This window comes from Schistocerca piceifrons, chromosome 3 (assembly GCF_021461385.2).
Source record: "Schistocerca piceifrons isolate TAMUIC-IGC-003096 chromosome 3, iqSchPice1.1, whole genome shotgun sequence".
NCBI classification, from domain to species: domain Eukaryota; kingdom Metazoa; phylum Arthropoda; class Insecta; order Orthoptera; family Acrididae; genus Schistocerca; species Schistocerca piceifrons.
In genome coordinates, this window is record NC_060140.1 from 173,984,510 (window position 1) to 174,128,688 (window position 144,179).

Here is a 144,179-nt window from a genome sequence, read left to right on the forward strand (position 1 = left end):
GAAAACAATATTCGTGAAACCAAGCATCAAAATCCCATAATCATGACCATTGCAACACAATGCCCTATTTAAATACTGGTAATTAGACTGTGCTTACCTGATATTCCTCTGAAAAACCTTCGATGCTGTAACCTCCCAAAAGTGTAACCTCCCAACAGATAAAAAAATATATATATTGCTTTCAGATTTAGCGAGCAATCCATCGAAATTACATCTGCTCGAGTGCGCTAGCAACAAATTCCTTAATCATGGACCTCTTACAATGTTCTCAGCAATATAGTGCCACAAAAACAAGGTTAATCACACCACCTTCAGAGAGATAGTGGAAAGGTAACTTGGCTACTAACAAAGACACACAAAGCACGATGTTCCAACACTTCAGAAAACAGCAATACTTTATTTCGGTATCAGAAGCACAGAAAACAATTAATTTTTCGCAGGTAGCCACAGTTGCAGCCTGCAAGCACACATAATTGAAGACTCTACCGTGAATGCATCGAGATCGATCAATTTTCACCAAAGTTTGTGAACTGACAAAGTTACCAGAAGTCAATAAACTAACTCCCATGAATTGTATAATGTTGTATAGTGATTCAAATGACACTTCCAAAAATGAAACGCCTATTGATTCTTGAGAATAAAAGAAATGTCTCAGTCTCCTGACTCACACAAATGTAATACTATTTACCATTCCACATAGATATGTTTTATCACAGTAGTCCTGCATAAACCAGGAAAGTAATCAAACAAACAGACTTAAGACAATATGCAATCATTCATAAAATATGTCTTAATACAGATATACATGCTGTGATCTGTAGTTTCTATACAACACATGGGTTACATTTCAATGGATTAGAGGAGACACTGCTAGCAAATTTAGTGCCCAATGAAGTAGCAAAAAACCAATAAAGTACTCCTGTGAACACTACTGTCTCTCTTTCATTTTTTAAGCGTAAACCACTGCCAGACTATTTCACAAAAAAACATAATTTGTAACTATACACAAGCAAAAACCATAACATACTGCACAATAATGGGAATGTATTTCGAAATGCCAAAAGTGATACAATTCTATTTTTCATTAATATGTTGTCACTCTTGGTGAAAACTTAACTAACAACACTGGCTAGAACAAACTATAATATACTCTGCCAAACAATGGCTAAAGAGTTAAAATAGAAATATGTGTCCCATTTGGAAGCGCACAGTTGACAAGTTATTGCAGAACTGTCATTGCATACTGGTGTGGTGGAGTATCAATCTATGGAAACAATGACTCCATCGCACACTGGGAACAAACTTTCATAGATAAACTGAATATGCTAAAAGTATTAGTTTCAAGATAGTGAGAGCACAAACTTTTGGTAGCTGGACATAACAAAAAAATGTTCAAATGTGTGTGAATTCCTAAGGGACCAAACTGCTGAGGTCATCGGTCCCTAGACTTACACACTACTTAAACTAACTTATGCTAAGAAGAACACACACATCCATTCCCGAGAGAGCACTAGAACCTCCGGCGGGAGGAGCGGCGCAGTCCATGTCAGGGCGCCTCAGACGCTTAGCCACTCCGCACAACCTAGTTATAACAACATTGACATAAAGGAAAAGGAAAAATTTGCATCATTTGTTAAATACAATGCGGTCACATTCTCGGTTTGCCTCAATTTAATGACTGCTTGGTACTAGATGCCTCACACACTAGACTTCTGTGTGTAAATATCAGTCACTGACTTCTAAAGAGTACCAGTTTTTGTATGACTCGTCCCGATTTTATTTTCATGCAGTGCATCACTTATTCTCTTGGCGGCATGTTTTTGCCGTGTCAGGTGGTATCGCGTGGCAATTGCTTTAATCAGCAGTATCATATGATTGTACAAGGAACGCTGATTTTTCATGTGGTCTGATAACTTCTCGAACACTGGCTTGAATATGAATTCACTAAGCACCTCAGACACACATTTGGAAAAGAGATTTTTAATGAAACTTTTGAATTACCTGTAGCATAGCATGTGAACACTTTTTCTACGCACAAAGATGTCAACAATATCATTCGATGGTAAATCCATCCACCCCCCCTACTCTTTCTGTGAACGAGAGAATAAGCAACATGGCTACCATTCCCTTGCAACATGGATAAACATGGTTTAAGGTTTTTTTCTAAGTGACGCACCACAAAACTAGCTATATATACTACAATAGTGATGGACACTTCAGATAGATAAGTTCCAGCAGCAAAGTAATCGAGGTCAGGTGTCGCTGCACTATTTTCCGTGCTTAGTAACTGCCACCATACCGAAGTGTAATTAATGTGATCCTCAATACTGGAACTGCTGAAAGTAAGAATGGGAATTTCTTCCAAAGGTATACAACGCCCCTTTTTTCCGATCCACGGATCTCACTATGAATTAGTAGCCTCTTGCGTGCTGAAACAAACTGGCGAGCAGTGGGGTTGTTATTCCAACCACCACGACTTCGGATGGCACTAAAAAATTTCAAAACGGTGCTGAGAACATTTGTACAGAGGTGGGAACTCCAGTAGAGGAGCATGAGTTTGTGTCCCCACTAATCTGCTATACATGCGTAAAACACTGGATATACACACCAGGAGTCCATTAAATCCTTTCTTCCTATCTGAATCAATAACTCTTATTGCTTGAGGATTTGGACCGACTGTGAGTTCCTTGGTGTACCTCTGTGCCTTTAAAAGCAATCCCTCTACTGCACTGACTTTTTCTGTATTTACTGCCTGCTTGAAACCACTTCGTAAAAATTTTCTGGAACTGCATACTTCATAGAGACAGTAGAAAAAGCGTATAAATTTTACTGTTGCAGGTGTCTGTTCAAAACCCGGGAGTTTAATGTCACAACAGTACAGTATGGTATCTGCCACGGAATTGCTAAGCAGCTGAGTAGCCAACTTCACCTTCACTTTATTTTTTAAAAAATGGAGGTGACTGGCAGTAATCTTGTTGCCTAGGCGGACCCTTTCCTTGACCCGCAATTTATGTAACAGTTCCAAAAAGTGCAAAGAAATGACACCATCTTGCCCATGCCAAAGAAATTTTTTATCTCCTGAAGCGTTGCGCACAAATTTCGACATATGTGAAGGGGCCAGGAAAAATGACATTTCATGATCATTCCCTTCAACTGAAAAAGTACTTCTCAAAGTTTCACAATTGAGATCACAGTCTAAATATCTAGCCATTGACAAATTCCTAGCTGAATCATCACACGTGAGTGAAACAACATTCACACCACGTGAATGGACAAGATCAATGCACGGTGTAACTACCTCGGCTTTTTGCACACCCCTTATACCAGCTGTCAAGAAATACCCAACTGGGAGCTTCCAAGAAGCATTAATAACCACAAGCATGAGCACAAATGCTTCTTTGGCAATGGGCAAATTATCTGTGTCTGCAGATGACCTCATGTCAACATAACTGTAATAGCATGTACCGTCAAATTTCACATGTTGCCTGATGGCAATTTCATCAACTTCCAAGATACATAGAGTCGGAAACTTTGTTTCAGGGTGACAAGCTTCTGCCTTAATTGCTTTAAATGCCTCGAAAGTGAATCCAGACGCTCCACCCACACACTGCTACCACTTCGATAACGTTCTGGGGTGTGGCAAACATGTATTAAAAGAGCGCCTAACATAATCAAACGCCCTGTGGGAATGAAAACGCAGCGTTAAGGGAAAGGAGCACTGTTCTGGGCTGTAGGCCCAGTGCCCTATCTTCGCAGTTTGCTTCTGCAGCAAGTCTCTCTGAATTCCAGGTATGCTTTCTAGTATACACTCCTGGAAATTGAAATAAGAACACCGTGAATTCATTGTCCCAGGAAGGGGAAACTTTATTGACACATTCCTGGGGTCAGATACATCACATGATCACACTGACAGAACCACAGGCACATAGACACAGGCAACAGAGCATGCACAATGTCGGCACTAGTACAGTGTATATCCACCTTTCGCAGCAATGCAGGCTGCTATTCTCCCATGGAGACGATCGTAGAGATGCTGGATGTAGTCCTGTGGAACGGCTTGCCATGCCATTTCCACCTGGCGCCTCAGTTGGACCAGCGTTCGTGCTGGACGTGCAGACCGCGTGAGACGACGCTTCATCCAGTCCCAAACATGCTCAATGGGGGACAGATCTGGAGATCTTGCTGGCCAGGGTAGATGACTTACACCTTCTAGAGCACGTTGGGTGGCACGGGATACATGCGGACGTGCATTGTCCTGTTGGAACAGCAAGTTCCCTTGCCGGTCTAGGAATGGTAGAACGATGGGTTCGATGACGGTTTGGATGTACCGTGCACTATTCAGTGTCCCCTCGACGATCACCAGTGGTGTACGGCCAGTGTAGGAGATCGCTCCCCACACCATGATGCCGGGTGTTGGCCCTGTGTGCCTCGGTCGTATGCAGTCCTGATTGTGGCGCTCACCTGCACGGCGCCAAACACGCATACGACCATCATTGGCACCAAGGCAGAAGCGACTCTCATCGCTGAAGACGACACGTCTCCATTCGTCCCTCCATTCACGCCTGTCGCGACACCACTGGAGGCGGGCTGCACGATGTTGGGGCGTGAGCGGAAGACGGCCTAACGGTGTGCGGGACCGTAGCCCAGCTTCATGGAGACGGTTGCGAATGGTCCTCGCCGATACCCCAGGAGCAACAGTGTCCCTAATTTGCTGGGAAGTGGCGGTGCGGTCCCCTACGGCACTGCGTAGGATCCTACGGTCTTGGCGTGCATCCGTGCGTCGCTGCGGTCCGGTCCCAGGTCGACGGGCACGTGCACCTTCCGCCGACCACTGGCGACAACATCGATGTACTGTGGAGACCTCACGCCCCACGTGTTGAGCAATTCGGCGGTACGTCCACCCGGCCTCCCGCATGCCCACTATACGCCCTCGCTCAAAGTCCGTCAACTGCACATACGGTTCACGTCCACGCTGTCGCGGCATGCTACCAGTGTTAAAGACTGCGATGGAGCTCCGTATGCCACGGCAAACTGGCTGACACTGACGGCGGCGGTGCACAAATGCTGCGCAGCTAGCGCCATTCGACGGCCAACACCGCGGTTCCTGGTGTGTCCGCTGTGCCGTGCGTGTGATCATTGCTTGTACAGCCCTCTCGCAGTGTCCGGAGCAAGTATGGTGGGTCTGACACACCGGTGTCAATGTGTTCTTTTTTCCATTTCCAGGAGTGTATTTAGTGATCTTTCATCCACAAGATGCTTGTTTCTCAGTGCCTTAATTGCAGCACTCAAAGAAGCCACTTCCTTCTTAAGTCGTCGCCTAGACTGCTGAAGAGTTTTAATTTGTTTTTTGTACAGTCCAGTTTTTGTTATGAGGTGTTCACAGTTCCTCTTCAGCTCAGCATTTTCAGAAGATGCCTGACTAAGTTCTTGTGGCCCTGCAGTGAACTCAAGAAATGGAGCAGGAACTACTTCATCCTGCACTCTGCAGACGGTAGACAAGACTAAAGATGGAATTGAAGAGCTCTCCATCCATAGTGGTGGCTTTCTCTTCTCGTCTCCCTAAAGAAAATAAACAGATGGAAAACATTAAGAACTGTGTTCTTTTAACAGATGGTTGAAGGTGTTACAGTCTTTGTCACGAAAAGCGCGTTACAGCCCACTAAATACTCCTATTCTTAGTTCTTTCCAGAAATATAAGTTCTATTTTTCAGCATCTATTTATCTTGTTCGTAAAATACTCATTACTCTAGCAAAAACCATTGTTGTGTTCAGCAGACAATTTGAGATTCCTCCCATTTGCGAAGCTACAATTAATGCACACTTAATGAAAAAATCTGATCTCTGAACATGTAAAATATTTCAGCTGTGGTGTCTTGTTTAACTATCTCACTGTATCGCTATGTGTGCCGTCAGTTAACAAGCCCTTAATGCAACTGGCCGAACAGTTAATGAAATATTATTGTGTGTTATATCTAATTTTGCGTTAGTGGTTGGTGGTTATTCTATATTCCACAGTGTTGGATAATGTTAATAAGAAGGTAGTGCCAAAGCTTTTTAATCAATAATGATATTTCTAAATGGAGAATGTCGATTAATAGAGCATCAAACAAAAGAAATGTTCATTTGCTGTGCTTATTCCACATACTCAGTTGTATTTCACACAACCCAAATATTAATTTCTTCACTAAATAATTATACCAAACAAACTTCTTCAGCGTAAGTAGCCTCATAATCTAAACAGTGAACCTGAGCTTTCTTCTCAAATATTCTTGAAACGCCCGCTAAACCCACTTACCAGAACAGGTAATTAGGATTGTGGAAAGGGCCAAATAAGGTTGGGGTCAGTTTCACCTTCTAATTGTAATTTATTGTATTTTTATAACACATTCACAACGAAAGTGGCACACAGCCGAACCTTTATCAAATGCAACTCTTTCACGGCTGAAAGCCTCCAAACAAGAAATCTTGAAGATCAACAAGATATAAAAGCAGTTAAAATAGCAAATAAAATGATTAAAAAACATATACCACAGCTAGGTGGAAAGCCTCAAGGCAAAGTAGATAGAACAAACACATGCAAGGTGCAATACAAGTGGCGGAATGCCATAATTATCAAAATTTTAAAACATATTACCATAATCTTTTAAAGGCAGAATGCCGCAATGTTTAAGCTTGAAAGATAATATTAAGAAAAAGGTTGCAAGGCTGAAAACCCCCCAATTAATTTTCCAAATTTTTTTTTTAAATGTAACCATAAGCCTTAAATTTTAAGTAGTTTGAAAAATCACACTTAGTGAGACAACTTACACATGAAATGCTATTCCCTTCCATTTCGTTTCACAGTCAGAATAATTCGTACACTCTAACACCACACAAATCACCATCATAGCGTAAAATCCTTTCAAAAACGAGCGACAAGCCTGTGCACACAAGCTAACAGCAGCAATGTTTTAGTCGGACTAAGATGGCTACCCTCGACTTCACACAGCTTCGCAGCTGTGACGCCACGCCGTCTCACTTTATTCTTACCTCAATGCCTGAAACTTAAGAACGTTGTTCAAGTGTGATATGTGCTGAAGTGAGACCATTTAAGCATCGTGTGACATTTGCTTTCAATATTCAAGGTTCAGAATACGGCATTTACAGGGCGACAGTTATTGAACTAAATGAAGTAAAATAGCCATAACTTCTGAACGGTTGGCCGCGAGGCATGATGGGAATTAGTATGCGTGCTTTAGCGACGAAGCCCACTTTTATTTGGATGGGGTCCTGAATAAATAAAATTGGCGCATTTGGGTTGACTCAGACTCCGCATTTCGCTCCTTGATGGTATGGTGACTACCGAACGGTGCGTGAAGATTTTGGAAGATGATTTCATCCCCATTATCTAAAGTCACCCTGACTTCGACATGATGTGGTTCATGGAAGACGGAGCTCGACACTATCGAAGCGTGAGAGTATTTGGTGTCCTGGAGGGGAACTCTGGGGTCCGTATTCTGGCTCTGGGATACCCAGGGGCCATTGACATGGGCCTCCATTGGCCGTCGTATTCTCCGGATCTCAACAGATGCGACTCATTTTTGTGGGGCTACCTTAAAGACATGGTGTGCAGCAGCAACCTCAAAATCATTTCTGTGCTGAAAAAAGCCAGTCAGGAGGTCATCGACAGTTTCGACACTTTAACGAGTCATGCAGAATTTCGCCATTCGTCTGCGCAACTTCATCGCCAATGATTGCAGGTATGTCGGACATGTCATAACCTAAATCCGAATATCTGTAGTGACGTTTACATGTTGAATAAAATGTGTGCTCGTCGTAGTTTGTATCTAATTTACGTTTATTTCATCTAGTTCAATAATTTTCATCCCGTAATTTAAAACAACAAAAAACAGAGAGATTATAATTAATGCATATTTGCTTGATCGTCATTAGCTGGCCCTAGCAAGAGACATATGCTCGAGCAAAGGGCAGTGTGAAAATAATATGTTGCCTTTGGTGGCTCAAAATGGGTGCTGTGCGTCACGGAAACCTCCATAAGGGGGAGCATACCGCAGCTAATATTTTTCTCGGCAACAACTGCGACACATATCGGTCGCATTGTAAACGAAAAGACCGACACTACTTAATCACATGTTGATATGACACAATAATGCACTCTGCCGATATCACTAACCAACCATGCAGGAGTTTGAAAAGTCATCCCTCACGCATTTATTCTTCTGATCTTATTGATCTTATGCTCTCAAATGTTTGCCTTTCAAGCTTCTTATCGAAAAGCAGTCAAGAAAATTGCTTTCTGGGCGAAAATGCATTTCAGATCTCGTTTGACGACACTTTTAACTGAGATCCAGTAGGTTTCTACAGATATGGTATCAGTAAACCACATGAGCTTTATCAGACTGTTTTAGATAATGCAGGAGAATATAGTACTGAGATTAATTTCTCTCTGATGTTTACTGTTTTTTCACAACAGAGATTAATTTATCTCTGATGTTTACTGCTGTTTTCAGTAAAATAATGGACAACGCTTTTAAAATATGCACTGTCCCAATTCGGATAATTCATTATGTTTCTCCTTCAACATTTCCTCAACCACTGATATTCTTCCGTACCTTTCTTTCTCGTTGAGACGACGACGTATGGTAGACCTGCCCACACTTACCCGGAGGATTTTCCTAACTTCGTCATGAAAGGGTTTTCATCACTGAAATGTACTATTGTCTTGGTTCTTCGTGGTAGCCTGAAACGTCCAGGGCGACGACGACTTTTGACTTGGCCATCCTCCACCATCCTGTTTACCTACAGATGTATCGTAGGTTTACCTTATCCTAGGGCACGGGAAATGGCACTGATACAGTATACATCTGTATAAATCGCAAATTAACGACCTTTATCGAATTCCTCGACGTATGACATATCTCAAGTAAGGACCTACTGGCATGGCAGACCTGCACGTCAGCGGAAAGAGTGGGCAGCGCCGCCCCTCCAGAAAGAATTCAATGTCCGCTATCAACGCTGAAAAAAAAATATTCAAATGTGTGTGAAATCTTATGAGACTTAAGTTCTAAGATCATCAGTCCCTAAACTTACACACTACTTAACCTAAATTATCCTAAGGACAAACACACACACACCCATGCATCAACGCTGACTTAACTAGCCTCCCATCTCTGGTTGGCCCCAGTTCGGTCACAGAGTTCGAGAGCATCAGTTCGGAGTAACAGGAAGACGATACTTAGGTTGCGTTCTGTGAGTAGTAACTGAACCGTCAATTTAGACTTTCAAAACCTTTTCTTAAAGAATTTACTTGATTTACTAGCGATTCATCAACACATTGAATCACACTAGGCGAGCGTGGAAGTAGTTACCAGGAAGTAACTGATGGAAAAGAAAATTACTTTTAACAAATGTGACTTTTACTACTAAAAGCTTTTCAAAAACAGATTTAAAATTATAAGCAGAAAAATAATCTCGAAATATCAAGTTACAATTTTATTTAGAGGCAGAAAGAACAATATTAACAGTAGGAGCCTTCGGGCTGAGAAGCTTGCCTGCTCCCTTTCAACCCGGCCGTAGTCATGACCGCTCACAAGAACCTCTGAAAGAGTACACTGGTGCAAATCTGCAACACACCAGATTACTTAAAGAAACACAAACACCTAAACTATGCACCCCGTAAGAGGGATGGAAATGGTGTAACACTCAAATTATTTGCCACCGTAAGTGCAATTTTTTTAGGACTCTTACGGTGGATGAGTGGCATCCTTATAACCTAAAATGACTATTTAAATAAAACCCAAAAAATGCAAACTTACATAAAACGTACAACATGCTCTGCATTACACATATACACCTCGCACGATGATAGACAAGATAAAAACATATTTCAAGAATTCGGCCTTTAAGCAATAAATTCGTTAACACCGAATCTGACAAACTTGACAGAGGCAGCTATTAACGTACGGCAGACCGACAAACAGACACTAACTGCCTAACAAATGCGGACAACAGACAAACGAGCAAGCTGGGGACGAGAGACTGACCTAGCCTCACTCCGACTGACCCACTGCCGAGCTGATAGCGCCCCTTAAATGCACGTGAACAGGCCATTTTTTCCCCTTTCCCACCAGAGGGAGACACCAAAGCTGCGATTGCCACAGCGGCGCCACCGCCAGAAACGGAAGGCGCCTGCTCTATACTATGCGCCGCGGCGCGCTCTTCAAAACGGTAAAATTTACCACGGCTCAGTAATATTGGATAAATGTAAACGCACACAGGAGGCACAAGAAGATATGTTTCTTTTCTTTTTAGAGATAAAGCGTCTCTTAATCTCCAAGTATTATGTACAGATCATTTTGTATTCCTGCCACCGACCATCGACTCTTCTCTCCTTCCTTGTTTGTGTCGGCGCTGAAGCCCACAGCAGCCGAAACAAAACCTGGCGAGAAGGATTACACAACCAACGCAGCCTTCGTTCTTCGCCGCTGCATCACAGCGTGTCACTAATATTTCTCTTTTCTTTCAGAGGCGCATTTGTCTGTAATTACTTTGTTGCGGCGCTCCTCTCATTATAACGGTCTCTCACCCGCCTCCTCCACCACCTGCGGCTACAACTCCGGTTTCTGCCGCCTTTGATCTGATGCGGTTTATTCACTTTCAGAACCATCAAATGTCGCAGTTAATGACGGAAGTCCAGCAGCTCATTAATGCACAAGCCGCTGCTGCATCGACTCCGCCACAACAGCTAACCACATCTGCGCCACAAGCCACCGCTTCCGTGGTTTCCCCGTACTGAGCTTTTAATGAACAACAAGAGAAATGGAACTAGTACTACGGGGATTTCAGCGCTCATTGTGCTACACATCAAGTGTGAAACTTTCGTATCTCTTGTCAACGGCCGACACAGGAGTTCACTGCCCCGCTCAGAAGCTATTCCTGACTAGTAGGCCGGAGTTGCTAGTTTTTGAAGATTCAGTTTCCTCTCTTCGCTTAGGAGGATCAGCTGCAGCTTGTTACAAGTTCTTTCGATTGCGGAAACAGCCAGAACAGACAGTGGCACACTGACCTCCAGGTTTTGCACGACATTGTCGTTTTCAATGTAGCTGGGGACAGTACTACAGTGACGCAATGATTCGTGATGCAATTACGCACAAAGTGCCAGACAGTAGGATTCGTGAACTAATTCTTCAACATTCTGATCCTACTTTGAAACAAGTGTTACAAATTAAAGAACATCAGGACACGTGTATAGTGCCGTGGGAAACCTTGAGGGAGTTACCCGCGACAAAGTGACAAACAGGTACGGCCTTGCGACCGACGGCTCCAATCGAACAAGCCACCGCTCCGTGGCCAGGATACACAAGTGTCAGCGCATGTGTCTGCTGTGGAATCATGTCGCTGCTGCTTTTCTACACATAAAAGAGAGAAATGCATTTCACAGAACGCGGCCTTGTGGGCAGCCAGGTCATGTATAGTCTGCGTGCTTGCAACAGAAAAAGAATTCTACTCATGTTCACGCTCGCAAGCACGCAGCGTCTTCTCACTCAATAAATGGAGTTATTTTTAAACTGGCTACCGATACCAGTAATGATCGGACTCAGGATGTGTCTTCACGCAGCCCAAGTGCTGTGCCACAACAGTGAAACAAACTGTTTGTGAACTTAGTCAATGCCAGACGCTGTATTCAACTTCAGTTACACACTGACGCTTCCGTTACATTGCTTAATGCCGACCGGGGTGGCCGAGCGGTTCTAAGCGCTACAGTCTGGAACCGCGTGAGCGCTACGGTTGCAGGTTCGAGTCCTGGCTCGGGCATGGATGTGATGTCCTTAGGTTAGTTAGGTTTAAGTAGTTCTAAGTTCTAGGGGACTGATGACCTCAGAAGTTAAGCCCCATAGTGCACAGAGCCATTTGAACATTTGAACATTGCTTAATTGTGCCACTTATGATCAGTTGGTTTCGCCACAGTATTTGCAAATTCCGCTAGAGAAGGAACCTCCGGAAGTGTTTGTGGTGTATGCAGATTTAGGGATGTTCAAATTTTTGGGCTTACCCTTTGGCAGCGCCTCCGCACCTGCCATATTCCAACACTACTTAGAAAAGCCTACTGGAAAAGTTCCATTCTGTTGAAATTACTTGTACGATACTGTGGTGTCAAGACGTACACCAGAGGAACATATCAGTAACCTTCGTACGCTTTTTCAAGTGCTTTCAGCTGCAGGTCTGAAGTGTTGGCTGGACATATGTGCCTTTTTTCAGTTTCACATTTAGTACTTAGGCCATGTTCTTAATAGTCAGGGTATTCACCCCTTTCAATCACATTCGCTGGCCATCCGGACCACCCTGCCTTGCAGAACGTGGCCTAACTGCGGTCAGTTCTCGGGAAGTTGACATATTGTATCCGGTATATACTCTACTGGCCATTAAAATTGCTACACCACGAAGATGACGTGCAATAGACGTGAAATTTGACCGACAGGAAGAAGATGCTGTGGTATGTAAATGATTAGCTTTTCAGAGCATTGACACAAGGTTGGGGCCGGAGGTGACACCCACAACGTGCTGATATAAGGAAAGTTTCCAACCGATTTCTCAAACACAAACAGCAGGTGCCCGGCGTTGACTGGTGAAACGTTGTTGTGATGCCTCGTGTAAGGAGGAGATATGCGTACCATCACGTTTCCGACTTTGATAAAGGTCGGATTGTAGCCTATCGCGATTGCAGTTTATCGTATCGCGACACTGCTGCTCGGGTTGGTCGAGATCCAACGACTGTTAGCACAATATGGAATCGTTGGATTCAGGAGGGTAATACGGAACACCGTGCTGGATACCAACGGCCTCGTATCACTAGCAGTCGAGATGACACGCATCTTATCCGCATGCCTGTAACGGATCGTGCAGCCACGTCTCGACCCATGAGTCAACAGATGGGGACGTTTGCAAGACAACAACCATCTGCACGAACAGTTCGACGACGTTTGCAACAGCATGGACTATCAGCTCGGAGACCATGGCTGCGGTTACCCTTGACGCTGCATCACAGACAGGAGTGCCTGCGATAGTGTACTCAACGACGAACCTGGGTGCACGAATGGCAAAAAGTCATTTTTTTTGGATGAATCCAGGTTCTTTTTACAGCATCATGATGGTTGCATCCGTGTTTGACGACATCGCGGTGAACGCACATTGGAAGCGTGTATTCGTCACCCCCTTACTGGCGTATCACCCGGTGTGATGGCTTGGGGTGTCATTGGTTACACGTCTCGGTCACCTGTTGTTCGCATTGACAGCACTTTGAACAGTGGACGTTACATTTTAGATGTGTTACGAGCAGTGGCTCTACCCCTCATTCAATCCATGCGAAACCCTACATTTCAGCAGGATAATGCACGACCACATGTTGCAGGTCCTCTACGGGCCTTTCTGGATATAGAAAATGTTCGACTGCTGCCGTGGCCAGCACATTCTCCAGATCTCTCACCAACTGGAAACGTCTGGTCAATGGCGGCAGGGCAACTGACTCGTCACAATACGCCTGTCACTACTCTTGATGAACCGTGGTATCGTGTTGAAGCTACATGGGCAGCTGTTCCTGTACACGCCATCCAAGCTCTGTTTGACTCAATGCCCAGGCGTATCAAGGCCGTTACTACGGCCAGAGGTGGATGATCTGGATACTGATTTCTCAGGATCTATGCACCCAAATTGCGTGAAAATGCAATCACACGTCAGTTCTAGGGTAATATATTTGTCCAATGAATAGCCGTTTATCGTCTGAATTTCTTCTTAGTGTAGCAATTTTAATGGCCAATAAAGTATAACCAACGCAGTCCAGATCGCGGCTCCGTTCCATCGTTTGTGCCGAAAAAATGTGCCTTTTGTTTGGACCAGAGTGTCAGGATGCATTCCTGAAACTTGAAAATGCGTTGTTGAGAGACAGATTCCTTGTTCATTTCGATCCCACTAAGCATGTGGTTTTGGCAGTGGACGCTTTCTCGTGTGGAATCGGAACTGTGCTCTCGCCCAGATTTGGTTCACGGGACAGGCCGACTGCTTTCGCTTCCAAGTTATTGACCAAGACCCAGTGTAATAATTCTCAAATCGAGAAGGAGCTCTCGCTATTATTTATGGTGTGACTAAATTCCACCACTATCTCTTTGGTCGGACTATAAGCCACGTCAGTCCTTGCTTGTTTCATCCGGTCAAATATGTTTCTCCACGCACGGCTCAGAAGTTGCATCGCTGTGCTTTGTAATTGTTAACAGCATCAGTACGGAATATTCTACCGGCCAACATCGATGCCCGCCGTCCTCTTGGTTCTTGATCTGAATTCGATGCTACAGCAGCAAGCTAATGATGTCAGTATGACGTTGCAAAGCCTTGGGCCTGAAATGGTGCAGATTCTTTTATGTCAGGAATATACAGAACTGGAAGCCACCGCACTATTAAATTCTGCAGTTCGTAAGCATTGCTTGCACACGAAATTAGTACTGCAATATAGTTATACAGACCAATAAGTCAACTGATTTTCTTTCCGTTCAGAAACCGGCGTTTCACTGAGTTAGAATTTCTGGTTGTGGATTAAGTGTTAAGTTTGTGACTCGGATGTCAGTTTTGCAACGTTGAAATATTTTTCTCCAGGGTTGAAGTGGAATTGTATAGTTGGAGTAATTCCGCGAAAATACGAGCTTCGACTATGTAAAATGAGTTTATTGCAACGAAAACAGTTGATCTTCTTTAATATTTTCTTCCTTGTGCCACTTTAAATAGATGACGTCGACCAACGCATCTGGAGACAATGATCGTGACATTTAAGAGAAGACATTACCAACGTCTGGCTTTGAAAGTAGTGTTTACCACCAGCTTTAGCATTTCACCAGCGTCGTTTCCAAGCGCACGTAAATGAAATGGAGCAAATACAATTCCTGTTATGAAATAACGACTTCATCAGTTTATTTAGTCTTAATGTAATCTATGAATAATTGGAGATGTCCTATATTAACTTAGAAAGTAATCCTTAGACATGGCAAGAACTAAATAACTACTTGTTCGGGTTCATTTGCCACAAAGAACGGTTCAAATGGCTCTGAGCACTATGGGACTTAACATCTGAGGTCAACAGTCCCCTAGAACTTAGAACTACTTAAACCTAATTAATTTAAGGACATCACACACATCCATGACCGAGGCAGGATTCGAACCTGCGACAGTAGCGGTCGAACGGTTCCAGACGGTAGCGCCTAGAACCGCTAGGCCACCCCGGCCGGCTCATTTGCCACAAAACTTAGCAATCACTTGCTGCGAACTAAATATTTACCTATTTTTGTACAACTGCTTCTAAAAATGACCAAGAATCATTAAATACTTCCTTTAAGCGCGCGTGTAGCAGCAGCAGAAGGAAAAAGGGAATAGCGACAGATGAAGTGCAATCAAAGTATTTGGTGACTTTATAGTCTGCAATGCTATTGCTCGATCTAAGAAATTTCTTGAAATAATGAAAATTTGAAAATGTCTTCGAATCGAGGCTGTCATGGCTAAAAGGGTCTTTACATCCCGATAGCATGATTTCCGTGCCACAGGCCTACTGAAATCCACCAGTTAATAGAGAAATGAATTTTTTTCACCGTGAATAATTTGTAAGCTAAACACATCATACGTCGCGACACAATTGTGAATGTAGCAACCCTGGACTTCATTGATCTCGTTGATTGGTCGTAGATTCTTAGCTGGGAGGTGGTCGTCCGATTCACACTTCCGCCGGCCGGAGTGGCCGAGCGGTTCTAGGCGCTACAGCCTGGAACCGCGCGATCGCTACGGTCGCAGGTTCGAATCCTGCCTCGGGCATGGATGTGTGTGATGTCCTTAGGTTAGTTAGGTTTAAGTAGTTCTAAGTTCTAGGGGACTGATGACCTTAGAAGTTAAGTCCCATAGTGCTCAGAGCCATTTGAACAATTTTGATTCCCACTTCCATTATGTATTTTGAACAAACACGGACAGATCTCCTCCAGTGATGACAAATGAAGAACGTCAGGTTGTACCGTAGTTCAGAAGTCGCATTATAAACGTCATATCCCTTCACTACGAAATGGGTGAGAGTCAGTTTAGGTTGGGCCATAGCAGAGGCAGAAGTCGCGAAAACGGGAAGTTTCTGTGCAGAAATTTATTCAGGTTTCCCACGTATTCATGGAAATAAGGAAACATTTCGGTGGTCAAGCTGGTAATAGCAATGCGTTATCCCCTCCACGTAGAGTTTTCAAAAAGTTAGGAGTCTGGTTCAGGAAAAGATAATTTCGGATACTTGCTGCACGTGGACTGAACCGATTTTTTATTTGGTGGCGGTCAGCGTGGTCTGGCGAACTTTTGCAGAATTTTGAATAAGTGTTGCATTTCGCATTGATGCTATCCGCTTTCTGAGCACCTCACAGTTTGCAGAACTTGCTACGCAACTTGTGTTGCCTGGTTAGTTATACGCTGAGACGATAAAATCGTGTCGTCCCTCCGTTTTCCTGGCGTAGTGCAGCAGCTGTACGTGGCATGAACTCAACAGCTCGTTGGAAGTCCTTTGCAGAAATATTCAGCCATGTTGTCTCTATAGCTGTCCATAATTGCAACAGTGTTTGCCGGTGCAGGAGATTCAGCACGAACTGACCTCTCGATTATGTCCCACAAATGTTTATGTCGAGCGATATTGCTGGCCAACTCATTCGCTCGAATTGTCCAGAATATTCTTCAAAGCAATCGCGAACAATTGTAGCCAGCGACCTGCCGCATCATTGTTTGGGAACTTGAAATCCATGAATGGCTGCACATAGTCGCCAAGCTTCCGAACATAACCATTGCCAGTTAACGATTGGTTCAGTTGTATCAGAGGACCAAGTCCATTACATATAAACATAGCCCACGCCATGATGATGCCACCTCAAGCTTGCACAGTGTCTTGTTGACGTCTTGGGTCCGTGACTTCATGGGATCTGTGCCACACTCAAAACCTATCGTCAGCTCTCACCAACTGAAATCGGGACTCATTTGACCAGGCCAGGGTCCAACCGACATCGCCACGAGCCCGGGAGAGGCCCTGCAGGCGATGTCGTGCTGTTTGCAAAGGTACTTATCAGTCGTCTGCTGCCATAGCTCGTTAACGCCGAATTTATCGTCCCTGTTCTAAATGATTCTTCCGTCGTACGTCCTGTCATGCCGCAGCCAAGGTAGCCCCTGAGGGCCGGCTACCCATATTACACCACAGAGGACGGCGTTGTCTTTGTCCAAGGCGTACAAAAAGCACAATGGTAAACACCAGCTATTTACATACAAGATAATGGAAACAGGCATTCAGAAAACTTCTTCCTGCAGGGGGAGCTCGAGCCACGGCATGCAGGAAGTATCACTACGCCAAAACCTGATTGGCTGGAGACAGCTATTTAGGGGCTAGAACCAGTCCTGAAGTTCACTCCGGATGCCGACCTCGTGTACTTCGACCGCTGAAGATTACGTTTTCGTCTCTGAATTGGACTCTTACTAGTGTGTGTGTGTGTGTGTGTGTGTGTGTGTGTGTGTGTGTGTGTGTGTTTGTGTGTGTTTTACCACGAACCTTTGTGGAAAATTAGAAGTGAACTTTTGTTTGACTCAATTAGGAGACTTTTACTGGCTTCGTTATTGTTACCTTTTCCTTTGTTGTTCAGTCATCAGCCTTGTGAACTTACCTCCATAAAAGTTGTGTTTGTGAAAAATTGCGAATTGTCAGTCACAACATTGTTTTCTGAGATTCCTTCACGGAGTGTTGCTTGTCTGTTAGCACTGACAACTCTATGCAAACGCCGTTGCTGTCAATCATTGAGCCTGTCGGCCACTGCGGTGTCCCTGGTGAGAGGTTGGTATTTAGAGCACTCTCTTGGCACTGTGGATCTCAGAGTACTGAATTCTCCAGCGGTTTCCGGAATGGAATGTCCCATGCTTCTAGCTTCAACTACCATTCGCATTCAGAGTCTATTCGTCCTGCAGCCTTAATCACTTCGGAAACCTTTTCACATGAATCACTCGAGTACAAATGACAGCTCTCCGGTGCACTGCCCTTTTATACCTTGTGTATGAGATACTACTGCCGTCTGTATATGTGTATACCGTGGTCCCATGACTTTTATCACCTCCGTGTACTGTTTCGTTTTCTTGAACTTACTTTGCATCTGCGAGCTCCACAGGTTAGTAAAACTTGTAGTGTTTCCCAAGAGATCTTCCACGTAAATAAGATACCTACCCACAGTGTTAGCCGGGCATTCTTGTTTAAACGGAGCTTCTAGAGAGCTTTGTGTTTCAGTATTTTTACGTGACTGTGTTCACTTTTGTGGCAATGTCGCAGCCAATTTTACGAGACTATCTTCAATTCGATGGAAACTTATTCTGCGTCATTTTAATGTAGTGTGTGCCGAGGTCTTAGGGTAAATTTGTGACTGGCTTAATTTGAAACTCAGAATCAAACTATTGTCCTACAACTGATGCTGATTAGGCGAGCCTCTAAAAATCAATATATCCCGTTTATCCGCATTTCTAATTTCTTCATCCCATTTTGACGGTGTTGAGTTGCAGGACAGTGGCCAAACCTTCTGATTATTCAGCTTATACACAGATATTGTGATCAGTTGTTTAACTGACGTATAACGAGCATTGCACTCGCTCGTTTGGCATGCTGTTGAGTATATAATCAGCCGGGTTGTATAGCACATGCAACAGACGAAACAAACGACGCTAACATTTTATGTCGAGCCGGATCCAGGATACCATAACGCTAGGACCCCGGCACGAAAAGTGACTCAAGTCGAAAAACGCGGTCTTTTGCTTATGTCACTGAAAAATACGTGTGAAGTGCCTCAAATTGCACGAAAAATATAATGGTATTTACTGCCAACAATACGTACTTGAAATTTAAAGGAAACTTACACTTTCCAATAAAGTTTTGTAGAATTAATTCCGTAAATCGAGTTTCTCAAGTATCATATTTTTGAGTTATGTCACTGTTCTTGCTGGGGTCCGAGTTATATTTGTTGTAGTCATGAGATGTGTCGTCTATTTTACGCATTGCTGGCTGCGTGGTACGTACCTGAAACGTCACTACAATGAAATAAATATTCAGAAAGTGTTGTGTGGATATCGTCGGTATAAACTCTCGCTTATGCTAGGACCAGCATTCCTATCTTTCTCGTGTTTGTTCCCTGTTTTCATAATTTTTGTAACATTTGTGTATTGGGTTTATGAGGTTGACACAGAGTTGTTTTTTTTTTGTTTTTTTTTTTTTGTTTTTTTTTTGGGGGGGGGGGGGGGGGGGGAAGAGACCAAACAGCGAGGCCATCGGTCTCATCGGATTAGGGAAGGACAGGGAAGGAAGTCGGCCGTGCCCTTTCGAAGGAACCATCCAGGCATTTGCTTGGAGCGATTTAGGGAAATCACGGAAAACCTAAATCAGGACGGCCGGACGCGGGATTGAACCGTCGTCCTCCCGAATGCGATTCCAGTGTGCTAATGACACAGAGTATCAGTCACGAATCCGACTACCTAACAGCAATATACAAGTTTGTTTACTAGTGCCCGAGTGATCGTTTGACCTAGATATAGCTGAACCTTATGTCTAGCGAGGCTCCAGGCATAACGCCATCTTAGTAAGTCTCCGACACAAGAAACAAATCACTTTAAATTATGTCTATATGATAAAGACACAACTGAATCTTTTCATTAACACCTTAAATGACAAATAAGTTATTCATTTCCGTTCTTGAGTCAGCCACATGTGGGCTGCTTAGTCGACAGTATTTCTCAGTGATAGCTGAGGAGTATTTTAATTTACATGATTGTTGGAAAACGTAATTCTCGAAAAAGGCTTGTTGAAAATAAGAAGAGATGAAATGCACAACAGTTTGTTCACAGTTGTCTTCCGTGATATATGTCATGTGTTTCGCAGATGTGTGACGAACAGTGATACATTTCTGTTTGAATCAGTATACTGCATCCCAGAAAAATCTATTTTAAGGATAGTTTGCTTTCTCACATATCGATGGATACAAAGGCTGGACTTGCAGACACTTCTCCGCACCACCTAATAATCCTCATATTTGGCACCATGTGGGAGGTGGTACCTTAAGGCTGCCTTTGGCATCGGAAATGAACCCCAGACATCTACTGCCGATACAGAAACCGAAAGAGATAAGAGAAAAACAAAAGCCGTAGTCTCCCATCTTCAAATGTCTCTTCATGAACGAACACCATAGGTCCACCCAGTTGCCGTACTGCTGAAAAGATGACTGACGTAATAGCCGGTACTAGTTACGTTGATAAGCCCCTGAAATCGCAGTAACTCCACAGGAGGTCAAAGTCAAACGCGATACCTCCACTGTTCAATACAGCATTTGCCAGCGGCTTAACTTCGCTCGTTTCCGTAATTTGCGGAAGATACCTTTGGCAGTGGAGTTTTCCCTGACATTGGAAAGAGCACTGGTATCATCCATTTTCAAAACAAGCAGCGAGGATGAGCCATTGAACCACTGTCTTGTATCCCTTCCCTCAATTTTTACTAGTATTATTTTCTTTTTTTTAACTTTATTACTTGCTTTCTTGAAATAAGTTGCTTTTTGGGTGATTCTGTATCTTATTAGAGACGAACAGATCATTTCATTACAGTAGCGATAAACTGATTTCGCCTTCTTGGGCGATGCCAAGTGACATTACACAAATTAACTTAAGCCAGGGTTTCACAGCAAACATGCTCCGAGAGCAGTCGGCGAGCACCCAGTCTGTGACCAGCGAGCTCTGTATGCCCTCCACCGTCACAGGGAATAGGATAGAGATTTGTGTAAACAAGGAAATCGATTCTGAGGCAAATGTCTAGGACAGTGGTCGTCAACTGTTCTGTTCAAGAGCCAATATTCACATTGTAGGGCGACGGCTCGGGCCGCAAGTATTAGTATTTATTGGTAACCTATATAAAGTAGTAGGCTATAAGCCCCCATTAGGCCAGTTGTAGTAAGTTTCAATAAGTTGGTCGCCGGCCCCCAATTTGTGAACGTTAATAGTCGACACCACTTCAGATTGCTGTTAACCTCAGCGATTTAACAATTGTGGCACTATAGCTGCATGGTGAAGTGTTGTTGGTCTTACTGCGTGCACGGATGACTTTGATTAATAATATGTACGAGGGCAGTTCAATAAGTAATGCAACACATTTTTTTTCTCGGCCAATTTTGGTTGAAAAAACCGGAAATTTCTTGTGGAATATTTTCAAACATTCCCGCTTCGTCTCGTATAGTTTCATTGACTTCCGACAGGTGGCAGCGCTGTACGGAGCTGTTAAAATGGCGTCTGTAACGGATGTGCGTTGCGAACAACGGCCAGTGATCAAGTATCTTTTGGCGGAAAACCAGGGCATCTCAGATATTCATAGGCGCTTGCAGAATGTCTACGGTGATCTGGCAGTGGACAAAAGCACGGTGAGTCGTTGGGCAAAGCGTGTGTCATCATCGCCGCAAGGTCAAGCAAGACTGTCTGATCTCCCGCGTGCGGGGCGGCCGTGCACAGCTGTGACTCCTGCAATGGCGGAGCGTGCGAACACACTCGTTCGAGATGATCGACGGATCACCATCAAACAACTCAGTACTCAACTTGACATTTCTGTTGGTAGTGCTGTCACAATTGTTCACCAGTTGGGATATTCAAAGGTTTGTTCCCGCTGGGTCCCTCGTTGTCTAACCGAACACCATAAAGAGCAAAGGAGAACCATCTGTGCGGAATTGCTTGCTCGTCGTGTGGCTGAGGGTGACAATTTCTTGTCAAAGATTGTTACAGGCGATGAAACATGGGTTCATCACTTCGAACCTGAAACAAAACGGCAATCAATGGAGTGGCGCCACACCCACTCCCCTACCAAGAAAAAGTTTAAAGCCATACCCTCAGCCGGTAAAGTCATGGTTACAGTCTTCTGGGACGCTGAAGGGGTTATTCTTTTCGATGTCCTTCCCCATGGTCAAACGATCAACTCTGAAGTATATTGTGCTACTCTTCAGAAATTGAAGAAACGACTTCAGCGTGTTCGTAGGCACAAAAATCTGAACGAACTTCTCCTTCTTCATGACAACGCAAGACCTCACACAAGTCTTCGCACCCGAGAGGAGCTCACAAAACTTCAGTGGACTGTTCTTCCTCATGCACCCTACAGGCCCGATCTCGCACCGTCGGATTTCCATATGTTTGGCCCAATGAAGGACGCAATCCGTGGGAGGCACTGCGCGGATGATGAAGAAGTTATTGATGCAGTACGACGTTGGCTCCGACATCGACCAGTGGAATGGTACCGTGCAGGCATACAGGCCCTCATTTCAAGGTGGCGTAAGGCCGTAGCATTGAATGGAGACTACGTTGAAAAATAGTGTTGTGTAGCTAAAAGATTGGGGAATAACCTGGTGTATTTCAATGCTGAATAAAACAACCCCTGTTTCAGAAAAAAAAATGTGTTGCATTACTTATTGAACTGCCCTCGTATGAATGCAGAGTCTCGGGACGATAACATTGAATGAAATGTTCTCGGGTTTCCAACCGCGTCAATTGCTTAAAACTACACGAGCTTTCGGCCAAGCACTCCTTGTCCATTGTCAAGTAGTATGACTGCCAGTGGGCTGTTGGTGTGCCCTTATATACGCTAGCTGCCGGCTGTGACGTGAGTGATGCCCGTGACATTGCCATATATGGGCATGTTTTGAGTCGATGTTCGATGTGCTCTCTTCAATCGCGAGATCGCTGGATCCCACACAGCGCTGTGCTGCAAGCCACAAACAGTGGGCACTGTGGAACAACGCAGGAAAGAACATGAGAGGTATTATCGCCTACGCTATCCAGAGAAATCTGCGTTAGCTGAACATGCGTTAGAAAACGGTCACCACATAAAATTTGACGATACCTCTGTCGTGGATCGCACTAACGGCTTCTGGGAAAGTTTAATAAAGGAAGCTATTGAAATAAAAATTACGCAAACACCCTGAATAGAGACGGTGGCTTGCAGCTCAGCGCTGCGTTGGATCCTGCGACCGCGTGGTTGAAAAGGGCGCATCGAACGCCGACTCAAAACATGCCCATATATGGCAATGTCACGGGCACCATCACGTCACCAACAGTCCACCGACAGTCATACCACTTGACAACGGCCAAGGAGTGCTTGGCCGAAAGCACGTGTAGTTTTAAGCAAATGATTAATAATAGTATTTATTCTTGTAGTTGACGCCAGTTGACGAACAGATGTGATGAATGCAGGTCACAGGAATATATTAGCTGTTAAATACGCCATACTTTATATGGTGGTAGGTTCCTATGGGACCAAACTGCTGAGGTCATCGGTCCCTTGGTCCCTTGGCTTATACACTTCTTTAATTTAATTTAAACTAACTTACGCTAAACACAACACAAACACCCGACGGGGGATGGGGAGGATTGGGGGGGGGGGGGGGGGGGGAGCCGTGGCAGGCGCCTCACACCGCGCGCGCGGCCCATACTGTATGATAATGGTTTATCATTGTGCACAATGTCAGCCATATTATGTACAATATCTGTTCAAAAAATTCCGGGACATTCGCAATATAGCGCCAGTGGTATGTTGGAGCGAAAAATAATTGGCATCCCTGGACACGCTTGTGTTTATTGTGTAACCGCCGGAAGTTTCATTGTTGTCTGTCTGTTAGTTATTGTTCAGTGTTGTATTGAGTAGAACATTGTGTCGCACCGTTTGAGAATTTCGAGATGGCAGAGTTAGAGAGGCAAGGCTTCTGCATTAAATTTTGCGTGAAATTCAAGGAAATCTTTACGGAAATAAATGATGCAGGAAGCCTCCGATGATGAGTATATATATATATATATATATATATATATATATATATATATATATATGACGTAGTAGATAGTGTCGGAAGTTCCATGCGGCTTTTCGCGGATGATGCTGTAGTATACAGAGAAGTTGCAGCATTAGGAAATTGCAGCGAAATGCAGGAAGATCTGTAGCGGATAGGCACTTTGTGCAGGGAGTGGAAACTGACCCTTAACATAGACAAATGTAATGTATTGCGAATACATTACATTATTGTATGATTATATGATAGCGGAATAAACACTGGTAGCAGTTACTTCTGTAAAATATCTGGGAGTATGCGTACGGAACGATTTAAAGTGGAACGATCATATAAAATTAGTTGTTGGTAAGGCGGGTGCCAGGTTGAGATTCATTGGGAGAGTCCTTAGAAAATGTAGTCCATCAATAAAGGAGGTGGCTCACAAAACACTCGTTCGACCTATACTTGAGTATTTCTCATCAGTGTGGGATCCGTACCAGGTCGGGTTGACAGAGGAAATAGAAAAGATCCAAAGAAGAGCGGCGCGCTTCGTCACAGGGTTATTTGGTAAGCGTGATAGCGTTACGGAGATGTTTAGCAAACTCAAGTGGCAGACTCTGCAAGAGAGGCGCTCTGCATCGCGGTGTAGCTTGCTGTCCAGGTTTCGAGAGGGTACGTTTCTGGAAGAGGTATCTAATATATTGCTTCCCCCTACTTATACCTCCCGAGGAGATCACGAATGTAAAATTAGAGAGATTCGAGCGCGCACGGAGGCTTTCCGGCAGTAGTTCTTCCCGCGAACCATACGCGACTGAAACAGGAAAGGGAGGTAATGACAGTGCCACGTAAAGTGCCCTCCGCCACCTACCGTTGGGTGGCATGCGGAGTATAAATTTAGATGTAGATACATGTGTTGAAGCCATATTCGGTGTTATGAATGGTTCACGCAGTTTAGAAATTGCCAGAAAGAAGTTAAAGATGTCCCTCGTTTAGGAGCTCTTCGACGTCTACCTACGATGCTCAGGTCAGAGACGTCAACGAAATTGTGCGTGCCAATCTAAGACTGAGTGTCCGAGAGACTGCAGAAAAATGTAACATTTCAATTGGATCATGTAGTGAACACCTGACACAGCATCATGGAATGCATCGTGTTGCGACTACGTTCGTCCCACGGCTCATGAGTCATATGTGACTGTTGCAGGAAAAACGAAATCACTGTACTGCGTCATCCTCCGTACTCTCAGGACACGCCCGATGCACACTTTTTTTTATTTCCAAAGTTGAAAACTCCGTTGAAAGGATGAAGATATGCAACGATAGACGGGATAAAATGAAATTCACAGAGCGCTCATGCGATCCGATTACGAGGCGTACCAAGACTGCTTCCGAAGGTGGAAACGGCGTTGGGAGCAGTGTATCAATTATGGTGGAGAGAATTGAGGAGGAAATTTTGTGGACAATTTTCCGGAACTTTTTGAACACACATCGTATGTCCTCGTATCCTGGAATACGACCTTTGGTCTATAAGCCCAAAAATGTGATTTTCGATGATGAGACGTCACAGACAGATCACACATGTGTAACATTTCAAAATACACTTGAGAATGGTTACATAGCCGAAATCATGACTGTGTAAAGTAGATGAACTATTAACAGTCATATGGCAGAAATTTCTTTTAAATATTCAATATGACTGTGATCCCCCACAACCTAAAGATCATTACTGTCTCTGTATCGACTGAATAGGAAAACTACACTCTTAAGAAGTTCTTACAATTAGTTGACGGTTTTGGTTTCGGCTGTTAGTTGTTAGATTCATATCATCAGAACTGCTGGCCACATGAACGCTTGATTCGGGCCTCATGCAGCCGGCGTGTCGCAGTTTTACCACTACTGGCTTAGAGAAATGTAGAATGGCGTAAAGTTGCCTGTTGCATTGCAGATATTTCAAGCTGCATATTAGCACGAATCGGTTACTCGAAGATACTTGTTTTCCCGGTCACCTTCGCTACGAATCCTGATTTGTTTCCCGACATGACTGGCGCTCCGTCTACAGACACGTAAAGTAATAGGTTCCTTGACAAACCTACATATTTTACACTTTCTTTGACGCTGGTAAGATTGTTACACCCACCTGTGAGCCCGTGATAAATGCACATTCATAGAGCGCTAAACATAGCCAGCAAAATCTTGACAAATATTTTGCAAGGTGGCTCTGAACCTCATCTGTCCTAACCAGTGTGGAACACATGATTCTCATGTTTGATAGCGGCACTACGGAAAATTTCTAGCTGAAGAGAGCTCAGTTGTAACTACCAAGTACTCCTTTATTAACCTTTTCGTGATCAGCGGAAATTATATGTCCCATATACAAAGTTCATAAGGATATGAAAATCTCACGTCTGTGTGTTGCTGTGATTTAGCGTTGAACGTATCAACTGTTTGGAGCCAACAGACTCCTTGTTTGGCACCTGATGCTCAAGATACCATATAATGGTTTCTGTAGTGCATTGTGTGCCTTGTATTTTCGTGGTTTAATGTAATTTTTTTTCCTGTCTGCAATACATAAACTCAGTGAAGGCATTTACCCTTTTAGTACGCTGTTTGCTATACACGTAAATATTTGTGCTCATATGTATTGATAAAACACTTTTAAATTCGATTAGTGGTTTTGACTGATGATCAGTTTCTGTCGAGAACTTCTATTTATGGTTCAAATGGCTCTGAGCACTATGGGACTTAACTGCTAAGGTCATCAGTCCCCTAGAACTTAGAACTACTTAAACCTAGCTAACCTAAGGACATAACACACATCCATGCCCGAGGCAGGATTCGAACCTGCGACCGTAGCGGTCTCGCGGTTCCAGACTGTAGCGCACAGAACCGCACGGCCACACCGGCCGGCCATCTATTTATGCCTTTTGTTCATATTTATGTCTAAATTTTTTCATTTGTATATCTTTTTCGGTGTTGTAATCTTACTTTATTTCCTTTGATTTGATATGAAACGGAAAACTCCACAAACTTGGGGTTTGTTTTTGTGCTGACTGCTTGCCTTTCCGTTCTCTTTATACTTCTCAAAGTTCAAACCTGCCTTTCAAAAACAAGGTGAAAAGAAGGTTCGTCACATCTTCCTCCGTTATTGCAGTTCCACAAGATGAAACCGTTTACTATTTCAACTTCCAAAAGAATATAAGAAAGACGATGCCACTATTTCTGTGACGTACTGCCAAGAGCGTAATCTTAGTCTCCGCTTGTCGAACCTGCCTGCAGGTCGAACTACAGCTGTGTGCTCTTCTGTCTTGTGACGAATCATACCTTTCGGGTAATAAGCAGTTGACTAAACTGTAACTGGCTTATTAGTTTGGAATTTGTTTAACATAATAATGATACTTAATTTCTTCCTCTTAGAGATCATAACCCTAGTAAAAAAATTCAAATGGGACATATATGTCTGGCTGGACCCGAGAAGGGATAAATTTAGGGAACCATTTCGCCGGCCGCTGTGGCCGACCGGTTCTAGGCGCTTCAGTCCGGAACCGCGCTGCTGCTACGGTCGCAGATTCGAATCCTGCCTCGGGCATGGATGTATGTGATGTCCTTAGCTTAGTTACGTTTAAGTAGTTCTAAGTCTATGTGACTGATGACCTCAGATGGCAAGTCCCATAGTGCTCAAAACCATTTGAACCATTTTTTTGGAACCATTTACTTCTCCTCAACAGTAATACGTGAAATTTTAATTATTTTGTTAACAAATGAGTTAAATTACTATTTGTGAAAGGGCGCAGGACTTGACTAAGAGTAGTGTAGTTTTGTAGATCATTCAAACGGCAGATTCACTTGATTTTTCTGCTTTTCCTCCACTTCAGAGAGCGTTCATTTACGTTTTAAAATCTCTTGTACATTTTCAGATCATTCATATTTTCAGTTTCCGTGTTCCCTGACCTGGTAAGACATGAAGAGCCTTTGCAAATTCAACTTCCTGGATGTATTCATTGTCTTATGATACACTAAACATTTTGCAAACCCACCTTTTCGTGTAAAACGATAAGATTCCTCGCACTGCAGACCGAAAAGCGAAGATATTGTCTGTGTTACACAGTGCTGACTCGGTAGTGCTGCTGTTAGATGACGCCGCTGTCAAAACCGACTCTGTCCTATTTCACAGTCGGCGCTTCTCATGTGCAGTATTATCGCGACCACATGATGAGCGCGCAATTCCCTCCATCCCGACCACGCCGCAACTGCTCTGCTCCCGTTCAAAGAACAAGCGTAAGTGGTCATGCTCAGAGTCAAGTTGTTGTTAAGCCCTAAGTTAAACAATTATACATGTGATGGAATTCATAATAAACACCAGACGGAATATCCGTCGCCCTCTTTAAGAGCACTGTGACGGCTTTGGATAGCCGTAGGAGAAGTCGATATGTTACCAGTCACGTGAGCCTCCACTGCCGACCTAAACCATTGCAGTTAACAAGAGTGTATGTGCCAGCCAGTTGCATGGAATAAGCATAGTGAGATGGGTCGACATCGAGACGTACCACAATGGCAGAAAGTAGCTGTAGGGTTTGGACGTGCCCATGACCACATCCTGAATTAAGTTCCCCAGTATTGTGTGTCACTGCGGACTGCACATTGTGTGTACAAGGAATGGCGTACCACTATTATCCATGTAATACGCTGTAAGAACAATGGTTTTAAGAAGACTTACATATACGTAACTAGCGAACCAGGCAATGATGCTAAATATGTGTGCATCAACAATACTGGCCATTAAAATTGCTACACCACGAAGATGACGAGCTACAGACACGAAATTTAACCGACAGGTAGAAGATGCTGTGATACGCATTCATACAAGCTTGGTGCCGGTGGCGACACTTACAACGTGCTGACATGAGAAAAGTTACCAACCGATTTCTCATACACAAACAGCAGTTGACCGGCGTTACCTGGTGAAACATTGTTGTGATGCCTCGTGTAAGGAGGAGAAATGTGTACCATCACGACTTTGATAAAGGTCGGATTGTAACCTATCGCGATTGCGGTGCACGGATGGCAAAACGTCATTTTTTCAGATGAAACCAGGTTCTGTTTAGAGCATCATGAAGGTCGCATCCGTGTTTGGCGACATCGCCGTGAACGCAGATTGGAAGCGTGTACTCGTCATCGCCATACTGGCGTATCACCCGGCGTGATGGTATGGGATGCCATTGGTTACACGTTTCGGTCAGCTCTTGTTCGCATTGACGGCAGTTTGAACAGTGGACGTTACATTTCAGATGTGGTACGACCCGTGTCTCTACCCTTCATTCCATTCCTGCGAAACCCTACACTTCAGCAGGATAATTCACGACCGCATGTTGCAAGTCCTGTACGGGCCTTTCTAGATACAGAAAATGTTCGACTGCTGCCCTGGTCAGCACATTCTCCAAATCTCTCACCAACTGAAGACGTCTGGTCAATGGTGGCCGAGCAACTGGCTCTTCACAATACGCCAGTCACTACTCTTGATGAACTGTGGTATCGTGTTGAAGCTGCATGGGCAGCTGTACCTGAACACACCATCCAAGCAGTGTTTGACTCAATGCCCAGGCGTATCAAGGCCATTATTACGGCCAGAGGTGGTTGTTCTGGGTACTGATTTCTCAGGATCTATGCACCTAAATTGCGTGAAAGTGTAATCACGTATCAGATCTAGTATAATATATTTTTCCAATGAATACCCGTTTATCATCTGCATTTCTTCTTGCTGTAGCAATTTTAATGGCTAGTAGTTTACGTCCTATTCTCCTTCTCCCCCCCTCTCTCTGACCTCCCCCGCCCCCCTTTCTTTGCCCAACTCATCCTCTCCTTTCTCTCTCTATCCATCACCTTCTCACCCTCTCTCTGTCCATCTTCTCCTCCATTCCCTCTTTCTCCATCTCCTCCAGCGCCCTCTCTCTGGCCATCTCCCGCATCCACTTCTCTCTGTCCATTTTCTCCTCCACCCTCTCTTCATCTCCTCTTCGTCGCTCTCTCTCTGAACTTCTATTTATACTTTGTTCATTGTTACTTAAAATTAAAGATGTCATAATAGTATTTTAATCACATGCCGATAATAATCTATAAATAAGTCTTTCCTGTTTTCTGTTGAAAGCGACTGCGACAAAGATGTATGATGGTGATTGCCAGCTTGCCCCCTTACCGCTGTCGTGACCCAACATGCTCTACAGAGTGTCAAAATGTTGCCTCGGCCTGCTCAAGCACCAGATTTGTCATGAGTCACTAGCGGACGACAACTACAGAGTCATCCATAACCGATCAGGAGCAAGAGTCATGGATTCCCATCCCACAAACTGACCTGACATCTGGCACTTGAGCAACACAATTTACGCACGTTTCCGTGCTTGCAGTCAACATTCTGGCGGTTACACCGGTTTTTAATGAACCAGCATTTTAAAAAAAATGGTTCAAATGGCTCCAAGCACCATGGGACTTAACAACTGAGGTCATCAGTTCCCTAGAATTAAAACTAATTAAACCTAACTAACCCAAGGACATCACACACAGCCATGCCCGAGGCAGGATTCGAGCCTGCGACCGTAGCAGCAATGCGGTTGTGGACTGAAGCGCCTAAAACCGCTCGGCCACACCGGCCGGCGCAGCATTTCACTTTTGCAATTGCTTACCTCGCGCTTTTACTCTACGTTAATTATATTTTGGTGCTGCGATATTATTCCTTCAGCGTATACTGGAGCTATTTCGATGAAATCGTTAATTCTTCAGTTATAGAGTGTATCTGTATATTTCTGAAATTAGTTAGAGAATGTGTGGATGTTGAAGCCATACTTGCTCAGCCATGCACAATCTTGTTCCTCGAAGTTGAATAAAGTCTTCTGCCATACAATACGTGATATTTGCAAATGAACTGAATTTCTTTTATGTCTTAACAATTTTCCCCGTCTTGAAAATCGAAATTTTTGTTAGTTGCCAGTAGCTTCTGTTTCAAAATGTTTTTAACTTGTGAGTTTTAATCATGCTCGGTCTTAATGTGACTTGAGTTTCTCATTGTTATTGGTGTATTGTAGAGTAATAATGTAACACACTAACTGTTAAATACAGTACTGACAAGATATTTTTGGACTGCTACGCGTTTAAATTTGGATAGTATATTTGTGCCTTGGTACATGGCCAATCCTGGAACAGTTTTTACGTTTTGGAAACCGTCACTTTTCGGGTGTATCTGTTGTAATTTTAGGAAAAAGAGCGAGGTGGCGTAGTGGTTACCGCACTGGACTCTCATTCGGATGGACGACAGTTCAAACCCGCGTCCAGCCATCCTCATGTAGGTTTTCCGTGATTTCCCTAAGTAGTTTCAGCCAAGTGCTGGGATGCTTCCTTTGAAAGGGCACGGCCGACTTCGTTCCCGATCCTTCGCTAATGCGATGGGACCGATAGCCTCTCTGTTTGGTCCTCTCCCCCAACTAACCAAACATAAAGACTGTCATTTCGAAATGACGTAAGACAAAATACTAAATCTGTAGACGAACGTCTGAAATGTGTCCCGAGGTACAACACTCCACTATAAACAACCGAATATGGAGTCTGGTGAGGATGAGAAACTGTAAATTAGTTACATTGACGTTGCATGGTGTTGCAGTTGAAAAACGCACAGGAGGAGCTAGATAGGATGAGGAGGGAGAAGGGGGTTGGGGAATGGGAGCTGGCTGTTAGCAAGAGATCTGCTAGGAGAAGGAGATTTTCAGATAGTTTTACTATTGGTGTTTGTAATAGATATGACCAACTGTCAGAGTCTAGTGGAGAGGAATCTCTAGTAGCTGTAGATGTAGGAAGTATGCAGCAGACCTCAGCAGTTACAGTGCCCAGAACAGTTGCAAAGTCGAAGAGGAAGAAGAAGGTTCTGCTGTTAGGTAGTTCTCATGGCAGAGGTGTAGGCCAGCAGTTGCAGGAAGTGCTGGGGAGTGAGTACCAGGTCACCAGCATTGTGAAGCCTAATGCAGGATTGGCTCAGGTGACTTTTAACATAGGGGGGTTATGTAGGGATTTTACTAAAGAGGATCAGGTAGTGATTGTGGTTGGGACTGGTAATAGTATTGATAGGGATGGGGAGTATGACAGATGGTGACCTGGAAAAGATAGCCACTCAGACTGGCAACACGAATGTGCATTTCGTGGAACTGTTTCAGCGTCACGATCGGCCTCATCTTAATACAGCCGTCAGGCGTAATAACATGAGACTTGGGGTTGCGCTGATGACAGAAGGCATGAGTCACATTTCAGTGGTGTCGGTGGAGTCTATCAGTAGGACGGGTTTCATTAGACATGGCCTGCACCTCAACAGGTATGGGAAGGGGAGGTTGGCAAAACTTATAGGTGACAGCATAGGTGGGGATGGTGGGACCACTCATGGGAAAATTCCGGTAGTTGTGGGTGTTAGAGCTGTACCTTTTTTAGATTGAAGTCAGCTGATAGGTATTCCTGCTTAAGGGAAGTCTCTCTAACAAAGAAACCACTTTCTACAAAGCTTGGGTATCCGATTAATGAGGGAATTAGTATATTTCATCAAAATATACAAGGTATTAGAGATAAAGTTAGTGAACTGCTTATAGATGTTGACTCTGAAATTATTGGTATATCTGAACACTTCTTAAATAAGGAGATAATTCAGAGGCTTCCTTTACCAGGATACAGGTTGGCTGGCAGCTTTTCTAGGAGCTCGTTGCGGTGTGGGGGAGTAGCCATGTATGTGAAAAACGGTATCCCATTTGAGTCAATTGATATTTCAAAGTACTGCACTGAAAAGGTGTTTGAATGTTGTGCAGGTGTGGTTAAATTTAGTGGAGCTAAACTTCTTACTGTTGTTATTTATGGATCCCCAGACTCCGATTTCACAACATTTTTGCTAAAGCTAGAGGAGGTTCTTGGTTCACTTTATAGGAAATACAAAAAGTTAGTTATATGTGGTGACTTCAATATTAATTGTATAAGTGATTGTGCAAGGAAAAGGATGCTGGTAGACCTCCTTAATTCATATAATCTTATGCAAACCGTATTCTTTCCAACGAGAGTGCAAGGGAACAGTAGAACAACCATAGACAATATTTTTGTTCATTCGTCATTATTAGAAGGGCATTCTGTTAGCAAAAAGGTGAATGGCCTTTCAGATCATGATGCACAAATTTTAAGTCTAAAAGATTCTTGTGCTGCAACACATGTTAAATATAGTTACCAACTTTTTAGGAAAGCTGATCCAGTTGCTGTACAGACTTTTGTAAACCTTATCAAGGAACAAGAGTGGCAAGATGTTTATAGTGCTGATATAGTAGACGATAAATATAATGCTTTCCTCAAGACTTTTCTCGTGCTCTTTGAAAGTTGCTTTCCGTTAGAACGTTCAAAACAGGGTACTAGCACAAACAGGCAGCCTGGGTGGCTGACTAAAGGGATAAGAATATCTTGTAGAACAAAGTGGCAATTATATCAAAACGTTAGAAACAGTCAAAATCTAAATGCAGCAGCCCATTACAAACAGTATTGTAAGGTGCTTAAAAAAGTTATTCGGAAGGCAAAAAGTATGTGGTATGCAGATAGAATAGCTAAGTCTCAGGATAAAATTAAAACCATATGGTCAGTCGTAAAGGAAGTGGCTGGTCTGCAGAGACAGGTCGAGAATATAGAATCAGTGCGTAGTGGGGATGTCCGTGTTACTGATAAGTCGCATATATGTACAGTACTTAATAATCGCTTTCTGAATATAGCAGATGAACTAAATAGAAACCTAGACCCAACAGGGAATAATATAGCGCTCTTAGAAAAAAGTGTTCCGAGACTGTTACCTGAAATGCTCCTCCATGATACTGACAAGAGGGAGATTGAGTTAATAATTAAATCTCTAAAGACCAAGAACTCTCATGGATATGACGGGGTATCTAGCAGAATACTGAAGTATTGTTCCACGTATGTTAGCTCAGTACTTAGCCATATCTGTAACTTTTCCTTTAGGAGTGGTCGGTTTCCTGACCGATTAAAGTACTCGGTAGTGAAGCCACTTTATAAAAAGGGAGACAGGGATAATGTTGACAATTATAGACCTATTTCTATGCCATCGGTGTTTGCTAAAGTTATCGAGAGGGTTGTATATACAAGGTTACTGCAGCATTTAAATTCACATAATTTGCTGTCAAATGTACAGTTTGGTTTTAGAAATGGCTTAACAACTGAAAATGCTATAGTCTCTTTTCTCTGTGAGGTTTTGGACGGATTAAATAAAAGGTTGCGAACGTTAGGTGTTTTCTTTGATTTAACGAAGGCTTTTGACTGTGTTGACCACAAAATATTACTGCAGAAGTTGGAACATTATGGAGTAAGGGGAGTAGCTTACAATTGGTTCGCCTCCTACTTTAAGAACAGAAAGCAGAAGGTAATCCTCCGCAATATTGAGAGTGGTAATGATGTTCAGTCCCAATGGGGCACTGTTAAATGTGGCATTCCCCAAGGGTCGGTGCTGGGGCCACTGCTGTTTCTTATTTATGTAAATGATATGCCTTCTAATATTACAGGTGATTCAAAAATATTTCTGTTTGCTGATGACACCACCTTGGTAGTGAAGGATCTTGTGTGTAATATTGAAACATTATCAAATAATGTAGTTCATGATATAAGTTCGTGGCTTGTGGAAAATAATTTGATGCTAAATCACAGTAAGACTCAGTTCTTACAGTTTCTAACCCACAATTCAACAAGAACTGACATTTTAATCAGACAGAATGGGCATGTTATAAGCGAGACGGAACAGTTCAAGTTCCTAGGCGTACGGATAGATAGTAAGCTGTTGTGGAAAGCCCATGTTCAGGATCTTGTTCTGAAACTAAATGCCGCTTTATTTACCATTAGAACAGTATCTGAAATAAGTGACATTTCAACACGAAAAGTAGTATACTTCGCATATTTTCATACACTTATGTCATATGGTATTATTTTTTGGGGTAATTCTTCTGATTCAAGAAGGGTATTTTTGGCTCTAAAACGGGCTGTTCGAGCTATGTATGGTGTAAGTTCGAAAACCTCTTGTCGACCCCTATTCAATAGTCTGGGAATTTTGACATTACCCTCACAGTATGTATTTTCTTTAATGTCGTTTGTTGTTAGCAATATTAGCTTATTCCCAAGAGTTAGCAGCTTTCACTCAGTTAATACTAGGCAGAAATCAAATCTGCACGTGGAATGCACTTCCTTGACTCTTGTGCAGAAAGGAGTGCAGTATTCTGCTGCATCCATTTTCAATAAGCTACCACAAGAACTCAAAAATCTTAGCAGTAGCCCAAACACTTTTAAGTCTAAACTGAAGAATTTCCTCATGGCTCACTTCTTCTATTCTGTCGAGGAGCTCCTGGAAGAGCTAAAAAATTAAGCAAATTCTAGTGTTACATTCTTGATTTTCTTTATTTAAACTAACGACTTGTCGCCTGAATATGTTTCTTATATTTCATTTTATCAGTTTCTACAATCGTGTCATAATTTCATGTATTGACTCGTTCCATGACCATGGAGACTTCTCCTAAATGTGGTCCCACGGAACAATAAATAAATAAATTAAATTAAATTAAATAACTGCGAGTATAGTGTACACTGAGGTGACTAAAGTCATGTCATACCTCCTAATACCGTGTCGGACCTCCTTTTGCCTGTGAGTAGCATCAGCTCGACGTGGCGTAGGCTAAATAAGTCGTTGGAAGTCCATTGTACAAATATTGAGCCATTCTGCCGCTATAGCCACCCTTATTTGTGAAAGTGTTCCCGGTGCAGGATTTTGTGCACGATTCACGTCCCATAAATGGTCGATGAGATTCACGTCAGGCGATCTGTATGTTGAACCAACAGCTCGAACTATCCAGAATGTTCTTGAAACCAATTGTGAACAATTGTTGCCTGGGGACATGTTTGGGAACATAGAGTCCATGAATGGATGTAAATGGCTTTCAAGTAGCCGAAGATAACCATTTCCAGTCAATGATCGATTTAGTTGGACCAGAGGACCCAGTCCATCCCATTATGGAGCTACCACCAGGGGTCCATACTTCATCCGACGCTCGAATCCTACCATCGGCTCTTACGAAACGAAATCGAGACTCATCTGATCAGGCCACGGTTTACCAGTCGTCTCGGATCCAATCGATATGGTCAAGACCCCAGGAGAAGCACTGCAGGCGATGACATGCTGTCAGCAAAGGCACTCTTGTCGGTCGTCAGCTGCTGTACGCATTAACGCCAAACTTCACAGCACATTCCTAAGGGACACTTCGTCAGTCCCATATTTGTTTCTGCGTTATTTCACGTAAAGTTGCTTGTCTGTTAGCACCGATAACTGTACGCAAACGCCGCTGCTCTCAGTCGTTAGGTGAAGGCCGACTGTGGTGAGAGCTAATTCCTGCAGTTTGGTATTCTTGGTACACTCTTGGCACTGTGGATCTCGGAATATTGAATTCCCTAACGATTGTCCCATACGTCTGGCTCCAACAGCCATTCAGCGTTCAAACTCTTAATTTCCGTCGGGCGGCCGTAATTATATTGGAAACCTTTTGACATAAATCACCTGAATGCAAATAACAGCTCTGCCAATACACTGCCCTTTCGTGCACTGTGTACGCGATCCTACCGCCATCTAAGTATGCGCATATCACTAGCGCATGACATCTTAGTGCATGTGGGACCACCAGTGGAATGCAATGGTACACACAGTCTCATCGAGGTGAACGTCTGCGGAGGAAGGTAAGGAACGCATGGGTGCATGGTACAGGGATTACAAAATTCGCTAGTTCCGAGTCCAAATCTTCGTCGGGCCAACCAGAATTAGGTTTCCTATAGTTTCCTTAAATGACTTAAAGCGATTGCCTGAGTGATATCTTTGAAAAAGAAAGTTTGATGAAATTTATTTTTCCATCCTTAACAATTCGTGTGGTCTCTGCTGACTTCCGATTGAACGTTAGACCTTAACATCCAGTTGTTTCTTTATGAGTAGCAATATGTAGTAGGCTTACAGAAGTGGATAGTGTTACAAGAATGTAGCACCCGTCCAATATCAATCAAACTTTGTGGAGGTGTTCAACATAGTCTGAGTATTTAAATGATTTACATCCCACTTCATTCCGAAATTCAGCATAACGTGACACCCACAGGCACGAATACAACCACGTGTTCCTAGTTGCGCGAAAACAAAAAGTAAAATGAAAAGAGTGTGTGTGTGTGTGTGTGTGTGTGTAGTATATTTGGCCGGGAGTCCACTTCTGGGCAGATCGGCCACTTCGCTGATTTGTACGTCGATGATGATGATGATAGAACACACACACACACACACACACACACACACACACACACACACACACACACGGGAGTCGAACCCAGGGTTCAGTGATCTAATCAGCAATACTGAACAGAAGATCAAGGATATACGACTATGTGTAAGCGAACGACCTCCTGGTGAATGTCATCTTGAGGAATTTCTTACCACCCTTGGAATACATATTTTATAAAGATCGCTCGCTGGAGACTGACATGGAAGTGTACGTCTTCCCATCACAGCCCAAGTATGTTCTTCTTCTTCTTCGTTTTTTTTTCCATTAGCGGCCACCGCGCCAAATACTCAAGTTTTAGCAAATTTATCTTCATTTACCTACGCGGCCGAATGCTCTCCCTTCGCCGACGTCGTCAATTACCTGAGGTAGCTAAGTCGTGTGCGTCACCAGTTTGCAAATGATGTAAACATTGTGTGTGTCATCTTATTTTAAAAGGTTGCATATCGTATTTTCTGATGTGAGAATTGGTTACCAGTCCAGTGTTTGCCTAAACGAGCTTGGGAACCGTCTAAAAGGCATGTGCATCAGCCACGGTGGTTAATCCGCTGCGTGCGTTTGGTCCGCGAGTTGCTCACCTTCCTGCGCATTGCGCTTTACGGACGGTTAACTCAAGTATACTCCGATGGTGACAATTTATAGGACACGGGAGTCCAGGCAATGTTGTACGTTCCTCAAGACGCTTGTGATGTGAACTTCAGTGTATGTGTAACAACAACGACGTTGTACTATTGTACATATAAGTAATTTTTTTTCCATCTGATTTTTCGACTAATTAGTTTAATCGATGTTCTGATTTCATTTCTTTTTTTTCATGTCATTGTGTTAAGAAAACTGTAAACAAATTTCAATGTGAAAATTAATGTTTATGTCAAATGTCAAGCAATATTGTAATATAATTCAAATGTAACAAATGTTGAGACTATTGTAACATGTTTAAAATTGTAATTGTGCGTCTGGTCCATACGTAGGCAATGTGTTAGGATATGTAGAATGCAAAACCTCTGGTGAATACCCTGTCTGTAGGGGAGCGGAAAAAGGTGGATAGCAGGTGAGCGCGGGAAATATGCACACGGGCACTGCACGGCATAACGGGCTCAGCAGTGGTAGTCGGAGTTGGGCATTGGTCTGGGCAACACGCTCTGGATCGAGGAGGCTCTCTTGGAAGACGTAGTTTCATTGAGCCTCGGATATGCCGTTCCGACGCCTATACAGCATAGCAAAATTCCATAAGCACTAAATGGAAAAGCATTGCGACGCTAAGAAGAAGTAAAGTGCCGATACATCAAGAGCCATTGCTGTGGTTGTATGTGTGCTCCGTGCCTCGCCATCTCGTCGCCCGCCAACCGCCGCATCGGTACGAACAGGTTGAAACTTTTAGTACTGTATTCGTGTGGACCAGTGTTACTTTTGTTCCATACTGTTCAACAACAACTTAAATTTTACCAGAACTGTCCTATCATTTAATTATCCTCACAACTAACCTAGCCAGGGTCCTTTCCAAATGTTGCGCAATCCGAGTGACCCGAAATGAATAATTAAAGTTTATGTTAATAATAATTACCTGCAGACCTAGCTATGTTAGGATGATGTTTAAAGAACTTTTTTGTTAATAAACTAATAGACGAATAACAAAGGTCTGACAAAGTTGAAAGATAATTTTGATATTGATTTAGTAGTGAAGTTTAATCATTTCGAGACAGATATAACGGTATTTAAATGAGCAGGAAATAAAATGAAAAGAGTAGTAACTAATAAATTGGAAATCTTGAGCACATAATTCAGTAATCGAATTTTTTAATACAGTGATCATAACAGTTTCAGGGTCCCCCCCCCCCCCCCCTCTTTTTTATTCATTTGAATTCTGAAGTGTTCTAGACTGATTTGATCAGCAAAGTTAAAGTCAACATAAAAAAACCAAAATTTATCAGTGTTTTACCTTTATCAAAATTGACATTGTGTGTGTGATTCGAAAGTGCTATTTCTAGGGTAACCTATGCCCGATTTTAATCAGATCAATAGACAGTACGAAGTTTTGTAGTAAACATTATAGTGTAGTGTTATGTATTTATGGTTTATCCCTATCAGTACATAAAGTGAAATTATCAGTTCAATAGATTTTCTGGTTCTAAAATTTATCATATTATGCTGTGTTACTACGTGTTGTTTTGCTTGAACGTACATCAACTTGTACAGGGAAGAAACTCAGTTAATGCCTAATTAGACTGGCGACCGTATTATTAACAAATTGGTAGCATCTTCTGTGTTGTTTCTTGTCCGTCCTGACGTGTAGTTGCATTTCGGACTTACTTGACGTATCATTGTTATTACAGAGTGGGTAAAAGTCTGATTTGCCTCCATTCAGGTACACGCGGTCAATTTCTATACAAAACTCCTTTCTCATAAGGTGAAGCCCGTCAACTTACCATGGTACAGGCTTTAATGAGTATCGTGTGCCCCACGCGCACGTTACATGTGGTCTTGCATGATCCTGCCGCAGTATGTTATTTGGTACCCTTATCATGTTAAGTATAACAACATGGTTTACCATTATTCCCACAACTTTACGAGTATTCAGCCGCCTTTGAACAACTCAGTCACGTTGACACATTCGATAGATCACCACACGATGATCTCAGGAGTTTCAAAGGCATGGACTGTAATAATTCCGCTTGTGGTCTGCGGACACATTGGTTTCGGTCTGAGCGCCACGAACGGAAGCGAAACTCATCACTAAACTCCACAGAATAACGCTAAATGTGCCAGTGGCATCTGGCTCTTAACCGTGAATGGGTCTACTACATGTGTTATGGTGTCAGCGGTAAACGATGCGTGGTAAATCTGTCTCGGCCCTGACGTTTTGTAATATGAGCTATGACCTCCGTCCGAATTTCAGCTGTCCTCAGACGCCAATTTCTAAGAACCAGGCGAAAAATCCTCTCGCGGTGTGCTACCTGTACCTACCATTCTTGCCGAACTGTCATCCTGAGTCCACTTTGTCACTAATAGTTCTGCAGTAATTACACTACAGCGAACTGCGAGCACGATCAGCCGATATGACGCTCTCATGTCACTCCCATCAATTTTCGACCTTTCTCAAACTCCAAGAGAAGGTGATAAGCTGCAGATGCACGTCCACTGAGCTTGGTGTGTTGCTGCCTCCACCTCGAAAGATCCTGTGACGTTTGTAAGGTGTTCATATGTTTTCTGTCATTGTAAATATTTCACCTTTACTGTACTGGGACAAAGAGGCACGAGCGGGCTGCACGAGCGGGCTGCACGAGTAATGGAGAAGATCCTTGATTCAGCGGTTAATGTGACAAGTGGTGCGCTTACTTGCCAGTCAGTAGTGCAGCTCTGTGGGATTTTTATTAGAGGAATAGTAACGAGCAGTTGAGTTTCGGAGGAGGAGATATGATATTTGTAAATCTGGGAGAGATTAGTTGGAATACTTTACAAACATACACTCCTGGAAATTGAAATAAGAACACCGTGAATTCATTGTCCCAGGAAGGGGAAACTTTATTGACACATTCCTGGGGTCAGATACATCACATGATCACACTGACAGAACCACAGGCACATAGACACAGGCAACAGAGCATGCACAATGTCGGCACTAGTACAGTGTATATCCACCTTTCGCAGCAATGCAGGCTGCTATTCTCCCATGGAGACGATCGTAGAGATGCTGGATGTAGTCCTGTGGAACGGCTTGCCATGCCATTTCCACCTGGCGCCTCAGTTGGAGCAGCGTTCGTGCTGGACGTGCAGACCGCGTGAGACGACGCTTCATCCAGTCCCAAACATGCTCAATGGGGGACAGATCCGGAGATCTTGCTGGCCAGGGTAGTTGACTTACACTTTCTAGAGCACGTTGGGTGGCACGGGATACATGCGGACGTGCATTGTCCTGTTGGAACAGCAAGTTCCCTTGCCGGTCTAGGAATGGTAGAACGATGGGTTCGATGACGGTTTGGATGTACCGTGCACTATTCAGTGTCTCCTCGACGATCACTAGTGGTGTACGGCCAGTGTAGGAGATCGCTCCCCACACCATGATGCCGGGTGTTGGCCCTGTGTGCCTCGGTCGTATGCAGTCCTGATTGTGGCGCTCACCTGCACGGCGCCAAACAGGCATACGACCATCATTGGCACCAAGGCAGAAGCGACTCTCATCGCTGAAGACGACAGGTCTCCTTTCGTCCCTCCATTCACGCCTGTCGCGACACCACTGGAGGCGGGCTGCACGATGTTGGGGCGTGAGCGGAAGACGGCCTAACGGTGTGCGGGACCGTAGCCCAGCTTCTTGGAGACGGTTGCGAATGGTCCTCGCCGATACCCCAGGAGCAACAGTGTCCCTAATTTGCTGGGAAGTGGCGGTGCGGTCCCCTACGGCACTGCGTAGGATCCTACGGTCTTGGTGTGCATCCGTGCGTCGCTGCGGTCCGGTCCCAGGTCGACGGGCACGCGCACCTTCCGCCGACCACTGGCGACAACATCGATGTACTGTGGAGACCTCACGCCCCACGTGTTGAGCAATTCGGCGGTACGTCCACCCGGCCTCCCGCATGCCCACTATACGCCCTCGCTCAAAGTCCGTCAACTGCACATACGGTTCACGTCCACGCTGTCGCGGCATGCTACCAGTGTTAAAGACAGCGATGGAGCTCGTATGCCACGGCAAACTGGCTGACACTGACGGCGGCGGTGCACAAATGCTGCGCAGCTAGCGCCATTCGACGGCCAACACCGCGGTTCCTGGTGTGTCCGCTGTGCCGTGCGTGTGATCATTGCTTGTACAGCCCTCTCGCAGTGTCCGGAGCAAGTATGGTGGGTCTGACACACCGGTGTCAATGTGTTCTTTTTTCCATTTCCAGGAGTGTATTTACATCTCCATAATCAAGCTATTTTATCGTTCGTAGGTGGAAAAGGTTTTGGAGGAATATTTCAAGGTGACCCATGCACGCGCAAGAATAAAATGTTTGTCACAACCATCAAAAATGGTTCAAATGGCTCTGAGCACTATGGGACTTAACTTCTGAGGTCATCAGTCCCCTATAACTTAGAACTACTTTAACTAACCTAAGGACATCACACACATCCATGCCAGAGACAGGATTCGAACCTGCGAATGTAGCGGTCGCGCGGTTCCAGACTGTAGCGCCTAGAAGCGCTCGGCCACCCCGGCCGGCGTGCTGAGTTCAATCATGTACACCTTGCAGGTTTCTCTATAAGAAGCTGGGAATAATAACCATCTTTATTCCTGAGAACTAATAATATCACGTGTTAATTTGATCTCTGTTTTCATTATGTCACAAATTACACAACTGGATGAAATGTCTGTAATTTTTGTAATGAGAGAATTTTCTAATTCTTAGAGTCGTCTTATATTGTATAACCTTCTTTTGCTTGACAATAATCAAGTTAAATTTTTTCAAGAACGCTTTTCTTTAAAGTAAAACCCGCCCCCATCATTCTTAATAAATTTTAAAATATTATGTCACGTGTGTATTACACCGTATGCCACACGCAGTCATAGACTGCTTCTGATAAGCAAAGGAACATTCAAAGTACACTAGTGTTCTTTAGCTGCTGTACTTTCTGATATCAATTTTCTTTCCAGAAAGTCAGTACACCAAACACGAAATAGCAAATGAGCAAGAGAGAAGTACAGATCTCACTTTGCATTCCTGTGAGCAAACTAACCAGAATTTCCGGGTATTGTGCTAAGTAATCAGATTAATTTACAGTGAATAGTGTAAGTTTTGTAAACAGTTATTTTCTACCGTGCTGAGCAGTATTTTATTTTGTGCATATTTCAAGTCAGAGATTGCACTTCATGCTACGTAAATTTCATGAGGTACTTCAGTACTGAGTTTCAGCTCAATAGTTTTCACTGAGTACACCATTACTTTTTTCGGGGATTTAATTAGATTCATTATTGCAGATTCACAATTTCCCTTCGATTACAGTTTTGTTTCACAACGCTGTTCACATGCGTATCACAGGGTCAAACAAGTTAGTGTTGCTCAGCATTTGAACACGACGTCCTTAGCAGACGTTACACGAAGAGAAAGTTTTTGGAAACAGAATATTAAGTGTCTCATACACAAAATTACAAAGAAAACTTACTCATTACACACAGACACCTAATCGCCATCATGCACTCACCACAGAACTCAACTACAAGAATAACTCTTGATGTACTGGAAATCATCAGAGTAAGCTTCATTTCTGCTGAAATTTTAACCAGCTTTTCAAAGAAGACCGGCCGCTGTGGTCGAGCGGCTCTAGGCGCTACAGTCTGGAACCGCGCGACCGCTACGGTCGCAGGTTCGAATCCTGCCTCAGGCATGGGCGTGTGTGATGTCCTTAGGTTAGTTAGGTTTAAGTAGTTCTAAGTTCTAGGGGACTGATGACCTCAGAGGTTAAGTCCCATAGTGCTCAGAGCCATTTGAACCATTTGTCAAAGAAGCGTATAAATATCGGAGTATCAGCGTGGTAGCACTACGTCAAAGTGCTCACGACATAGCACTATGCCTTTGCCTTAAGCGTATTTCTCTACAGAATAGCAAACACACAAATGTCCACTATGTACATATGACCCAAACGAAGAGCAACACCGCTCCATCGCAGTAGCAGCAGAAATATTCCCAAATTTTATTTCTGTTATATCACATTTTTGCGAGTTTCTGATGTTTCCTTTTAATATTTCGTAACCTATGGTTACCATAATACTAAATTCCAAATTAATTAGACCCGACGTTCTAATGTCAATGTTAATAGCACTGAAACGAAATCTAGACATGAAGGTCAAGGGTAAAAAACTTGGTAACTCACTTTTTTTTCTAAACTGAATTATTGCTACAGCTCGAATCGGACTTACATATGCAACTGTTAAGAATCTAAAAAAAATTAAAACAACAACAGAACCCAGACACGAGCATGCAAAGTTTTGCTGTAAGGGGATGCAGTCAGAGAAGTCAGTTATTCAGGGGAAAAGAACAGCCAAGTCAGGATGACTCATTGGCTACAAGAGGGCAAACGAACAGACAGACCTCTGATGCAATCTCTCCCCATAGTAAATTAGAGGTAGAGAAAAACTAAAAAAGAAGGTGGCTGGCTGCATAGACTTTGCAAAAAAGGTATCCGTGCCAACCACCACAGCAGCCATTGGCGTTTACTTTAAGCAGCAGTCTCTGTGTTTTCTTTCATTATCAATGTTCTTGCAACAGTCGAATTTTTTTTTTTTACGTTTATCCTGAACCCATTGCGAAAAAGATCACAAGTAGAGTGACGTCATTCCTTTTTCACTATCACATATGCCTTGGATGAGGACACTGAACTGCACTGCACTCTGCGCCCAAGGAGTTATGTTCAGTATTCATGGATACGACATGAACGATTATTCGAAGCCAAAATATGTAGTAAACATGGGCACTAAACTGCATACCGGTAACTTGACAGCTATGAAGACAGTTTCGTGATCGATACTATGAAACAAACCTCTTCTACTGCTAGCTCTTTTCTTTCTGCATTTGAGAAGAAATAGTATGGACCAAAACAAGAAAAATTATCTAGTAAACATGTGCTCTAAATTGCACGTCTTAAGAACAATGAGCTCTTGTCCAGTAGAAGTGATATGTTTCACAGTAAAGATGAACAAATGCTTATAGCTCTTAAGACATGCACTTTAGAGCCCATGTTTAGTGGACTACTTTGCTTAGACCGTTCCTGTCGTATCCACGAATATTGGGCATTGCCCTGGGACACCCTGTAAATCTTGTGACTCTTCTTCATTCATTATAGAACTCTCAGTCAAATTAGAGGGCTCAAGAAGATCAAAATTACATTCCCTGTTCGTGGCCATTCGATCTTAGAGTGCGATAAAAATTTTGGATTATGGGACACAAAGACACTGATGGTAGCACCTGAAGATTTCAAGAATACAATCGAAACATCCCTGTGTAAGCCATCTCCTGTGCCTGGTCATTGATAACGAAGAAATGCAAAACACTGCTGGACTCAAAGGGTGATGCAAAATTTCCTTTCAAAACTAAGCCTATTAACATAATATCTGATCCCAGCTACTGTCGTATGCTTACATATCAAACGATTTATCACAGAGGAATGAGCACTGGAATCATAAAGACACCACGAGAATGTCAACCAGTGGATGGAGCGTCTTAACTGCTTATAATGGTACCGTATGTTTAATGTCGGAATTTCTTACTTGTCTACAGTAGCTTTGCAATTATTTTCTGTTCGCTACAATCTAAATTGAACAATTCCTCCTTCCAATTCGCAGGCTAAAACAAAGAATTGCAAACCCTGATTATGATTTTCTGTTCTGATGTTGCGAAGTTTTTCAGTCAGCTGCTGTGAACGTTCGTGATGTTAGTACTATACCTGTATTATCACAGCCAGAAATTCGTTTAGTCGTGACTGTTTCGCTCCACTTACCTGTTGCTTTTCTCTTACGTTTGACTGCATTCTGGGAAACATCATTCTGGGAACACTTCGGAAGACAAAAATGCTATTTCCACATTCAGTGCACCCAAGATGCTTCATTTATTAAGTAAAAAGTATTGTATGTTCGTACATATTCATGTAATCACAATTCAAACATTAAAATCGCTTTTCACCGAGTTTCATAAAATCTGACTTCTTATTCTTTCCCCTGGCTGAACTGTTAGCAAGAAAACTTGATAACGTGTTTAACAGTCTTGATTCTTAATGTTACTCGAAATGATAAATTAATGATTACGTCTACAGCCACAATGCCAACGTTAACATTTATGTGCAAATCTGCTTTTCAAATTGTTGTGTCCACTCCATACTTTTAAGGATAAAGTAGTGCGTTGTTAATACCGGGAATTAGTCTCCGTCTGTTCCAGCATACACGCGAACCGTGACAATAAAAGGAACTAAACTACTCACATTGTTAACGAACTGTTTCTCGTGTCGTATTTATATATACATTTTTTTTTTCCACACACAACAGTCAGGCTCTGATACCCCACAGCGAGTACTTCCTTAACATTAAGCAGTAAGAAAAGTCTCCTGATCAGATGAATCGCTCTTAGTGCCTAACGCGGTGAGAAGTTCAGTTAGCGGGAAGTTCTATTAATGTTAAGCTTCACTATTGTAGAGGTGCAGTAATTTGCCTCTCTGAGTTCCGCCTTTATAGTGTGAAGTAGGACAACGTACGATACTTCAGCGATTGCTATAATATGTATTAAGGAAAGGAGTGCGTTCTTCTGTAGTTAAATACTTTCGCTCTTACATTCTGTCTACAACGCTCGTCTATCGGCTGCTACGTCGCTGTGGAAGACTGCAGTGGACGTACTTCGAGACATTCAATTTGCCCGCCATTAGCACCCGAGGAGACCGGATATAACGGCGGAACCGCTGCAGTAGCAGATACAGCTGCCATCTGTGCGTCGCTCAACGTAACCACCCTCAGTCGCTGGATTCGCTTGCCATCTAGAGGTCACTTTGTGAACAATTTCTGCGCTATGTAAGAAACAGTAAGTCATGCGAAGCTGTAAACTTTAATTAAAAAATATTTTACACAGATACAAACTAATTAAATAAATATATTATTAGATTAACTGAACCAGGAAACTTGCGGAAAAAACTCATTGACAGTTTAAGCGCTAAAACACAGCTAATATAAACGTAATTATTTGACAATCATGTTAAGAGTTAATTTTCCCTTAATAAACCTAATATCGGCACGGTGCACTGACAGGAGTAAGCAATAACTCTGTTATTCGCTATTGTATGAATTATCACACGCTGTGCTACAATTTAGATCGATTTAATTCCAAAAATGTAATCAACAGGATTATAACATACTAATGTTAATCAGTGAACAGAGAAACGTAAATCAGTAACTTGGAAGTACACATATACATGGCCCATTTGCATCTGTCTTCTAAACGCAATTCTCAGAGATAATACAATATCCTCATTTATTCGCAGAATAAGTTAATAATGTATCATACGTTTTACACCGATGAAACTTTTTTAAAGACTTTTTTTGTAACACTAAGAATGATTCCTACGACGAATATCGTCGCTAGTGTTACTAGATGTGTAGGTAGATGATATTCGAAGAAACTTTCTACATGTGAACATGCTGGTAACAAACTGTTTGTCACCCCAACAAAGAAGAAAACGAATAATTTACACAGCAGACCACCATACGTTGGGCACAAGCTGTGTGAGTAAATTCTTTGAGCATTAGTTAATTTCGACAGCATAAGAAAACATAAAACAAAAATTCCAGAGCCATAAAATTCACAAATTTTGGAAGCACAGCACTTGACGATAAACAATTCCACAACGGGTTAGATTCTTTTCTGCGTAACTATCTTCCACAACAGTTACTTGCTGCTACTTGATGTACTGAAAGGAAGTATTTAAAATAGTTTGGTTTCTCGGCTCTGTCCAATATTACCAGCTCTCCTTCGTAGCTCTTATGGTCGTGATAACGAACACTACTGTCTCGTAGGATGAACTGAAGCTGAAGAGTTCAGGCGTGGCTTCCGACCCATTAGCTAATGAACTATTTCTGCTGCTTCGACAGCAAGTCTGTGATGTGGAGCCAAGGTGTTTGGTAATGGTATCTGCGCCACTGCAAAAGACTAAAGGATCTATAACCGAAGTATGTAATTACTATTTGTGTGTGATATCCTTTATGGAGATTTGAAATGATGCTATGTAACCTCAGTCAGATAAAGCCTACCTGATCTTACGAAACATATCTTCATCAAATATTATTTATGAAACACATCTTCACCGATTATTATCAAATTGTTCTTTTATTTGATTATCAATGCCGCTACTTCTGAACTAAGTACATATGGTTTTCTAGCTACCACTTCTGTACACATATAAAGGATCAACTGCACGGTTAATCTAGATTCCCAACCCTCGGAGTCGGATAACGTAAATAGTTGCCCTTTGGAATGCTGGCAGGACACTTTGAAGATGGGAAGTCACGAGGGCACGAAACAGAAATATAGTTCCGTGGCGCGTTTCCAGTGCATTTTGAGCAACGTCTTTACGGCACTCACATTTCAACTACTTCCAGAAGAGGTATCACACTCGGCTACGAGAACGGTGCGATTGATCACTACACTGCCGTACCGTTAGCTATAAATTGTTGGCTCAAATATTCGGCGCCCTGCATAGTCCCTTGTTTTGGGAGTGTTAATATTGTGTCGTGATATCTTTCCACTCCCGCGCTGGATTTGCTGGTGTTATGGTCGCGCCACGGGCTGTCCGCTATGTGAAGAGCGAGGGGCACTAACGGATAGTACATTGTGCGCATGCGCACAACGAGTAACCAAGTTCAAGGCGGGAAACAGCCGGCTCGTTGCAGGTGTGGTTAAGTGGGGCAAGTGTTCCGTAGCTCAGGCTGTGGCTTAGGGGCCATCTGGCATGCCTTGAAGAGCTACTGCGACTCCTAGCGGCGCGAGGACAGTAGGAAACCGGCGGATGCTGACCTGTCAAATGACTGAGTGTGTACAGAAATGCCCAATTTCTCCTTTCTTGACTAAAGCGCTACTCGCGAAAGTGTAGCAGTGTTCCTAGGATACAGTAGTTGCGAGGTACACGTAGAAAACACTTCTAGGGTGAGATAAGAGGGTTTCGTAGCATCAGGCAATAAACTGCACAGAACTATGTAGGACATCGATTTGTTGCATGCACGCGATGATTCTGCAGAGCAGAAAGTGGACGTTTTGCGAACAGAAGGGTGAGCACGGTTTGTTGTGTGAGATTTAAATTAATCGTGTTTCAGTAACCTGTGTGGCAATGTTTGGTCGAAGCCTTTGTCATCGACATGTGCGCAGTGGCATATATGCGGTGAACACTGTAGAGTCCGTAGCTGTTAGCATGTGTCGTCTGTTGACTGGGCTGGCTGTGGTGGTCGCAGGTCGCGACTGAAGAGACCACCGTCGGCGCGAGGTGGCTCCCAGTCGGGGGCGGCGTCAGCGGCGGCGGTGGTCGTCTAGACGAAGGCGGGCGTGACGGGGGTGGGCGGCACGGGCAGGTGGTCTCCCACGGGGTGGAAGCCCGTCTCGTCGGCCACGTAGCTCAGCGACACCTGCTTGCCCTCGGGGCTGGTGTAGGTGTAGGAGCCCTCCTTCACCAGCACCGCCTCCCAGCCATTGTTCACCGGCACCAGCCTGCCGTGCTCAGTCACCACAGCGCCCTTCTTCTCCGCGTATCTGCAAAACCAACGGGACACACCTCAAGAGCTATGCAGTACAAAAGCGGTCGCCTAGTGCACTAACCTCAAGTGCTAAATTTCTATACAGAGTGTGTTCAAAAAAAAGTGTCATATCATCCTACAGCAGTTAGCATTGGTCGAAACTGAAAGAATACGAGGGACGTTCTACACTGAAGCGCCTGTTATTATTATTTTTATTATTATTATTTATTTTATGGCCTTCATTGGACCACTAGTCAAAAATACAAAGTTGTAAACAAGTTGTTACACTGGGATACAATTTGGCTCAACAATAACTTAATATGATATTTAGGTAATATAATTATTAGACTCTATTCTTATATGAAAGGTGTTTTGCTCTTCTGTCTGCCCAATATTTCTTCATTCTTGCAGATATTTTCTTTCTTTCTTCATCTGAGACCGCTCTTCCTGTACTACTTTTATTGATTTTCATTTGTAGTCTGGTTTGCGGGTCTTCCAGTATTCTGGTTTTCTCTGTCTTGTTTTTTAGGTCATCTATTGTAATCTGGAGTTCTTTTATACCTTCCTTAATTTTTGTGAGCCCTTTAGACATTGTTAGATAGGTTACTGCTGCTACAATGGAAGATTATTATTATTGCTATTATACATTTTTTTACTGATTGTTTTCTGGAGTTCTCATCAAACGTCCAAAGAATGAGATGCGTTTCTTCCTGATCGTGCTCATGACTGGTTCTATTTTCTTATATACTGTTTCGTTTGATGCTATTCTCCAATGTCCATTTATTTCATACTGTTTATTTATACATGTCCTAATTATTCTTTTTATTTTTAGTATTCTGTCAATTTCTGCTGTATTAGTTGTTTTGAAGATAGTTTTAGCTGCATACGTTACTTCTGGTATTTTGCGTAGTTCAGTTTTTTATTCTATTCTGTCATGATGGCTTCTCATTTATATTGTATGTTATTATTTCGCCTAAATATTTAAATTTAACAACAATTTGATTTCCTGTTCTTCTATTGTAATTTCGTTTGCAAGTGGTGGATCAGTTAGCATAATCTCCGTTTTTTCGAATGATATTCTAAGGCCTACTTTATCTGCTATTTCTTGTAGTGATTTCACTTGTTGCCTGGCTTCTTGAACGGTGTTGGCTAGGAGAGCAAGATCATCAGCGAATCCCAAGCAGTTTAAGCTAACATCTTTTGCACTTCCAATTCTTATCACTTTGGATTGTCCTTGTACCATTCTCTCATTATGTATTCCAGTGCACAGTATTCAAATACAGACACATGTAAACAGGCAGAATACGACGCTGCGGTCGGCAACGCCTATATAAGACAATTGCCTGGCGCAGTTGTTAGATAGGTTACTGCTGCTACAATGGAAGATTATCATGATTTAAGCGAATTTGAACGTGGCATTATAGTCGGGGCACGAGCGATGGGACACAGTATCTCAGAGGTAGCGATGGGGTGCGGATTTTCCCGTACGACCGTTTCACAAGTGTACCGTGAATATCAGGAATCCGGTAAAACATCAAATCTTCGATTGAAGAAAAACGCTCAACATGGAGGAAGTTTTGCCGTTCCGCAAATTGCTGCAGATTTCAAAAATGGTTCAAATGGCTCTGAGCACTATGGGACTTAACATCTGAGATCATCAGTCCCCTAGAACTTAGAGCTATTTAAACTTAACTAACCTGTGGACATCACACACATCCATGCCCGAGGCAGGATTCGAACCTGCGACCGTAGCGGTCACGGGGCTACAGACTGAAGCGCCTAGAACCGCTCGGCCACACCGGCCGGCGCTGCAGATTTCAATGCTGGGCCATCAACAAGTGTCAGCGTGCGAACCATAGAATGAAACATCATCGATACAGGCTTTCGGAGCAGAAGGCTCAGTCGTTTGCCCTTGATGACCTCACGATACAAAGCTTTACGCCTCACCTGGCCCATCAACACTGACATTGGGGTGCTGTTGACTGGAAACACGTTGCCTGATTTTCCCTTATACTTGACTTCACGCATGTAAGCGAAAAGTAGTTCAAGAAATGTTAGAAATTTTGCCTAAAGTTCATTGGAAGGCCCTGAGTGTTCCCGTTATCAAAAAATGGACGAGTATAGTCTGGGATTGGAGATGAGCGTCGGATCGCAAACATCTGGCTGCACATCTGGACGTCTCTGCTGACAGTGCACACACACTCGTCAATCAGTTGGGGGTATTCAAAGGCGTGTGTCCCCTGGGTTCCTTGCCGCGCAACAGAAAGAGTGTAAGGACGAACTAGGGCTCATCTGTGCAGGTGACAACTTTTGTCGAAAGTCGTCACAGGCGATGAAATGTGGGTTCATCACTTGGAACCGGAAACCACAGGGCAATCCATGGAGTGGCACAATCTCCAAAGGCGAAGTTCAATGCTGCGCCTTGAGCCAGTAAAGTCATGGTGATGGTCTCGAGGGACTCCGAATGGGTTATTCTGTGTGCTGAAGTGTGTTGTACTCCCCTACGGAAATTGATGAGAGGATTTACGGTGTTCGTGGCCACAAAAATGCAAACGAACGTCATTTCATTGTACTGTTGATCCTCATCCACCTTTCAGCCTGGATCTCGCATCTTCCGACTTCATCTGTTTGGTCGAATGAAGGATGCATTCCGCAGCAAACAGTACATGGACCATGGGGAGGCTATGATGCAACGTTGGCACCGATGTGGACCAGTAGAGTGGTACAAGCCCTCTTCACTTAAGAGGCAAAGTAACTGGTACACTTGCCTAATATTGTCTAGAGCTCCCGCAAGCACGAGGAAGTGCTGCAACACGACGTGGCATGGACTCGATTAATGTTGAAGTGGAACTGGACGGAATTGACGCCATCAGTCCTGCGGGGTTGTCCACAAGTGGGAGACATCCAAAATACGCTCAGTAATGTTCATGTATGGGGAGTTTGGTGGCAAACGGAAGAGTTTAAATTCAGACGTGTGTTCCTGAAGCCGCTCTGTAGCAATTCTGGACAGTTTCAAATTGTATCGAGGGATGGACGTGTATTGGTAGGGAGACAATCTCATGAATCCATTGACGCTGCATGTCAGCAGGATACTGTAATCGTGTGGGGCGTGTGCAGTTGACGTGACGTAGAACCCCTGATGTGTCTAGAAACGACTCTGCCAGGTGACTCGAACCTAAGCATCCTGTCCAATCACCTGCATCCATTCATGTCCATTGTGCATTCCGACGGACTTGGGCGATTCCGACAGGATGATACGCCACCCCACACGTCCAGAATTGCTACAGAGCGGCTTCAGGAACACACGTCTGAATTTAAACTCTTCCGTTTGCCACCAAACTCCCCATACATGAACATTACTGAGCGTATTTTGGATGTCTCCCACTTGTGGACAACCCCGCAGGACTGATGGCGTCAATTCTGTCCAGTTCTACTTCGAGATTAATCGAGTCCATGCCACGTCGTGTTGCAGCACTTCCTCGTGCTTGCGGGAGCTCTACACAATATTAGGCAAGTGTACCAGTTACTTTGCCTCTTCAGTGAAGAGGGCTTGTACCACTCTACTGGTCCACATCGGTGCCAACGTTGCATCATAGCCTCCCCATGGTCCATGTACTGTTTGCTGCGGAGTGCATCCTTCATTCGACCAAACAGATGAAGTCGGAAGATGCGAGATCCAGGCTGAAAGGTGGATGAGGATCAACAGTACAATAAAATGATGTTCGTTTGCATTTTTGTGGCCACGAACACCGTAAATCCTCTCTTCAATTTCCTTAGGGGAGCACAACACACTTCAGCACACAGAATAACCCATTCGGAGTCCCTCGAGACATCACCATGACTTTACTGGCTCAAGGTGCAGCATTGAACTTCGCCTTTGGAGATTGTGCCACTCCATGGATTGCCCTGTAGTTTCCGGTTCCAAGTGATTAACCCACATTTCATCGCCTGTGACGACTTTCGACAAAAGTTGTCACCTGCACAGATGAGCCTTAGTTCGTCCTTACACTCTTTCTGTTGCGCGGCAAGGAACCCAGGGGACACACACCTTTGAATACCCCCAACTGATTGACGAGTGTGTGTGCACTGTCAGCAGAGACGTCCAGATGTGCGGCCAGATGTTTGCGATCCGACGCTCATCTCCAATCCCAGATTATACTCGTCCATTTTTTGATAACGGGAACACTCAGGGCCTTTCAACGAACTTTAGGCAAAATTTCTAACATTTCTTGAACTACTTTTCGCTTACATGCGTGAAGTCAAGTATAAGGGAAAATCAAAAAGTTACCGTTTGAGGGCAATGCCGCAGCGTATATGCAACGTAGCGCAACTCCGACGCGGCTATATAAACGCCGACATGTAGGCAAGGTGCTTATGTCGTATTCGTGTCTTTCCGACTTGCATACGATAAATGCGGAAACGCGAACCGCGGCGGCGTTATTACTACATGCTTCCTAGCAGGAAGACTCAAGACGTGCGTACTTGGACATAAACGCAGATACTAGCCTAGCCTGAAGGTTGTGCAATTGTATTTGACCACGAACGGCACCTGTGCGATGTCCTCAGTACGTTGCAACTGTTAGTCGTGATCAAAACAGTCTTCTGTGTCGTTGGGCGGGCATTATCTCGGAGCTAAGTGAATTCGTACGCCGCCAAACTGGTGGTGGTCCCATAGTGGGTGTTTCCATAACCAAGGTAGCAGAAGTGTCTAGTGTTTCAAGAGGGACCGTGTTGAAAATTTATTCCACGTAGAGGGAATGCCGAAAACCATTACCCGCAAAGTATTTGTTGAATGATCGTGACGGACGGTCATTGAAGCCGACTGTGGCGAAAAATAAGAGGACGACGGCAGCAAAAGTCACAGCAGAGCTTCATGTCGCACGAAGGAGGCTCCACATGCTGGGAATTTCAGGGTCAGCTGGAATTCAAAAACCATTCATCATCATTGATGCAAATGTCCGTATCAGGAAAATGTGGTGGCGAAGCCATAAAACCTGGACTGTGGTGTAATAGAGCACACAGTCATTTGGTCGGATGAGTCTTTTCTTCCACATTGCTTCCACCTTCTTGCCGAGTTATACATTCCAAGAGAAACATGGCGGGTATTCGGTGATAATTTGGGCAGCCATGTTGTGGTATCCCTTGTGCCCCATGGCTAATATGCAAGGCCGCATTACTGTCAAGGATCATGTGACCATTTTGGCTGATAACGTCCATCCTGTGGTACAATGTTTGTTCCCGGATGCTGATACTGTGTTCCAAGACGATAGGGGTTCCTGTTCACACAGCTTGCATCACCAAGAGCTGGTTTTGTGACAACGAAGATGAATTGTCGTATCTCCGCTAAGCACCAGTCACCAGATCTCAACAGTCATATGCTTCGTAAAGAGGGGGTAGAAGCCTGGATGGTTGACTGATCTGTCCATTTAACCTAAATCATTCTGGTACTGCAGCATAGCTGAAAGCAACGGGAAACTACCTTTGTTGTATACCCCCAAGACCTGCAACTCTACTGTATAGTGGAATGCTCATGACTGATTCTTAAGTAAAATATTCCAGACGCAATGTAGTCCCTATCCGCATTTCTAGGCGGTAACTACTCAGGAAGACATTGTCATCAGAAAACCAATAAACCGCCATTCTACCAGTGAAAGTGTGGAATATTAGATCTCCCAACAAGTTAGTGGTTAGGTAATTTGAAAAGAGAAGAAGATGGATTGAATTATGATGTAGTGGGAACTACCGAAGTGCTGTGGCACGGAAAACGGGGTACCAACACAACACTGACGAATAAGAAAGTAGAAGTGCAATTGAACTACTGTCAAAAATGCAGTGAATAGATTATTACAGCCAATATACAGGTTATTTCAGAAGGAACGGGCAATATTCAGGAGTAAGACAGAAGGATAACTTGAAGCAAAATTCTAGTAAAAATGGGCTCTAGAATGCAAACCTTAAGAACTATGAGCATTTGCTCTGTAGAAGGACTGCATTTCACAGCAGCGAAGGTGAATAACCATTTTAATGTATGCGTTTTAGAGCCCATCTTTACTAGATTTTTCTGCTTCGAATGGTCGTTCTAAATGTTTATCGGTCGTTCTGGGACATTCTGCGGTCACAAAAGTCAGTACACACCATAATAGAGCATGTTACGCGTCTGCTCATTCCGTGTATGATTAACAGGTTGAATTATGAATGTTGAGATGAAAAAAATTATTCGATAACCTAACTGGTTCCAACATTCATTTGTGATTTTGCACAGTAACTCGATAATACGGAAAGGAAGAGCAGCGAGAAAACATAGGAAGAGAAGCGTTATCTAATACTCGTTCAAAAACCACACTGAAGTAATAAGTACATGAAAGCTAGGTCGTGGATGAGAAGGGAATGGGATAGGATATTTTAGTCTGTGCATAGAGCAAGCAATGAAGGAAGCCAAGGATACATTAGTAAAGACAATCTATCTTCAGGGAGAGTAATTTAAAACCCTGAAGTTTCCCCAATAGCGTAGTAATACCACCAGAGAAAACCAAGCAGCAGACTATGTTAATCGTCACAATGTTTGTGTTTCAAAGCTGAATGAACATCACCGTTTGGATATTTATGCCTTCCATTATTGCACAGAATGGGCCTGCAATAAAAACAAACCTTTTTGATATCAACGTCATGACTCAGTCATGTTGAGAAGTTTTCACCATTTTTTGCAGCTTGGAGAGACAAACAGAATAGAAACTTGCAACTAATGTGGATACTGTAAATGCAGACACATCGTACGGAATGTCAAGCAGCATACCTGTTTCGTGGTTCCATCTGCCGGCGAACTGTAGAACTCTTAGCGCTGACTTGCGCGAAGCAGATGCGCAACGAGATTTCGGAAACCTCTATCACAGTTCAGTATCGTCACTACCATGTGGGGTAGTGAAATTTATTGTAAGAGAAGGCATTTTTGCGGCAGACATTTACTACTATTCACAGAAAGAATTCGCTAACCAGTGTACATCTGAAAGTAGGACACAATTTTTTTTTAACTTAAATCGGACACTAGATAATGTTACCACGAGGTCATCGAAAGGCCTCTAGTTCGGACAGCTAAACCCAGAGACTGGGCTTTCCCCTTACTCAGACAACACATACCCTTCTATAAAGGCAGAGAGCTGCCCCATGCATGTTTTCTGATTCTGAATAGGTGTCAGATCTTTTATTGCCCATGAAAGATATATTCCACATGACTAAGAAGTCCTAATGGCATTATCTACTGTAGCTCTTGCGAGAATCAAGTTTCTGTTTTCGGATACTCCTAGTGGATCCTGTGGAGTTAAGAAGTATTTTCAGCCTCTCATTGCAGTAAATTGAAAGAAAATTTTGTTGAAGACGTTACAGAAGCATACTTTCAGTTTTTCGCTGACGTGAAATACTTATATTACCGTTTTCATTTCCTGGCGGCTCTTGTCATCGAAAAATAAAGAGCGGGAAGCTGCTTATGAATTTCTATCCGATCTTTATATTTCATAATTAGTGTCAATTAACTGTTCATTTATATCGCAAGAGAAACAAGAGCAATAGATCAGCTAATGAGTACAGTCGATGTAAGCGTGACCCGTGCTCGACATAGGGATGGGCAATTAATCGCAATTAATGGATTAATTGCAATTATTCTTGTAACTGGTTTTCGGTTCAGCGATATTCCATTCCTGTCAATTTTACGTAATCGATAATCCTCACGATTACTTAGTCCAGTTCTCTCTCTCTCTCTCTCTCTCTCTCTCTCTCTCTCCAAGGTTAGGAATGGCACTTTATAATACACAGCTGTAATATTTCACGTTTGTTAAAGACGATCGACTTCGGTCATGACTTGCCCATCTTCGACTGCCGAAGATGATCAGATTCATGACCGAAATGGATACTCTTTTATAAATGTAAAACCACAGAGCTGTATATTATACACCGGAATCTGTACGAGTAAATTCCCTTTTTTGTTGTAAAACCTGGTGACTGTTGATTCACTGTCTATAGCTTCATTATGGAAATACGTCTCTCGCCTAGTAACCATGGTGTGAAGTCGGAAAAGGACGAATATTAATGTCGACTGTGTACCACATACGATCGCTGACTACATCAGCGATCTAACAGTACTTTTAAGTGGAGTGGCGAAGTTCTGTGTTGATTGTGGGATTTCAGAAATAAATAAAGCAACAACTGTGCTTGTACATGTCTCTACGATGTGCTGCCACGAAATTTTGTTACTTCAATTAGTTAGAAAAAGAGAATTGTAGAAGTGACATCACTATTTTTTACGGATCAAACTATCATAAAAATACTGGACAAGTGTGGGTAGGACTCACCCTATGGCGGTTCTGTGCGAAGTTAATTATGTATGTGGACAGCTGATCTGCAGGTTTCTATGCGTTAGTTTGCGAGTATTTGAGATAAATGGACGAATTGATTTAGAAGCTTGAACGTTTTACACTGACAAGGGAGCACGAAGCTTAATGGCTCTGAGCACTATGGGACTTAACATCTGAGGTCATCAGTCCCCTAGAACTTAGAACTACTAAAACCTGACTAACCTAAGGACATCACGCACATCCATTCCTGAGGCAGGATTCGAACCTGCGACTGTATCAGTCGCGCGGTTCCAGACTGACGCGCGTAGAACCGTTCGGCCATCGCTGCCGGCCACAAAGCTTAATATTAGACAGTTTTCAGTTTGATGTACCTACCCGTTTCTGAGAAAAAGGGGCTTAACAGATGGACAGGAGGATGGGGAACAAATTGATCCTGTAAGAGACCTTGATGTGCATTTTCAACTTCTCACGGCGCTAAGAATAGTCAATTATTTTGGGCATGCAGCCGCGGATAATGAAGCTATAGGCAGCAATTTTTGCGACTTATTCTGAAAATGTCCAGACGATACGCGGCCGAAATATCAGTCGAAGAAATTTTATTTGCGCGGCTGCATGCTCGAAATATAATGGGTGGACTGTAAGAGTTCTGTTTCTATCAATTCAGATACAGAACTCTAAAAATATTTTTATAGGAATGCTTTACAGGCCTAAAAATAAATATGTAAAATAACAATTTCAAAATCTGTTTCTGGGATACAGTTAATTGATCTGATTAACTGAATCATTTACATATTCAACTATTACTCGTAATGCCCATCTGTATACTTACCCTTGTGTGAACTGGCCCAGGTTGTCAGCAAAGTGAACCCGTGTGCCAACAGGGAATGACTGCGGAGATGTGGCCACGTTCGGTGGCGGCGGTGGTGGTGGAGGCGGCGGAGGTGGGGCACCCGGTGCGCCGGGACCACCTGGAGCACCTGGTGTGCCAGGGGTGCCTGGTGTGCCGGGGGTACCGGGGGTGCCAGGGGTGCCGGGGGCACCTGGTGTCCCAGGGGTGCCGGGTCTGCCAGGCGCGCCCGGGGCACCTGGAGAGCCAGGGGAGCCTGGCGTGCCAGGGATACCAGGGGAGCCGGGGGTGCCTGGTGTTCCGGGCACACCTGGTGTGCCGGACACACCTGGTGTGCCGGGCACACCTGGTGTGCCGGGCACACCTGGTGTGCCAACGCCGGGGACACCTGGTGCACCGGGGGTACCAGGTCTGCCAGGGGTGCCTGGTCTTCCAGGGGTGCCTGGGGCACCGGGGGCAGCTGGGGCGCCGGGCACTCCTGCACAGAACAGATGCATTCAGTGGCACATACATGGCTGATATCACAAAACACAAATGTGTTACTAGTCATATTTCTTAACACATTGTTAACAAAGTGTAAGGCCACCTTTTTCTTCCACATATCTTGCCTACTCCTTCATTGTCCAATAGAACACATCTCTCAAAGAAAAACGCACTTCCAGTATCTTCAAATATACTGCAGAAGGATAACTAAGTGTGTATTATGTGCCTATCAGAAAGTGTAGTGGAAAGGAAAATAGGTATATTTGTGAAATTCCAACTGTTTTAATTTTATGCCATATTTGCAATCACACACTAATTTATTGGTACCTAGCAGTCTGCAACTACTATGCACTGGTGAGATTAGGCATCTATGACTGGACAACATATCTGAAACAGTGGTGATAAATTTTATACACACGCATTAATCGTAGGTCAGTCTGCCTATTAATGAAAACCATCTCAAAATCCCTACAGTTAATTCCTGAGGTTAGCTATTACACACACACACACACACACACACACACACACACACACACACAGAACAACACAGTGCTGCAAAGTACATTAGCAATTGTATAGATGTACCGATTGATTTTGAACATGATGGGTATGAATAAGTGTTGTTTAGAAATTAGCCTTCAATAAATTTCAGTACGAGAGCAAACATGACAGAAAATAAAGGCAGGGGAACAGTAGATAATATCTATTATCACAAAAATTGCAAACGATACAGTAGGGCAACAAGTAAAGCAATTCTCATATGTTTCAAGAAAGATTACATAGGGTAGCCGTAACAAGGAAAGTACAAGAAGAAGACTGGTGCAGGCAATAAACGTTGTGTAATAGCATCAAATATTGATGTGGGATGGAGAAAGTAGGCCCTCAAAGGGCACATTTGGAGCACAGCACTGTATAGGAGTAATATGTCGGCCATTGGGAATATGGGATATTAGAAACTGGGTGCACTTAAAAATCTATCGTCGTCTGAGATTGTTCAAAATTAATTGGACACGTAAAATATGAAGTGAAGAGAAACTTAAATAGTGAGGAAACAATTGTGCTGGGAGCTCTTACCATTAAAAGCAGCAGGTCACTATAATAATGCTACCGCTTCCTGGAACAGTAAAGTTGGCACTGGAAGAAGCAGAAGAGAGCAAAAGAGAGCAAAACTACATGACCTGATTAAAAGTATCTGCGCACCTATTAGTGGACTTTAATACGGGGTGTGTCTACCATTCACCTTTATTGAACTCTGATGGGGACACTGTCAGTGAGGTATTTGAATGTCTGCCTGAATGGCGGCCCTTACTTTCACAAACGCCGAAACCACACAAGGTACAGATGTTGCACGCTAGACGCTAGGGCCTGGAGTCAAGTCGACGTTGTAATTTATCACAAAGTTATTCAATTTCCTTCAGATCCTAACTCTGGGCAGGCCCATTTGTTTCGGGAATTACATCACAGATGCTACTTTATGACAGGGTGAACTGCCATGGGACACAGCCATTGCCTCCCACCTGTTCCTCTGCTGTACACAATAACAATACTGTAAAGCTTGTACATGTCCTTCCGAATTTGCCGTGTTCTTAACCCCAGTAAGTGGACCACACCCTAACCACGAAAAAAACACCCATACGCTAACAGCACATCCCCTATACCGTACTGTTGGCACAACATGATGGTAGGTAATGTTCTGCTGGCATTCGCCACAACCAAACACTTCCATCAGATTGCCAGAGGCTATAGCGTGATTCATCGCTCCATATCACTCGTTTCCAGTAATCCACAATCCATTGGCGTGGCTCTATACACCACATATTGCAGACATAAAAACGCGATGAGGGAGTTCATGTACAGGGCACAACGGGTAAAGTGCAGATATTTTGTGTGTGTTACCTTAATGTGTACACACAGTGTGTTGGTTTTTTTCTCTTTGTATCGAACAGTCTTTCCACAAACAAGTGAGAAACTTTACTATGTGCAGTTTTCTGTACAATTGTAACTGCACCACTAGTGGTCTACATCTGTCAGTATAGACTAAATGTTTTGTGTCCTCTCGTCCGCACCACAGTAGTTAATCGGTTGCCCAGGGGAAAGTAAGCGTTGAGTGCTTACTCTTGCCACATGTACTTGGAGGCACTAATCAACCTAAAAACATACTACTCCTAATAGCTATAATTACACTCGTGTTCAAAAAAATACGGAACACCTTGAACGGCTAGAGATAAGACATCCATATTCACAGGACACGTTCATTAATAAGTTCTGCAGAAATCATTAACACTTCAGTCGCCTGGGTTCAGCATGTGTCCTGTCGCTTAGTTGGCACAGGGTACGCCTTGGGCCCCGATAACTTGTTCCATGCATGATGCCATCGATGCGTGTAAGACGCAAATGGCGTCCTGTGGTGTAGCCATCTACGCTGCATTCAGCTGGTTCTAAATTCATCTGCGGTGGCTGGCATAGGGCCAGAATACTGCACCTGTCATTTCACCATATCCCACACATTATCGACTGGCTACAAGTATGGTGATCTGGCGGTCAGGGTAAAAGGCTGACATCCTATGACACCAAGAAGGCAAGTGTTGGAGCACCATTGTCTTGTTGAAAAATGTCGTATGGGGTCTTGTGCAGAAAGGGTATAGCTACGGGTTGCAGGAAGTCATTTACTTAGTTCACACTGGTCACAGTGCCATGGATAGGCAGCATGTCATTTGTGGTTGTACCAAGTAGCTCTCCACACCATATGGCCTTGAGTTAGCGCTTTATCTCCAGTGCGGATGAGACATTGCCATGCCGCTCCCCCTGTGTGAGGCGAACCAAAATGCGGCCATCATTTTCAAACAAACAGAACCTGGATTCGTCCGAAAACACTATCTGATATCATTCCTGTCCCCAGTGACGCCATTGCCGTCTAGCATGTTTCTGCACGTTCCTCAAAGATAGGCGGAGAAGTGGACGACGCCCAGGAAAAATGGCTCTGACAAGGGAACCTCCCCATCGCAACCCCCTCATATTTAGTTATAAGTTGGCACAGTGGATAGGCCTTGAAAAACTGAACATAGATCAATCGAGAAAACAGGAAGAAGTTTTGTGGAACTATGAAAAAAATTAGTAAAATATACAAACTGAGTAGTCCATGTGCAAGATAGGCAATATCAAGGAGTAAATGTGCTCAGGATCGTAGTGGTCCCGTGATTAGCGTGAGTAGTTGCGGAACGAGAGGTCCTTGGTTCAAGTCTTCCCTCGACTGAAAATTTTACTTTCTTTATTTTCGCAAAGTTATGATCTGTCCGTTCGTTCATTGACGTCTCCGTTACTGTAGTAAGTTTAGTGTATGTGTTTTGCGACCGCACCGCAAAACCGTGCGATTAGTAGACGAAAGGACGTGCCTCTCCAATGGGAACCGAAAACATTTGATGGCAAGGTCATAGGTCAACCGATTCCTCCACAGGAAAACACGTCTGATATATTCTATACGACACTGGTGACGACAGGTGCGTCACATGACAGGAATATGTTGTCGACCCACCTAACTTGTACACTTAGCGAATGGGTAAAAAGATTCTTCTACCTTGCCCGATTTAGGTTTTCTTGTGCATGTGATAATCACTCCCAAAAAAGTGATGAAAACATAAGAGTTTGTCACATAAACTGAAAATAAAAAATTAATCTTTTCACTCGAGGGAAGACCTGAACCTAGGACCTCTCGTTCTGTAGCTGCTCTCGCTAACCACGGGACCACGGCGCTCCCTGCCTACCATCTTCCATGATTTTCGCATGGACTGCTCAGTTTGTATATTTTACTAATTTTTTTCATAGTTCCACACAATTTCTTCCTGTTTTCTCGATTGATCTGTGTTCAGTTTTTCAAGGCCTATCCACTGTGCCAACTTCTAACTAAATCTGAGGGGGGTGCGATGGGGAGGTTTCCTTGTGAGCACTATGGGACTTAACATCTGATGTCATCAGTCCCCTAGAACTTAGAACTACTTAAACCTAACTAACCTAAGGACAGCACACACATCAATGCCCGAGGCAGGATTCGAACCTGCGACCGGAGCGGTCGCTCGGTTCCAGACTGTAGCGCCTAGAACCGCACGGCCACGTTGGCAGCACTTCGTTTAAAATAGTCAGAACTTTCCGAAAATTTCAGAAGTGGATTTCCGCCCACCATCTAAGATTGCGGACGACAAAGACGCCGTTATCAACACCTCAGTTTCAATGACGTCAGGCAGTTGCACTATGAGAAGATGGGTGTTCCTTCAGCAATATCGCAGAAAGACTTGACAGGAATGTAGCCACTATACACGACTACCGGCGGCAGAGGTCACGTTAATGTACGGTCGCAAGACGACACGGCTCCGGACGTCCACGGGGCACTACCGAGAGGGAAGATCATCGAGTTCGGCGCATGGCTCTGTTGCATTGTACTGCAGCAATTTTGAAAGCAGCTGGCACCACAGTGACACAACGAACAGTTACAAATTAGTTGCTTCAAGAAAAGCACCGAAAAAGGGGTCGCATAGCGTGCACTCCACTGACCCCAAACCACCGCCATTTGCGACTTCAGTGGTGTCATGGGAGAGCGCACTGGAGGGCAAGGTGGTCTGTTGTTTTCTGATGAAGGCTGATCCTGAATCGATGCCATTGATGGCCATATGCTTGTTACATGAAGGCCAATTGGGGGCCTGCAACCAACCTGTCTACATGCCAGATACTCTGGACCTACACCTCGAATTATGCTCAGCGGTGCGATTTCGTATGACAGCAAGAGCACTCTCGTGGCTATCGCACCCACCCTGACTGCAAATTTCTACCTCAGTCTGATGATTCGACCTATTGTGCTGCCATTCGTGAAGTACTTCTCAGCTGAATAACGTTCGCCAACATACTATTGTTGTAACACAACGTACTCTACAAATATTGTCTTTGCGTACTCGATCACAAGATCTGTCTCCAAACGAACAGGTATGGGACATCATCATCGGACGACAATTCCAGCGTCACCCACGAACAGCATTAACCGTCTCTGTACTGACCAACCTGGAACTCCATCACATAAACTGACATCCGGAACATGTACAACACAATGCATGCCCGTTTGCTTGATTGCATTCAACTTTAGGCGGCTACATCGGTTATTAATCTACCAGCAGTTCACATCCGTGATGAAAGAACGTCAAGTACCGCTTTCACCTTTATCATTCCCTGATACACAGACGCTGATAATCTTTCCCTCTGCTCCTGAGATCCACATTCTCCATTCGACACCAAATCCTGACAACTTTTCCACACAAGTGCAAAAGATTGTAACAGTGTCGAGTGTCATGTGAACGAGTGATACAACCTCGGGAGATAATGTTTCTTTTCTAATAAACACTATTAATTATTGTTGTTGTCTTCAGTCCAGAGACTTGTTTGATGCAACTCTTCATGCTACTCTATCCTGTGCAAGCCTCTTTATCTCCGAATAACTACTGCAACCTACATCCTTCTAAACCTGCTTAATGTATTTATCTCTTGGTCTCCCTCTAAGATTTTTACCGCCCCCCCCCCCCCCCCACGCTTCCCTCCAGTACTAAACTGGAAATTCCTTGAAGTCTCAGAACGTGTCCTGCCAGCCCATCCCTTCTTCTAGTCAGGTTGTGCCACGAATTTGTCTTCTCCCCAAATATATTCAGTACCTCCTAATTAGTTACGTGATCTACCCATTTAATCTTCAGCATTTTTCTGTAGCACCACATTTCGAAAGCTTCTATTCTCTTCTTGTCTAAACTAGTTATCGTTCATATTTCACTTCCATACATAGCTACACTCCATGCAAATACTTTCAGCAAAAACTTCCTGACACTTAAATTAATACTCGATGTTAATAAATTTCCCTTCTTCAGTAACGCTTTCCTTGTCATAGCCACTCTACATTTTATATCCTCTCTAATTCGACCATCAATTATTTTGCTTCCCAGATAGCAAAACTCATCTACTACTTTAAGTGTCTAATTTCCTAATCTCATTCCCTCAGCATTTAATTCGACTACATTGCATTATCTTCGTTTTGTTTTTGTTAATTTTCATTTTATATGCCCCCTTCAAGACACTGTCCATTCCGTTCAGCTGTCCTTCCACGTTCTCTGACAGAATTACAATATCATCGACGAACCTTAAAGTTTTTATTTCTTCTCCATAAATTTTAATTCCTACTCCGAATTTTTCTTTTGTTTCCTTCACTGCTCGTTGAATATAAAGATTGAATAACATCAGGGGTAGGCTACAACCCTGTTCACTCCCTTCCCAACTACTGCTTCCCTTTCATGCCCCTCGGGACTCTTAACTGCCATTTGTTTTTTGTACAAATTGTAAATAGCCTTTCACTGCCCGTATTTCACCCCTGCTACCTTCAGAATTTGAGAGAGTATTCCAGTCAACATTATCAAAAACTTTCTCTCAGTCTACAATTGCTAGAAACGTAGGTTTGTCTTCCCTTAACCTATCTTCTAAGTCTTACGATCAGTATTTCCTCGTGTGTTCCAACATTCCTACGGAATCCAAACTAATCTTCCCCGAGGTCGGCTTCTACCAGTTTTTCCATTCGTCTATAAAGAATTCGTGTTCGTATTTTGCAAGCGTGGCTTATTAAACTGGTGGTTCGGTAATTTTCACACCTGTCAGCATCTGCTTTCTTTACGATTGGAATTATTATATTCTTCTTGAAGTCTGAGGGTATTTCACCTCTCTCATACGTCTTGCTCACCACATGGTAGAGTTTTGTCATGGTTGGCTCTCCCATGGCTATCAGTAGTTCTAATGGAATATTGTCTCCTCACGGGGCCTGCTTTCGACCTAGGTATTTCAGTGCTATGCCAAATTCTTCACACAGTATCGTATCTCCCATTTCATCTTCATCTACGTCCTCTACCATTTCCATATTATTGCCCTCAAGTATATTCCCCTTCTATAGTCCCTCTATATACTCCTTCCACCTTAAGGCTTACCATTCGTTGCTTAAGACTGGTATATCATCTGAGCTCCTGATATTCATACCAGTGGTTCCCTTTTCTCCAAAGTTCCCTCTAATTTTGCTATAGGCGGCATCTATGTTATCCCCAGCAATATATGCTTCTGCATCCTTACATTCGTCCTCTAGCCGTTCCGGCTTACCCGTTTTGCTCTAATCTCTTCGATCTACACTCCTGGAAATGGAAAAAAGAACACATTGACACCGGTGTGTCAGACCCACCATACTTGCTCCGGACACTGCGAGGGGGCTGTACAAGCAATGATCACACGCGCGGCACAGCGGACACACCAGGAACCGCGGTGTTGGCCGTCGAATGGCGCTAGCTGCGCAGCATTTGTGCACCGCCGCCGTCAGTGTCAGCCAGTTTGCCGTGGCATACGGAGCTCCATCGCAGTCTTTAACACTGGTAGCATGCCGCGACAGCGTGGACGTGAACCGTGTGTGCAGTTGACGGACTTTGAGCGAGGGCATATAGTGGGCATGCGGGAGGCCGGGTGGACGTACCGCCAAATTGCTCAACACGTGGGGCGTGAGGTCTCCACAGTACATCGATGTTGTCGCCAGTGGTCGGCGGAAGGTGCACGTGCCCGTCGACCTGGGACCGGACCGCAGCGACGCACGGATGCACGCAAAGACCGTAGGATTCTACACAGTGCCGTAGGGGACCGCACCGTCACTTCCCAGCAAATTAGGGACACTGTTGCTCCTGGGGTATCGGCGAGGACCATTCGCAACCGTCTCCATGAAGCTGGGCTACGGTCCCGCACACCATTAGGCCGTCTTCCGCTCACGCCCCAACATCGTGCAGCCCGCCTCCAGTGGTGTCGCGACAGGCGTGAATGGAGGGACGAATGGAGACATGTCGTCTTCAGCGATGAGAGTCGCTTGTGCCTTGGTGCCCATGATGGTCGTATGCGTGTTTGGCGCCGTGCAGGTGAGCGCCACAATCAGGACTGCATACGACCGAGGCACACAGGGCCAACACCCGGCATCATGGTGTGGGGAGCGATCTCCTACACTGGCCGTACACCACTGGTGATCGTCGAGGGGACACTGAATAGTGTACGGTACATCCAAACCGTCATCGAACCCATCGTTCTACCATTCCTAGACCGGCAAGGGAACTTGCTGTTCCAACAGGACAATGCACGTCCGCATGTATCCCGTGCCACCCAACGTGCTCTAGAAGGTGTAAGTCAACTACCCTGGCCAGCAAGATCTCCGGATCTGTCCCCCATTGAGCATGTTTGGGACTGGATGAAGCGTCGTCTCACGCGGTCTGCACGTCCAGCACGAACGCTGGTCCAACTGAGGCGCCAGGTGGAAATGGCATGGCAAGCCGTTCCACAGGACTACATCCAGCATCTCTACGATCGTCTCCATGGGAGAATAGTAGCCTGCATTGCTGCGAAAGGTGGATATACACTGTACTAGTGCCGACATTGTGCATGCTCTGTTGCCTGTGTCTATGTGCCTGTGGTTCTGTCAGTGTGATCATGTGATGTATCTGACCCCAAGAATGTGTCAATAAAGTTTCCCCTTCCTGGGACAATGAATTCACGGTGTTCTTATTTCAATTTCCAGGAGTGTAATTTCTGACGCATTTGTATTCCTTTGCGTCTGCTTCATTCACTGCATTTTTATACTTTCTCCTTTCATCAGTTAAATTCAATATCTCTTCTGTTATTCAATGATTTTACTAGCCCTCGTCTTTTCACCTACTTGATCCTCTGCCGCCGTCACTGTTTCATCTCTCTTTCACTGTATTCCTTTCCCCTTGTTAGTCGTTCCCTAATGCTCCCTCCGAAACACTCTACAACCTCTAGTTTTTTCAGTTTATTCAGGTCCAATCTCCTTAAATTGCTATATTTTTGCAGCTTCTTCAGTTTTAATCTGCAGTTCATGACCAATAAATTGTGGTCAGAGTCCACATCTGCCCCTGGAAATGTCTTACAGTTTAAAACCTGGTCCCTAAATCTCTGTCTTACCATTATATAATCTGATACTTCCTAGTATCTCCAGGCTTCTTCCCTGTATACATGATTCTTAACCCAAATATTAGCTACGATTAAATTGTGCTCTGTGCACGACCACTACGGTCGCAGGTTCGAATCCTGCCTCGGGCATGGATGTGTGTGATGTCCTTAGGTTAGTTAGGTTTAAGTAGTTCTAAGTTCTAGGCGACTGATGAGCTCAGAAGTTAAGTCGCATAGTGCTCACAGCCATTTGAACCATTTTTTTGCTCTGTGCAAAATTCTACCAGGCGGCTTCCTCTTTCATTCCTTAACCCCAGTCCATATTTGCCTAATACTTTTCCTTCTCTTCCTTTTCCGACCATCGAATTCCAGTTCCCCAACACAATTAAATTCGTCTCTGAAAAATTTCTTTTATTGCATCATACATTTCTTCACTCTCTTCATCTGAGGAACTAGTTGGCATATAAACATGTACCACTGTGGTTGGCGTGGGCTTCGTGTCTATCTTGGCTAAAATAATGCGTTCATTATGATGTTCGTAGTAGCTTATCTGTGTTCTATTTTTATTTATTATTTTTTATTCATTATTTTTGATTCATTTTGATTCATTATTTTTTTCATGATTAAACCTACCCCTCGTGCCACCGAGCTTCTCTAATTCCCACTATATCTAACTTTAACCTATCGATTTCCATTTTTAAATTTTCTAACCTACCTTCCTGATTAAGGGATGTGACACTCCACACTCCGATCCGTAGAACATGTTTTGTTTCTCCTGATAACAACGTCCTCTTGAGGAGTCCCCGGCCGGAGATCCGAATGTGGGAAGTTTTTACCTCCGGAATATTTTACCCAATAGGATGCCATCATAATTTAAGCACGCAGTAAAGCTGCATGCCCTCGAGAAAAGTTACAGCTGTAGCTTCCCACAGCTTTCAGCTCATTTATACTCTAAAAAAGGAAACGACACGCCACTGAGAAATTACGCGTTGGAATGGAAATCGGTAGATGTAATGTACATGTACAGACAAATTCATCTTTAAAATTTCAGAAAAATGGATGGTTTGTTGAAGAGAAAGTTCACAAACTGATCAAGTCAATAACGTGTTGGTCGAAGTGAGGGCTCGCCATCCACATCATTCAGTCTGGAACAGGAGGACTGGCAATCTGCTCGAACGCCTTAAATCTCGGACCAATCTCTGTTAATCCATTGTGGACATGGGACAGCAACTTTTCAAATATTTAGCAGTGAAATTCGCCGGTCAGCCGTGCAATTGAGACCTTTTTATTTTATTTTCGCTTTCAGTTTCGGCAATTAATTATGCTATCTTCAGGTCCCACATGCAGCTCTAAAAGGTAATGGATATTGGCATACTAGAGCCGTATGTTTCTGGATGTCGTGAATTTGTAGCCCAGGTGCTTCCTTCGAAGACTTGACTTCAAAAGTGATGTCTTCGTAGTAAGAACTTGAGTTAAGAACTGACATCTGGAAACGTATGATCCCAGTATGTAAATATCGATTATTTCTGAGAGGTGCATATTAGGACTGAAGATGGTATAATGAAACTTCCTGGCAGATTAAAACTGTATGCCGGACCGAAACTCGGGACCGTTGCCTTTCGCGGGCAAGTGCTCTACCATCTGAGAAACCCAAGCACGACTCACGCCCCGTCCTCACAGCTTCACTTCTGCTAGTACCTCGTCTTCTATCTTCCAAACTTTACAGAAGCTCTCCTGCGAACCTTGCAGAACTAGAACAGGAAGTTTCGTATCAACGCACACTCCGCTGCAGAGTGAAATCTCGTTATGGTGTAATGAATTGCCGAAAGTGATAGCGAAAGTGTAAAAGAGTAACATCTCAATTGCATGGCAGTTTGGAGAATTTTATTGTTAAAATAGCACGGTTCCTGAGTCATTGTCAGTGTATCACCAATTAGGAACGCCTGAAAACGGAAAGAAGTCAGCCTGCTAAAATACCGCAGCTCTAGGCGACGCCACCCACCTGAATACCTGAGAACTGCAAAAAATTGGAAATTAGTGGTAAGGTCGTATGGGACCAAACTGGTGAGGTCATCGGCCCCTAAACTTACGCACTACTTAATATAACAAACTAACTTACGCTAAGGACAAAACACACACACACACACACGCCCGAGACACACACACACACACACACACACACACACACACACACACACACACGCACACGCCCGAGGGAGGACTCGAACGTCCGACGGGCGGAGCCGCGTGGACCGTGACAAGGCGCCCAAGACCACGCGGCTACCTGACAACTATTCAAGATTTTCCTACCCCGAGAAAACCTAAAAGTACACATTAAACAATCAGTGCACAGGCGTTATCGGCATCTTAGATACGTAGTGACCCATCACAGCAATTAAATGAATGTAACAGGTGATCAAAAAGTCAGTATAAATTTGACAACTGAATAAATCACGAAATAATGTACACTGCTGGCCACCGAAATGCAACACCAAGAAAGACAAGAGGTAGCACAACAAATTTTATTTTGTAGATAACATGTTGACTAAGTATCAAATGATTGCGTTTACAGACGTCTGTGACATGTGGTTCCTGCCAGAATCAGTAGCCAGAGTAGCCGCCATTGTTGGAGATCACCGCTGCCACACGTCTCGGCATTGAGTCAAAGAGACGTTGGATGTGTTCCTGGGGTACAGCAGCCCAAGCAGCTTCCACACGTTGCCAAAGATCACCTGGTGTGGCAGCTGGGGATGTAATCTGGGTCACTCGTTGAGCAACCCTGGACCACATGTTTTCTATCGGCGAAAGATCCGAAGAGCGAGCCGGCCAGGGAAGCAATTCAATCTGGTTATTAACGAAGAGCCTTTGGACAATGCGTGCCACGTGTGGTCGCGCATTATCCTGTTGAAATATGGCTGTGGCCGAGCCCTGAAGGTAAGGATGGACAACTGGCTCCAGCACCTCGGATTGTAGCGCCGGCTATTTAAAGTACCGGCAATGCGTACTAGAGGCGTGCGAGAGTAATATCCAATACCGCCCCGTACCATAATACCCGGTGCAAGACCAGTGTGGCGGTGCATAGTGCAGCTGTCCAGCATCCTCTCTCCACGGTGTCTCCACACTCGAATACGACCATCGTGGTGCTGCAGACACAAGCGTGCCTCGTCAGTAAAGACAACGTCATTCCATTCTGCCGTCCACATCCGTCTGTCATCACACCATTGGCGACGGAGACGTCTGCGGTTCTGCGTCAATGGTAGACGAAGCAATGGACGTCTTGCGGACAGACCACTCTGCTGTAAACGGCGTCGAATGGTACGCGCAGACACTGTATGATTCGTTACAGACGCAATGTGCTGTGCTATGGTTCGGGATGTCACTGAGCGATCCGTTACTGCGATGCGCACGATTTGCCTATCAGCACGTGCAGTGGTGCACCGAGGTGAATGCGATCGACCACGTCGGTCCGTCGTACCAACCTGCATCCAACGGTCACATATCCGCATTACAGTTGTTTGGTTTCGTCCAACACGACTATCGATTTCTCTGTATGATAATCCACGATCTCGGTAAGCCACTATCCTTCCTCTGTCGAACTCGGATACTTGATCAAAAGATGTTCGCTGTTGTCTACGAGGCATAACTGATCGTCTTGTGAAACAACCACAAGGTAAACACACGTGCCGAACGTACACTCGTCGAAATCGCCAAGCCTTAAATGGCGCTATGAGGTGGCGCCACAGGCGCGCGTGATGTGCGTCTGGTTCAAATGGCTCTGAGCACTATAGGGCTCAACTGCTGTGGTCATAAGTCCCCTAGAACTTAGAACTACTTAAACCTAACTAACCTAAGTACATCACACACATCCATGCCCGAGGCAGGATTCGAACCTGCGACCGTAGCGGTCGTGCGGTTCCAGACTGTAGCGCCTTTAACCGCTCGGCGACTCATGCCGGCGATGTGCGTCTGCGCTGAAATTCTAATCAGTTGCAGATCTCATCGCTGCAAACTCATGGTGTAAATTTCACTTGATTCGGATGCTTCCTTCAGGGTGTTGCATCTACGGTGGCCAGCAGCGTAGATAGAGAGGTACAAATTGACACACATGCTTGGAATGACATGGTGTTTTATTAGAACAAAAAAAAAATACAAAAGTTCATGAGGCTACATCTGATCAGAATAGCAATAATTACCATAACAAAGTAAGACAAAGCAAATATGATGTTCTTTACAGGAAATGCTCAATATGTCCACCATCATTCCTCAACAATAGCTGTAGTCGAGGAATACTGTTGTGAACAGCACTGTAAAGCATGTCCGGAGTTATGGTGAGGCATTGGCGTCGGATGTTGTCTTTCAGCATCCCTAGAGATATCGGTCGATCACAATACACTTGCGACTTCAGGTAACCCCAAAGTCAATAATCACACGGACTGAAGTCTGGGGAGCCGGAAGGCCAAGCATGGCGAAAGAGGTGGCTGAGCACACGATCATTACCAAACGACGCGCGCAAAAAATCTTTCACGCGTCTAGCAATATGGGGTGGAGCGCCATCCTGGATGAACATCGTACGTTCCAGCAGGTGTTTGTCAGCCAGGCTGGGGATGATGCGATTCTGTAACATATCGGCGTACCTCTCACACGTCACGTTAGCAGTTACAAAACCAGAATCACGCATTTCCTCAAGAAAAAAGCCTGATAACGGTAGATGTAAACCCAACCCATACCGTGACTTTCTCGTCGTGCAATGGAGTTTCCACGACAGTTCTACGATTTTCGGTAGCCCAAATTCTGCAGTTGTGGGCGTTGACAGACCCTCGGAGCGTGAAATGAGCTTCGTCGATCCACAATACGTTACTCAACCAATCGTCATCTTCCGCCATCTTTTGAAACGCCCACACCGCAAATGCCCTCCGCTTCACTAAATCGCCAGGTAACAGTTCATAATGCCGACAGATTTTGTACGGATAGCATCGGAGGGTACGCCGAAGTGCCAACCAAACAATGTATGGAATGCCGGTGCGACGTGCGACTGCACGAGCGCTGACTTCCCCGTGCATAGACGAACCCTCTACAGTCTCCATTTCTTCCTGAACTGTCTCAGCAGCATTACGCCTTGTGCTCGGTCGGCCACTACGAGGTGTATCGTCTAAACAATCCGTGGCTTCGAATTTCGAAATCATTCTCGCCACAGCTGCCTTTCTGAACGGACCTTTACCCGTTCGAATCCACTTCCTATGGCGATAGGATCATAGCACTGAACTAGCACATTCCCCATTCTGATAATACAGCTTCACTAAAAGCGCTTTTTCAGGTAACGTCAAGATACTGCGACTGCTGGTGCATCTGATTCTCTCTCTCATTACAGCTCCTTTTATACACGATTGTCATGTGCAGTCACTGACGTTTTGCTGTCCAGCGCCATCTGTCGGACATTTTGTGAACTTTGTTTTTTTTATGTTCTAATAAAACCCCATGTCATTCCAAGCATGTGTGGCAATTTTTACCTCTATCTACATTATTCCGTGGTTTATTAAGTTTTCAAATTTATACTGACTTTTTGATCACCCAGTATAACATGGAATGACAGTTAACCACTAGGACCAATAGTTGGGGGCAACATAATTAGAATATGAATATTTCTTCGTGTCTGTGAGTATGCTTGGGAGATGCTTCTGTCGAGCCGAGGGCGCCCACGATTAGTAGTTTCTAGGTAGGTACGTCCGGCTCACCCGGAATGTCACGAAAATGGGAACCGCGGGTGGACAAGTGCAGCGTCCATCACGTTTTATTTTTGTCCGGCTGATTCCAGGTCGCAGTGCATCACCCTGACCCTCGCATGAAGCTACAGGACACATTGTACGTCTCAGTCGGAACATGCCATTTACGAGTTCCGGATGTCGTGAGTGACACCCTGGCGCCTACTTAAAGCATATCCCTGGGGAGAAGAACGTTGTCTGCCACGGAAGGAGGACCGCCGTTGAGGTCAGAATACGTTGTGTGGGTATACATAATATTTGGCGGCAAATTTCGCTATTGGGAGAGTGCTTTATGGCTTGTCTATAGTTGAGCCAGCGTATGTTGATCCCTGACAATTACATCGGCTGGGCACAGCGGCTTTGCGCGGCCGCTTTAGCCAATAATGCAAACGCCTCAGTGTTGCCACAGCTTTGTAGACGGCTTCCGTTTCTGCCTGCCGCCGTTATTGCTCGACGACTGGAGACAGTTCTTTGGTGACTGACCTTATGAAGCGATGGTGTTGAGAAGGCAAACATGGGAGGATATTTTCGGACTTTCAGCGGACGTATGCCCGAGAGTACGGTCTTGGTTCTCCGCAGGTTTCAACCAGAATTGTCCACTCAACTTTGTGCGAGAATACACTGGTTGCGGTTGTAACAATTACGCACCTACGAGCAGACACCGTATCATACATTCGGAAGTACGCTGGTGAACATATCCACAGCCAGTGCATATTAGGGATTTTTCTTGAGGAGTTTATTCTTCACTGGACTGAATCCGTCTGACCTGTAGTACTTATGTGTCAGCCAATGTAGTTAACTGCCAGCTAGAAGTTCCTATCTCTGACAGTTCAGGGGAAGTCAAATACATCTCAATTGATATTCTACAAATCATATTTAAGTGCCTGGCAGATGTTTCACCGAACCATCTTCACAATTCTCTATTATTCCAATCTCGTATAGCGTGCGGAAAGATCGAACACATATATCTTTTCGTGCGAGCTCTGATTTCCCTTATTTTATCATGGTGATGCTTTCTCCCTATGTAGGTCGGCGTAAAGAAAATATTTTCTCATTCAGAGGACAAAGTTGGTGATTGGAATTTCGTGAGAAGATACCTCTGCAACGAAAAACACCTTTGTTTTAACTATGTCCATCCTAAATAATGTATCATTTCAGTGACACTCACTCCCCTATTCCGTGATAACACAAAACGTGCTGCCCTTCTTTGAATTTTTTCGATGTACTCCTTCATTCCCATCTGGTAAGGATCCCACACCACGCAGCAGTATTCTAAAAGAGGACGGACAAGCGTAGTAGATCTGCTACTTTTCTAAGTGTCCTGTCGATAAAAAGCAGTCTTTGGTTAGCCTTCCCCACAACATTTTTTCTGTGTTCTTTCTAATTTAAGTTGTTCGTAATTGTAATTTCTAGGTATTTATTTGAATTTACGGCCTTTAGATTTGACAGATTTATCGTGTAACCAAAGTTTAACGAGTTCCTTTTAGCACTCATGTGGATGGCCTCACACTTTTCGTTATTTAGGGTCAATTGCCAATTTTCGCACTATATAGGTATCTTTTCTATATCGTTCTGCAATTTGTTTTGTCGTTTGAGGGCTTTACTAGTCGACAAACGACAGCGTTATCTGCAAACTACCTAAGACGGCTGCTCTGATTGTCTCCCAAATCGTTTATATAGGTAAGGAACAGCAGAGGATCTATGAAATTGCCTTGGCAAACACCAGATATCACTTCTGTTTTACTCGATGACACTCTGTCAGTTGCTACGAACTGTGACCTGTCTGATAGGAAATCACCAGTCACGTAACGGAGACAATATTCCATAGGCACGTAATTTCACTACAAGCCGCTTTTACGTTTAGCGTTTACGTTGCGATTATTTTTTGGGAGGGATCATGTTAATTTGACCATTCCTTTCCCATTTAATAACTGCCAGCCGTTGATACTAGTGTGACAATTTTCGTTCATGTTTTTTCAACAATTTCTACCAGTGTTGTTTTTCTGTGTTTTCACATGTTTCATTCTGAGGAGAACACTTATTCATTTCAGTATATAGTTCTTACAGATCATTTATGAATTTATTAATTACCTTGTGAGTGGAGCAAACGTTAGCAGAAAAGTAATATATAGGATTAGCCGACCAGTTGCAAAGGATAAAGTAATCTTTACCTAGGTTTCGATAGATTTAAATCCATCTTCTTCAGAAGGCGGCCTGAGGACAATGAACATCGTAATTTATATTAAAAGGTATGAAACGTAAATAAAGAATAGAGTTTAATATATATTAGGAGAATCTTGTATTACAAAATATGTGAAGGATTCCTGGTACTTACAGTATTACATTAACATGGAGTGATATGTCATTGTCGTTTTTACAAACACCTGCATAGCTCCATTAGTCCAAATAAAATATAGCCCTGAGAATAGGGTTCGTCAGACAAATAAAAATAAGTACATGGAAGTTGGAGAGCGCATAAGCGACTGGGTAACATCGGCCAGCGTAGTAGCACTGCAGTCAGGGCAGATGGCGCTCAGGTCGCGAACTATGTGCCGATTGGCGTACTGAAGCAACATGTAAAGTATCCATATTAATTGCGTCCTTAGATAGAGTGACAATAAATAAAAGGAAAGCATTTAACACACCCGTTATGACATTGTGGGAGCCTTAGAAACATTAACGTAGATACATACATCAAAAAGGCAGGTGGCGCTTACACCATAAGTTACATGCAGTGGCATATACAGCCAGAATATAAAAGTTATATTATCATATTAGTGAAGCCCATAGATCGTATATAAATCAAAACTTTAAGAATAATCAGTAATGGCTCTTAAGACACAATTTACGAAACCTGGTCAACAATCCAGTTAATATACATTCTCAGGGAGCCAAGGTTTTAGAATAAGAGAAAATTACATGAGGGCCGATGTAGTGGCAGCCATACATCGTGAGAATACCACATTACATAAAAGGTAGTGAGCTTAAAGATTTGAAAGTGCATTATACCTTCCTGAGGAAATAGACTACTGAGGTTATCAACATTAATGTTATATATTAAACGCCAATAGGCACATAGTTCGCGACCTGAGCGCCACCTGCCCTGGCTGCAGTGCTACTACGCTGGCCGATTTTACCCAGTCGCTTATGCGCTCTCCAACTTCCATGTACTGATTTTTATTTGTCTGACGAACCCTATTCTCAGGGCTATATTTTATTTGGACTAATGGAGCTATGCAGGTGTTTGTAAAAACGACAATGACATATCACTCCATGTTAATGTAATACTGTAAGTACCAGGAATCCTTCTCATATTTTGTAATACAAGATTCTCCTAATATATATTAAACTCTGTTCTTTACTTATGTTTCATACCTTTTAATATAAATTACGATGTTCATTGTCCTCAGGCCGCCTTCTGAAGAAGATAGATTTAAGTCTATCGAAACCTAGGTAAAGATTATTTTATCCTTTGCAACTGGTCGGTTGTTTTTAATCCTATTACGTGGAACAGTTGCTGTTACGTAGCTATGTTTCAAATACAGAAAAGTAATACTTAAATTCCAACTAATGGCCACTGCTGAACGTTAGTGTTATGAAGTCCATTGTGCAGCATTATTGGTGGTGAGCCTTAAGAATGATACTGATCTGCGGAAGAGCTTCTGGATCAGGTACGCCGGCAAGATAAATTGAACTTCACCTCTTACAAATTTCAATCAACAGCCGGATTTTTTATCTTAAGATTTCAACACCGTAATTGCAACAAAACGCGCCTTTCGGTGCTGTTATACATGGAACCGCCTCTGTAGCTGTGTGATCAGTGCGACTGCCTGCCAAGGGGATGACCCTGGTTCGACTGCTGGGAGATATGGTACAGGGTGCATTGAGTCTCACGAGGCTAAGTGAGAAGCTACTCCACCGATTACAACCGGTTTCAAAACCGAGGAGCCAGAAAACACAGGGAGAGTGGTGGGTTGGCCACATAACCTTCCATACAGCAATCCAATGATGCCATTGTCGGAGGATGACATGGCAGAAGGTCAAACACGGCTGGCCCTCCTAGGACCAGACCGCGGAACTTCTATTCGTTGAATTAGAGACTTTCGATCCCATTGTATATCTCCACTGATTTTCATGCCGAAGTGGCCGAGTTGCTGCGAGCTCTGCAAACGGCGCAAGACAGGCACTCCCAACATCTGTTAGGAAGTAAAATGGGTTTGAAATTTCCTAGAGTCCTGCCCTACAGTCCTTAAGAGGCAAAGCAAGGATTACCAGACATCCTTAGAGGAAAAAGATCTACGAGGGCGGCTGATTTCTATCGAACAACAATGCAAAGAACAACTACACCAAAAAGAGTAGAAAAATAGTGTGCATTAAGGATTAAACGGTAACAGATGTTTGGGGTTTTCCATACAAACTAGCAACAACCAAGATTGGATCACCCACTGTATTTTCAACCCTGAGACGATCATACGGCACGATGATGACAGATGGGAGACTTCAGTGTAGTACTTACTCAGATATCTGTTGTCAGACGCTATGGCGATGGAAGACACAGTGTACCATCAGCATCTTCTTTCTGAATTATTAGACAAGCATGTGAATAATAGTGGTTGCGGTTTCATCTGCCGAGGAGGAAGCGAGGCCGGCAATAATGAAGACAAAAAAGAACGAAGTACCGAGGTCTGATGGAATACAGGCCCAGTTGTTGCACCAGCTAATGGACGAAATCGTATCATATATAAAAGTGCTATTAAACGAATGTCTTTTGCAGGATGGGTGCCCAAAATCTGGAAAATTTCTAAAATCTTTATGCTAAAAAAGGGATAGACAAAGACCCAAGAGGACCGAAATCTACAGGCAAATTTGTTAAATGCCCTAGTCACAACACAGGAAAAGCTCCTGTGATCCCGCCTGAGGTACCACTGACAGGTAGTAGGCATGACCCCCCTGCCGTATATGGTTGAAAGAAAGGGAAATTCGCCGAGAATGCGATAAATCACATAGTGAATATTATTTTCACTTCAGGCGAGAAGTCTGTTATGGGTATAAAGACTGATACGGCTGGGGAGTTTGATGATTTGTTGTTGCCTGCCCTGTTTAAAAGACAAACAGACAGACTGTCCCAGGTGCGTCCACGAGGTTATTGTACAGATAGCCAGGTGCAACTGAAATTTCCTGGAAAGAAAATTTTTTGAAGATATACCAGAGGCTGCCCAAAGGGCTCTGTTTGTGGTCCAGAGTTCTGGGAGTTTGGCATAGAGCCGTTACTGGACCAGCTCCAGAGTATAACGCTAGATGTTGCATAGGCTGTCAGCATAATGATTTGCTAACAAAAAGCCTAAATTACAGGAAAATAGTATGACAGTTCTCGAAAGACTAAATAACTGATGCGTAGAAATCGAACGATAGCGGCACACAAAACAGTTTGTGTGTCACAAAAGGAAACATTATCAGGAACGAGAATCCTCGCAATCAGAATAAATGACAAACTTGTGAAAAGAAGTGTACACGTGCCTTGGAATTAACATCGACGGAATGCGGAACTTTCTTGTACATTTAGAAATCTGCCAGAGAGACATTAAAGTCCTTGACAAAATAGCAGCAACTGGCCAAAGAGTATTTCACATGGCACTAAGTGCAATAAGACCGTACCACAACGCAACCCTACTCGCTGTTGTGGACTACAGGTCGAGCGCTTGGGCCCACAGAGCTGGGCTCATAGCCAGAAAGTTAAGGACAGGACAGGCTGCTAGGCGAGCTCAGAAAGTATATTCCTGCGCCTGAAAGGCGCGAATTGAACAGCACCGACTGAAGCGTTGCTAGTGATACTACGCTTCTTACCTCTAGACCTACCCATATGAAAGAAAAGAGGTGCACAATATTGGCTCAGAAAGCTCGAATACGATAAAGTAAATAAAGGCATGCCTTGACACAGAAGGGCAACCAGTCTGGGTACAGGGCAGAAACAGGGAGGGGAACCTATCAGTTCCCTCTTAACATGAAAGGAAGAAAAAGAATGACATACTTCCTTATGACCAAGAGAGCTATACACAGCCTGTCGCAACATGGTCCATATGCATGCTACTTACTAGAAATACGACAACGTACCACAGCCACTTAGGAATGCGCTATTAGGGTAGACTTACAGACGAGTGCAGGAACGCTTTGCTAGTACAACTGCCTACACCGAGGAAAAAAAAAAAGCCATGGGATACCTTCTAATATCGTGTCGGTCCTCCTTTTACCGGGCGTCGTGCACCAACTTGACGTGGCATGGATTCAACAAGTCGTTGGAAGTCCCCTGCAGAAGTATTGAGCTATACTGCCTTTCTAGCCGCCCGTAATTGCGAAAGGTATGTCTTATAATTTCCAATAGGATTCATGTCAGGCGGTCTGAGTGGCTAAGTGATTCGCTGGAATTGTCCAGAATCATTTTCAAACCAGTCGTCAACAACTATGACCCAGAGAGATATTTGGGAACATGAAGTACGAGGGGCGTTTGACAAGTCCGTGCAAAAACAAAAGTCTCCTTTTAGACTTATACACTTCGCCCAATGCTGTTCTAATTTTTTGATCCCTTCCGAGTAATAGGAATTTTCCAAGTTTGCAAAATAGTTGCTATTAGCTGCTGCAATCACCTGCTATTAGCTGCTGCAACCATCTGCTATTAGCTGCTGCAATCACCTCCTCGTTTGAATAAAATCTTCGTCCCGCCAGCCATTTCTACAAATTGGGGAACAAATAATAGTCCGAAGGAGCCAAGTCTGGAGAGTAGAGGGGATGTGAAAACAGTTGGAATCCTATTTCCATTAATTTTGCGACCACAATTGCTGAGGTGTGTGCTGGTGCATTGTCGTGATGGAAAAAGGACTTTTCGCGGTCCAATCGCCGGCGTTTTTCTTGCAGCTCGGTTTTCAAACGGTCCGATAACGATGAATAATATGCACCTGTAATAGTTTTACCCTTTTCCAGATAGTCGATGAGGATTATCCCTTGTGAATCACAAAAGACAGTCGCCATAACCTTTCCGGCCGAAGGAATGGTCTTCGCCTTTTGTGGTGCAGGTTCTCCCTTGGTAACCCATTGTTTAGATTGTCCTTTGGTCTCAGGAGTACAGTAATGTATCTATGTTTCATCCACAGTGACGGAACGACGCTTGAAGTCCTGCGGATTCTTCCTGAATAGCTGCAAACCATCCTTGCAACACTTTACAAGATTCCGTTTTTGGTCAAGCGTGAGCAATCGCGAAACCTATCTTGCGGATAGCTTCCTCATGTCAAAATGTTTATGCAAAATATTATGTACCTGTTCATTCGAGATGCCCACAGCACTAGTAATCTCTCGCACCTTAACTCCTCTGTCATCCATCACTGTATCATGGATTTTATCAATGATTTCTGGAGTCGTAACCTCCACAGGGCGTCCAGAACGTTCAGCATCACTTGTGCTCATATGGCCACTCCGAAAATTTTGAAACTACTTATAAACTGAAACTTCCTGGCAGATTAAAACTGTGTGCCGGACCGAAACTCGAACTCGGGACCTTTGCCTATCGCGGGCAAGTGCTCTACCAACTGAGCTACCCAAGCACGACTCACGCCCCGTCCTCACTGCTTTACTTCTGCCAGTACCTCGCGTCCTACCTTCCAAACTTTACAGAAGCTCTCCTGCGAACCTTGCAGAACTAGTACTCCTGAAAGAAAGGATATTACGGAGACATGGCTTAGCCACAGCCTAGGGGATGTTTCCAGAATGAGATTTTCACTCTGCAGCGGAGTGTGCGCTGATATGAAACTTCCTGACAGATTAAAACTGTGTGCAGGGCCTTTGCAAAGGTCCCGAGTTCGAGTCTCGGTCCGGCACACAGTTTTAATCTGCCAGGAAGTTTCATATCAGCGCACACTCCGCTGCAAAGTGAAAATCTCATTGTGTATACTTATAAACTGTTCTAATCGAAGGTGCAGAGTCACCATAATGATTATCAAGCTTCTGTTTAGTCTCCTGAGGCGTTTAGCCTTTCATAAAGTAATTTTTAATCGCCACACGAAATTCTTTTTCGTCCATTTTTTGACAATCACTCTACTTCCTTGATTCACATGAATGACAAACAAGAAGAAATATACCAATATGGTTGAAACTTGGGTGTGCGTTCTTTCCTAATATGCTACCAACTAAACATGACCTCGATGCGCGCCTGTGGTGCCATCTCTCGGACTTTGGACGGACTTTTCTAACTCCCCTCGTACATGAATGGATGCAAATTGTCAACAAGTAGCCGAACATGACAATTTCCAGTCAACGATCTGGACCAGATGACCCAGTCCATTTCGTTATAGAGCCACCATCAGCTTGTACAGTGCCTTGTTGACAACTTGGATCCATGGCTTCGTGGCGTCCGCGCCACACACTGACACTACCATTAGCTCTTACCAACTGAAATCTGAACTCATCTGACCCGGCCATCGTTTGCCAGTCGTCCAGAGACCGACCAATATGGCCACGAGTCCAGGAGAGGCGCTCGATTTCGTTCTGTCACCAAAGGCACTCGCGTCAGTCGGCTGCCGCCACAGCTCATTAACGCAAGATTTTGTCGCACGTCGCATATTGATTTCTGCTGTTATTTCACGCAGTGTTGCTTGTCTTTTAGCACTGAGAATTCTACGCAAACGACGCTGCTCTCGCTCGTTTATTGGAGGCCATAGGTCGCTGCGTTGTCTGCGGTGAGAGGTAATGCATAAAATTTGGTATACTCGTCACATTCTTGATACTGTGGATCTCGGAATACAGAATTCCCTAATGATTTTCGAAATGGAATGACTCCTGCGTCTAGCTCCATCTACCATTCTGCGTTCGATGTCTTAATTCGCATCGTGTGGCCGTAATCACGTTGGAGACCTTCTCAAGTGAATCACGTCGGTACAAATGGCAGATCCGCAAATGCATTGTCCTTTTACACACTACTGGCCATTAAAATTGCTACACCAAGAAGAATGCAGATCATAAATTGGTATTCACTGGACAAATATATTATATTAGAACTGACATGAGATTACATTTTCACGCAATTTGGGTGCATAGATCCGGAGAAATCAGTACCCAGAACAACCCCCTCTGGCCGTAACAACGGCCTTGATACGCCTGGACATTGAGTCAAACAGAGCTGGGAAGGCGTGCACAGGTACAGCTGCCCACGTAGCTTCAACACGATACCACAGTTCATCAAGAGTAGTGAGCAGCGTATTGTGACGAGCCAGTTGCTCGGCCACCATTGACCAGACGTTTTCAATTGGTGAGAGATCTGGAGAATGTGCTGGCCATGGCAGCAGTCGAACATTTTCTGTATCCAGAAAGTCCCGTACAGGACTTGCAACATGCGGTCGTGCATTATCCTGCTGAAATTTAGGGTTTCGCAGGGATCGAATGAAGGGTAGAGCCACGGGTCGTAACACATCTGAAATGTAACGACCACTGTTCAAAATCCCGTCAATGCGAACAAGAGGTGACCGCGACGTGTAACCAATGGCACCCCATATCATCACGCCGGGTGATACGCCAGTATGGCGATGACGAATACACGCTTCAATGTGCGTTCACCGCAATGTCGCCAAACACGGATGCGACCGTCATGATGCTGTAAACAGAACCTGGATTCATCCGAAAAAATGAAGTTTTGCTATTCGTGCACCCAGCTTCGTCACTGAGTCCACTATCGCAGGCGCTCCTGTCTGTGATGCAGTGTCAAGGGTAACCGCAGCCATGATCTCCGAGCTGATAGTCTATGCTGATGCAAACGACGTCGAACTGTTCGTGCAGATGGTTGTTGTCTTGCAAACGTCCCCATCTGTTGACTCAGGGATCGAGACGTGCCTGCACGATCCGTTACTGCCATGCGGATATATCTGTTATCTCGACTGCTGGTGATACGAGGCCGTTTGGATCAAGCACGGGGTTCCGTATTACCGTGCTGAATCCACCGATTGCATGTTCTGCTAACAGTCATTGGATCTCGACAGTCGCAATCGCGATAGGCTACAATCCGACCTTTATCAAGGTCGGAAACGTGACGGTATGCATTTCTCCTCCTTACACGAGGCATCACAACAACGTTTCAGCAGGCAACGCCGGTCAACTTCTGTTTGTGTATGAGAAATCGGTTGGAAACTTTCCTCATGTCAGCACGTTGTAGGTGTCGCCACCGGCGCCAACCCTGTGTGAATGCTCTGAAAAGCTAATCATTTGCATATCACAGCATCTTCTTCCTGTCGGTTAAATTTCGCGTCTGTAGCACGTCATCTTCGTGGTGTAGCAATTTTTTATGGCCAGCAGTGTATCTCCTATATGCGGTACTGCCACCTTCTGTTTATGTGCATAAGGCTATCACATGACTTCCGTCACCTTAATTTAAGTTTCCCGTACAGTGCCTTTTAAAATACCAAATATTTCGGTTCCCTTAGTTGTGGAAGCACACACCACACGGTGACTAACAATTTGCCAACGTTCAAGTTTACTTGGCCACGCTGTAACGCACTCCGAACTGCACAGAACACTGTCGTGACCACTACTGACACTTTCAACCTATCGACGATGCTGTACAGGTACCGTTCTTGATCAGATACAAAGCGCAACTTGCAGAATCGGCTATCATCTACATTTGTGTTCAATAATGCAGTTCTCGCCTTCTTTCCAAAAGTGTGTCCAACCCTGTAGCTCTCGTTGAAAATCAGAGAACTGCCTGTTTTTAGTTCATTTACGTTCAGATCCTGCAGTGTACTGTTAACTGCATCAGTATTTCTAATATCAAACGACAGTTACAATACACCAAGATGGGTATCACAGTTTCACAGTCCCACTGGAAATTTAGGCTATCCTTATTAGAAAGCTACAAATATCAAAAGAACACTGCTTTAGCAAGTCACTAAAATTTTTTATGTTTCACATCGCGTTTCTGACTGCTATACCTGCATTAAGTAGTGTGTAGTACTGTTGTCAGTATTTAATTATGTTCGCACCTAGTGCATTTCTCTACAGTGGTCCTAAGTTTAATTTCGAAGTTTTTTATAAAATAACATTTTGCAAATCGTTTTATGTGTAGTGGAACATATAACCTATGTACAATTACCGAAATGGTACGTGCCACTGAAGGGTAGCACCACGGATTTAGCTCAGAAATATTTCTTGAAGAAAACAATCACCTTGTAGGAATTTTTATATCCACCGAATGAATCAAGAATGACACTGTGAAACATGGTTTATAGCTGCAAAGAAGAAACGGCAGTAAACAGAAAACTATTACTTCACCCGAAGGGTAAAGCAATTCACCAAACAATAAAGACATTATACTCGAGAACGCCCTGTAAATATATGAAATGAAATTAAAATTCAGTGCAGTGTGAAATCATTTCACGGCATAGAAAATAATCCCTGAAGGAATTGTATATAAAATACCTTCCATACAAGTCGACTATATTGTTACCCTTCATAATATTTGTAGATATTCCATCAACTGTAGTCTTTATGCTCACTAACAGGGCATATTAAAAATATACTGTTACCTGTTGGAAGTACACCAGCATTCCTTTCAGGTGCACGAACAGTTGGGGCACCTGGAAAAGCTGGAGTAGGCGCACCAGCACCTCCAAACTGGCTGGGGAAGCCTGGAGGTTGCGGTGCACCTGGAGCTGTGGGCAAAGGCTGTCTCTGCAAGAAAGAGGGTGGCGGCGGCGGCGGTGGCAGCGGCGGTCTTGGTGTTGGCGCCGGTGGCGGAGGCGGAGGCGGCAGTGTTGGCGGCGGCGGTGGCGGCAGCGGCGCAGGTATGGGAAAATGGGTGGGAGGGCTAGTTGGTGTAGGTGAGACAGCTTTGCCAGGCCCAGAAAACATTGGTTGCTCAAATGGCTGTGGTGGAGGTGGTATTGGAACTTTTGGTTGCCTACCACCTGTAATTATAGGTAGTAGTGATGGTGTTGTAGGTAGCTCAAATGGCTTTGGAGGAGATGGTGGTGGAGGTTTAGATGGGAGAGGAGGAGGAGGAGGAGGAGGAGGAGGTGGTGGTGCTGATGGAGAAGGCAGTTGGGTTAGTTGAAATGGTGGTGGTGGTGCTGGTGGAGGAGGAGGAGGAGGAGGAGGAGGAGGAGGAGGAGGAGGTGGTGGTGGTGGTGGTGGTGGTGGTGGTGGTGGTGGGGGTGGTGGTGGTGGTGGTGGTCCTGATGGAGAAGGCAGTTGGGATAGTTGAAATGGTGGTGGTGGTGGTGGTGGTGGTGGAGGAGGAGGAGGAGGTGGTGGAGGACTAGGGAATATTACTACTATATCAGGTGGCAATCCTTTCGTTTCTGTAGGTAAAGGCTGCAGCTGGAATGGTTGTGGTGGGGGTGGAACTGGAACACTTGGCTGCTTCCCACCTGGAACAACAGTAGGTGGTGAGAATACCTTACCTGTAGGTGGTGAAACAGGCAATTCAAATGGCTTTGGTGCTGGTGGTGGTGTGGGTATGGGAACTGGAGCAGATTGGATAGTAGGTGGAGGGGAAACAGCTTTACCAGGCACAGGAAACAATGGTAGCTCAAATGGTTGCGGTGGAGATGGTATTTTCCTAGCCCCTGTGATACTAGGCGGCAGTGATGGTGGTTTAGGTAGTTCAAATGGCTTTGGAGGAGATGGGAGTGGAGGCCTAGATGGTCTGAGAGAGGGACTTGAAAGTGGAGGAAAAGGGAAGGGAGGAGGGGGAGGAGGAGGAGGAGGTGGTAGAAGTGTTGGTGTTGATGGCAGTGGTGGTGGTGGTGGTGGTGGTGGTGGTGGTGGTGGTGCTCTTGGCAGTGGTGGTGGTGGTGGTGGTGGTGGCGGCGGCAGGATGGTTACTGGTGGTAACACTTTACTTGGTTTCATCAATGACGGTTTTTGTGGAAAAACAGATAGGGAGGGTGGTCGTAGTGGAGATGGTTGGGGAATAGGAAAAGGTTTTGGCACTGTTTTAACTCCAGGTTTTGGGAGGACAGGTGCAGGAAATTGTGGCTGTGCTGTGGGTATTGGTGGTGGCTTACCCACACCTGGACTGGCAGGTAGGACTGGGCGTGAAGGCTGGGTGACTGCAATCGGTGCCGGTGCAGGCACTGGGGCGAAGCTGGGTGGTGGCGCGGGCACCACAACGATGCCATGAGTGGGCGGCGCTCCTGGGGCGGCAGGCGAGGGGGCAGCGCCCAGAGGTCTGCCCGGCACCAGGCCAGGAGGCCCGTATTCCAGCGACGGTGTCGCTGGCCAGCTACCACCCGGCGCCCACAGTGACGCGTACCATACCTGTGTATGTTCCAGCCAGCACAGTGATGTGATGCTATGTCACACCTACAAACACACTACTGATGGCTAAATTTTAACGATGTTTGCATGCAGTGAAAGTCAGATTGGTATGCAAATGATAAAGATTTCAGTGCAACCACACAAAGTTACATGTACTAGGTCTAAGGTCATCTACTCGTACATTCTTTGCATAATGAAAAATCGCACAAGGTTTTTTCATTCAGAAATTGCATTTGAAATTGGCTGTTCGTATTACCTATTGTCCGAGCAGGAGAAACATCTGCCATCATAATTCGACTCGACTGGATATTTTATTACAGTGTTGCCAAGTTGCCTTTGCCTGACCTCCATTTTCAACCGAAAATTGGCATGTGACGGAAATTCGTAAGAAACGTTTTTGTAGTGTTGGTTTTCGTGAACGTTCAAAAATTTTGATATATGTTGTTTATAACTGGATCCGGTAAATGACAATGTGGCTCACTGGGACAGTTTGCAGACAACACAGTTGTAAGAAGGATGTGCCATAGGAAATTAATTAGAAATACTGACATATTTTAAGACGTTCTGCGCTTGGTTCAAAGACGAAGTTGGTTCTCAGCAAAAATTAATATAATGAAACGCAAGTAAATAAATACATACTTAAATACACTGAGGTCTGAAAGGTCGTGCGACACCTCCAAATATCGTATCACACCTCCAGTTGTCCGGCAGAGTGCAGCACCTCGACATGGCATGGACCCAACAAGTCGTTGGTAGCTCCCTGCAGAAATATTGAACCATGCTGCCTCTATAGCCGGATGTGTTGCCGGCGCAAGACTTTGTGCACGAACCGACTTCTCGATTGTGTTCCATAGATGATTGATGAGATTCGTGTCGGGCGATCTGGTTAGTCAGATCATTCGCTCGAATTGTCCTCTATGTTCTTCAAACAAGTCGCGAACAAATGAGGCACATTGATATGACATCGTTGTTTGGCAACATGAAGTCCATGAACGAACATAGCCATTTCCAGTCAATGATCTGTTCATTTGGACCAGAGGATCCAGTCTGTTTCACGTAAACATAGCCCACACTATTATGGAGTCACCACCCGTAGGTGCAGTGGCTTGTTGATACCTTGGGTCCGTGGCTTCGTGTGGTCCACGCCACACTAACACTACCATCAGTTCTTACCAACTGAAATCGGAACTCGTCTGACCAGGCCACGGTTTCCCATTTGTATAGAGTCCAACCGATATGGTCACTATCTCAGGAGAGGCGCTGCAGACGACACAGAGATAAGCTATTAGCAAAGGCACCCGCATCGATCGTCTGCCTAATTAACGCCACATTTCGCCGTACTGGCCTCACGGATACGTACATCGTACGTCCGATAGTGATTTCTGCAATTATTCCACGCAGAGTTGCTTGTTCGTTACCATTGACGGCTCTACGAAAACGGCGCTGATCTCTGTCGTTAAGTGGAGGCTGTAGGCCACTGTGTTGTCTGTGGTGAGAAGTAATGCCTGAAACTTGGTATTCTCGGGACACTAAAGGCGCTGTTGATCTCTGAACACTGAATTCTGATATGGAATGTCCCGTGCGTCTAGCTCCAAATACCATTTCGCACAATGAGTCTTAATTGGCGTCGTGCGGCCATAATCACGCCGAAAACCTTTTCTCATGGATCACGTGGGTACAAATGACAGCTCTCTCAATGCACTGCCCTTTTATACTTTGTGTACGCGATACTACCATCATCTGTACTGCTATTTCGTAAGTTTTGTACTCTCAGTGTAATGTGCCGGCTTAATTGGCGTCGAAGTATCAAGCAACATGTTCCTCAGTGGTTAGAGGCCCAACGACCAAATTAAAAGTAGCGTTCAAATGGTTCTGAGCAATATGGGACTTAACATCTGAGGTCATCAATCCCCTGGACTTAGAACTACGCCACTGGCCATTAAAAATGCCGATGATGAACGGGTATTCATTGGACAAATATATTATACTAGAACTGATAAGTGATTACATTTTCACGCAGTTTGGGTGCATACATCCTGAGAAATGAGCACCCAGAATCACCACCTCTGGCCGTAATAATGGCCTTGGTACGCCTGGGCATTGATTCAAACAGAGCTTGGATGGCGTGTACAGGTACAGCTGCGCATGCAGGTTCAACACGATACCACAATTCATCAAGAGTAGTGACCGACGTATAGTGACGAGCCAGTTGCTCGAACACCATTGACCAGACGTTTTCAGTTGGTGAGAGATTTGGAGAATGTGCTGGTCAGGGCAGCAGTCGATCATTTTCTGTATTCAGAAAGGCCCGTACAGGACCTGCAACATACGGTCGTGCATTATCGTGCTGAAATGTAGTGTTTCGGAGGGATCGAATGAGAGGTAGAGCCACGAGTCTTAACACATCTGAAATGTAACGTCCACTGTTCAAAGTGCCGTCAATGCGAACAACGGATGACCGAGACGTGTAACCAATGGCACCCCACACCATCACGCCGGGTGATGTGCGTACACCGCGATGTCACCGAACACGTATGTAGCCATCATCATGCTGTAAACAGAACTTGGATTCATCCGAAAAAATGACGTTTTGCCATTCGTGCAACCAGGTTCGTCGTTGAATACACCATCGCAGGCGTTCCTGTCTGTGATGCAGCGTTAAGGTAACCGCAGCCATGGTCTCCGAGCTGATAGTCCATGCTGCTGCAAACGTCGTCGAACTGTTCGTGCAGATGGTTGTTGTCTTGCAAACGTCCCCATCTGTTGACTCAGGGATCGAGACGTGCCTGCACGATCCGTTACAGCCATGCGGATATGATGCCTGTCATCTCGACTGCTAGTGATACGAGGCCGTTGGATTCCAGCAAGGCGCACCGTATTACCCTCCCTAACCCACCGATTGCATATTCTGATAACAGTCATTGGATCTCGACCAACGCGGGCAGCAGTGTCGCAATACGAAAAATCGCAATCGCGATATGCTACAATCTGACCTTTATCAAAGTCGGAAATGTGATGGCACGCATTTCTCCTCCTTACACGAGGCATCACAGCAACGAGTCACCAGGCAATACCGGTCAACTGCTGTTTGTGAATGAGAAATCGGTTGGAAACTTCCCTCAAGCCAGCACGTTGTAGGTGTCGCCATCGGCGTCAACCTTGTGTGAATGCTCTGAAAAGCTAATCATTTGCAAATCACAGCATCTTCTTCCTGTCGGTTAAATTTCGCGTCTGTAGCACGTCATCTTCGTCGTGTAGCAACTTTAATGGCCAGTAGTGTACTTAAACCTAACTAACCTAAGGACATCACACACATCCATGCCCGAGGCAGGATTCGAACCTGCGACCGTAGAGGTCGCGTGGTTCTAGTCTGAAGTGCCTAGAACCACTGGACCACTCCGGCCGGCAAAATTAGTGTTGCTCAAGACATATGCCGGACTCATATTTACGGAAGAAACTAAACAAAGCTCACACAGGAATTAGGACGTTTATCAAAGCCTATCGGTAACAATTCGGCCGTCTTTGGAGCTTTCACTGAATTCGATTAAAGACGTGCTGCAGAATAACGTAAAGGTGTACAGCGAAGTTTGTCACGTTACGCGCAGATAAAGCTTTCAGCTTTTTGTTTGATCTCGCGCAAACTCTTATTCAGTGTGCACAGGTGAAACTGTAAAGCTCTGCGAACGCGCGAATGCATAAATCTTGCATCTGAACATAATGAGGTTGAGCAGTAACAGTTCTGTGCTGCTATTGGTTGACGCTGTCACGCCACTAAGGAATAGCGTCTGCCTCGGAAACCACGGTATATCATATGGGTCGTCCATTTACGTGATGTATTTGTGGTATGTTTTAGTTTTTAATGAAATACAGGAATATAAAGTGCTATACTGCTATTGCTCTAATTTTACTACTACATTCAGTAACCTGACAAGATTTTAAACAGACACTGCAGATTTTCAAAAACCTAAATCCTCTGTCGAGTTGAAACATGCACAAAGAAAGCGCAAAATATGGTCAGTCTGAAGTTTTCTGTCAAAATTAAATGATTAAAACGAACTTCAGAAATTCTAACATGGCCCTGAGGAAACGTTTAACGAATAAACAAAACCTATGTAACGCTCATTTTCATTTTGTATTCATCACAACTTTAAAAGAGCTTCAACTAATCTGTGGACACTGTTGTACAAATTCCTCGTGTGTGGGAAGCATTTGAATTAACTAACTAAAACACTCTTCAAAATGCCTGCCTGACAACTGAAACTGCCGTTTATTCAAGATCGCAAGGTTGACTGACACTGCAGTAGAGTATATCCAAGTTTTTCCCTGCAAAAATTGTTAAGTCTTCTGCTAAATGGCAAGTCAAGTTGTTGTTGGTTGTTTTTGGGGATGGAGACCAGACAGCGAGGTCATCGGTCTCATCGGATTAGGGAAGGACGGGGAAGGAAGTCGGCCGTGCCCTTTGAAAGGAACCATCCCGGCATTTGCTTGGAGCGATTTAGGGAAATCACAGAAAACCTAAATCAGGATGGCCGGACGCGGGATTGAACCGTCGTCCTCCCGAATGCGAGTCCAGTGTCTAACCACTGCGCCACCTCGCTCGGTGGCAAGTCAAGTAGTCGACTTGCAAATGTCCTCTTTGACCCATTGAATGCTGACCCTGCAATAGATTTCTGATTTGAAAAATCTTTTGCCCACTATTCGATTAATTTCACGGGTCACAATGCAGTCGATGACGACTGACTTCGAAGATCTTTATCACGTGTCCCCAATTTCACGCACATATTCTGCAGATTAGCATTTGTTCTCTGTAATGGCGCTATGGAATTCTGTGACTCGGCTGTACGTGAATCATTACAAACAAAACCTGTAAATGTACGTTTATCAGCCCTCTCCCTCCGCGGTGAAAGCTTTTCTAAAATTCCTGTTCTTCTTCTACGGAACTCACATTCTGATTCATGCAGTGTGCTAACAATGGCGCTAACACTGCACTATAAATTACACGATGGAACTCTATCGCTCTTAAGCACTCGTTTCCGCGGAAAATTTAAGCAGTTTCAGGCGCAATTGTCCTTGCAATGAGGAGAGCATATTCTAGCCTTTGCAACAATCGCAGTGTCTTTTCTACCGCATTTCGGGAGCCAAATCTTTTACAGACTTTTATAGCGAAGAAATCATGAAATATTTCTTCAGCTCCGTTAGTGGCGCTATGGTGAGACTTATAGTCAACAACAGCACAGCCCGGCGTTGCTTGCTCACACTCAAGACAATTTCGCCTGTAAATCACTCGCTACACAAAAGTATCGAAGCGAAGACGACAACACTCACGGAATCACACAGCCTCCAACGTACAAATATGGGTGTGAATAGTTCCTCTATGACGTCATGCGCACAGTGGTCAAAATGCGTTTGCTCCTAGGAAGTTCTGGTCTTACGTTAAATCAGTAAGTGGCTCGTAACAGCATATCCAGACACTCCGGGATGATGATGGCATTGAAACAGAGGATGACACGCGTAAAGCTGAAATACTAAACACCTTTTTCCAAACCTGTTTCACAGAGGAAGACCGCACTACAGTTTCTTCTTTAAATCCTCGCACAAACGAAAAAATGGCTGACATCGAGATAAGTGTCCAAGGAATAGAAAAGCAACTGGAATCACTCAATAGAGGAAAGTCCACTGGACCTGACGGGATACTAATTCGATTCTACACAGAGTACGCGAAAGAACTTGCCCCTCTTCTAACAGCCGTGTACCGCAAGTCTCTAGAGGAACGGAGGGTTCCAAATGATTGGAAATGAGCACAGGTAGTCCCAGTCTTCAAGAAGGGTCGTCGAGCAGATGCGCAAAACTATAGACCTATATCTCTGACGTCGATCTGTTGTAGAATTTTAGAACATGTTTTTTGCTCGAGTATCATGTCGTTTTTAGAAACCCAGAATCTACTATGTAGGAATCAACATGGATTCCGGAAACAGCGATCGTGTGAGACCCAACTCGCTTTATTTGTTCATGAGACCCAGAAAATATTAGATACAGGATCCCAGGTAGATGCTATTTTTCTTGACTTCCGGAAGGCGTTCGATACAGTTCCGCACTGTCGCCTGATAAAGTAAGAGCCTACGGAATATCAGACCAGCTGTGTAGCTGGATTGAAGAGTTTTTAGCAAACAGAACACAGCATGTTGTTCTCAATGGAGAGACGTCTACAGACGTTAAAGTAACCTCTGGCGTGCCACAGGGGAGTGTTATGGGACCATTGCTTTTCACAATATATATAAATGACCTAGTAGATAGGGTCGGAAGTTCCATGCGGCTTTTCGCGGATGATGATGTAGTATACAGAGAAGTTGCAGCATTAGAAAATTGTAGCGAAATGCAGGAAGATCTGCAGCGGATAGGCACTTGGTGCAGGGAGTGGCAACTGTCCCTTAACATAGACAAATGTAATGTATTGCGAATACATAGAAAGAAGGATCCTTTATTGTATGATTATATGATAGCGGAACAAACACTGGTAGTAGTTACTTCTGTAAAATATCTGGGAGTATGCGTGCGGAACGATTTGAAGTGGAATGATCATATAAAATTAATTGCTGGTAAGGCGGGTACCAGGTTGAGATTCATTGGGAGAGTGCTTAGAAAATGTAGTCCAACAACAAAGGAGGTGGCTTACAAAACACTCGTTCGACCTATACTTGAGTACTGCTCATCAGTGTGGGATCCGTACCAGATCGGTTTGACGGAGGAGATAGAGAAGATCCAAAGAAGAGCGGCGCGTTTCGTCACAGGGTTATTTGGTAACCGTGATAGCGCTACGGAGATGTTTAATAAACTCAAGTGGCAGACTGCAAGAGAGGCGCTCTGCATCGCGGTGTAGATTGCTCGCCAGGTTTCGAGAGGGTGCGTTTCTGCATGAGGTATCGAATATATTGCTTCCCCCTACTTATACCTCCCGAGGAGATCACGAATGTAAAATTAGAGAGATTAGAGAGCGCACGGAGGCTTTCAGACAGTCGTTCTTCCCGCGAACCATACGCGACTGGAACAGGAAAGGGAGGTAATGACAGTGGCACGTAAAGTGCCCTCCGCCACACACCGTTGGGTGGCTTGCGGAGTATAAATGTAGATGTAGATGTAGAACTGTATAAGACTTTAGCATGCTGCAGATTCCTCTATTCTGCATTGTTCGTCTTATTGTAGCCATCCTACAAGATTTGTTCGTGACTAAAATATACTTATTTCTAGGGACGTTTACTGTTTTGTCCGCGACTGAAAAGAATGCTCGCGATTGGAATGTAGATGCGAGTAGAGTGACGCGTTCTAGCACTTCACCCTCGACGTGTTAGCCTCTCAGACCGCACGAGAATTCTCGAACTCTCTCTCTCTTTCTCTCTCTCCAACGTCATTTCCGCTGGAATGCTTATACACCTCCCACCCTTTCCCTCCTTATGTCGCCAGCCCTACAGTATTTTATCGTCGTTCGCACGAGCATGGTTCCGAAACTTTGGAAATGTGTTCACGTTGCGTATTAATTCATTCTGACGCACATCGGTTGACGTGCGGTACGGCGGCTGCGTGTTACGCTACTGACCATAGCGAATGTTAGTACTGCGCTTACGACGGTCTATTCGACTCGGATGCTGTGTACTTACGTCAGGACAGATGCGGTCAATTGGATTAAAGATATGGCGCTTAACTATTTCCTCCGCGACGGTATCAAAGAGGTGTTAGATTGCTGAACTTCCCTGCTGGACAAACAAACGGACTTACAATGCTGGCGAAATATAGATCCTGGTTTGCAATGGACCCTCCAGCTAGCTGGGGTGTTCCAGGCGCGAGAAAATGAGATGACTATGGCCCACCATTCATGACAGCTTTCATCTTGTGTATACAGGGGACAGTACTCCTCAAAGTACGAGAAGACGACCTGGACACACTGCATGCTCAGTTGTTGAGGGGTTTTCTTTACCTAGTTAGTATGGTCCTTACTTCGTAGTAAAATAAACAAAGTAGATAATAAAAGATCCCTGTTCCACACCCGTGTGCAATGCGACGCAGTGCGCAAAAGTCGGGTGGCGACCCCTACCATCTCTGCCGCCATGCTCCATAAAAAAGTCTGCAGCCATGCAGCGGACCCAGTTTCGATCCCCGGCCGTGTCGGAGATTTTTTTCTGTTTGAGAGCTGGGTGTTCTATTGTCCTCGCTATCATTACATCATCATAATAGACACTGAAGTCGCCCCGCATGGCGACAACTGAAAAGACAAATTACAATAAACTCGAGACCTTCAGCTGCTTACAGGAGATGATAAATATCAATGGGAACAGTTGAAAATATGTGCTCCGACCGGGACTCGAGCCCTAGATTTCCTGCTTACATGGCAGACGCTCTACCCATCTGAGCCATCGAGGCCACAGAGGATAGTTCGACTGCAGGGATTTATTTCTGGCACGGTCCCCGTGAGACCCACACTTCCAACTTACTGCCCACACACTACATTCGTAGTGCCCCTGCCCACTATACTCATTACTCGCGGCAGTCAATCTACCGATTCCCGTAAGAGTTCGCACAATGTGAGTGCATCCGCACTGAATAACATCATTGGCCGGTAAGCCTTATGTATATGAAGATGGTATCTGCTCTGTCGGACATATCCGAATCAGCAGATACCATCTTCATACTGAAAAGACTTGTCACTCAGCGGCCGAACTTCCCCAGGTGGGAACTCCTGGCCATGAATGCTGTATGATCATTTTCTCACATGTGTCAGTTTTCCCTGTTACGTTATCCATCCTGTATTTATTGGGTGTCCCAGGAGCAAAAACATTTACTAAAAATGGGCTCTAAAATGTATACCTTAAGAGCTACGAGTACTATATCTTCGATGCTGTGAAACAAATCTCTTCCACTGTTAGGTTTTTGCTTTCCATATTTTGAGAGGTGGTAGTGCGAACCAAAACAAGAAAAAATGGCCATTGAGCATGGGCTCTGAAGTGTACACCGTAACTGCTACGAGCTCTTGTTCATCTTTGTTACTGTGAAGTCCAAGTCATCTACTCAACAAGCTATTATGGTAACATAATTTTTGTTGTGATACTTATGTTTAAACAAACGAAAAAATCTCCAGTGTTCAAATAATTGCGGAAATGCAACCGGGTGACGCTGTTGATATTTCGACAGGAGCATACCTTGCCATAAGGCAAGGCATAACTATAGCAAGTAAGCGCTCTGTAAGGGAATTTAAAACCTCGGTCCTCAGAGAAATTTCGGAAAGATAACACACACACATTGTAAACACAAGCGCCATCACAAACCAAAGATGACCGACTTCAGAAATTATTGACAATGAAATTAAAATCAACAGGTGAGGTTGTCTAAACTCTGTCCTTATAACGTTATTTACAGCCCTTGTAACCGTGTGTGCTGCTTATCCTCAGTACACAGATACTGCACAATCCTGATAGTCTCAGCGTCCGATGACGTGTCACAGCTGCAAGAAATACGATAGACACCCGCCATACGCAAACCTAAAAGGACCCTGATCTTAGACGGTGGCCGAAAAACACACTGCCTCATATTTCCGCAAAATACGTCCAATCCTGTACGAAATTTCCCTGCGTAAGACAAAATGGCCGCAGACTTTGATGCCACCTCGATATTATCCAGCGGGTGCACAGTTGGTCAATGGCACAACGCACCTCTAATCTGTCTTTCACTAGAGCCATTCTTATGAAAGGCCAACCGAGCTGACAAAGCTCTCAGGGTACGAGATGAAACGGGCCCTGTCAACTAAGGTACGAAGTATCCCTTCACGCTGAGCCAGATGGTGACAACTATTAGCCTGCCGATGCAAATCAATGCGAGTAGGCTTCGTATAAACGGCGTGTCCCAATGTTCCATCACCCTTCCTCCTGACTAACACATGAAGGAAGGAGATCTTGGCATGCACTCCTGCCACTGGGATACCCCTTCAGTTATTCTAATCTTGTTCCGTAAAAGCCGGCCGTGGTGGCCGAGCGGTTCTAGGCGCTTCAGTTTGGAACCGCGCGACCGTTACGGTCGCAGGTTCGAATCCTGCTTCGGGCATGGATGTGTGTGCTGTCCTTAGGTTAGTTAGGTTTAAGTAGTTCTAAGTTCTAGGGGACTGATGACCTCAGATGTTAAGTCCCATAGTGCTTAGAGGCATTTGAACCATTTTTTTGTTCCGTAAACAAGACAACAATATTCAAGTGACCTTCAAAACTAACGGCAATTTGCTCAACGACCTTAGACCCTACGTCGCCTAAGCTAAGTAGAGATGAAAGACCATCACTGTTCCGCGCACGTACACAAGTTTCTAAACTCGACTTACTGTGATACACTAAGTGTACGGCTGTGTCAAGACATCGATGTATCGTTTACAAGGCTCACAGGCCTATTCGTACTGTAAGACTCTGGAAAGCAATATAAAATTTGAGTCAGGACCTGAAGGAACATCTGCCAGTTTAAAACGACTTGCTCTTACTAAAACGTACGTCGTTAGGGGGTGAAGAAAGTTATTTTCCTGTAAAGTCTGTTCTTTTATGTTGAAATAAACAGTTTATTATGTACAAGTTACGTAATTTCACCCCTTGGGCATAACAATGAAAATTGTTACTCTAACAACATGAAGAATTCAACACATCAGTGTAGGAAGGGAACCTGTCATGATGTTCCTAATAAGAATTTTGTATAACCATAGTAGGTGTGGAAACAACTAATACAGATGTGAAGGCCGTATGCAAAATAAAATTTAAAAAATTCCACCCATATGAGGGTTTTGTCAAAGTGGCAATATACATAGCACATTAGAATACCTTAGCGTAACTGCTGAACTGGAAACGCATATGACGTGGCCAACGTCTTAAAATCGTATATGGTGCATGCAATCAACTTTATTATACCATGTTTGTTTCCTCTTCAGTAGGTACATCAACCTATTTTAAGTGCTGTTATGTTAATACAGAGACATAAGGGTTGAACGTTTCCATTTTACTTATGGACTTCGTATCTGTGACAGTTGTACGAAACTGTTATTAGAGGCGGCATCAGATGTTGCTTCTCCCCATATGGGTGTATGAAATAGGCTGTAGTGTGGAGCAAATACAGAAATTTTTATTGTGATATAGCCTGATAATGACTAAGAGGACGAAATTAAATAACTGCTAAATAATGAAATAAAATTTTTATTTAAAAATTAAAGAACAGAGAACACCCAAAACTTGGTGCCTCGAACCGCGTTTAGATAACGACACTATGTGGAGCCCAGATACCATGTAACCCGTTATTAAAACGATAAAATCTCAAAAGTCACAGCCGTTACTTCCAGTGCGATGAAACTGGAAGTTCACCGGAGTAAGGTGCCGTTTTCTGGACTGTGTTACATCTGTAACGATCAGTAATCACTCACCACAGATCGCTGAAAGTTTCGTTCCATATTGTTAGGCGTAGTACTGTACATTTGATCACTTAGAAGTCTACTTGAAGCCCTTTATATCTCTCTTATCTGCGATGCGGTAAACTGAACGGAAGCTGCACACTGACGTGTTTTTCACACACACCTCACCCTGCCTATGAGACGAGTAAACAAATTTCGTTAGTACCTGGGTGATTCAACGATTAGAAGATGAGTATCATTTCAGTTCCATCGTCGATATGAATCCTGAAACACAGGCTTCAACTTCTCATATTCTCGAGACTTGAGCGCATTAGAAATTATCTTCTACGGAAATAAGACAGCTTCGCTTTTATAATCACACTGACTACACTTCGACCACTCTCTACGATAATCTTCTTGCTTTAGGCTCCGTAACGAGAGCCTCTGTGGAAACTGGGAACCTGGAGGGGAGTAGGCGTTTGACAATTTTGTCAGAATTGTGAGAGCATTGCTCGCGGAAGACAAAGCCTTAGATTCACTACGTTATTTGGTACAGAGCTAATTTGCCACCGAGCCTCAATATTCAGAACATTAGAGCAATAGTTGATTGCCGGATTGATGCGGACTGTTCTCCTGGAATTATAGTTCACGTCATATGTCATCCCATATACGTCTCCAGTATTATAAAATACGGTTTAAAAAACGTTACCTATCTTCAGTGGCAGTATTTCTAGTTTCAGAGTTTCTTTTTTCTAAATGAAATGCTGCAATATCGCGAAATAATTTCTTGTTTGTCTTCTCCAAGTTTGTGGACATACACACTAATTGAGGCACGCTGTTTTATGGAAAGAAATAGTTAAATGTAATATCGCAGTTCAGGTCAATTTATTTTATGCAAAGATGCATTATGCAAATGGTGTAAATGAAAAAGTTAATAATCATCTTAGGAAAAAATTGTATGTGCCTCTGAAGGGCAGACCTACAGGGTGGCTCAAATGGCTCTGAGCACTATACGACTCAACTTCTGAGGTCATCAGTCGCCTAGAACTTAGAATTAATTAAACCTAACTAACCTAAGGACATCACACAAATCCATGCCCGAGGCAGGATTCGAACCTGCGACCGTAGCAATCACGCGGTTCCGGACTGAAGCGCCTAGAACCGCACAGCCACCGCGGCTGGCTACAGGGTGGCGCACGAAATGCGTTACCAATTGTTTCTTTCACAATTTACGACGCACATTATATATCCCGCTAGGATCTCTACAGCAGTACCAGCAGAGCTAGGAAAAACAAATGTGTTACGAAATGACGTGTAATTCACGATACTGCCGCTAGGAAACTAGTAAGCAGCAATGGCTGACAATGGAAGACTGACGACACAGCAACGATCGGCAATTGTGTTACTTTTTCATGAAACGAAAAACCTTGTTGTGACTCAGAGGCGTTTTCAAGAACAGTTTAACACACGATGGGTCCCTTGCAAGAAGACCATCCACAGGTTGTACGATAAATTTGTACAGGAAGGAACAGTACTGGAAGCGAAGCGACCTCGGCCTAAGCCTGTTTGTTCGCTGGAGAATACTGAAGCGGTACGAGTTGCTGTACGGAGAAGTCCCGGGAAATCGTGTAAAAAGGCAACAGTGCAACTGGGAATATCCAGACTCTCCGTTCAACGCATTCTTAAAAGTGACCTCCATATTTACCCAAATATGTTGACCTGTGCACAGAAGCTCACTGAAGAACACAAGCAGCAGAGACTACTGTTTGCTCAGTGGGCGGAGGATAGGGAAGAAACACACAACAACATTTGGTTTTCAGACGAGGCGCATTTTCACGATGTGGTTAACAAACAAAATGTACGCTTTTGGGCCACTGAAAACCCCCAAGTGCTTTATGAACGACAACATTATGCTCCGAGGATTACAGCGTGGGCAGCAATTTCCAGTCACGGACTTATTGGACCCTTTTTCTTTGAAGAAACTGCGAACAGCGAGCGTTATTTGAGCATGCTTCGCAATAGCTTCATTCCAGAGCTTCTTGCTACTGCCTTTCCCTTCAACACGCAGTGGTTCATGCAAGATGGAGCAAGGCCACATACTGCAAACACTGTGTTGGAGTTTTTACACGAGCATTTCGACATGCGGATCATTTCACTCAGGTTTCCAGGTCACTTCAATGACGGACAAAATTGGCCCCCCAATAGTCCAGACCTCAATCCATGTGACTTTTTTCTTTGGGGGTAGCTAAAGGAAAAAAAAATTCACGAAACGTCCACGTGATTTAATGGAGCTCAGAAGACACTGCTAGCTAGGGCATAACCACCTATGGTAAACTAACATACGCAAACAGCGACAAACGTCGGTAAGCCCCTGCATATCAGCAACACTGACTGGCAACTACCAGCTGCTATTAGAGCCGACCAAGAGGCCACAGCAGGGACACCGACGAGCTCGCCCACAGACGCACGAACAATCTCCCAACACTCTCTCACACTGTGCCTCCGGTATATGACCTATCGGACACAAGACCGATAACAAACATAACTGTTGCAGGTTGCAGGACGCTGAACGAGGACTCTGTACCAGCACCCAGCGCCAGCCGCCGAGCAACACAAACGCACAACATCAAGGTATCGACATGCATGATACCCACTACTAACAAAGCCTATCCTTGCACAACCTATCGCAGGCAGCAAGACAACCGCTACTGCTCTTGCCGCCCGACCTAACTTTCGCAGAGGTTTTTTTCCCTTGGCTCTTGCCTTGGCACTTTTTTTCCTCTGCCCTTCAAACCGCTACCCTTCGTCAGATTTCGACCAATCTATCTCCAGATGAGCGCGTATTAATGGTTAATCCTAACCAGACGTACGCAAACATCGCAGTACCCACATCCTGCGACACCTCACTTTAGTGAATACTAACCCTTATGCAGAGATGGCAGTAGACCTTTTGTGTTGGCCATCATGACGGTGTGGGCGTGGAGGGGCTCCACCTCTTGTTAAAAAAAAAACTTATTCTTCAAGCTTGCAGTGAAATTACGGAAGACATGTGCCGAACGGTAATCACTAACTTCAGTGTTCGTTTGAAGGAAGTTAGGAAACGAAATGGTGGACATATTGAGCAAGTGCTTAGAACAAATGTCCATGGACGACTCTTCATTGTAGTATATGTTCCTTCCAGATTGTATTGACAAAGTTTATATTCAAAAACAACATGGTAATACATTTCGTGCGCCACCCTGAAGTACTCAACCAAGTAATTTAGTTCCCTCACATGTGACGTGGGAAAATACTTTGCACATTTCTCGGACAACGAAAACGCTGATTTAAAATTCAACCCTTTTCCTCGAACGAGATCGAACTACTGGATCCCCGGATATTGTGTTCGCTGCTTGGTGAGAATACCAAAGCAAGCCACAGAATTGGAACATGATTATGTCGAAATGGTCCTTGAACCTGGCAATAACAGGCGGGTGGTGGAAGGGGAATATCATGCTGTTGTTGAGGGGAAGTTGGTGTGAACGGGTAACAGCCGTGCGCGGTGAACGGCCACTGTGGCCGTTAGGCAGCTGTTTGCGCAGAGTGAAGCAACCCTCCGGTATGCGGCCCGACAGCTGACACAAATACATTAAACCAGGCGACGAAGTACTTTCCACTCACGACTCATAAACCGATGAACAGACTAGGCGCACGTAACGCCGGGAGCGGAACTGAAGCCATGTTTTTAAGCGTCGCCTGAGGTGGGTACGTGGAGTAAGGACGGTATAGCTTTAGGCTATTTATCAAAATTGAAGTAAAAAGAGAACAGAGCAGTCTTCTCACTTTACTGCCGGTCAAAATAGCAAGCATTTCTTTAATCTTGTGCTAGCGTACATTTATTGCCCAAATGGATGTCTAATGTGTTAAGTTGGTGCAAGAGTTCATAAATTTTCGGTCTGCATATTATTACTCCGGTTGCTAGTGGTTTATTTATCGATTGTCAAAAAAAAAAAAAAAAAAAAAAAAATGGTTCAAACGGCTCGGAGCACTATGGGACTTAACTTCTGAGGTCATCAGTCCCCTAGAACTTAGAACTACTTAAACCTAACTAACCTAACACATCGCGGTCGCGCGATTCCAGACTGTAGCGCCTAGAACCGCTCGCCCAATCCGGCCGGCACCATTCCTACACTCTATCGTTACTCTTGACGAGAAATAGTGTCTTTAAGCCAACATAAAGAAGGAATGCTTGAGTTCGAACAAAGCAGCAACGCCCCGAACAAAGACTTGCGCGAATCCACAAAAGATAATGTTACGCATCTGATGGAACAGTGGCGGTAGGGTGTACTGCACATCTGTTGTGAAGTGGATGCGATGCAGTTCTGTACTGTTGACCGAGACGATTTGTCGTCGTCGTATGCACACCGTCCATTTCCAGACACATTCATAGGATGTTTTTTTCCTCCATTTCCAGTTAGGGACCCGTCCCTGCAGTTTGTTGGTTTTATTAATGTCCACCCTGTGCATAATACGAGGTTGCTCAGAAAGTAACGCATCGCGTTATTTTTTCTCAGCCGAAAACAACGTTACGGATGTGAAACGTTACGTATGTAGTATCTTATGTCTCCTCAGTAAGCGCGCCAAGTTTCCGTCACTTCCGACGCATAGCATAGCTGCAGAACAGTTTCAAAATGGCGTCTGTAGGTGATGTACGTTACGAGAAACGTGCCGTCATTGAATTTCTCGCTGCAGAGAAAGAAACTGTGAGGAATGTTTACAAACGTTTGCGCAATGGCTATGAAGCATCTGCTGATCTGCTGTCGACAGAAGTACAGTTAGTCGCTGGGCACTGGGCACGGAAGGGGGAGGGGTGGGGGGCGGAAGAGGTAATCTGAAGGCGGTTCGGCGGAGCTGCACGATTTGCAACTGTCGGGGAGACCTTCCACAATTGTCACACCTGACATGTTGCAGCGAGCTGACGTTGTCATTTGCGAGGATTAAAGGATGCCATTCGTGGAAGACATTTTGAGGACGATGAAGAGGTGATTAACACAGTGAAACACTGGCTCTGCCACCAGGACAAGGATTGGTACCGACAGGGCATACACGCCCTTGTTTCGCGCTGGAGGAAAGCCATAGAACGGGATGGAGATTACGTGCAAAAATAGAGTTTGTAGATAAAACACCATTCTTTCATTACGTTCAATAAAGAACTGTTGAAGAAAAAAAAAGCGGTGCATTACTTTCTGGACAACCCTCGTATATGTGCCTACACTTTTTATTTACTTATATGTTTTATTCTGTTATGCTTTAACATGTAGTTCTTACGCTATTCTTATATATACTACAAATGTTAAACAACTGGCAAATCATTCTCTCGTATTAAACAGTGCAAGAAATTAGTAGCGAAATTACGAGGGCGTGCTGAAAAGTAATGCCTCAGAATTTTTTATGTGAAAACTTGAAGATATTTAAATAAAACAAACGTATTAACATTCTACATCTTTATCCTTCATATCTACAAATTTATTTCTCAGCAGTCACCCTGGCGACGAATGCATTTCTTCCAACGAGAGGCCAGTTTCTTGATAAAATCAGTGTAGAATGTTACACACTGCCACAGTACACGCTACGATTCAGAGCCCTCTGGCGGCAGAGGTTTGCAAGCTGTGTCAACGAAGCGGGAAGGTCAGCAGAGCAATGTGCGTGATATGCAATACCTCAACAGATATTGAGAACAGAATAAAACGCTCGGAAGCATTACTTTACAGCTCGCCCTGGTGTAACTGATTGTGCTTTGCAGTTTGTAAATAATCACTGCAAGAAAAAGCCTATCTGCAAACCGCAAAGACCGTAATTATCACTAATGGCTGCAAAGGTTTTGGTTTTCAGAGAGAGAGAGAGAGAGAGAGAGAGAGAGAGAGAGAGAGAGAGGTGGGAAAATTGTGATAATGACTAGTGAGTCAGTATGTAGCCACGAGTCTGGAAAATACATATGGTCATTGTGAGTTGGAAACAGTAGTACCGTTTGTATTTCATAGCTGCCATAAAACCCTGAAACCGAATGTTCAGCCTTTTCTCACAGGGATTGAGAAAATTCGATGGCTACGGAGAGCATTCAGCTTTGAAAACCCAGTGTCGTGCTTGTATTCCTGCTATTCTTAAGTGTATTACGTTTAAATTATAACTCCCTCTATCAATTATTCACTAACATGGAGGAGAAACAAAGTTGTAGCACAAAATTGGAGTACATATCAACAGCTTATTTCATTGTGAGAAGAACTGTGATTGTGGGAATTTTAGATGACAGAATTAAAAGGTTAATTTCCTTGCAGGAAGATAAAATCACGGTGTGCGTATTAACAGCAGGCTGACGAGCTATTAAGTGTGCCGATTATTAGTGAAGTATGTCTGTAAATGTATTGTGTGAGCACATGGGTTTCATACACTAAGACATTTACGTATGTAATACTCTGTATGTTGTGTATTTATAGCATTTACACAAGTTTATATCGTGCAATTCTGATAATTTTGAAATCACTGTAACGGGCTTCCAAAGAAGTTCTTTGCGATGTGAAAATTTGTTCGCAATAAATATGGATATAATTATACTATAGTTGGGGTAAATTATGGATTTTAAACGATTTTAATTAGCCATTGGGTTGATATTGGTAAGGAATTGTATCAGAGTGACCATTACGAACAGCTGGTGTGTAGAAGTCTTGCTTTCTGAATAATCTATTGTCGAAAATAAGTATTAGTGATGAATATGTAAGCTCCTGTAGCCATTGTCACTCTCGTTAAAACCCTTCTCGTTGTGGTGCCGCATCATACAAAATACTTAAAATGCTAAATTTAAGACGTTAGGCATTTTATAAGATTACGTTTCAAGAGGATTTTAATGGCGTAAGTATTGTCTGCTTCACTGTTTAGTAGTTTTCAAGCAATACCATTCACAGTCAGTGCATGGATTTCTCGCAATCGAGAATTTTTGAAAGAATAGCGAAGAATATCTGTGAATTAGAAGCATAGACCCTTGAACTGATTGTAAATGCTAAAACGGCGTTTCCAGGTAACAGCGGAACAATAGCGGATGTGAAAGCACTTACTACAATCTTATCCTGGGACCTCTTGGCATCATATAGAAACTTGGCTTACTGAAGTTACGTTGAGACATTTACTTTCAAACAGTAAAGCAAGCTTCGCTGAGACATTATGTTGTATGAAGTCGCTTTGTATCTCTCGTGGTAACACTTCGCATGGATGTTCGTCTAAGATTCCCATGAATTGAGGCAGGGCAGAGGTTTCAATAACATTCACAACCCAAGAGTTCCGTCCAACCTTTTCTGAAAGTGTGGGACTCACTTCGTAAGGCAATGGCTAAGTCAAAACAGCCAACAGAAAAACATTAGAAATTTCCGATTTGTTATGAAAAATTGGAGATGGCATTTCCTCGCGAGGGGCAAGAGATTTAAGACAAGACAACTTGTGTTCAAAGCCCACTGGTTCACAGTCCTAGAGCAAATAACAAATCATGACAACACTTTTCGGTTTTATAAAGTAACGTTAACTCACAAGGTCAGTGGAATGAACAATCTGCAAGAATTAACATTGCTACGTTATTGCTACATTGATGCGTGTAGATGCGGGTTGAATGTTGTATGATCCCATTAAAAGCTAAGATTATTGACCAATATCAATTGTTCTACTTGGTGTGCAAGATATATGAGACAGGTGAAATATTCTCAGGCTTCAAGAAGAATGTAATAATTCAAATTCAAGAAAGAAAAGTGCGGACAGTTGTGAACGTTACCGAACTAGGAATCTAAAAAAAATCGTTGTTGCAAATAAATGACATGAATTATTTACAGGGGAATTTAAAAATCTAAGGGGAAGACCAGTTTGGGTACCAGGGAAATGTAGGAACACGAAAGGCAATACTAACTCTACGAGTTTCCTACAAGACTAGTTAAACAAAGACAAACTTTCATTTATAGCATTTGTAGATTTAAAGAAATCTTTCGACAATATTGACTGGAACCCGCTACTTCAAATTATGAAGACAGCAAGGAGAAAATAAGGAGAGAAAGTAGTTATCGACATCTTGTGCAGAAGCCAGATTGCAGGACATGAAAGTGATGCAGTCGTTGGGATATAGGAGACGGACAGGTCAGTGACCTATCGCCAACATTCTTCAGTCTGTACATCCAGCAAGTAGTCTTGGGCGTCCTGAAAGTCAGCTTTAGTCATTTTGAGAATAAATATTTCTTTGACGTAAAGCGACTTTCTAGTAACGTCTGCTCTTAGAGTCAGCTGGGTATGTTCATGGATTTCTCACAATGACTAAACAAATACGTAGACAACTGCGCAACACTACCCTGAATCTGTCACTGGTCTTTCGTCATTTCACCTAGTACAGCGTCGCAAGTTGTCGAGAAGTACTGAAGTATAGATTGGACGAGATTTCCATAGGGTATCTCCTTTGTAACTCAATTACATTTCCACTGGATCCTTTCAATGATCCAACTATGACAGCCACCTTCCATACAGTGGATTTTATGTCTATGCTCCACCTTCGGAATAAATACCAACAGATACGTTACATCTATTGCTATTATATCATGGCGTAAGTAAACGCTATTGGAACGTTTCGACTTTGAGGAAAGCGTTACTTTTGGTAACATAACATTGCTACCAAACTGGAAACCAGTACCTCTTGAGCAGTTCAAATCTGTTAATTTTTATTTTTCTTACCTTCTAATGTTGATTACTTCTCACGAATGCACAATGTTGAAATCCAAGAGTAAGGCCACATGCGTCAAAGTGAATCCCGTAACATGATCGTTGAACTCTAACATGAATATGAGCAAACTACCAATAGCCCAACTTTCTCATTGTTCACTGCACCTCAGATAATACGGCGTGAATTGAATGCAATTATTTGAGAGACAATTGTTAGGAAGTACAGCTTAAGAAATAAAACTGTAGACATTCTATATGTATCAGCCTCCTCAAATTCAGAAATGAAACTGCAAAGTAAAATGCCCCGTAAAATCGACAGTAGTAACCAGACCAAATGTCATTTGAGAAGGTGAACTACAAACTAATGTCTATCGTTTAATATTACTCTTTTATATCAGTATTTTGGGTCGTTACTTTTGTTGATAAAGCGGTTTTTACATGGGGCTTTTACGCGGAACTGTACAAGGATATGATACGCTCATTGAATTTCAGGCACAGAAATGATGTTCCGGCTGAACATTCTTCGACGAGCTATGTTCGAAGGTCAAGTAAAATGAAGTACTCTCTCTATGTTGGGTAACAAATATGATCGTTAAGGGTGGAAACGCGGAGAGCGCAAGAAAACAAGCTAGTGGAAAACTACCGAAGAAGCTGGGAAAGCCTCTCTGTCGAGATTACAAAGCTCTAAAAATAAAAGTGTGCACTGATATCCGTCAGTATGAAATTACCCGTTTATTGACATTTAGTTTGACAGAATATGCTACTTTGTTGAAGATGTTTCCGGTACGCACGCTCAGAAACGCATGTCTCTACGCCGTACACAGGTTGCTTAGCCATTCGTCTGATGGTAGACGAAATGGCTCGACAGGAAGAGGAAAAAGAAAGGGGGGGGGGAGATTAGTGTTTTTGCGTCCCGTCGACATCGAGGTCTTTATGGACCTGGAGCTATTCAGGCAAATCACGGAAAACCTAAATCAGGAATGTCGGACGCGGATTTCAACCGTCGTCCGCCCGAAGGTGAGTCCGGTGTACCAACCATCGTACTACCTCACTCTCTCGAGAAGGAAGTTAGTATCCTCAGACAAAGGTATAGTGGAACCTATACCCTCAGATTTTGCGCGGATTTCTTGTCGAATAACAGACAGCGGTGAACGAATTTTTTGGAGTTACGTGCTTTCGCGACTGTGGAGCTGTCAAATAAACTGTGTAGGTCTGAGTGCAGAGCTATGATTGGAACTGTTTAACTGTGTAGCAGTTCTGTATAGCACTGAGTTTTACGAAAAAAGTTACCTGGGTCTGGTGCGCCCTAACGTATTAAGTGTACTCTCCGAGCTGATTCTGAGCTTCAACTTGACATATTTGGAATTTATGGTAAGGTCTTATGCGGCCAAACTACTTATGTCATCGGTCACACACACACACACACACACACACACACACACACACACGCCCAAGGGAGGACTCTAACCTCCGACGGGGGAGCCGCGCGGACAGTGACAAGGCGCTCAAGACCAGGCGGCTACCCCGCGCGCCAGCAATCTGAAATCTTTCCCTGCTCCGTCCAATAATTACAGATTTGTTCCAACATTAACAACTACTACGTATTATAACTCTTCCGGATTAACAGAACACATATACAGATTTAGAAGGGCGATAGGAAACAGTTCAAAAAATCGTATGCGTTATTAGATTCCAGCTTCTTGTTTGGAGTTCAAGGAAGTGATGTATTCCAAATGGACAAGAGAAAGTACCAAGAGTGCTGCTTTAATCACATAGCTAGATGAGACGTTTCGCAAAAAGAAAGTTTTATTTAACCTAGAACGAGCATAACCTCTAACGGAGTCCATAATCAGTGGGATCACTGACGTTGAGGACACACGCATGGATTCCATAATCCCTTTCCGGCAGAGAAGTTCTGCCACTTTTCAAAATTCCTGCTAACAGTTTATTATGTTTTCAGTTCGCAGGGTACTGCAGAGTTCCTTCTAATGGGGATAGTATGCCGCCACTCTACCGGCTTCCGCCTTTTTTAGTGTATATGCTCAAATAAAATAAATAAGCATATTAATACAATTTTTCATTTTATGTTCGCGCAGCAACTAATTTATGCCCGAGGTAACTACATCTAGAGTAATTAATCACCGTCATTCCAGATTTTTTAAACTTCTCTCTTTCTATTCGAATGCTTGGATCGGCGAGTTTGAGACCCGACTCATTATAGAGAAGGATTTATTTTCGAAGGGAAACTATCCTAATCCTGATCGTTTGTCCATTATACCATAAAAAATGAAGAAAGAAGTTTCTGTGTACGAGCACAGGTGGGGCAGGAAATGAGTAGATGTGTGTAGCTGCGTGGCGTTGTCAGTTTCTCAAGACGGTAACAAAAGTATTGAATGAGTCTTGCTTCGCACGTGAGAAGAATATTTCACATTTCCCTTATTATTCCTTTTCACAGTTTTTGTGTCATCTAAGTGGATGGCTGTACTGGACGAAGGAATACACCAAGAATGGATTGCGCAAAATTATCAGTTGCTGTTTAGCTTACCTATTTCACATGCAGTTGACTTCCTTTTTTTCCCTTCATTTTAGAAGCGACCGAGAACTCAGCTAAATACTCGTAAGTGTGGAATTTTATCATTATGAATAAGGTGGTGGATGTATAGTCATTTTCAAACAGTTCATTTGCGCACGCGTTTACCTATTCAGGGAAGTGATGGACTAGTCACGTATTTCCACTTCTGCGTGGAAGTAGGGTACTGGTACCCTAGCCGCACGAATGTTGTAAATATTAAGGAAAGGGGCGGGGGGAATAGCATCCGCGGACAACTGACCATGGAAACAAAGAAATTTCCAGAAATCGTAATGGCGGGAAGTGTTACTTGTGATTATAGTAAGAACGTGCTCAAGAATAGACTAGTTTCAAGGGAATGAACAGATCTTACTACGATGTGGATGTATGCTGAAAGTTCCATTATCTTAGTACAAACTATGACTTACACCGGTACACCTATGCAAGGCTTCCGATTGCGCAGAAATAACATTAGAAAAGGGACGGTGTAATAACATCGAGCCTCGTTTTCCGTCATGTGATCGAATTATAAACAGGAAGAGGCACTTATGATAGTTATGTTATTTCCTTCATGACGTAACACATTGATAGTCCAACATATTCGATTTCAATCGTATTAAACTGTTACCTACAGACCAGTGTGTAGGATTGTGGTCTCAGCGTCGTTGAGCGCCACTGTAGAGTCGAAACCAGTTACCGAAGAACATGGGGTGACCAGCGGACAAATGCTTGTATCGAAGTTCAAAACATACGAATGCCTTCCTGCTTATCTAAAAAAATGCGTTTCAAAAACAGACAATGTCCGCAGGGATACCGCAATCACTTTTTATATAATGTTAATCATAATCCGTCTTGATTGCAAAATGTTTATTCACATGTGACGCAGCATGTGAAGGTTGATGAGTGTGGACCGGTTACTCCTGTAACCGAAATTGCAGATCTGAAGATGGTTCTAGAGGAACCCAAACCGGTCATGTGAATAAGCATTTTGCGATCAAGACGGATTATAATTAACTAAAGTAATGTGACTGAAGTGCGGTACCAGCTGCCTCATTCAAGCTTCCTAAGCAACTTTAAAAACTTACCTAAAATTTTTTGCGTGCCTGCTATTCGTGCTTTTTTTTTACATGGAACTCATCCCAAACTCCCACAAGCCTCCTGACTGTAATTCACTCTCCTTCGCTGTATGTTGCTTATACCCATCCACTCCCACTTGCACTATCTCGCTCACTCGTTCACCCCAACTCATTGTCGTTATCTTGTATCTCAGTAGACAGTGACAGGAGATCCAAGATAACGACAATGAGACAGTAGACTGTCTCCCGTCTTACAGCGACAGTTGCCTTCGTTCTATTCTACTACTACTGTCTCTTCTCACTGTCACTGTATTCTTCCTACTCTCTCTTGCTGCTACCACCTGATTCATTCTCTCTCTCTCTCTCTCTCTCTCTCTCTCTCTCTCGTTGTCATTGTCGCAAACTCTGCCTCTCATTATTACTGGCTCTCATCCACTTTAACTTTCTCATTCACTTTATTCTTCTCGCACTGGCACTGTCTCCTTCACTCTTTTCTTAGCGTTGTTCAGTTACTGTCGGCTACGTTCCCCCGCCACGGTGTCCCTCTCTTTCTCTCACACTGGCATTGTCTTTCTCCCTTTTTCTGTAACACAATCACGGTATCTTCCAGTCCATATTGCTTTTCCTACTCTTTGCCACAGCCACTTTCTTCTCTCTCAGCATAAGAAGGTGCGAATATAATTGCATACCAAAACTTTTTTCAGAAGTTTTGAAGGTTCTGAGGAAGCCTAGGCAGCTGATACCCCAATGTGCAGTCAGGGCCTTTTAAATAAATAAGAACATATTCGCGTTTATTTTTCTGCGACAGATGCACTTTTCCGGTGGTTCTCTTTTTTTCCCCGCTGCAGCATGTCTTTCTATATACTAAATGATTTTGGAAGCTCTGCCATACCGTGCTGTCACTCCAACTGGCATCTTTCTGTATCCACTGGCGATATGCAAATAGTCTACGCCTTACGTGAGATTTGGAAAGTGTATTTGGTATTAATTTCTGACATTTACTGCAGAACTCAAGGAGTCTTTTCCTTTTTGAAATGTACTGATCAGTAAAATTTAGTTTACTTATGTGAAATTGAAATAACGCAAAACTAAATTTAAACCTCAGTCCGGATTTTACGTGAAATAATTTTCATGAGCTTCAGTACTACAATACATTATAGCGTATTTCTCCTTGTTACGTCACCTTATAAACCACGTCTTCGCCCCACATCGGATTTTTTACGTGTAGAAGTAGGATAAATTTGAACCGCTGTATCTCGGAAACGGATAAACGCGCGAAGGAAATTTTCGTTGTTCGATATCGGGATCTTAGGAATACATCGTAAAAATTTCAGCCCTTTGCTGTGCATAGCCATTTTGAAATCCTCGGCTGGGTTTCGGCCCGCTGGTGACGATGAAAATAGAGTAAAAAGAGACTTTTTGTGGGGTTTGCCGATGAAGTGCCCATGAACTAACGATGCCTCGGTAAGTCCCAACAAGCCATCTTATACCGTATCTTATTCTGAAAGAACCAACCGATTTCATCCATATTCCTAAGCAGGAGGAAGTGTATAATATTTACACTTTGACCCTGTATTGTAGGATAGTGAAACAAGACGATATTTCTACTGGGTATACAAATGGTCCCTAGTCTAAGGGCTGTCCGAAACACTTGGCCCTAGTTTTTTTATCGCCAACAGAATCCGAGGTATCAGCACCAGAAACTCCGTTTTTTTCTTTTTTGTGTGGTGTTTTGGAACACGATAGGTACGTATGCTGTCGCATGAAATCAAGAAATAAAGAAATATTTCTGTATTTCATAAATTGTTAGGGTGCAAATATTTGCCGATTTCTTTTCTCACATTCTTAATGGAATGAACGAGTATATGTCCAGTGATTCATCAGGGAAAATCTGCCGGCATAAGAAATTGCAACTATTGCTGCTGGTAAACATTTCGGGATTTGAGGTCGTGGTCAAAGAAACACTCTTGTTCCTGACGTTTCGTCCTGGACTACGCTGGACTTCCTCAGAAGCGCTCTTCCGTTGAGTCTTGCCGACTCACCGGTCGGACGTCCGAGAGCGACATGTATGTCTAGGGACCATTTGTATATGCAGTAGAAATATCGTCTTGTTTCATTATCTTGCAGTACAGGGTCAACGTATGAATATTACATTATACGTCGCTCTCAGACGTACGACCGGCCTGAAGGGAAGACTCAACAGAGGAGCGCCTCTGAGGATGTCCAGCGCAGTCCTGGACGAAACGTCAGGAACAGAAGAGTTTCTTGGACCACGACCTCACTCCCCGAAAGGTTCACCAGCAGCTATGTCATCCGGACGTGAAAGCATTCATTCTATGAATTGCAGCTAGTGTTTTTTGATATATTGTTTTCGATGTGAAGCCATATTCCAAGAGACGCATTGCTGAGCTATTTAATACTATTGAAATGAATCTGAGACGACTCAGACTCACTCGATTTAGCTAATAGTGGTATTCATTCTAATTAGACACTGGACTCGCATTCGGGAGGACGACGGTTCAATCCCGCGTCCGGCCATCCTGATTTAGGTTTTCCGTGATTTCCCTAAATCACTCCAGGCAAATGCCGGGATGGTTCCTCTGAAAGGGCACGGCCGACTTCCTTCCCCATCCTTCCCTAATCCGATGAGACCGATGACCACGCTGTCTGGTCTCCTTCCCCAAAACCAACCAACCAACCAACCATTCTAATGTCAGTTCTAAATAATCTTAATATATCGTGTGAAAGCAAAATGCCGCTGATATGTTATTTAACAAAATATTTAATGGCTTTCAACCAAAGATCACTAAACTGAATGATCGTACGAATTTTGACGCGTGTGTAATTCCGATGAGATCTGTATGCGTTATCGCTAGAAGAGAACAAGACACACACAAAAAAAAAAAAAAAAAATCTGTGGCCTTCGTACACTGAGAACTAGCGTTTTATTCAAGTTCGAACAGTTGTACCTTCCAGTGGGAACCATTTACCTATACTTTAGACACTTAGGAATAATTTTGGTAATGCTGTCTCACTACCTCACGATTTAAGTTTAACAGATATTTTATGTATGCTGCAATTTATAAGAAAAGGTAGACTGGTGTTGACATTTTATAATCAGGATATTTGTGTAACACTACAATTTACCTTCCCCATCAGAATAATACGCGATTAAGTATCAAAGAAATGTACATGTCAATAGCGCCTGAAGTTTCAACAAGTAGAAACAAGGTAGAATATTAAACAAAAAAATACCAACTGTATCTAGTCAGGCCTGTAAAGAGAGTACAACTGATTGTGCTGTAGGTTTGCGAAGGAACATTTTCTCCTGGTTTCCTTAACGAGTAGTTTAGAACGCAAATTTCGGTGCTGTCACTTAGGAAATGCCGCCCTTACTTAGGGTGATGACGACGAGTCGAGTAAGCCAAGAGTTAATGTGATAATTGGTATTCGATAGGTAACAGGATGGACTGGCCCCACCACCACTACACCGCATGGAGCTGTGCTCGCTTTGACGGCTCGCACTGCGTTGACACTTTCGCAGCGCCGTATATTACGCGCCTATCACTACTCATGTAACAAATTTTTCCGTACGGGAATACATCTATTTCAGAAACACCCGTAACTCGAGCCCTAATTAAAATGGACATATTTGTGACGTTCTTAGAGGTTAGAGAGATCTGTGCGATACGTGAATTTCGGAATTTGTACGTAATTTTTGAAGGAAGTAAGGTCTTTAAATTTCATACTCGTTACAAGTTAAATATTGTGAAACTTGCAAAAAATGCTATTTTATGGAGCTTACACAACTTTGAAAGTATCCGTTGTCGAGCGAAGTATTTTGCTAATAGCGGAAAAAGTATTCCAGTGATTTCAGTAGTTTTCAAGATAAGTGGTAAAAGCTTGAAACTGGATCCGCAGGGTAAAACTTCGCCCGTTGGAATTAAATTAACGTAACTCTGGTTGTAATTTAAATTAAGAGCAGATGTTTTACATGCTTAGAGACACTATAGAGATTTATACTCTTGTGCAAGATCAGGGCTTTAAACAAAATTTCTATCTCAGCGGAGCGCTTTGGTGACTGGCAACAGGCCTAGTCACGACAACGCCTCAATTTTCGACTTTACACGCCAGATACCAGCTCATTTAAAACAGATTACAGACGTGCAACCTTCTTTAACCGTCATCAAACTCTGCAGAACGTCACAGTTCTGTCTTAATATTAGCCCACACCACCTTATCGGTGTAGTAAGTAATGCTACGCTTCGACTTGTTCGAACACTTTACGTCACAGCTCGAGAAATCTCTGGGACTACACGATCTTTCGATCACACCATACAATATCTTCACCACTTGTCTTAGTGTCTTTAATGCGCTATCGATTTTAATAATAAAAATAACTGTGCTACATGAACTGAAGTATCTTCTGGGATACAAGCCATATATAGGAACGGCAATTACTAGATAAATGAATGATTTCAAACCTGATTCTGTGCAGATTACGATCTTTATCTCGTCCTGCGCTCTAGAGACGTCTGTTCTTACTATCTCTGAAACAGATTTTACCGCCGTAATTGGTTCCTGCGATAGTTTATCACGATATAATTCGTTTGGGAGGCATTTATTTCTTGATTAATTTTGTTCCTTGTTTCGCATGAACGTTGCTGATTAGGATCTTGCAACGCTTTTACCTGGTATCCTAACATGCGAACATGGATTGAATACTCATTTGCAACCCATTTGGTAAATCATTACTGTCACTCATAAACAAAATTTTAAAATCCTGAACATGGCAGCAGTCAGCAACTGTAGAATTACGGATTCAATCGGAGTCAGACCGGCAGCGAGCTGCACGTGAGAAGGTTATGCAAACGTTTATCTACGTTTGGACAGATTCTAACCTGCCTTCCTCAGAGGAGGTAATAACACGTTTTAGATATCGTGTGAAAAGTTAAAGGCTTAGTCAACAGAAAAATGATCCATATAAACGCTATGGCATAGCCACAAGGGTTAGTCAACAATAAAAGCTAACGGTTAGAATAAAATTTTGACGTGCAACAAGGTTGGCTCCATGATTCGCATTGTATCTAACAAAATATTGCACTGGCTTCAGTTAAGTAATACATTTGCAGGACAGTTTCGTCTTTGCCTGTTTACTAAAAAATCAGCATAAATGTTTTGAGACCTGTTATTGTAAATTTGTGCAAATACAAAGGGAGTTTGGCTAGTGATAGGGTTTAGTACCATTTCGTGCTGGGTTTCACTAAATCGTCAGAATTACGCAGAACCATTGTCTGTCTGTTGTGATTAGTTCGTAGTTTCTCACGTATCTCTTCCCACGCGGGTAAAATGTAAAAAATGAAATGAAATGTCGTGTGACGAGGGCCTCCCGTCGGGTAGACCGTTCGCCTGGTGCAAATCTTTCGATTTGACGCCACTTCGGCGACTTGCGCGTCGATGGGGATGAAATAATGATGTTTAGGACAACACAACACCTATTCCCTGAGCGGAGAAAATCTCCGACCCAGCCGGGAATCGAACCCGGGCCCTTTGGATTGACAGTCTGTCGTGCTGGCCACTCAGCTACCGGAGGCGGACGGGTAAAATGTAACTTGTCTATTCAGGCAGGCTCGAACTGTTCAAATGACTCTGAGCACTATGGGACTTAACTGCTGAGGTCATCAGTCCCCTATAACTTTAGAACTACTTAAACCTAACTAACCTAAGGACATCACACACACCCATGCCCGAGGCAGGATTCGAACCTGCGACCGTAGCGGTCGCGCGGTTCCGGACTATAGCGCCTAGAAACGCTCGTCCACCCCGGCCGGCCTCGATACTGTATCGACCGCTGTGGCGTATAGGGAAATGTCGAGCCCGATCGAATGACAGTGCAGTTTCCCAACCCTAATCATACGTATATGTTGGAGGGTACACATGCTGTGCTGTGGGCGATGTGTGTTGTAGGAAATGAACACACTTCGTACGCTGCAATCGCTGTGTAGACACTTTTTTTGTTCGAAGATGACGGTTTCAGCAGACTTCTAACCTCATGGAGGTACTTATAAAATTGCTACGTTACATTAAATGAAGCCAAAGCATCACTCCACACGTGTATGTATCGTACCAACAGGGTTTTTATCAAGATATGTGTACGTGTGATCTACCTTTTATTCTTTAACTTCATGTAATGTAACGTGACAATTTTATTAGAAATCCCGTAAAAATCAGATGATGGTATCATAGGGCTTCTGAAACCGGTCATCTTGGAACAATAAAAGGGTGTTATTCTATTCCAAGATGAACTGAGTAGATGAGTCCGAACAGTCGAAGTTCACTTTCGTACTAGCCGATAGAGTTCAGTTTTGGACTTTAGCACCAAACTGACAGGTAATCCCTACAGGCAGACGGTGTTAGACAAGTCACTAGAGATATCGACATGCAGCCCAGTGTGTACTTACGAGCAGCGCGAGCAGGCCGCCCCTGGCAGCCATGACTGCTGGTGGAGCTGGCGGCACTGTGTGGTCCGGCCGCTACCTTATCTCATATATATATATCTTCTCCCCCGGCGACGGCCGAGGGGCATCCGCGTGTGTGACGACTCGCCCGCTGCGGGTGACGACCGCTCCTTACCCCCACCCCTCCCACAACCCTTCAGTACCGTAACTCTTCACGCGGACCAACTCTCGTCGCAGGCTCCAGACCGTTCAAGGTAACGCTTATATTGCCCTGCTGCGGCAGCTGTATCTTTTTCCTACGACGACAGACTGCCGGCCCAAGGCAGTAACGAACTTCTCGAACTGAGTAAACACCGAGAAAATAAACGGAGCTACAACGATTGTGGGGTAAACCATGAAAATCTCAACAGCTAATGATATTAAAGCGCACTGAGGATGCGAGTATAATGACTTTTCTGGAGAGTAGAAAATTACTCTGTAGGAATCAGCATGGGTTTCGAGAAAAGACGATCGTGTGAAACCCAGCTCACGCTATTCGTCCACTAGACATACAGGGCCGATACAGTTCCCTACAGTCGTTTAATGAACAAAGTAAGAGCATATGGACTATCAGACCAATTGTGTGATTGGATTGAAGAGTTCCTAGATAACCGAACGCAGCATGTCATTCTCAATGGAGAGAAGTCTTCCGAAGTAAGAGTGATTTCAGGTGTGCCGCAGGGGAGAGTCGTAGGACCGTTGCTATTCACAATACGCATAATTGACCTCGTGGATGACATCGGAAGTTCACTGAGGTTTTTTGCGGATGATGCTTTAGTATATCGAGAGATTGCAACAATGGAAAATTGTACTGAAATGCAGGAGGATCTGCAACAAATTGACGCATGGAGCAGAGAACGGCAATTGAATATCAATGTAGACAAGTGTAACGTGCTGCGAACACACAGAAAGAAAGATCCCTTATCATTTAGCTACAATATAGCAGGTCACCAACTGGAAGAAGTTAATTCCATAAATTATCTGGGAGTAGGCGTTAGGAGTGATTTAAAATGGAATGATCACATTAAATTGAGCGTCGGTGAAGCAGATGCCAGACAGATTCATTGGAAGAATCCCAAGGAAATGCAATCCGAAAACAAAGGAAGTAGGTTACAGTACACTTGTTCGCCCACTGCTTGAATATTGCTCACCAGTGTGGGATCCGTACCAGATAGGGTTGATAGAAGAGAGAGAGAAGATCCAACGGAGAGTAGCGTGCTTCGTTACAGAATCGTTTAGTAATCGCGAAAGCGTTACGGAGATAATAGATAAATCCAGTGGAAGACTTTGCAGGAGAGACGCTCAGTAGCTCGGTACGGGCTTTTGTCGAAGTTTCGAGAACATACCTTCACCGAGGAGTCAAGCAGTATATTGCTCCCTCCTACATATAACTCGCGAAGAGACCATGAGGATAAAAGAGAGATTAGAGCTCACACAGACGCATACCGACAATCTTTCTTTCCGCGAACAATACGAGACTGGAATAGAAGGGAGAACCGATAGAGGTACTCAAGGTTCCCACCGCCACACACCGTCAGGTGTCTTGCGGAGTATGGATGTAGACGTAGAAGTGCAATAGCCCGATTTTCCAGAACTTCGCTCAGTGGAAGAGGGGAACACGTGTTTCGGCTTATCCGTGGATAGCCGACTGTTTCTGAGAAAACGACCGTCTACGTTTTCGACATAATTTATATGCCTTTTATCGCGCAGTAAGCTCAGCCCAACTGGTGGCATAGAGGCTGGCTTTGCGGTCTCACACATTTGTGTCCCGTGTTCTAAAACTGATTATTGTTTTTATTTTTTATTTCATCATTTGTTTACCCACGTCCGTAGAAGTCGAATGTTTCATATCAAGTTAGGTGAAACAAGGGCGTTATATTAATTGTACCATTACAACTCGTTTTCACAATAAGTGTCATACTTTTATTATATAATATATAAGTGTTATTTTCAGGGGCTTCAATCTTTTTAAATTCTCATATTCCTATATTTCACTCTTATTTCAATTCTTAATTCTCATATTTTATTCTAGTGTTTATTCTTCAGAGAGATCTAGTGCTTTGTCTTCGAGAACAAACACCACGGGCATCGCTCGAATCCAGGCTTCCCACAGCGACATTCCTTCGTATCAGTCTCACTCGGGAAGGAAACGGCTTTAACATTCCTAAAGATTTAACGAGTTGGCAAAACTTTCGCGGGAAACCACTCACAATCGTCTACTACCCCGAAAACTGGTGCCTGCAACCGATTATGAATCAAAATACACTGCACGAATGTTACTATGAACAATTTCAAATAAATTTTCCATTCATTTACTGATTTTCTTTATAAATTCATTCACCAGCCATACAATTAGCAGATGTATAAGAACAACGTTATTACTGTATACTTTAGGAAACATTCATGTAGTAATCTATGGATTTGGGTATATAAAAAAAGTAGGGTTTCGAAGACGTGGCGCAAAAGTGTAAAGCAGCGACGTCAGCCACTGTGCCATCCCTTCGGTTCAACTGTTCAGGCGTTAAAAGGCACATGAAGAACCTCGAAAACTTTGACGTTCTTTTCTTCAGAAACGGTCGACCATCTGCGGATAAGCCGAGACACATGCTCGTTTTTTAAAAAGAAAAATGGTTCAAATGGCTCTGAGCACTATAGGACTTAACTTCTCAGGTCATCAGTCCCCTAGAACTTAGTACTACTTAAACCTAACCAACCTAAGGACAGCACACACATCCATGCCCGGAGCAGGATTCGAACCTGCGACCGTAGCAGTCGGGCGGTTCCAGATTGTAGCGCCTAGAACCACTCGGCCACTCCGACCGGCGCTTATTTTAACCCCTTTTCCATTGAGAGAAGTTTCTGGGAAACAAGGCTATGGCACTTGCGGTGTTCTCCTCGTGAGTACACGAGATAACCTGTGTGAATATAAGTATGTATGGTGGGATAAAAATAGTAATCGGATGTTTATGTCACCCATACAAAATTAAGGAGGTCGCTCTCAGATATAACTTGGAATAAACCACGCGTAAATTTCTCAGTCACGCTATGGTGATATGGGCGATTTAAATCCGCAAGCCATACACAGCAATCCGCTCGCGATTAGAATCACAAAGTCAAAAGGCTCTTGCTACACTTTAGTAAAATTAAATGAAATGCTCGTTTAGCAATGTAGACCGGGAGTCCCCACATGGGGAATTCGGCGGCCAAGCTGCTAATCTTTTTAGTTGACGCCACATTGGGCGATCTGTGTGTTTATGATGATTAAATGACATTGAGGACAATACAACTCACAGTCCCCGAGTGGAGAAAATCTTCGAGCAGGTCAGGAATCGAACACGGGCCCATTGCATGGCAATTAGACGTGCTGATCGCTCAGCTAAGGGGGCAGACTACATTGCAGTAATCGTGCTTAATGAAAATTACCTATCACAGTAGATTACATAGTCCAAATCCTAGTTGGTGAAAATTTAATTTCTTTCGTCGCGATCGATGTTTTAAGAACACTGCAACCGTGTCATTCGTGACACATCATAGCACACTGCATCTGTTACGTTTATTCACGCACAGCACAACACTTTTTGTGAATTTATTTTAATTTTTAAGTGCAAATATCTGCAGTCGTATTTTGTTTGTCTCCATGTATGTTGTTCTGCCTCCATTGCCCTGCTGTCATCTTGCACCACAGAACACCAAGGACAAAAATTTATCTGTGGCGAAAGGCAGTGAATCGATCAACTTTTTCACATGTTATGCTGTACATAATACCTATAGCAAATAAATATGTTCACTCCTTCATACATCGGTCGTTGAAATAGCCAGTAGTGTTAGGATAGATGCTGTAAGTGACAACGTCAGGTAAATAATGTAAACCATGGAAACAGAGCACCTCCGACTGTATCCAAATTCTTTGGGAACCCTTGCTGTTGTAATTTCTTTGTACGATTTCTATTTCACATAAACAAATAGTGATGGTATGCGTTTGTTTTCTGCACCATGGAGGCGGCAAAGTACCTGTAAGTGGAAAGAGAAAAAATACTTATCTTAATATTAGCAAGTAAAATATCAGAACGTTTATAGTTTCCAATTTTCCGATTGCAGTAAAACCAGAAAAAGACGACGGCAGGGCAGGAGGGGTAGAACAACACACACGCAAACGTCACATGGCATACCAATGTAAATATTTGCACTTGGTAATGAGAAGAAATTCTCGAATTTGCTGTGCATGAAGAAACGTGACTGGTACAGTATTTTATTATTTAAATTGTTAGCGAAAATGACCTAGGGCAGTATAGTTAAGTAGCCCACACCCCAGGAAACCGTATTGCCTCTGCTGGCAATAAACAAACCTGAATTTTTCGATTGAGTGAATGTAGAAACAAATCAGCGACCACAAGGTTTTTATAGCATCACTATTCCCAAATATTCGAACAAATGAGTAGAAAGATAGGATGCTATTTCTGATTAACGAGCAAGACATGAAAATCGTTAGAAACTTCCTAAGCAGCCAACAGCAACGTTTAGTGGAGAGGAGACTGAGAAGCATTTAGACAGTACAATTTATCGACGGTAGGGACGGACCTACCACTGTCAATATCTTCCAGATCTGTATCTACTTCACTCTTAAGTACTTTGAAGAGGGTTCATAGAGCCACTCTACCGTTCAGCTATCGAATAGCAAGCATGTGACAAAGACGAATACCTTAATCTTTCCGTGCAAGTTCAAATGGTTCAAATGGCTCCGAGCACTATGAGACTTAACATCTGGGGTCATAAGTCCCCTAGAACTTAGAACTACTTAAACCTTACTAACCTAAGGACATCACACACATCCATGCCCGACGCAGAATTCGAATCTGTGACGTAGCAGTCACCCGGTTCCGGACTGAAGCGCCTAGAGCCGCTCGGCCACCGCGGCCGGCTTCCGTGCAAGTTCTGGGGTCATTTCTCCCTATGTAAATAGAAGTCAACATAACATTTTCACATTCAGAGGAGAAAGTTCGTGAAAGTTCGTGAAAGTTCTCGCCGCAACTAGAAACGCCTGTTTTAATGATTGCCACCCAAAAAAAATGGCTCTGAGCACTATGGGACTTAACATCTATGGTCATCAGTCCCCTAGAACCTAGAACTACTTAAACCTAACTAACCTAAGGACAGCACACAACACCCAGCGATTGCCACCCAAACTCGCGTATGATATCAGTAGCATTCTCGTCCCCATTTCGCGATAATACAAAACAAGCTGCCCTTCTTTGAACTTTTTTGTGTATTCTCATCAGACCTATCCGGGAAGGGTTCCACACCGCGCAGCAGAACTCCATAAGAGCATGAGCAGTCTCTTCGGTAGATCTGTTGCATCTCCTGTTCTGCCAATAAAACGCAGTCTTAGATTCGGCTTCGTCACAGCATTTAGTATGTGGCAGTCCCAATTTAAGTCGTTCGTAAACGCATTTAGCTGAATCGACAATCCCTAAATTTGTGCGATTTATCTTGGAACCGAAATTTAACAGATTTTTTTTATTACTCATTTGGGGTACCTAACTTCTTATTGTTCTGGACAAATTGCCACTTTTCGCGCCACACGGATAGATCAGTCTAAAAATCGCATTCAACTTCTGACAAGTTTACAATATTAGAAGGTATTATGGAAGCAGAGAGAGCTACATAGGAGATTCAAACGACACTGAATCATATCTGATACAAAGGTGTAAGTGTACGGACAGTTAAGCAAAGAGCGTTCGATAAATTCAAAAGAAAGGTCTTACTTCACGAAGATTTAAAAATAAAGTACAGAAAACGCTGAACAATGAACTCTCTACAAAATTATGGTTCAAATGGCTCTGAGCACTATGGGACTTAACTTCTGTGGTCATCAGTCCCCTAGAACTTAGAGCTACTTAAACCTAACTAACCTAAGGACATCACACACATCCATGCCCGAGGCAGGATTCGAACCTGCGACCGTAGCAGTCCCGCGGTTCCGGACTGCGCGCCTAGAACCACTAGACCACCGCGGCCGGCTCTATACAAAATGAGTCAGTGGATAAATGATGATGTCCAGATGCCAATAAGTAATGGCGCCACTGGATGGGACGACGCAGAATGAAATCTGAAATACTGAATTATCATTTCCAGAACTGTTCCAAAAAAAAAAAAAAAAAAAAAAAAAAAAAAAAAAAAAAAAAAAAAAATGGCGTTTTGCCTTTCTTAAAGTAATGTTTAATCACCACACGAATTTCTTTTTCGACCATTTTTTGACAATCACTCGACTTCCTTGATTTACACGAATCGCAAACACAAAGAAATAGACCAATATGGCTGAAACTTTGTGTGCGTTCTTTTCAAAGATGCTACCAACTAAACATGACCTCGATTCGCGCCGGTGGTGCCATCTCTCGGACTTTGCACGGACTTTTCAAATGCACCTCGTAGTATATTACCATCCGTCATGGCGCAACGATAAAGTCTGAAGTGTAGTGTGCTACCCTCAGGAAACTGATGAAACCGTTTTAGCGAGTTCGTCACTACAAAAATGCAAACCAACTTCTCCTTGTCCACGACAACGCAAGGCCTCACAAGTTTTCTCACATGAGGGCATCTCTAAACACCTCATTGCACTGTTCTTCGCCATTCATCCTACAGCCCGCGCGGCTGTTCTGGATTAATCCTCAAACTTCACAATGTCTTACCGTCCGCGTACGAGAACATTAAGCTTGCTTCGTATTGTTAAAGAGGAGCAGGCGCTTGATTTCATAATCTCCTTTTTATCACTGTCCATCAAAAACATGACACTGCACGTGCAATTAGTCATACTGAACTGACACTTCAGACACAACACGAAGTCTTCACAAAGAGAAAGTATGATTCCGAGCGAAGAAACACCTTGCCTATTAAGGGCCTGTACCTACCCCTCGGCAGAGCGCCGCAGGTGGATGCTCTATCCGCCTGGCCCGCACGCGGCTGTGGTGTGCGAGGAGGGGGGCTAATACTGTAATTGCCTAAGATGACCGATGTTATCTCGCCTGATAACGCAGCCACGTGAGCGCTTTTTGGCACACGCGTAAATAAGTCACATGCGCATTTACCACCACGTGTATAACATGCGCCTGCATATTGCCTGCGAATTTGCAGTGTGCGCATGCGCGATGAGCCAAGCTTGTCATTTCAGGGTGCGTTTATGCTGCAGACACGCTGTTGGCTGCTGACACATAGCGTCTCGGTGCTCGTGGGATGCGTTGTTGCATTTACATTGCAACCTCGATTTGCCCGGAGCCAGTAAGGCAAGAAGGGGCAGGGGGGCAAGGGCGCAGCCAAAGGGGGACGGGGATCCAGGGGTCAAGAACCCCCCCCCCCTGTCAGCTGACTGCCTATCACCCGTTTACCGTGTAGTGAAATTGGAAGCTATTCTGATTTTCCGTCACACATCGAAAGATTTAAACCAACTATATATCGACGACACTATCTGCTATCACCCATCCCTACTTCAGCCCACAAAGAATACTGCACACTGTTGGTCTTGTGTGAACTCATTGTTTTATTATCAGCTGAGTTCTTATTTGCAATTTATTGTAAATGTTGCCGTTTATTGTTTTTTTGCTGCGTACTGTTGTGACACTTTCTAACTATGGTTATGTTTGCAACAAGAAAGGAGAGGATAACCGAGATCGATTCACCTACTTGAAAGTTAAAAATATGCATACACTAGTATAATAGCCTAATTACCTGTCTATAGCAGTGTACAAAAGTTATGGTATACCTCTTAATATCGTGTCGAACCTCCTTTCGCTCGGTGTAGAACTCGACACGGCATGGACACACGTCGTTGAAAGTGCCCTGCCATACTGAATCTCTAGTCGCCCGTAACTGCCAAAGTGTTGCCGGTGCAGGATTTTGTGCACGATCTGATCTCTCGATTACGTCCCACAAATGTTCGATGGAGTTCATGTCAGGCGATCTGGGTGGCCAAAACCTTCACTCGAACTGTCCAGAATGGTGGTCGAACCAGTCGTGAACAACTGTGGCCCAGTGACGTGACATCGTTGTTTGGGAACATGAAGTCCATGAATGGCTGCAGTTGGTCTTCAATTAAATGAACGTAACCATTTACATTCAACGATCGGTTCAGTTGGAACAGAGAACCCAGTCCATCCCTTGTAAACACAGCCCACATCATTAAGATACCAGCACCAGCTCGCACAGTGCCTTGATGACAATTTGGTTCCATCGCTTCATGGGCCCTGTGCCACTCTCGTACCTCACGGTCATCTCTTACCAACTAGAATCGGCATTCATCTGACCAGCCCGCGGTTTCCCAGTTCTCTAACGTCCACCGCATATGGTCATGAGGCCAAGAGAGGCACGTCAGGCTATGTCGTGCTGTTAGCGAAGGCACTCGCGTCGCTCGTCTGCTGCCATAGTCCGTTAATGTCAAATTTCCCTGCACTGCCCTAAGGGAAACCTACGTGCCAAATTTTTTTATGTGGTTATTTCACGGAGCGCTACTTGTGTTTTAGCTCAAACAGCTATACGCAAACGCTGCTGCCCGCGGTCGTAAACTATTCCCGAGATGGACTGTCCCATGTGTCTAGTTCCAACTACGATTCGTTTTTCGAAATCTTATTTCCCGTCGTGCTGTCAATCGCGTAGGAATCCTTTTCACATGAATCACACGAGTACACATGGCATTGCCCTTTTATAGGTTGTGTACCCGATACCACCTGTTCATCTGCATATCTCTACGCTATCCCACGATTTTTGTCACCTCAGTATAATATTATCACTGGATTCGCTATTTGGAGTCTGGTAGAGCTTTGGGGTAGCAATACTTCAGTGGTTCACATAGCAGCGGATACGTAAATGCCATTACATACAACATTAAATTAAAATTATTGCATAAAAGTTGTCTGTGGCGCCCAAAAATCAAGTTGAACAACAAAAATATTGCGCAAGCGGCGATGGTTGCATTTCTTAAAAAAATTGCTCAAAACGCTATAATTAATATGACAGTACATTCTAAAGTCAGTTCATTTCTAAAAGATTTCTTCAGCGGGCTGCTTCGAGTCGACTCCATCTTGCATGCTACCAACCCCCCCTCCCCCCCATCCACCATCCCATTTGTCCAGAATCTGGTTGGTCGGTTGTTTGTTTCAAATATGGTCTATTCCGCTAATGGGACATCTCAAGAAAGTCAGAACAATAAAAGGGAAAAAGCTAAAAACGTAAAAGGGCAGTCATGTTAATGGTAAAAACAAAATGAGGGAAGTCAGCAAGAGAACGAACCCAATGCTATGCTGAAGCAGTATAGGCAAGACCACCTGTGACTTAAAAGGTGCAACCGCTAGAATATAGAAGTACGTATGGGAAAAGGAGACTAACCAATCCTTAAAAAAAGGGGTAAAAACAGAGTAAAAGGGGAAGAAAAGAGGATCTCCGTGAGGGAGGTGAGTCGGGAATCTCCAAACACGGCTTACAGTGGGAGACACCCAAACACTCACCGCCCTGCCCCAACACCAGAGAGAGATTAAAAACCTTAAAACTGAGAATAAAAATCACTTTCCCGGAGGAAACCGAGAACCAGAGAGACCATCCGGGAATCGTCAGCCAACATCAAAGGTAAAGTGTGGGGGAGTCTGTACTTAGCACGCAGACCCAAAAGAAGGGGGCAGTTAACCGAAGTGTGGGCGACTGACCGGAAGGCTCCACAACCACAAAGTGTGGGTGGCTCATCACGCAAAAGAAATCCATGGGTCAGCCTGGTATGGCCAATGCGGAGACGACACAGTGTGGTCGAGTCCTTTCGGGAGAGGCGAAAGGAAGAACGCCACGGGCCTGGTGTCACCTTAATCGCACGAAGTTTATTAGACAGGGGAGTAGCCTCCAAAGAATTGGCCCATGACTGTGCGAAGTGGGATTTGATGTGAAGCCGTAAATCCGCTGCAGGAGGGGTTACAGAAAACGGGGGCTAAGTGACTGCTCCCCCAGCCAAACGATCAGCGAGCTCATTACCTGAGATACCCACATGGCCAGGGACCCAAAGGAAGGCAATGGAACAAGCATCACGGTGAATATCAGCGAGATGGTCGTGGATGGCAGAGACCAAGGGATGGCGTGAAAAACACCGGTCAATAGCAAGAAGGCCACTCATCGAGTCTGTACAGAACAAAACGCGGTTGTGTTGGTCCTGTTTAATAAAGGTAAGGGCCTGGGAAATTGCCATTCTGCAGTAAACACCCCACATGTAGGTGGCAGCAGATGATTTTCCGGTCCAACAGAGGACGTGAAGGCATACCCCACATGATCAGCAGATTTCGAGCCGTCAGTGTAAAAACACAACAGCATCCCGAAACTCCCATAAAATTTGGCGGAAAAGGGAACGAAACACCATTGGGGGGAAGGAATCTTTCGGACCTCGGAAGAGATCCATCCGAATTCGAGGCCGAGGAACTAACCAAGGGGGGTGGACGGGAGGGAGCGAGGAAGACAGGACAAAGAAGGAAGCTGAAAATCACGGCAAAGAGACGCAAGGCGGAGCCCAACTGGTAAACCAGCTTGAGGGCGGGAGTCGGGTGGGTGACGTCCATGGTCTGGGAACAGGATAGAATAGGAAGGATGAGTGGGAGAGGAACGGATAGCGAGTGCATAAGACACCAGAAGCTGGGACCGCCAAACAGAAAGGGGGGGGGGATACTAGCTTCAACCAGGAGACTATCAACAGGGTTAGTAGGGAAGGCACCGGTGGCCAAACGGATACCATGATGGTGGACTGGATCCAGCACGTGCAGTGTGGAAGGAGCAGCTGAACCATGAACTTGACAACCATAGTCCATGCGAGACAGAACTAGAGCACGATAAAGATGGATAAAGAGAGAATGGTCCACACCTCAAGAGGAGTGGGCAAGGAAGCGAAGGACATTGAGTTTACGGAAACATCCTACCTTCAGAAGTCTGATATGGGGCAGCCAAGTGAGCTTGTTGTCGAAAAGAAGACCCAGGAAACGAAACTGTGGGACCACAGGCAATCGTTGTGCATCGAGATAGAGCTCTGGATCAGGGTGGATCATAGTACGGCGACAGAAGTGGACCACCCGCGATTTTGAAGGAGAGAATTGAAACCCATGTGAGAGGGTCCATGCAATGGCACACCGTATAGCTCCCTGGAGCTGTCGTTCTGCAGATGCCATCGAGGAGGAACTAACCCAAATGCAGAAATCATCCACATACAGGGCAGGGGCGACCAAAGGACCAACAGGGGCCACAAGTCCATCGATAGCAATGAGGAAAAGAAGTACACTTAAGACAGAACCCTGTGGGATGCCCGTCTCCTGGGTCTGTGGAGAACTAAAAACAGTACCAACCCGAACCCTGAATGACCGATGGAACAGAAACTGGCGGATAAAAATCGGGAGTGGGCCCTGAAGACCCCACTAATGAAGGGTAAGTAAGATGTGATGGCGCCAGGCCGTGTCGTAGGGCTTGCGAAGGTCAAAAAACACTGCAACCAAATTGTGGCGCTGGGAAAAAGCCTGCCGAAGTGCGGATTCCAAGCGAAGTAAATGATCGATTGGAGACCGTCCCTCTCGAAAGCCACACAGGTAAGGGGACAATAGTTACCAAGATTCGAGGACCCAATTGAGCCGATGGGCTACCATCCATTCAAGTAACTTACAAACAACATTGGTCAAACTAATTGGCCGATAGCTGACAACAGATAGGGGGTTCTTACCAGGCTTAAGGACAGGAACCATGATGCTATCCCTCCACTGAGAAGGGAAGTCACCCTGGAGCCAGATACGGTTAAACACCCAAAGAAGATGTTGCCATGGAGCACTGAGAAGTTGAAGCAGTTGGTTATGAATGGAATCTGGGCCAGCGACCGTATCATGAGAAGAAGATAGAGCAGAAACAAATTCCCATTCAGTAAAAGGTTCGTTGTAAGATTCTGACCCATAAGGGGTAAAACATAAGGTGTAAGCTTCAGCCCGCTGATTCTGGTGAAGGAAAGCAGCTGGATAGGAGGCTGATGCTGATGCCACTGCAAAATGAGTCGCAAGATGTTCTGCAAGAACTAATGGGTCCGTAAAAAGGCCATCTGGGAGATGAAGGCCTGGGAGGGTGGACTGCCGATGGCAACCTTGGAGAGAGCGAAGTGTAGCCCATACCCGTGACAGAGGGACAGTAGAACCAAGAAAAGAAATGAATCGTTCCCAACATATCCGCTTGCTCTGTTTGATTAAATAACGGGCTTTAGCGCGGAGGCGTTTAAAGGTAGTAAGGCTGGCTACAGATGGGTGCCTCTTAGTGTTGCAAAGCTCGACGGCGATCACGGATGGCATCGGCAATGGCCATACTCCACCATGGGACTTGCCGGCGACGAAATGGTCCAGATGAGCGCACAGCAAGGCTAGCAGCGCGAACAATCGCGTCAGACACGTCACGTAGGACGTCATCAATACAACCCGACAAAGAGGGAGAAAACTCGACCTGTGCAGTGTATAGAGGCCAAAAGGCGCGTTGGAAAGACCAGCGAGGTAACCTGTCCATCGGGGAGCGGGAAGGGAGCGAGATAATCAACGGGAAATGGTCGCTATCACAGAGGTCGTCGTGTAACGAAGGGAGGAGAGAGGGAGAAGAAAAAGAAAGATCAATGGCAGAAAAGGTACCATGAACAGCACTGAAATGAGTAGGGGAGCCATCATTAGGAAGGCACAAGTTGTGGTCTGCATTAAACTGGTCTATGAAAAGACCTCGTCTAGATGGAAAGGCACTGCCCCACAAGGGATGATGAGCATTGAAATCCCCAAGGAGCAGGGAGGGAGGAGGAAGTTGCTGAAGAAGGGCAGTTAAGGCAACAGGTGTAAGAGCCCTGTCAGGAGGGAGATAAAAATTGCAAACCGTGACTGCAGAGTCTAGGTGGACCCTAACAGCAACTGCTTCCAATGTAGTTTGAAGAGGAATCCACATGCTAGCAATGTCTGTACGGACCAACGTACAAACGCCACCAGAAGCCCACAGGGGTCCGACCCGATTTAGACAGTAAACACGGAACCCACGGAGGGTCGGTGAGTGAGCATCAGTAAAATGAGATTCCTGGAGAACCACACAAGCTGCAGAGTAAGACCAAAGAAGGAATTTCAATTCCGGGAGGTGACGATAGTATCCATTACAATTCCATTGGAGAACCACAGAACGATGATTTAAATAGGGGCTGAACACGCTAAAGCCAGTCATACCGCCGGGTCCCCACCCGTCACCGACAAGGAGGGGGCGACATCCATGAACGACAGGTCAGAATCCAGCTGTTAAGTCGGGGCTGGGACCTCCAGTAACACCAGAGGCTCTTTGTCCCGGGACTTATGTTTCTTCTTCTTTTCAGGCTGAGATCGAGGAGGGCTGTGTGGCGTAAAGGAGACAGCTGCAGCAAGATCAAAAACAGTAAGAGACCGGGCGCCCTGGGGGCCGACAGACCGCAGCTCTCGCGGTCGTCGCGCGGCAGCAGACCTTTGGCCTGGAAGGTGCCGGGGAGGGGCATCCCGGGAGAGGCGCCCTTGACCGGCAAACTCCGAAGGAGTGGGACACTTCTCCGGCTGGGGAGGGGGAGCAGCACCCAGAGGAGAAGGAGCTGCAGGGGTGGAGGGGGAGGAGGGGGAGGAGAGGGGTCCGGGATGGGGGAAGGAAGGGGGAGGAAGGGGTGAAGATGTAATCAAAGCGTAACTAGATGTCATGGACACAGGGTGAAGACGTGGATACTTCTTACGGGCCTCTGTGTAGGTTAAACGATCGAGGGACTTCTACTACTGTATCTTCTTTTCCTTTTTATATACTGGGCAATCTGGTGAACGTGGACAATGACTGCCATGACAATTTACACACACAGGAGGGGGAACACAGGGACTCCCCTCATGGAGTGGACGTCCACAGTCACCACAGAGAGGGGCCTGTGAACAGCGGGAAGACATGTTTCCAAAACTCAAGCACTTTTAACACCTCATAGGAGGTGGGATGTACAGCTTCACATCACATCAATAAACCATTATCTTAACTTTCTCAGGGAGGGCATCCCCTTCAAAGGGCAGGATAAAGCCACCAGTATCAATGTGATTGGCTTTAGGACACTTCTGAACACGCCAAACAAACTGAACACCCCGCCGTCCGAGATTGTCCCGAAGTTCCTCATCAGTTTGAAGGATGAGGTCCCTGTGAAAAATCACACCTTGTACCATATTTAGAGACTGGTGGCGGGTAATGGACACAGGAATTGTGCCAAGATGGGTACAGGCACGAAGGGCCAGATTGGGCAGCTGAAGCAGTTTTGATCAGCAACAAACCCGACCGCATCTTGCTCAGGGAGTCCACTTCGCCAAACTTGTCTTCAATGTGTTCCACAAAGAATAAAAGATTGGTATTGGTGAAAGTATCTCCATCATTCCTGGTGCAAACTAGATTACGGGGGAAAGGTTTCGCCCCTAGCCGACGGGCCTGACCCTCTTCCCAGGGAGTAGCCATGGAAGGGAAGGCCGAAGGGGCAAGAGTAGCAACACTTGAAGAATCAGTTCCACGCAGAGAGACGGCCGCAGAAGAATGGCCAGAGTTCTGGACCCATATGCGTTTCATGCGTGGTCTAGGGGTAGCGTCTATGATTCATAATCAAAACGTCTTTGGTCCCGGGTTCGATCCCCGCCACTGCCTAAATTTTGATAAATAATTTCTGCCAACGGCCCTGTCAAAGAGGGCGGAGGAGCGGATAGAGGTTCAGGGCACTCTCTTGTCCTAGGGGTGGGAAATTGCCCTTAAAGGCGGAAGAATCAACAATGATTAGCGACATGAGGATGCAGAAGGTAATGGAAACCACTGCATTAAAGACACGTAATGTGTATCCACAGGACATGTGGCCTGTAATTGAAGAAGTGTCACGATGATCTCTCCATTGGCAAAAGATTCCGGAATAGTCCCCCATTCGGATCTCAGGGAGGGGACTGCCAAGGGGGAGGTTACCATGAGAAAAAGATTGAATAATCAACGAAAGGATAACGTCCTACGAGTCGGGGCGTGGAATGTCAGAAGCTTGAACGTGGTAGGGAAACTAGAAAACCTGAAAAGGGAAATACAAAGGCTCAATCTAGACATAGTAGGGGTCAGTGAAGTGAAGTGGAAGGAAGACAAGGATTTCTGGTCAGATGAGTATCGCGTAATATCAACAGCAGCAGAAAATGGTATAACTGGTGTAGGATTCGTTATGAATAGGAAGGTAGGGCAGAGGGTGTGTTACTGTGAACAGTCTAGTGACCGGGTTGTTCTAATCAGAATCGACACCAGACCAACACCGACAACGACAGTTCAGGTACACATGCCGACGTCGCAAGCTGAAGATGAACAGATAGAGAAAGTGTATGAGGATATTGAAAGGGTAATGCAATATGTAAAGGGGGACGAAAATCTAATAGTCATGGGCGACTGGAATGCACTTGTAGGGGAAGGGGCAGAAGAAAAGGTTACAGGAGAAAATGGGCTTGGGACAAGGAATGAAAGAGGAGAAAGACTAATTGAGTTCTGTAACAAGTTTCAGCTAGTAACAGCGAATACCCTGTTCAAGAATCACAAGAGGAGGAGGTATACTTGGAAAAGGCGGGGAGATATGGAAAGATTTCAATTAGATTACATCATGGTCAGACAGAGATTCCGAAATCAGATACTGGATTGTAACGCATACCCAGGAGCAGATGTAGACTCAGATCACAATACAGTAGTGATGAAGAGTAGGCTGAAGTTCAAGAAATTAGTCAGGAAGAATCAATACGCAAAGAAGTGGGATACGGAAGTACTAAGGAATGACGAGATACGTTTGAAGTTCTCTAACGCTGTACAGTAATAAGGAATAGTGCAGTAGTCAGTACAGTTGGAGAGGAATGGACATCTCTAAAAAGGGCCATCACAGAAGTTGGGAAGGAAAACATAGGTACAAAGAAGGTAGCTGCGAAGAAACCATGGGTAACAGAAGAAATACTTCAGTGGATTGATGAAAGGAGGAAGTACAAACATGTTCCAGGAAAATCAGGAATACAGAAATACAAGTCGCTGAGGAATGAAATAAATAGGAAGTGCAGGGAAGCTAAGACGAAATGGCTGCTGGAAAAATGTGAAGACATCGAGAAAGACATGATTGTCGGAAGGACAGACTCAGCATACAGGAAAGTCAAAACAACCTTTGGTGACATTAAAAGCAACGGTGGTAACATTAAGAGTGCAACGGGAATTCCACTGTTAAATGCAGAGGAGAGAGCAGATAGGTGGAAAGAATACATTGAAAGCCTCTATGAGGGTGAACATTTGTCTGATGTGATAGAAGAAGAAACAGGAGCCGATTTAGAAGATATAGGGGATCCAGTATTAGAATCGGAATTTAAAAGAGCTTTGGAGGACTTACGGTCAAATAAGGCAGAAGGGATAGATAACATTCCATCAGAATTTCTAAAATCATTGGGGGAAGTGGCAACAAAACGACTATTCACGTTGGTGTGTAGAATATATGGGTCTGGGCGACATACGATCTGACTTTCGGAAAAGCATCATCCACACAATTCCGAAGACGGCAAGAGCTGACAAGTGCGAGAATTATCGCACAATCAGCTTAACAGCTCATACATCGAAGCTGCTTACAAGAATAATATACAGAAGAATGGAAAAGAAAATTGAGAATGCGCTAGGTGACGATCAGTTTGGCTTTAGGAAAAGTAAAGGGACGAGAGAGGCAATTCTGACGTTACTGCTAATAATGGAAGCAAGGCTAAAGAAAAATCAAGACACTTTCTTAGGATTTGTCGACCTGAAAAAAGCGTTCGACAATATAAAATGGTGCAAGCTGTTCGAGATTCTGAAAAAAGTAGGGGTAAGCTATAGGGAGAGACGGGTCATATACAATATGTACAACAACCAAGAGGGAATAATAAGAGTGGACGATCAAGAACGAAGTGCTCATATTAAGAAGGGCGTAAGACAAGGCTGTAGCCTTTCGCCCCTACTCTTCAATCTGTACATCGAGGAAGCAATGATGGAAATAAAAGAAAGGTTCAGGAGTGGATTTAAAATACAAGGTGAAAGGGTATCAATGATACGATTCGCTGATGACATTGCTATCCTGAGTGAAAGTGAAGAAGAATTAAATGATCTGCTGAACGGAATGAACAGTCTAATGAGTACACAGTATGGTTTGAGAGTAACTCTGAGAAAAACAAAGCTATGAGAAATAGTAGAAATGATAACAGCGAGAAACTTAACATCCGGATTGATGGTCACGACGTCAATGAAGTTAAGGAATTGTGCTACCTAGGCAGTAAAATAACCAATGACGGACGGAGCAAGGAGGACATCAAAAGCAGACTCGCTATGGCAAAAAAGGCATTTCTGGCCAAGAGAAGTCTACTAATATCAAATACCGGCCTTAATTTGAGGAATAAATTTCTGAGGATGTACGTCTGGAGTACAGCACTGTATGGTAGTGAAACATGGACTGTAGGAAAACGGGAACAGAAGAGAATCGAAGCATTTGAGATGTGGTGCTATAGACGAATGTTGAAAATTTGGTGGACCTATAAGGTAAGGAATGAGGAGGTTCTACGCAGAATCGGAGAGGAAAGGAATATGTGGAAAACACTGATAAGGAGGAGGGACAGGATGATAGGACATCTGCTAAGACATGAGGGAATGACTTCCATGGTACTACAGGGAGCTGTAGCGGGCAAAAACTGTAGAGGAAGACAGAGATTGGAATACATCAAGCAAATAATTGAGGACGTAGGTTGCAAGTGCTACTCTGAGATGAAGAGGTTAGCACAGGAAAGGAATTTGTGGCGGGCTGCATCAAACCAGTCAGTAGACCGATGACAAAAAAAATGCGTTTCATTTGCACAGCGTCCGCCCTGATACCACCCACTCCGATCAGGGGCCCTCCTCACAGGTGCCACCCAGCCACAGCAATGGCCATCTGGCACGGAGCTCCGATGCTCCAGGATGACGAGCAACCACTCCAAGGCATGCATGAGGAGGTCACAGCTCAGGTATCAGAAGTGTGATCCCCGTGTGTTCAGGGGGCTCAACCAAAAGGGTACATAGCGACTCCACCACACGGGCTGGCTACCGTGCTGGCTATGCACGCTAGCATCAGACAACGACGTGAAAGAAAAGGTGGAATGCACTAGGAGGGCGCACGTCAGAGACACTAGGTAAGGTTCTCTTCCCCAAATGGCTCACACTACGGAGGAGAAATTTTGTAATGGAGGTCAAATCCCAGAGGGGGACCAGGGAATGCCAAAAGGAGGGATGATTACGCAACAAAGCCGAATTGTAGAACCAACAGAACCAGGAGGATAGCGGGCCAACATAACCAAGGACACCAAGAGAGGGAGAGGAAAGGGCGACGGGAAAGGAGCATGGAGGGGAAAGGAGGGGAAGGGGAAGGAAATGCAGCCCTGGAGAGAAGGAAGGCTGCAATAGCTCGGGGCCCCGTGCTCGCCACGCACGTATCCACAAAAGAACTGTGGACCCCCTGGGGGGGGTCCAGAATCTGTTTACGCCCTTGGAATACCATAGCTGAGCCATGAATTCAGTGCACAATTAAATCTTAAAATATGCGAGCAAGCATGAAATCACCAAATATGCACAATTAAAGGAAAAAAATTCAGTATTAGTATTCCTTATTTTGTTGTGGTGCATTTTGTTTTCAACACTGTACAACAAAATTTTCCCAAATTCTGCGCCGACTGTGATGGCTCTGAGCGTTGAGCCGCTGCGGTAGCAATCCCTGGATTCAAAAGGCGATGTGGTTCAAATCCAACCTCGTTGCGTTGATTGGATATCATTGCCCAGATCTCATAGAATCTTTTTCGAATCCCCTGGCAGTTTCTAGCCAGTTTTTTCTGTGAATTTCGGTATGCACTCTTCATGCAAGGCCTTCCACGATGATTACAAACGTCCCTTACTGTTTTACAGTGTTGTGTGGCCGATTCTGTGTTGATAATGCAGATTAATTAGAGTGCAGCCATTGCCCAGATACCTAGAAAAACTGAACAGTTCACGCTACAGCTGTTAGTTTGCTGTTACTTAATCAAACGACACCACATTCATTCGAAAGTAATTTACTTCCATTTTCTCTTAAATCCAAAAGAGTTTTGATGAACGGCGTGAACTAACCATTGGATAAGTCCTAAATTCCTGCTGCGTCTCTTAATGTACTCATAAACGAAATAAACAATGTGCGCTGTCGCCTCCCTTTGGGGATCTGGTTGGCTTCCAGACCAGTACTGGTGCGACATTGTCGCTGTGATACCGCCATGCGTGCACTGAAACGATTTCTGACGTTGCGATCTCGCTACGTGCACGAGCGGCTCTAACTCGCTCATGTGCATCGAACGTGAAAGCTCCGCATATTGGTGCGTGACAGGCGGCTGGGCGCGCCCTTCCGCTTGCGCGTGTACAGCTAGTGACGGGTACCGAGTGCTGCTCACACGGTGTCGCCACGCCGATGCAGAGCTCTATGCATCGGGTAACAATGCCCTACAACTCTATCTTACTCCGGAAACTACAAGGAATTATTTTCTGACCATTCAAACAATACGCACTTGGCAAGTCACCTCAAGTATACACGATGGGACCATAGACTACATGGAATAAGAAGGAAAATAAGCAGAGTAGACGAAGTCGCAGGTTACTAGGTCATATTATTTGCAATGTCTTGTTACTGTGAAATATTTCACGCTACCTCATTCCAAGATATTTCAAAGCGCAAAGATGGTCCTTTGCCACGAGTAAAATATTTGATTCATCCACAATATCAGTGGAGTGACACGGGCTGTGCTTTCGCAGTGTCCTCAATTCTAGAGGGGCTGTTCCAAAAAGTGCAACTTAAAGAGCGTTTGTGGGCTTTTGAAAGGAAGCCGTTAAACGTCACTTAGGCACGTCCGAATGGCCCAGTCGGAAGACCACTCTCCACAAAAGGACGAAAGTAATGAGAAGTAGCAGAAATGAGAACAGCGAGAGACTTATCTAAGTTGGTGATAAGCAAGTAGATGAAGTTAAGGGATTATGCTACCAAGATAGCAAAGTAACTCATGATGGGTGAAGCAAGGAGGACATAAGAAACAGTCTAGCACTGGCAAAAATTGCCTAGTGTCAAACGTAGGCCTTAATTTGACGAAGAAATTTCTGAGAACTTACGTTTGGACCAGAGCATCGTATGGTAGTAAAACATGGACTGTGGAAAAACCTGAAAAGAAGAGACTCGAAGCATCTAGGTTGTGGTGCTACAGAAGAATGTTGAAAATTACATGGACCTATAAGGCAAGGAATGAGGAGGCCTTCTGCAGAATCAAAGCGATATATGAAACACACCGACAAGAAGAATGGACAGGGCGATAGGACATCAGTTCAGACACCAGGGAATAGCTGCCTTGGTACTAGAGCGAGCTGTAGAAGATAAAAACTGTACAGATTGGAATACATCCAGCAAATAAATGAAGACGTAGGTTGCAAGTGCTACTCAGCGAAAAAGAGGTTGGCACATGAGAGGAATTCGTGGCGGGTCGCATCAAACCAGTCAAATGACTGATGACTCATAAAAAAGGAAAACAAATTGCTGATGGTAGGGTTCGCGTGTTGCGCATCCACCACGAAGTCAAGAACGAAAGCTGTCAACGAGGCACTGTGCAAGATGGTGCTGGCTCCACAAAAGTGTGAGCTGTGTTTACTTATAATGGACTGGGTACTCTGGCCCAACTGGGCCGATCATTGACCTGAAATGATTATGTTCGCGACAAAAAATAAAAACACCTACAGCCGTCCTTATGATTTTAATTTATTTTGTCGCTGCCAGTTTCAACGCTTCATTGCGTTATCTTCAGGCTGTTGAAACTGGTAGCGACAAAATAAATTAAAATCATAAGGACGGCTGTAGGTGTTTTTATTTTTTGTCACGATATTAAACGGCCGTCGTCCCAGATACCTCCTGCTAAAAGAATGGACACAGAAAAAAATTATTATGTTCGGTTACCTGGAGATCATTTGTAGCCGTCCATAGATTTCATGTTCGTCAACAATTATGGAATTTTTGTGGATTACAACGCGCCATGTCACCGGGCTTCAACCGTTCGCGATTAGTTCGAAGAACGTTCCGGACAAGTTGACCGAATGATTTGGCCACCCTGATCGCCCTGAATCCCATCGAGCATTTATGGAGCGCAATGGAGAAGTCAGTTCATGCACAAAATTCTGCATCGGCAACACATTTCTCTCAATTATGGATGGCTATAGAGGCTGTTCGTTCAATATACCTGCACGGGACTTCAGCGACTTGTCGAGTCCATGCTACGTCGAGCTGCTGCACTACCCTGGGCAAAAGGTATCCCATGACTTCTGTCACCTCAATGTAATTAAAGTTTGTAACTGCTTGCTGATCTCAAGATTCTTCCCAACAGCCTCGTGGCAGGTACTTACAGAAGCATTATCGAGGAAAGAACCGACACAGAATGTACCGACAATATGACGATTTCCATCCCACCAGCATTATTTAAGACTTCAGAATACTTAGTTCATTAAGGACTTACTAATTAACTAACCTCAATCTTCCAGGTTTCTGCAAGCTAGGAACACGACGACTACTCCTCTTACAAAAATGGTGCATCAATTGAAATTAGATATGGACAAGCAAGAAATGGGTATTATGTGCTTCTTAAGCTCCAGTCAAGCAATCGACACTGTCGCCTTTCACATTATACTTGCGAGAGTCACAAGCCAAAATTTTTCTTAAAATCCTGTACGGTACCTCTCATCCCGCCAAACGTGTGCAGGGAGCGGAGTGACAAGGTCACAAAGCAGAGATGTAATATCAGGTATTCCCCAAGGATAAATACTAAATCCATTACACTTCTCGTGATATGCCAATAATGTGTGTATTCATCCACTTTTAAGTATTGCCCATATGCTGAGATCGTCAGCCACACATAAACTCAAGCCCATTAACGATGTGGATGGCCATCCAGAATACACACGCTGAAACCATATAAAATGCAATTCATTTTCGTGGCTCGCAAAATGCGCATCACATCATTTCAGTTCGGTGAATCACTTCCAGTCCACCTGAAAATGCAAAATTTATTCCGTCTACGCAGGTGCCGTTGTTAGGAGGTGACGAGGTGTATCAGAGTGGTGTCCCCTTTGCTAATACTAACTTTTCACCTTTTAAATTTCTTTTTAGTACAATGCATCATTTGCGATATAATCAGTTGTCTCATGTTAAACACTCTGAGTATATATGATATATAAAGTTCAGAACTCAAATATCGGTACTTCTAAGCAGTTCACCGCAACTCGAAAATTCTCGAGAAAGTCGACTTTGCAATATTCTCAGGAACTCTGGGAAATTTAATTTCGTAAGATGGAGGTTTTTACGACAGGTAGCGCGGCATACGCGATAGGGTTCGGGAGTGGTAACAAGTTATCAGTGGACCGCAGGTTCGAATCTCGCATGGTCTGTTTTTCATTTTTTTTTCGTTCCGTTTGAATGCCTACGGCATGTAAAAGCAAAAGTAATCAAATATATGCTGATTATAACGTATCTATTCAATGTTTTATGAAAAATCAGATCTTGTTTCTAATTACGGATCACACAGTGAATTTCAATTTTCATTGCAAATACAACATCGTAATTACCGATGTTTCATAAAAGATTTTTACCAATTTTTAATGTTTTCGAAGCCAATAGATTAACTGTCTTTCATGTGTTATCGGTAACTAATAATTTACATTTTCTATGAAAACTGGAATTTTGCATGCTATGTTGTTGTTGTTGTGGTCTTCAGTCCTGAGACTGGTTTGATGCAGCTCTCCATGCTACTCTATCCTGTGCAAGCTTTTTCATCTCCCAGTACCTACTGCAACCTACATCCTTCTGAATCTGCTTAGTGTATTCATCTCTTGGTCTCCCTCTACGATTTTTACCCTCCACACTGCCCTCCAATACTAAATTGGTGATCCCTTGATGCCTCAGAACATGTCCTACCAACCGATCCCTTCTTCTGGTCAAGTTGTGCCACAAACTTCTCTTCTCCCCAATCCTATTCAATACTTCCTCATTAGTTATGTGATCTACCCATCTAATCTTCAGCATTCTTCTGTAGCACCACATTTCGAAAGCTTCTATTCTCTTCTTGTCCAAATTATTTATCGTCCATGTTTCACTTCCATACATGGCTACACTCCATACGAATACTTTCAGAAATGACTTCCTGACACTTAAATCAATACTGGATGTTAACAAATTTCTCTTCTTCAGAAACGCTTTCCTTGCCATTGCCAGCCTACATTTTATATCCTCTCTACTTCGACCATCATCAGTTATTTTGCTCCCCAAATAGCAAAACTCCTTTACTACTTTAAGTGCCTCATTTCCTAATCTAATTCCCTCAGCATCACCCGACTTAATTAGACTACATTCCATTATCCTTGTTTTGCTTTTGTTGATGTTCATCTTATATCCTCCTTTCAAGACACTGTCCATTCCATTCAACTGCTCTTCCAAGTCCTTTGCTGTCTCTGACAGAATTACAATGTCATCGGCGAACCTCAAAGTTTTTATTTCTTCTCCATGAATTTTAATACCTACCCCGAATTTTTCTTTTGTTTCCTTTACTGCTTGCTCAATATACAGATTGAACAACATCGGGGAGAGGCTACAACCCTGTCTTACTCCCTTCCCAACCACTGCTTCCCTTTCATGTCCCTCGACTCTTATAACTGCCATCTGGTTTCTGTACAAATTGTAAATAGCCTTTCGCTCCCTGTATTTTACCCCTGCCACCTTCAGAATTTGAAAGAGAGTATTCCAGTCAACATTGTCAAAAGCTTTCTCTAAGTCTACAAATGCTAGAAACGTAGGTTTGCCTTTCCTTAATCTTTCTTCTAAGATAAGTCGTAAGGTCAGTATTGCCTCACGTGTTCCAGTGTTTCTACGGAATCCAAACTGATCTTCCCCGAGGTTGGCTTCTACTAGTTTTTCCATTCGTCTGTAAAGAATTCGTGTTAGTATTTTGCAGCTGTGACTTATTAAGCTGATAGTTCGGTAATTTTCACATCTGTCAACACCTGCTTTCTTCGGGATTGGAATTATTATATTCTTCTTGAAGTCTGAGGGTATTTCTCCTGTTTCATACATCCTGCTCACCAGATGGTAGAGTTTTGTCAGGACTGGCTCTCCCACGGCCGTCAATAATTCCAATGGAATATTGTCTACTCCGGGGGCCTTGTTTCGACTCAGGTCTTTCAGTGCTCTGTCAAACTCTTCACGCAGTATCGTATCTCCCATTTCATCTTCATCTACATCCTCTTCCATTTCCATAATATTGTCCTCAAGTACATCGCCCTTGTATAGACCCTCTATATACTCCTTCCACCTCTCTGCTTTCCCTTCTTTGCTTAGAACTGGGTTTCCATCTGAGCTCTTGATATTCATACAAGTCGTTCTCTTATCTCCAAAGGTCTCTTTAATTTTCCTGTACGCGGTATCTATCTTACCCCTAGTGAGATAGGCCTCTACATCCTTACATTTGTCCTCTAGCCATCCCTGTTTAGCCATTTTGCACTTCCTGTCGATCTCATTTTTGAGACGTTTGTATTCCTTTTTGCCTGTTTCACTTACTGCATTTTTATATTTTCTCCTTTCATCAATTAAATTCAATATTTCTTCTGTTACCCAAGGATTTCTACTAGCCCTCGTCTTTTTACCTACTTGATCCTCTGCTGCCTTCACTACTTCATCCCTCAAAGCTACCCATTCTTCTTCTACTGTATTTATTTCCCCCATTCCTGTCAATTGCTCCCTTATGCTCTCCCTGAATCTCTGTACAACCTCTGGTTCTTTCAGTTTATCCAGGTCCCATCTCCTTAAATTCCCACCTTTTTGCAGTTTCTTCAGTTTTAATCTACAGGTCATAACCAATAGATTGTGGTCAGAGTCCACATCTGCCCCTGGAAATGTCTTACAATTTAAAACCTGGTTCCTAAATCTCTGTCTTACCATTATATAATCTATCTGATACCTTTTAGTATCTCCAGGGTTCTTCCATGTATACAACCTTCTTTCATGATTCTTAAACCAAGTGTTAGTTATGATTATGTTGTGCTCTGTGCAAAATTCTACCAGGCGGCTTCCTCTTTCATTTCTGTCCCCCAATCCATATTCACCTACTATGTTTCCTTCTCTCCCTTTTCCTACACTCGAATTCCAGTCACCCATGACTATTAAATTTTCGTCTCCCTTCACAATCTGAATAATTTCTTTTATTTCATCATATATTTCTTCAATTTCTTCGTCATCTGCAGAGCTAGTTGGCATATAAACTTGTACTACTGTAGTAGGTGTGGGCTTCGTATCTATCTTGGCCACAATAATGCGTTCACTGTGCTGTTTGTAGTAGCTTACCCGCATTCCTATTTTCCTATTCATTATTAAACCCACTCCTCCATTACCCCTATTTGATTTTGTGTTTATAACCCTGTAGTCACCTGACCAGAAGTCTTGTTCCTCCTGCCACCGAACTTCACTAATTCCCACTATATCTAACTTCAACCTATCCATTTCCCTTTTTAAATTTTCTAACCTACCTGCCCGATTAAGGGATCTGACATTCCACGCTCCGATCCGTAGAACGCCAGTTTTCTTTCTCCTGATAACGACATCCTCTTGAGTAGTCCCCGCCCGGAGATCCGAATGGGGGACTATTTTACCTCCGGAATATTTTACCCAAGAGGACGCCATCATCATGTAATCATACAGTAAAGCTGCATGCCCTCGGGAAAAATTACGGCTGTAGTTTCCCCTTACTTTCAGCCGTTCGCAGTACCAGCACAGCAAGGCCGTTTTGGTTATTGTTACAAGGCCAGATCAGTCAATCATCCAGACTGTTGCCCTTGCAACTACTGAAAAGGCTGCTGCCCCTCTTCAGGAACCACACGTTTGTCTGGCCTCTCAACAGATACCCCTCCGTTGTGGTTGCACCTACGGTACGGCTATCTGTATCGCTGAGGCACGCAAGCCTCCCCACCAACGGCAAGGTCCATGGTTCATGGGGGGGGGGGTTGCATGCTATATATAGCCCTAATTAAAAATAATAAGACCCGAGTTTTTCACAACAATAATGATTGGATATTTGTTTACAAGCGTATTTCTGATTAATTTTACGTTAAATGCTGTAGGAGGAGGAGGAGGAGGCGGAGGAGGAGAATAGTGTTTAACGTCCCGTCGACAACGAGGTCATTAGAGACGGAGCGCAAGCTCGGGTGAGGGAAGGATGGGGAAGGAAATCGGCCGTGCCCTTTCAAAGGAACCATCCCGGCATTTGCCTGAAGCGATTTAGGGAAATCACGGAGAACCTAAATCAGGACGGCCGGAGACGGGATTGAACCGACGTCCTCCCGAATGCGAAATGCTGTAGGCGTTCGAAATTAACGAAGAAAAGTACTGCATGAAGATTCGAATTAGGGGTCGTTTGATTACCCTATCAGCATTCTCTAACATTACCGAGTGAAACACGGTGTCTGTTGTTAAAACCGCCTTGATTTTTGGGAATTAAAGTTCCTGAAATTCCTCGGTAAACTTCGAAGTCGGTATTCTCGAGAATTTTTGAGAGTTGTATCGACCTGCTTTACGTAACATATTAGAGTTCTGAATTTTTACGTACCACCAATATAATGAATTTAAAAAAAACCGATTGCTGGATGGTGTCCTTGG

At 44.1% G+C, this 144,179-nt stretch overlaps 2 protein-coding genes across 2 annotated transcripts; one reads left to right on the top strand and one right to left on the bottom strand.

The window, feature by feature from the left end:
• Window positions 1–49,229: 49,229 nt before the first annotated feature.
• On the bottom strand, window positions 49,230–59,122 carry LOC124788492 (cuticle collagen 34-like). The gene is made up of 2 exons (XM_047255762.1): window positions 58,608–59,122; window positions 49,230–49,449 (listed from the first exon to the last, which is right to left on the bottom strand). The coding sequence occupies exons 1-2, from the start codon at window positions 59,120–59,122 to the stop codon at window positions 49,230–49,232; spliced, it is 735 nt and encodes a 244-aa protein (XP_047111718.1).
• A 26,557-nt stretch (window positions 59,123–85,679) lies between these two features.
• Window positions 85,680–87,186, top strand: LOC124788493 (glycine-rich cell wall structural protein 1-like). The gene is made up of 4 exons (XM_047255763.1): window positions 85,680–85,932; window positions 86,200–86,652; window positions 86,773–86,915; window positions 86,968–87,186. The coding sequence occupies exons 1-4, from the start codon at window positions 85,680–85,682 to the stop codon at window positions 87,184–87,186; spliced, it is 1,068 nt and encodes a 355-aa protein (XP_047111719.1).
• Window positions 87,187–144,179: the final 56,993 nt, after the last annotated feature.

Coding starts and splice junctions, on each gene's coding strand:
- LOC124788492 (XM_047255762.1), bottom strand. CDS start 59,122: ATGCATCTGTTCTGTGCAGGAGTGCCCGGCGCCCCAGCTGCCCCCGGT. Junction 49,450..58,607: donor CTGGGCCAGTTCACACAAGG/GTAAGTATACAG, acceptor TTGGTTTTGCAG/ATACGCGGAGAAGAAGGGCG.
- LOC124788493 (XM_047255763.1), top strand. CDS start 85,680: ATGGGAAAATGGGTGGGAGGGCTAGTTGGTGTAGGTGAGACAGCTTTG. Junction 85,933..86,199: donor TGGTGCTGATGGAGAAGGCA/GTTGGGTTAGTT, acceptor TCGTTTCTGTAG/GTAAAGGCTGCAGCTGGAAT. Junction 86,653..86,772: donor TGGTGGTGGTGGTGGTGGTG/GTGGTGGTGGTG, acceptor GTGGAAAAACAG/ATAGGGAGGGTGGTCGTAGT.